General features: G+C 42.0%; 3 protein-coding genes and 1 long non-coding RNA gene across 7 annotated transcripts; 3 read left to right on the forward strand and 1 right to left on the reverse strand.

Annotated features, from left to right (window-relative positions):
- The first annotated feature begins 11,618 nt into the window (after positions 1-11,618).
- LOC140306642 (T-cell surface antigen CD2-like) lies at positions 11,619-13,233 on the forward strand. The gene has a single exon (XM_072385244.1). The coding sequence runs from the start codon at positions 11,669-11,671 to the stop codon at positions 12,665-12,667; it is 999 nt and encodes a 332-aa protein (XP_072241345.1). The 5' UTR covers positions 11,619-11,668; the 3' UTR covers positions 12,668-13,233.
- A 13,022-nt stretch (positions 13,234-26,255) lies between these two features.
- LOC140307360 (A disintegrin and metalloproteinase with thrombospondin motifs 20) lies at positions 26,256-103,584 on the reverse strand. Its single transcript, XM_072386209.1, has 39 exons — positions 103,456-103,584; positions 102,939-103,300; positions 98,751-98,910; positions 89,661-89,914; positions 86,436-86,519; positions 85,011-85,135; positions 84,862-84,902; positions 84,454-84,559; positions 81,289-81,435; positions 78,265-78,406; positions 77,821-77,925; positions 69,154-69,299; positions 68,826-69,007; positions 68,091-68,227; positions 67,759-67,876; positions 65,443-65,538; positions 63,068-63,234; positions 62,758-62,887; positions 62,259-62,385; positions 61,961-62,171; positions 61,598-61,762; positions 61,062-61,232; positions 60,117-60,236; positions 58,346-58,453; positions 56,627-56,791; positions 54,613-54,882; positions 52,922-53,083; positions 52,377-52,553; positions 39,392-39,559; positions 35,937-36,110; positions 34,987-35,157; positions 34,535-34,735; positions 32,023-32,152; positions 31,163-31,257; positions 30,968-31,062; positions 30,692-30,825; positions 29,042-29,133; positions 28,829-28,933; positions 26,256-28,553 (listed from the first exon to the last, which is right to left on the reverse strand). The coding sequence occupies exons 1-39, from the start codon at positions 103,544-103,546 to the stop codon at positions 28,464-28,466; spliced, it is 5,724 nt and encodes a 1,907-aa protein (XP_072242310.1). The 5' UTR covers positions 103,547-103,584; the 3' UTR covers positions 26,256-28,463.
- Positions 40,839-47,501, forward strand: LOC140307361 (uncharacterized). 3 transcript variants are annotated; one of them, XR_011915817.1, is made up of 4 exons: positions 40,839-41,269; positions 42,131-42,184; positions 43,434-43,708; positions 43,747-47,501. It is a non-coding gene; the product is annotated as an uncharacterized lncRNA (long non-coding RNA). The 3 variants fall into 3 exon arrangements; XR_011915816.1 differs by having other exon boundaries at positions 43,434-47,501; XR_011915818.1 differs by having other exon boundaries at positions 43,534-47,501.
- Positions 103,585-117,429: 13,845 nt separating the features above from the next.
- On the forward strand, positions 117,430-121,012 carry LOC140306643 (sialic acid-binding Ig-like lectin 12). Of its 2 annotated transcripts, XM_072385246.1 has the most exons (7): positions 117,430-117,510; positions 117,604-117,918; positions 118,129-118,413; positions 119,593-119,880; positions 120,016-120,118; positions 120,238-120,349; positions 120,581-121,012. In XM_072385246.1, the coding sequence occupies exons 1-6, from the start codon at positions 117,432-117,434 to the stop codon at positions 120,341-120,343; spliced, it is 1,176 nt and encodes a 391-aa protein (XP_072241347.1). In that variant the 5' UTR covers positions 117,430-117,431; the 3' UTR covers positions 120,344-120,349; positions 120,581-121,012. The 2 variants fall into 2 exon arrangements, with proteins under 2 accessions (XP_072241347.1, XP_072241346.1); XM_072385245.1 differs by having other exon boundaries at positions 120,238-121,012.
- The last annotated feature ends 884 nt before the right edge of the window (positions 121,013-121,896 follow it).

Below are 121,896 nucleotides of genomic sequence, written 5' to 3' on the forward strand. Positions count from 1 at the left end.
CTCTCATTAATGGAAAATGTCCAGAGCAGCAGGACACTATGCAAAAGGCACATACCTGTACCTTACCTGTAACAATGAGACCATTTTCGCACAGCGTTATCACTGCACCCGCTCTCGTAAAAATTTATCTGGAGGCCTCCAAACCCTCATGGAAGGTCAAACATGTCAGGATTTTATTAATTTTATTGATGTCTGATTATAGTATCAGTTTACTTCAGAAATGAAAGGGATATCAGAAGGTATTTTTATTTGTAGGTTTTCTTTACAAAAATCAGCCATTTTGGTATAACTCTGGGACATGTGAGGTCAACATCTGTCTTGAGTGTTTTACTGCTCTTACAGTAACTTAATGAGTTGCCGTTAACCAATGTAACCATTTTCTTCACTACACTTGCCTTGTTTTTTGGTCTATGCCTTCACATGCAATAGTTCTAACAAAGTTAAAGACATATATTAATGATTGGAGGCGTGAAGGAGCACTTCGTCTAGAATGAAGGCTCTGTATCAGTGAATAAACATTTTACTGTGTGTTTTTCGTCATAAATCCGGTCCATTTAGCTCCAACAGTCAAGGGCTTAGCACTGGAGTAAGCACAACTCAGTTATCAGAGCTGAATTCTCGGGTGTTTTGATTCTTCATGTACCACAAGGATCACAGGCTATCCTGCGTGTGTAATATGATTCCTGAACACAGCTGAAAGGGTGTCGATGAAGCTCATGTGGTGAATGAAACATTTGAGGTAATTGCAAGTGTATGTATTTAGAGAGAGGGGCTGGGATTCAAAACCCCTGAGGTAAAGGGAAAATGTATTTGTTCCACAGTATTCCTTCTATTGGTAGTCCTTCAGGCCACAGCTTGGTGTGATCTGTTTTCTTAATCCTTCACCCAATGGGTTCTTAAAGGAAACACTTGAGATTTCCCCTCCTGTATAAGTTACAGAGGGTTGCTTTACAGGATGTCATTATGGGCCGTAGTAAAGCATATGAGAAAATATAATCACATCATGATTATATAACTGTATAATTTTGTGAATTTGAAACTTTGAAATGATTGCGTCAATGTTCAGTTGAATTTATGACTCTTCTGTCTCCAATATCAAGAAAACTTTCCAGATGTGAAACTCCCCTACCTTTGCTTTTGAGCTGTACATTTTTGCTTTACTTAGTTGCAACTTCATTAGGTGACTATATTATTTGAGCTAAAGCTAGCTAAGAGCCTATGTCACACCAGGTTCCACACTTTATTTTTTGACTACCTGCTCCCATCGGCAGTAACGTCAGCACTGTGTTTTTCTCTGTAGGCTCTGGGACCAACTATCCCTTTTAAAAACCTCTCTGCAAACATCTGTCTACTTCCATCTTGTGAATCTACACACTACCAAAACAAAGCAGCTGTCTGTTTTCAAAAAATGCTTGGCAAAGGTGACGCTCCAGTGTGATTGTAAGCCATAGAAGTTAAAGAGGAAGGGGATTACAAGGATCTGACCGAATGGTCCTCTTCCTGTTTTGAGTCAAATCCCCCATTTCTCTCCCCTCTGTGCCCACAGAGAGCCATGCTGCGAGGGCCAGGGCACCATACCAGGGTGCTGTAAGCTGCTTGGCCCACATGAAAGTGTCAAGGCAAAAAAAAAAAGGCTGACCTATTATTCTTGGTATCCCCCTTAAAAATCATTTGAAGTTAAGCTATGTGTTCTGTGAATCTCTGGTTTGTAAAGATAAGACAGAAAAGTCCTTTAAAGGCCTCGTCTCTTTGTGGTGTTGACGATAAAGACTAAATATGACTGTTCTGAGAATACACAGCATCTGCGACACAGTTGAATTTTAGGAATAAAGCGTCATTAAAAAAAAGAGAGAGAAAAGTTTTCTTCTCGAGGTAATAGAAACTCAGAATCCATTTTTAACTATGTTTTTCTAAATTCCAGGCTTACATCGTTTAAGTAGTTTATGACATTTAAAATTGTCCAAGGCATTTTAAGTGATGGTGATTGTGTTCAGAGATGTTGATTGAATTACAACATATTATGATTATTATCATTCTCCTTTAATACATTCTAAAGAAAGAGATCTTTGTTTGAAGCTGTATGCTTTATGAAACTAAATTAGATTAGATCATTTAAGCTTTTTTACACTTTCTAATTAGATTATACAGGGTTTATGGAATTTATCATTTTGAATCTGTGGCTTGGCAGCTTGTCAAAACAAAACCAAGAAAGAATAGATATCAGTCAGCCCTGAGAGAGTATGATTGTGTTAAATCTGATTCAACCTCCTCTCTAGAGAGACTCCATGCTTGTCATCCTCACATTGATGAAGCTGATTTAAGATGAAGCTCCACAAGCACTTCAAAGAACTGGGAGGAGAATAATCACTTTCTGAATCACTGCCTTCCTTTTGGCTTATCCCCTTTGCTGAGCAATATCTTGTATGTAAATGGCTTTTTCCGGATTTGATCTGTTCAGAGCACACCCAAGCATTTCTTGAGCAGCCTTATCACCAAACCGAGAGCATAGTCTTTCTACTGCTCTATCAGATTCAACTGACAGACATAACCGACAGCTTTATTGCTTGGATGTGAGCGAGTTTTTGATCTCTTGATCTTTTCTCACATTTGAAGCCACATCAAAAGACTTCGAGCCATTCAAAGGAGGTGGAGAAAATAGCATCCTGTCTTCGTGTAAACTAATCCAAGCCAGGTGGAAAAAGGAGAGAGGAATGAAGACTGATGGTGCCCTGACATACAGATGTGGCCAGTGACACTGCTATATCTACTGCGGTACTATAGTCATTTTAATATTTATTTTGTGCTCAGAGTGAGCTTTGGACAAATTGTGCATATTGAGGGTTGAGTATTTTCACTATCTTATAAAGAGCCCCAGTGCTGTGAATGCTGGCTGAGATCTTTCTGTGCTTGCATGCGATTTTTCTGGGTTCTCTAGTTTTCTCCTCCAGTCTAAAGACATATGTTATGTTAACTAGTGTTTCTAAAAGAACTGCAGGCATGAAGGTTGAGCATGCATAGACTGGCGAGCTGTCCTGGGAGTACCTACTTCTCACCCAACATTGACTCGGACAGGCCTTTGCCAGATGTAGTGGATATAGCTAATGGATGGATGAACACAGATACATTTGTGGTATGTGCTGCCAACTGTTTGTTAGGATGAATATGCCAAAAACTATTAGCTGAGTTTCACATAGCTTGGTACAAAGTATGCTGCGCATATGAGAATGGTGTTTGCCTTGCCAATAATACCCCCTCTTAGCGGCCTTATTGTAAAAACTGTGAGAGAGATCTTGTTCCATGGGTACTTGCCTTTATTCTAATTATTCTAACTAGCTACCTTGTGTCTTCTCTCTTGTATCTTTGGCACGTTCCAGTCCTCAAGGATACGAGGAGAAAAGTGGCTTCTGGAGTAGCTCAGAGAGAAGAAACACAAGTGTCCTGTATTCTATGTGGTCCTTTATCAAGTAGCATTACTTTGACTTTTCCAAATACTCCACATTTTGGAAAAAACACAAGTGAGGGAAATGACAAGGCAGGTAATCATAATAACAAATGTGCAATCTGGTGTTGAAGGAGACGATGATGGAGGATATAATGCCATTTTCTCACAAGTTGACACAATTTCCTGAAGTCTTAATGGAATATTTATGAGGCGTTTTCTTTGGTCGAAATACCACAGAAAGACAGTTCAACACATCATTTTTCTACCATTAGTTCACATAGACTCATTTTAGAGTATAGAGTAACCAATTCACACCACTCCATCTGCCTCTTTTGAGACTGGTTGCACTCGTAACCTCTGAAATATATCATTACCAGATGATCAAGCGTACAGTGAATGGTCTGAAAGCTAATACACCAAACTGATTGAAAAAAATGTCCCTTTTGGCCCGTTACAGTATTTTGAAACTATTGGTAAGAACTGTTCACAAGTCTCTTTCAGCAATAAGATGGAGCCACTAATGATGCATTCCATGAAAATTGAGAATTCGAAATTTCCAACTATGGGATGCATGGTGGTGTAGTGGTTAGTACTGTTGTTTCACAGCAAGATGGTTCCAAGTTTGGAATTCTTATGTTCTCCTCGTGCATGCCTGGTTTCTCCTGGTAACTAAAGTGTTCTTCCACAGTCCAAAAACAGGCTGTAGGAATGAGTTTCTGTCTCTGTGTTGGAACTGAGGTCAATTAAATACCGTTCCAGGGTGAACCCTACATCTCAATCGGTGGTAGACGGGATACCCACACCCCAATTTAACAGTTTTGCTTATCATTACCAGCTAATTCAGTGAAAACATAATACTTGGTTTAAAAACATGTAGTCACAGAGTTAGAGGGTATGCCCAGAATCTCTTTGACATTTAACTGCCTTTCTAAGATCAAAGAGATGTGGTAAACTACTGTTTTATGAAACTATCAACAAAGTATGTTATATATATAATGTACATTCTAATGTTTCCAGAACTCAAACATGATTTCTATAAGGTAAAGGCCTAATGTATAAAAAACATCTGGAATCTTGAAAGGGTTTCTAAACTTCTGAGCACTCCGGCTGACATAGCAGTAGTGTCTATACTATGTAGACAGGCTGCAACAATAAATAAAGCTGAAGTCGTGTTCTTGTGGGATTTCACCATTTTTAGAGTAACAGTTTTTCATTTTACCTGATCAAAATGCTGCTTCCCACCTCTGGCCGCCCAGTGATGCACAGTAAACATGGGTGTTAAATAGTGTGAGGCGTAACACGAATAAATAAAGAAATCTATTGTATCAGCAAAGAGGTCAGGAAAAGCTCCATTGAACAAATGTTGAAGGAGCTTGAAAAAAATGTACACTGATTAACCATAACATTAATCACCAACAGGCAAAGTCGGTAACACTGCTCAGCTTGTTGCAATGCTCTGCAGGGAGAACCTCCATTCTAACATATACATGGATGTTACTTTAACGACTGCCACCTACTCAAACATTTTTGCAGACCAGTCAACTCCCCAATATAGCAACAGTATTCCCTACTGTACTTGCCTCCCCAAACAGGGCAGCAGTGGGTCCTGTAAAACCGCTAATGAGTAGTTAAAAAAATACGCAACAATAACTCTGACTTGTCCGACCAGCCTCCAAACTCCTCAGATACCAATCTGTTAAGATCTGATGGCATCCGTGGGAGACCCCACCCCATCACCCACAGCACCCAATGGATCTATAGCTAACGTCCGGGTACCAGGCACGTCAGGACATCCTCAGATCTTTTTTGTCCACATCGTCACTGGTCAGAGATCTTTTAGCAGTGTGAGGAGGACCTACTTAATATTATGGGTTGGTCACAATGCTGTGGCACACTGCAAGAAAAGTACAGGCAACTCAAAAGGAGCTAAAGAAATTAAACGTCTGAATCGCTGCAAAGTGGGATGGTTTTTATTACGACTTTCCGGATGGGCAGTTTGTTAGAACACATCTGTGGAGGATTAAATGTTCATTAGTCTTAAAAGGAAAATGCAGACAGGATGACCTTCAAGCAAGTACAAATGACATAATCTGCGGTGAAATCTCAGAAAACAAGTGTTTGCTCATTCCACCCAGCTGTCCAACAAATTGTATTTTTACAAAGTTTTGGGGGTTTGCTTTGATGGATCTAAAAAGCTTATTTGGATTAAAGCTAATTGTTAAGGAATGGTTTTGGTATATACTACACTGGTAGGATTTCTGATTGGACCTAATTATAAACAACTACATTAACTTAATGGTGTGTTATTCATGTCCGGCGCTTCGGGTCAGCCACAAAATGTCTCACTTAAATATCCTCCTCAGTTTTCATTGGCAAGTGGGGGAATACAACAGAGAACAGATGCCGTGGGGAACCAAAACAATCCCTCTCAATTGTTTAAACTTGAACTCCGGCAGGCCAATAGGAGATTTTGGGGTCAGCGCCTCCCACCACACATCAAAGATCCTCAGCATCAGCAGATAGCCAGTCAGCCGAGTGAGCAAAAACAGCTGGGCCTGAGCAAAACAAAGATGATATAAGCGGCTTCCTCTTCAGCGGCGGCTCCAGAACAGTCACCGGTGATAAGCTCCAGCCTATATTGTGTTTGAAGCGCAGCAACCCCCCCCCCCCCTCTCTCCGCCCACCACCAGCACCAACAAATCGAGACAATTTAGAGCTCCATGTAATGCAAGAGGAAATATAAACTGTGATCTCTTGAACCCTGTCAGAAGAAAAAGGCCTGGCTTTTGTCTCCATAACCATTTTGGGATAGTAGTGGGAGTGACTTTAAGTGCAAGGACTATGATCCATGAAAGCATTGAAACGTCCCTGAATGTCAGCAAAAGTATAATGGAGCGACAGAGGATATAACTGGTCGTGAAAATGACAGACATGAGAAAAGATGCCTCGCTTTAATTAAGCGGAGAGCACACGTTATATGCATTTCTTCCTCTTGATATTTCCTTTGTACACATTCCAACTCACCTACAGCTAACACAGATGTGAGTTTGAAGAATGGCCTATTTAAATTGAAAGTTTTCCTTTTCAATCAATTTGACAGCAATTTGACAGCTTGATAATAATGCTAATTAAATGAATAATGCTAAGATAAACAGGATAGGTTACATAGTCTGCAGAGATTGCGTGCTTCGCATATAAGCAAAGAAAAAAGAAAGTTTCTGGATGGCACCCCAAAAGGAGGGAAAAAATGTTTAAACGATGCACAAATTTCCTGTTAGATTTAGCAGACAGAGCTCCAAGTACACACGCTGCAGGGAGAACAAAGATCCAACGAAACAGGCTGACCAGAACAAAACGTCTTTCTTTAATTGGGAAACATTTAAATAAGGCAAAAAAAAAATGTTTGTGCATTAATGCGAAGAGTCTCATATAATCTAAGCAAATCTTACAAGGTTAATCAGATAGAGTCGTGTGAGGGTTTAAGCTGTATTATGTAAATGATGGAACTAATATGATCAGGGTGTGCACACACTGCAGGCTGATGAGATTAGTTTAGATGCTGAATGGTGAATAAGCTTAAAGCTCTTATTTTGGAAACTTGTCACATGGATCTAGACCTATAACCTCGACAAACATCCTCTCCACTAATTAGTCACGCACACAAATCAGGAAGGACTGAAAGTACACATTCGGAAAGATCTCTGAAGTTGTAAGATATGACTGTGGGGCAGCTGGAGCACCATAAAAATACCATAAAATAACAGAAAATAATTGAGCCGTAATTAAAATAGCTTTAACATTAATTGATTGTTGTTTAACACGCAATAACAATTAAATTATCTATAGATATGGCCGAATCGCTCCTGCACACATACACTCAACTAGACTTTTACAACTTGTTGTACATGTTTCAAAGTTAATTTGTTTTGCCTCTTTCAGTAGAAATCGTAATGCATAAGTGTGTGTTAATAAATTATAGGAAAAGTTGCTTTCATTCACATATTTTGTGTCTTTTGTTAGATGACTAAACTCGTCAGCATTGTGACATCAACTTGAGGTTACTTAAGGCATTTCCTGACTGTAGCTCTGCTCTAATAAAATCTTGAATTTGTAATCGCAGCTTCAACTGAGAAAATCATTGTTCAAGTAGTTTAAAGCGAACATCTGTGCAGTGAAATTGGCTATACTTTGATGAGCGCTAAAAACTCCCACAGAGGAATTTAAAAGTGGCATAAACTCTTGCACATGTTTTCATATGACCCAGAGTATTGGGGTGTCAGACATACTCCATTTAATATTTCTATTCACCTCCCAAATATTGCGACAAGGACACTGTTCCGAATGAATAGCCAAGTCAAACTCGACTCAACTCTGAATGTCACCATACATAGAAAGTGTTTTACTGTGTTGGCTGCCCTGCCTCTTTAAGTAAGAGCTGGAAACTGAGACTTGTACCATTTTTTTATACCAAAGTGGCATGTTACTTGTCATTTTACTTGCGAAGTAATATGCAGCTAATTATCAAGTGAAATTAGCTTAGTTGTCAACCAGACAGTATGCATACACACGCCATAACCTTGAAATTCTTTAGACTCTTTCTAGAGAGGCTGTATGTCAGAATGCAACACAACTGACCCCAAACATCCATTCATTTTGTGGAGTCAGGATGTATAAAATTAAATGGTATGACATGTATGATGAATGGCGTTCTCCATTTTGTACCCTTTGGGCCTCTGTTAATTCAGATGTCCACAATGCCAACATTTTAATTGTTAAAGCACACATTTACAGATACTTGGTTGTGCCTAATGCCAAAGACTTATTAATGCATGTATCATAAGCAGGTGGGGCAACCAGCTCATTATAAAGACTGGCGTGACCAGACCTTCAGAAAGCGCTCGTTCGTCAAGTTCAAAGTACACTGTGACATCATTGTCCACAGATTACATTGACTTTGTGGAGCAGGAGGGGCCATCAAGACCCCATCAAACCCCGAGGGCCTTCCAGAGCCACAGCCACGTCTGATGAGAGTGTGAGTCGAGGGTCTCACAGCCGGGCTTTACGCCTCCATCTGGATCCCTGAATTAAACATCAGCTAGGCAGACGGGCTCCCTGCCTCAGAGCTTGAGGGACCAGGAACAGAGGCCAATTAACCCATGCCTGGTCTAGTCAGACCTTACTATGTAGCCAATTAAGGGTGTATGTCAACAGATGATAGAAGGGCTGGGTTTGATTTGACATCAGGCACACTGGATAGTGTTTGCATAAAATCACAGAGACTGAAGGGGAATATTTTGTCCTTGGCAATGATTACCATCATTATAACCTAAGTAAATACATGAAATATGCCCAGGGTAGTCATTATTTCAAAGAATTGTGTCAACTTCAGCTTTTGTTTCCCGAAATCCTTCAAAGCTCCCGTCAGTATTTCCCTCCAGTAACTTAAGAAAAAAAAAACCCACCAAAAACTCAACTTTAAAAGGTTTTGTCTTGGACTTGTCACATCATGACAATATGTCACCAGACATCATTTCTCATTGTTGCGGCTCACTTCCTCTGACACCGGTATGTAGAAATACCACTCAAAACGAGACAAAGCCATGCAACACAGGAAATGAGAGGCACAGAAAGTGACACTTATTTTCCTCTACCGCTTTAACAAATACAAATGGTCACAGATGTGGTCAAATCACAAGCTTACAGCTTAACAAAGCCTAACTAAGCAAATCACGTCACTAGAGAAGTCTCCTTCTTCTTATTCCTCTCAAGAAAAAATAATCAGTCCTTGCTTTTCTTGTTAATGATTTCAATCAGGTTTTATGGAGGAGCTCTGATTGTAAACAGCAGTTTTGTTTAACCATGACAGGGGGGGGGGTGCAGTGTAACAGAATGCAGACAAAGTTTGATTTAGCCTTCATGGAGTGGTTCCATGCACGCCCCAAATAATGTCCAGGATTTATCTTAGCACAGGGCAGTCTGGATGTATTAGGACAGTAATATGTTCTTCATTGTGTTGGCTCCACTCCAGCCCGTTGAATTTGAAGTGAAACATATGTTATGAGGTCAAAACGCAGACTCCCAGCTTCAAGGCTTTTACAGTGTTCACACTGAAGAATGCTCAGAGTAGAAAAAGTTAAACTATTCAGTTTCACACATTTACGTTTACACTCTTTGTTTAATCACCGATCTTTTGCTGCTGGTGCCGACAACACTGCAAACGCAGCATCATGTGCTGGTGCATTAAAAAGCTGCGTCATGAAATTCTTCCAGCTAAAGCGCTTCACTGCATTTTGTTGCCGGGTACAGTTTTACAGACACGGATAGAAAAGGTGGAGAGTTTAAATTGGGCACCGTCCTTCATGTCAGCCATGATAGAAAACACAAGGGTGCCATATGCGTCCTTGGCTCCTTTTGTATTCAATTCATTTTTCCTTTTTAAACTTTGCCTTCAACACTGTTGCTTTCAATTAGACACACATATATATATACACTATATATACACACAATGCATGCATGCGCATCAACCTACATATTTCTAATTGTAAGCTGAGCTGGCAGGGAAAATTTCTGAAGATAAAATGTTTACAACAGTGGTAACTAGGAATTCATTGCATTCAGCACTCAGCACGCCCTCTGCGACGAGCTAACACTTCAATCAATCCATTCCCTCTGGGTAGGAAAAAGTGTAATGACGGTGAAGCTGAAAGAAGCAGGTGTTCGTCATTCTATGGGTTTCTTTGAAGGTGCTGAGAGTTACAGAAACACTGTGAATCACTGCTAATTGTGCGAAATTATAGTTGTGAGCTGCAAAATGAACTCATCTCAGGGCAGTTCAAGGCAAGACAGCTACACCTTTTGAAGGGTCGTAGATGGTGCAAATTATGGAGCAACAGTGGTATTCCTGGATGCTCGCTGAACAATGACTCTGGTTTGCTGGAAATGCTGCAGGCGACTTAAAGAAAACTCGCTTGATTGTAATGAATGGAAAGCCTTTCAAATGCAAACTGTTCACTTCATAAAAATGAGAAAAATGCTGGCTCATTTGAACATTTACCAAATGAGCTAAATATGTGCAACTTGGAGACTTTTTTAGATTAAAACAGCTGAGCCAAACGAGATCAGAATGCGACCGGTTTGACTGGAGAGCCCCTGTTTGTTAGGAGGTCAACTGGTGTCTTTAAAAAGGGGCCCCAGGATGAATTAAAACGATTTACTCAGTTTTTCTTAATCGACGGCACTGGCACCGTCTCTAATTGCAAAATACACATACACGAGCTGGTCTGACTGAAGCCACCAAGACAAAAACATTTGCTGCAGATATTTGCATGAGGCTGTGGCCTCTCATTATTCACTTCCTTTATTGGAACCGACACCCGTAACTAAACCAATTTAGAGTGGCCAAATAAAAAAATTATTTGTATTCTTTGACAGGTGAAAACCAATAACCAGGATAAACGTATGCAAAAGCCAGCGGGGAGATATATGATTGGTGATAAATCTTGGATCTCCTTTCATGTAATTCCAATAAGTTAATATACAGTGTATATTAAGTTTGTGAAATATTATACTGAGTATTGCTGGCTGTTTTTCCCTTTACATAACACACATCAAACCATCCAACACACACTCACACACTCTGCAGAGGCTTTTACCTCTGCAGTTTGCAAGGTGTCAGAAAACACATTTTGTCGTCTTTATTAACTTGTTGACACAACATCTGTCTCGTGTGAAAGAGAGAACCGTTCTCAGTTGCACCTCCCGAGGTTTATTTAATTTTGGAAGGGAGGCAACGTCTGATGTCTGACAATTTTCAATGTCTGATATTGGACCCTATGAATATAACTGGTCAGATTTGACTAAAGGTTAAACGGATTTCGTGTGGTTTAAGTGGTTCAACCATGTTTCACCATCCAGTCATGCTCGGAAATACTGGTTGTATACAATGTCACACGATCGGAAAATGTTAGTTGCCACATGACTTTGGGACTGCCTTTGGGGCTGTCTTCTGAGAACTGAGAATACACTCTTGAGTAATAGTTTCCCCGTTACTGGAGATGCACTTCCCTTTGAGGAGTGGGCATGTGTTATCTATGGAGCGTTTATATGTTAGGCTGTCAGTATAACAACTCAGCTCGGAGTGACTCGGTCTCTTGGAGTTTGGAAATCCTCCTTACAGAAGTTGTTCAGGATTCCTTGGAGTACTAATAGGACATACTTCTGCATATCATGGCGTGTTTTGTTGCCACACTTGGTGTTGGCCTTCTGTTGGGACTCTTCAACCTCTCAGCAGCGAACAAGGACACTTGTGACCTCTACGCTGCTGTCGGACAGAGTCTGACTCTGCCTTTTGTCTACAAAGAACTGGGAAATTCCCATATACTGAGATGGACTCATAACAGCACGATCATTTTCTACATGCAGCAAGGCAAAGTGTCCGTTGGAAAACCAGATGATCTCTCTTCAGCCGGATCTCTTTTGCTGAAGAATCTACAAGTCACAAGTGCTGGGATCTATCAAGTAAATGTGCTGCATCGAAATAATACTTTGGCTATAGCGTGGACTGGTCGTCTCTGCGTGATGGATAAAGTATCAAAACCTCAACTCACTTATGTTTGCGATCTCAAGTCTAACGCTGTTAATCTTAATTGCGGGGTAGCCAAACCTCAGGGTTTGGTGTTCTCTTGGGTGCTTGATAAAAAGTCATTGCCAAGTGAAACAAAGCAAACACTGAGCATATCTCTGAAACAGCTGAAAGAGGAGAGGAGCTTCTCTTGTAGTGTGGCAAACAAAGTCAGCAAGGAAAGCAGTAACTCTGTTTATCCAACATGTAAAGCTCCCCCTGACCTTTGTTTTACGCGCAAAACAGTAATAGGAGCTCTAGCAGGAGGAGCAGGTTTGATTTTTCTTTTGCTCCTCATTGTCATGGTTTTATGCTGCCGCCTCAGACGCAACAAAACCCAAATGAAACTCTGGGGCAAAAGTGAGCAAAGGCTGTTTTCTTTAAACAAGCAAGCGCCAGACTCCATCAGCCCAGAGTACGAAACTATGCACCTTGCAAAGGACTCTCCGCCTCCGAGCCCCAAGCCTTCACCAAGAGTCTGTTACCAGAATGCCTCCGAGGCTGAAGTTCACATCGAAAGCAAACCTCCACATCTATCTGCAGCTGCTGAGGGACAACAACCTTCGCCCGTGCCGAAGCCGAGGATAAAGACACAAAACATGTGAATGTTCTGACCTTTTCTTTTTTTTTAGCATCCCTCACTTTCAGGAATAAAGGAAACAAACGTGGCAATAATAAATGTCCATGGTGTACATATTTTATGCCATTTTTTGGAGAGGGTAAATTTAGTGAGCAGTGTTGCTCAGGCTCACTCAGCAGGCCATACCAGAAGGGGAAGAAAGAAGCGATAACAGGGAGAAGGACTGTTTTAGTACAAGGGCTAAAGGGCCTTTTGAGCTGTACAGTTTAAAAATGGTGTTTGTCTGATGGTTAGATGTTTTAGATTGCCTTTCTAAACTTTTAATTTTCTATGTAACTGTTACATACTTTAATACAAGTGTTTATTTGATGTTGTGTGATCAACCTAAACTGTACAAAGGTTATTAAGAGATTTTTTAATTTTTTAATGCCGTTAGGGTTCTGCTGGGACTGCATAACCTGTTGTTTTTTCTTCCTCATGTTTTGTATTCATCAAACAGATTTTGATCATGTTTTTTTTAATTTTTTTGCTGGCTAAATAAAATGTAACTTGTCCAACTAAAGAGACATAAGACCTTTCCTTCTCTTAAGCACCTGTACATGTTCTGCTGTTCAGGACCAGGCGTCTTGTTGTAAAACATTGTCCTGTAAAATTGTTGGATTTTCTGCTATTATTCAATAGGCTAATGGTCAGAGACATCGGCGAGGTCAGTATTCCCATTCATAGCCGTTGCCACACATGAACAAGTCAGTGACAAAACTGACAACCAAACAGTTGGCAGTTGGGCAGGATGGCTCTGTAATGTTTGTACCACGAGCCATCTGCTATCACTGTACTTGGGAGCAACTCGAGGAGTTGCAAGCGCTCATTTAAGTGAATCTTTAGCATTTGCTTTAGATTTTGCAGTCATTGAAATCAGATTAGCCCAGTTTGATGTAAAATTGTGTGTGGGCCTGGGATGCACAAAAACTTTCATCTTTTTGAGAAGGAGGTGACATCTTTTCCCTCTGTACCACGTGAATGTAAATATCATATATTGTCATCAATAAAGGTTTCATTTTATTCATACAATCTCTATCTGCAGAGCTGATGTAGTTTTTTTTTTTGTACCTGTCAATGCCAATCAATCCTTTGAGAGAATACACACCCTTATGTTTACTTTCTCCAAAGCAGAAATGTACATCATAAACTACAGCGTTTGCATTTCTCAGACAAGGTCTAATTTCAGCTTCGGGTTGACAAGCATTTGATGCTATAACATGTGGTATTATGGTTTTAGGGAAGTGATGGCAAAGAGGCGATTCATAAAATGTGTTTGGCTATCGCAGTTAACACTGATTGACAGGACGTGAGAGCAGTACATCATCTGAAAAAAACATCTAAAAATATGACAAAGAGGAGTGAGATAAACCTGCTCTGCCACAGACACAAGTAACTGTAACCTGGCCTACTTTTGTAAGCATTTTATTCAATGATTCGTTGACAATCGACATGATAATTCTTTACGACAGCTTTCTGTAATACAGCACTGAATGGTTACAGACACAGATATGTCTGAAATGGATAAAGTTGTCAAAAAATAGTCTTGTATCTCTTATTTGCATGAGAAGTACATTAAGCGGCTTATCTGTCTCAGACTCAGCCTTTTGTTCCAGCTGCTAACATGTCAGCATTCTTGCACTTATCAAAATTTGCTTGCTTGCAAGAAGATATTGAAGGGGGGAAAAAAATCAATGGAGAAATGGATTAGCTAAGGGAAATATCTATTATCTCTGATGGGTACATGGTAATCCACACATGAAAGTGTTTGCTGTCTCGCCTAATGCTCTGTGACAGCCACATAATGGAATCCCCCTGAGCGTCATCGCCCAAAACGTACAAGCCAATGTCATCTATTGTCAAGTCCTGCTCCGCTCCTGCTCGCTTTACATGGCTAAATTTTTCAGTCCAGCCAGCAGGGATTTGGGAGTAAAGCTGCTATCTGCTCCTAGAACAATGCCCCTTTTTTTGCCTGTTCTCCTCCATCTCAGTCTCAGTGTTTCTTAAGAGGCCGTGAGCCTCGACTGGCAGTTTGCCGCCTCACTTCCCCTCCCAAAACCATGTGCAGTATGGAGAGACAGGGAGATAAAGCAACACACTCAGAGGCACGCTCTCACGCACTGCACACACCGACATGGGACTAAATTTCATTTTACAACTTAATGAAACACATCTCATGTGCCGATGCCAGATCTACCCTGGAAATGGAAGGGAAATACTTCTGAAATGTGTTTAATCAGTGGCTTTTGGAGCCTAGAGGATATACCCGTTTGATGTTGAAGCGTGTGTGTCCAGGAAAAGGGTCAATTACCCATGGAAAGTATTTATACTGATGTCAGATCATTCTTATTAAAGTTCTCTTGTTGTCAGGGGCTGCCAAGTCTGGGGAAAGTACAAATCAGAACATCAGAGGTCAGCCAGCGCAGTGGCCTTTTTCATCAGATTTGTCCAAATGCAGAGATGATTATGACCTATTAGCATTCTTGGGCAGACTTGGCATTCTTTGACCTCAGCTCTGAAACTTAAGGCATACAATGCATTGAATTAGCCAAAGCCAAGATCCCCCACGATCAGTCTTCAATTTATAGAAAAAGCAACGCCGTCAATTATCCCTGAAGGTCAGTGACATAATGACTTTAAGTGACATGTTATTTACCACATGTATCTTTAAAAGTCATTCTGGGAGGAAAATAGATGGAATACTTTTGTTGTGCTCTTGCTGGGTGCATCTTAGCAATGTTTTTAAATGATGTTATTCCCGTTCCAAATGTCTCACCAAGCAGCAAGTTCACACCACCACACACAAGTCCTGTTGTTTTTTTCTCTTCCACCATCTGTACACGTCACACTTTTTTTGTCCACTTAGCACATGCAATACGTGGACTTGCTTCGTGCAGACTGTGGGTGTCAGCAACACAGTTTCACAAACTGGCTGAGAAATCTGGCGACTCTCATCTTTAATGGAGGCAGAATACTGACCAAACCAAACATATCACAGACACTTGATGCTTGGGGCCAACAATCTAATATCTAACATGAAACTCTCTACACGATGGTGTCTTTGACTGGGGAATCCAAGCGTATTAACTGATTTACGGCAACAGTTAAACATTTGCACACAGCCTGCCTATTCATTTTTTATCGGTCAGTTTGTCCAAACATTGCCGAGAGCACTTTAGCTCATGCTTGTTCGACTAAACATTGACTTTTTGCCCCAGATGCAACAATTTCAAGTGGCCCTAATGGTACAGCACAGAACTGATTCCACTTTGGTGCACACTTTGCGACTGAGAGACCGCGTGATGGCAGATGAGAAACTGTCACTGTAGATAAAAAGCAGGAAAAAGATTCAATTGTCCAGTGGAAATATGTACAGGTATGTATAGATATGTCAAGTTAATTATACATTTATGTTATGTTTGGTTTAACATGATATGGAGTTTCACCGGATATGAGGTCCTTTAAGGATTTTCTCCTTGTTTCTATATGGACTGAAAAAGATTGAAGACATCGTTATAGTTGGCTGGTGGTTCATGCAAACTTACTAAATTCTTTAATGAAAAAATTGTGCAAGAAATTCATAAATTGAGGGCAGATGTGGAACCAACGGGATTTTCCAAGCTCTACATCAACAGAGGGCACAAGAGGATTTAAAGCAGGAACCTGCAAACGGACAGTGTTTGGCATGAGTCTCTGGACAACCTAAAAGTGATTACATGTAGTGCAGAAGGTCCCTCCTGACCACCACAATAAGCTTTTGCAACAACTCTGTGCCAAGCGGGAAAGTCATTTACACAGCTGCAATTTCATCTTCCTTAAGGACAGAAAAAGTTATTTAAAGTTGGTGAGATTAAGTATCAACTAAACTAAAAGAGCTGACTTGATATTTTGGGTTAAATTAACTTTATGGCAGAAAGGTTGTACGAGAGACACCGTTCTGGGCAGCTTTGATCGTTGCATGTGAGTCTTTCTCAGAAGGCAAGTGTGAATATACGTTTGTTTTCTGACAGATTTTCCAAGCAGATCATCATCCATATCACTTTCTTGAAACGAATCAAATCCTCATCACTATTAAAGTCTACTGAGAAATGGAGACACACCGACAGAGGCAGATTCTGTGACAACTGGAAAGCTTTTGCTGATCTGCAACATAATCATCATAATAGTTTTCTTCACAGAAAAGTGAAATGTGTCCAGGGAATAAGATAAGATATTAAGATAATAAGAGGTTCTGCAGAAAATAGAGATAATTCATGATCAGACCAAACTGCAGCCTCAAACAAGTATTCCTATAACTTTATTACAATGTCTCAGCAGCTGTTCCGACCTGAAGTCCTAAAACTGAATAATTTACTTTTTTGAAAATTGTTGCTGGCATCAAATGCAAAATGAGCATATATCTAAAATAAATAAATCCATTGAATTAATTTATTATGCTGTCTTTGAGCCATTTTCAATTACAAATATAGTTTTGAATAAGTTGCACGCCATTTTATTCCATATTTAATTCACATCTGACAAAGCATGGACCCTTTTTTTTTAATTAGGACTGTGAAAAATAAAAATTGTTCCCTAGATGAGTTTCCTTTTCACATTATATGTAATTCAGTATATAAGTAATTAAACCCTGCAGTATGAACATAATCTGTCTGATATCCTTTAGACAGCTGCCATCCTTTTCCCCCTGCGTAGTGTAAGTTCCACCTGACCTGATATTTTCTTTGCACTCGGCTGGTTATGGCTAGACAAACAAAATATGTGGTTAAATTGAGATTTTAATCAAAATATGACCAGTGTAATGGGTATACGGTACATGTCATCATATCACCTGAATCCTTCCTCTTTCAAACCCTAAAAATAACTTTACCATTCCACGGTTTTTGCATCATTTTATGCGACACAACATATGTAAATGAATATATATAGATATTCATTCATTTTTTCTTTTGAATCTCTAAAAGTCTTAAAGTCTAAGTCCTGATTGTGTTACTTTCGTAATGTTTTGTAATACCATTAGTGTAATAGGTATCATCTTAATCTCTGTGCAAAACTGTGTGTGACTAATCTAATTACATTTATTAAAGTTTCATGTGCATGCACTGACTGGAAAATGTCTTTTGCTATTGAGATATTTTATCCCTTTATATGAGGTTGAAATTAGATTACTCAACCAGTGGTACAGATATCAGTTAGTCAGTTAGAAAAATCCCATCTTTTTAGAGCGAAAGCTTGTGCTTCAACTCATTAAATCTTTCATACCAGTCCATTACCAACCTTTAATGCTTTACTTTGTGTGACTGCATTTTGATCATGTGAGAGATGTTGCCTGCAGTTAAAGGATCGCAGACACGATCCATAATCTCTTGGGTTTGTTGTCCCTTGCCGAGTGTATCTCAGCGTTTGTCTTCATTGTGGGCACTGGTTCAAATTCCAGATGAAGCCCCCATACAGGGGATGAGTCTAAACAAACATAATCAGCTGTAGACAAAGGAAAGGTGAAATCCAGTCCACAACTTCTACAAAGCAGCCCTATCATTTCCACTGCAGCTTGAACTCTGTAATAAAAATGCTTCTATCACACAAATTACCCATCCATGCTGTTGCACCTGATATAAATCAGATGGAAGAAAAATTCCACCTTCTGCTCTAATAAGCATCTTGCTCAGAATTCATGCAAAGATCAAACATCTCTGTAACATTCTTGGGTATATGTGCCAAGATAAAATAACTGGCTGTAAAGAAAAAAAATCCAATTCCCTGCTGCTTATGATGCACATTTTGCACAATAACTGACTTTTTTTTTTTGACATGCAGGGGATAAGCATTTAAGATGATTCTCCTTGATAGTTATAATGCCTTTTCAATAACACAGAGAGGAGATAATTTGTATAGTTTGAAGCCTTTGTCTTGGTCTTTGGTTCTTTCTCTTTTCATAGAAAAGGATCCCTTAAGCCACCTTGTGCGTGTGAACTCATGCAGGGATAATAGCATGTCAGTGAAGGGCCACGCAACAATGGTTCAAGATGAGAGAGGTGTAAAGGTGCGACAGCAGGACTGACAACACAAAGTTTTGCTTTGACTATGCTGTGCCTATCAAGCAAAGCATCAGCGCAACACTCCAACTACCTCTCTGTGTGGCCTTAGTTCTTTTTAACGTGTTTGCCTTGGCCTCATGCTGTAAAATTGCCTTGAAAAGTATTTTATCACCAAAATAGATAAGCGCTTTGAAATAATCGTGTTTTGAGATGTGTGCGCATGTTATTTATTGCTGCTATGGAAACCATCTGGTCAAACATTAAACACACAAATTAAAGTTAGGCTGTAAGGCTAACTACAGTAAGGCTGTAAGGCTAACTACAGTGTGCCTGGACCTGTGACTCATTGTCATGTATTTCTGCAAAAAGGATATACAGAAGCCATTCTTAGTCCTTTTTCAGACAAGCCATCATAAAATTCTGTTTTTGGTTAATCAGTAGTATTCACAGAAGCCTGAAGAAATAGAAAGATCTGGCAAAATAACAGCTATAAATGGGTATGCAAAGCTTAATACTGAAGCATGACTGACTAATTAGGAATACAACTAATCATGTGTCTAACAAGTCTTCTGGGCCAATTGATCTGAGTCAAGTCGTATCCTTATGGCAACTGACAGACAGTCTGGTCAAAGTGGCCTCTGATGCTCCTCGTCTTTGCCAAGAAATGTGTAATAAGCAGCTGGGCCGGGTATGTCGTTGGGCCGCAGTACCAGATGGAGTGCTAAAACTGAATTAATCCTGCTGCCACTGTGACATGTGAATAGCTTGTGGATCATTTTCCTCATGACACGTTATGTGCCATTCAGCGTTGTCTGGGACGCTGGCATACAAAATACAAATAATAGACCAGAAGCGTCATAATAGATGATGGCTAGCATTTATTCATTTTCTAAGATGGCAAAAATGTTGATCAGTGGTCAAAATGGAAGTTAAAGTCTCCCTTCACTAATAATCAAGTTATTAACTAACATGCAGGAACCAATTCTGACAACCTGCTGGGTGAGACTATAAAACTGTTTTTTGCATGTGCTGTGAGGAACTGATAATGGGGGAAGCTCGCGTGAGCCAGACGGTAGCCGGAGGCGCTAGCAGGTGCTATAGCTGCTTGCCCTGGCTTAGTGACTTATTACGATGGACTGAGCGCTAGCTGTTAACTGTTCCCTCATTATATAAATCAATCCCTCAGTATAAAATGAGGAAGAAAGTGTTATTTTCAAGCAAAATTTTCATTAAAAGGGTTTAGGAATGCATGTTTTTTATTCTTATTGTTTCAGAGGAACCACAAGTTTACTTGTTTAAAGAACTCACCAGTTCTGAAAAGAGGGAAACAAACTCATTTTCTGGAGAGAAAGTTTCCATATCTCTGTTTAAGCTGAGCACCTCTTTAGTCATTTATGGTAACCATCAAGCATAAAAAATGCTGCCTTCATAATTGCTGTACAGGAGGCGTTCCATGGTTCCATCTATGTTCCACATGTCATTCTGTTTAATCTATGTCTGTTTACACATCTCCAGTTTAAGCCCTCATCGAGACATAAATCTAATCACTTGTGAAGCACATCCATAGTTGAAATGACTGTTTTAGAGGCTTTTCTTGTCTTAAGAGGACACATTTGTTATCGTCTAAACATGAAAATCTTGGATTACTTTAAGTGTTACTTTTCACCACTTTTTAGGTGATGCAATTGTCGGTGATTTGCAGAAAGTCAACTGTGAACTAAGAACTGTTTTGAAAAACACACCAATGGATTAACCATATGCTTACTGATCTTTGTTGCTGTGTCACTGAGGGGCTGAAATCTATCAGAGCACATATGGGACAAGATGCTGTCCTCAGATGGAGTTTTTGCATCCATGTATCACCAAGTGAGCTTAATCCGGACACTTTAGGAGCCCTCAATCAACTCTCTTGTATTAATTAGTCTCTCTGTTCCCTCCTCTTGCACAGAAGTGTGCACACTGAGAGGACTGCTGTCGACATCCTTCAAAATAATGAGTGTATTTAAATAAAGATTCTCCATAAGAAAAATATGGCAATCATCAGCATGGCAAGTGGAGGCTGGAGAGTTGGAAAGCCTGTCATTGGCCATTGTATTGCTCTACTGAAGTGGCTTTGTCTGTGTTTGAGTGGCCCCATCACGAGACAGGCTATTGTGAGTGTCCCTCTTGTCACGCTGATAGGAGTTGTACAAATGTGTGTCTGGTTATGTGTGTCTGTGTGTGAGCGAAAGAGACAGACTGTGGGCATATCTGAGTGTGTTTCAAGCGCATTCACACATACGCAGAAACTCTCAGAGAACATATACGGTCTGTAATCCAGACGACGAGACCTGTTCATCACAATAGAAGGTAGATGGAGGGCTAGCCTTTTATGGGGACTATAGGGCAACTTTCTTGTGGCCCGGACATAATCACACCCTCATGCAAAGACAGAATGATTAATAATCATAGGAGAAGTCCCACTGATAGAGTGTGAAACCAAATATTTAAGAGTCTAGGAATTTCCCACCTCTCTCTTGTCCAGAGATTGTATCTTGTTTGATAGAGGAGGGCTAGTCTGCACGTCTCTTGAGTACAAGAAACCAGAACCTATTATTTTGTCAGAGAAAAGGAGATTCTGAGTGCAGAGGAGCTTTAGAGGAGTGATTGATGTGAGTTAACCCCGTCAATGCAGGGTTATGGATCAGTGCAAAACAGCACATAAATGACTTCCAAATGGTTTAAGCTCCCACTGTTAGATCAGACTGATACACTGTTTCTTTCTGATCTTTTGGCATGAATGTGAGGATCGACCTATTAAACCTATTGTTTAATCAATCATTTTAGTTTTTTTTCCATTTCTATTGCAACAGGGTCATCATGATCTAATAGTAAGAGAAGTCACTTATTTATTTTGATCAGTGTGACCCCAAAGGTGCTTTTGTTTTCTCTCGTTGAGAAATGTAAAGTTTTAAAGGTGATTAAACTACATCAAGTATTGTTTCTGAGCTTTAAAGCACACAAAACATTACTGTTAATGCAGAACTGATGCAGAAACTTGGTCAAGTTTTGGCTTTGAAGAGTGGTCTTGTGAGACTGATCCGGATGTTTCTGTGGGGGAGATCTTTTTGTCTGTTTTTTTTTTTGTCTTTTTGCTCCCTTAAACTAGTCTGATGCTCTGGTTCGAACAGAAACAAGCTGCAGCTGGAAAACAATTGGGTTTGGAAAAATGAACATCATCTGTCTGCGCTACCTTGACAAGAAATCCCCTCATGACCACAAACATCTTTTTCATTAGCTTTTGGAAAGTTTTCCGCCGAACACGTACAGAACGTCCCATCTTTTTCACACAGCATTAAACATCCAAACATGCTGCAACCACAAGAATTTGGAATTTGCTTATATGGCCTGATGTCTGCTGTATGTCATCACATGATATTTACTGTATATACAGAACCCCCTTTTTAAGCATGAAATGCAAAAACAAAAGAGACTTTATATTGGTTTAATACTCTGTCCTGGTGAGCCACAACAGTGTGTAAAAATATCCCAAAAGCTCACTTGGTTGAAGCGTTAAGCTGTTAGTATTAATCACCCCCCCCCCCTTCTTTCTTGTTATGGAGAGACCTGCCTACTTGTTTCTCACACAATAGACCAGCCACAGCTCAACTATAGCTGTGTCTGGCCTTTGCCTCAGTCAGTCTAACTATGCTGACATGGGGTAACATTTTCCAGGCTGCTTAACAGCCTAAAGTTTTACAATGGGAAAGTATTTTCTACAACGAAAACACTGCCACTGGTCATAACAGGCGCATTTCCTAAATGACTGTCAGCAGACATTTATGACCACTTCACTGTGAGTAAAGCTTTGTTTTTCCAACAGATATAGAGCTTGAGCCACAATAAGGGCTTTAAATTATGGCGAATGAAAATAAAATTTAAAAAAAGAATAAAAAAAAACCTGGTCATACTGCTTTAATAAAGATCTCCTTCAGTAAGCGTGCTCTGTTCACTGTGAGCCTCAAAGTGTGGTTCACAGCAGAGTCTCACATTCATGGATCAAACAGTGTTAGTCCATTTTTCACCACACCACATGTGCACATGGGCTATTGGCACATACTTGCAGACCCCAGGGGTCTAACACTAACCACCCACCCCTCCTTCATACCATCTCCAGTTGGACCATGCCCGTATCTGACGGCATACCACTCGGCTCTGTGCAGTGAATAGGTGGTCAGCTTTGGATCGAGGCTGCAGTCCCGCACACATCGCATGCAGCTGTTATAAAATGGACACACTAGATATGTAACACAATACCTAAAAATGACCTCATTCAGTCTCAGCCAGTTAAAGTCAAAGCTGACATGATTTCCTTCAAAGGTTCTAGCTGCCAGGCAGACAGTGCAGTCTATAATGCCCCGTAAGGCAAAATGCCAACAGTTTCTATACCCAAAGTACTGATATCCAGTTGGCAGCAGAGAGGGATGCTAAATCATGTGTGGTTTCAATAGATTTTGATGCAGACATTGTACATCAAAAGATGAAACTGATACTCTTCAAGGCCAGCTGTTCCACAATAGGATGTGTGTGTGATGGTGCATGTGAGGTCTGGTGGGGAGTTATGTGTGTATGTGTGAGGTATACAAGGATTTAAGCTTGTTTAAACAACCTCCTCCTACTAAAACAGCTTTCACTGGGAAAGTCTCTTCAAGGGCAGCAGAGTTTGGAAACTGGATTTCTGTGCTCACTACTGTTTTCAGAGAAGTATGCACAGATGCACACACACGAGGACACGCAAGTTTGCAGTTGATGCAGACACAAAACTGCATGTATGACGTGTTTGTAGAGTAAATCAGGGATTCCTGATTCTGAAAAAACGTTATTGATCTCTGCCTTTGCTCCTTTGCTTACAATTAACTTTTGCAAGAGTTGGCAGAGACTAAATGAAGATGCTTTAGGCTTTAGCGCCATCTACAGGTTCAGTGTTTAAACGGAACTTTAACATATTTACACTGTCCAGATCCACTTAAAGAAGGGCAAATGCTAAAGCGTAAGATTGAGAAATTGAAAATTGAAATACTGTTTTGAAAAAAAAAACAATATTTTTTTCATTGATATATCCTCTTTTTGTACAAAAGACGTTTGCAGTGCCCATGCAGCACACGCATAGGTGTAAATACTAAATCTGCAACAGAAGTTAAACAAGTAAAATAAATAAACTAATGGAATAAAAAGGCTACTTGGGATCCCCTTGGTCTGAAAATATGTAATTCCACAAGATGTTCAGTTTTGCAGGGAAAACGTTCTTCACAACTTTCAGCACAGAATATTGTTTCCCAGCTTCCTCATGCTTACATCCTCCCACCTTCAAGTTCGAATGATGCTTTATTCATTGTACCATGGTAGTTAATCAGAAGTATGAAAGGAAACAGCTAATAATGCTGTACCATCCATCGTTCTTTACATTTTTGCCACCAGTTTGAAGATGGAAAAACAGATTTTCCCATTTCCCGTTGAATGCACCACCCTCCATCATTAGAAACAAACAAACTTGCATGCAAACTTGTCGTAATTACCAGCAAACACACACACGCATACACACGGGAATGGAGCGACAGTGAATGTGATGGAGGAATTGCTACGTCAGTTTTGAATTGATTATGAAACTACCTGCTAGCTTACATGCTAGTTCATATTAATGTTCTTAGTTGTAGTTCTGGTTTTACCACCCTGGCAAAGCTTTACGGCTAAAAACTTAAACTCCAAAGTCCAGCGTGGATGTAGGCTTGAAATGTAAAACTCCCTGACAACTTTATATCAAAATTCAATCAAATGCCACACCTCACCAAAGTTCAATAATCCTAGCAATAACAAACAAATGTATTCAGCTTGTATGTTAAGCACTGATGTCACTCCATGATTTAGGCACTAGAGGGCAGTGTTTGCTTGTAATGTGGGACACAAACTATTCAGTAGGTCACTGGGTGAAAGCTGTTGAGCCTTTAAAACATGTTTTACTGATTCAGTGAAGGTTGATTGTGTTGTGAAAGGTTTCACTTACTGTTTAATGCATATTCTTCGGTGGCGGATAATGTGAGATGTAGAACGGTTGTTCTAATGCGTCCCTACACATCATGGTTGTTTCTGGATGCGTGCCCTTTAGACCAGGTTGCAGCTGCAGACTGCACTGGAATGTCTGTGCCGTTACCTCAAAGCACACTGTGCTTCATGGTAAACATCAATCATTAGTGTCTTTTATGAGGACGCTCGGCGCAGGTTTGTGTTTTTCGACGAGGTCATTAAAGTCGCCTGGTTTCTGCTCACAACAAGCGGGCCGGGAGAGCTGTTTTCTAACTTGTTCACAGCTTGCAGAGACTAGAGGGATCTCGCCACAGCTTTTCTTTCTTTTCTTTTCTTTTTTTAATGGAAAAGTGCTTTTGAGGGGCGTTGATGTCGTGCTTCGGGACTCTTTCAAATCCTTAGATTACATTTTAGGAACCAATGCAGCTTTTTTTTTTTTTTTTTTTGGCAAGAAATGAAAGCATCTCTTGAGGGACCACGGTATCTGTTTTCATTTAATGTCCGAGCTATCTCTCTGCTATGAGCCCTGGAGAAGTGGCTTGCACAGCTATAAACAATTTTCCTTTCGCTCAAGTACCTGTCCTTTGAATACCAAGTCAGTTTGGTAACATTATAATTCCACTCTCCTTCTCTTTGTCAGGTTTCCAAAGCTTCCAGGGAGCTTACCTCATTCTTTGATTTGACGTTATAGTTTGATGAGTCACTGGGTACTCGACAGCCTCAGCTGTTTTCAGAACTAATTCAACTGCATTAGTGAGAAATGGTTTTAAAGGGTATTTGCCATGTTTATGTGACTTTTAAGTGGAACTGAACTCTTGAAAGTCATGTTGTGGAAATCCAGTCTGCACCACTAAGTGAGTCCACATGGAGCTACAATTTGGCGAGCACCAGCACCCAGCCAGCACTGACCTGCTGACCTTGTTTGTGAAGCTGGCTCAGTGGTGTAGGGAACCTCTGCTACGGGAATGAGAAAGACTTTAGATCTTTTTTTTTTTTTACCCATTGTAAAAATCTGCTGTCTTTAAAAACAATGGGGCTATTGTGCCTTCGCTTGAGTCTCAGACCTTCAGCACAGAGAATGCATGTTTAGTTTGACACCAGATATTCTGCTGAGCTTGGTCTGACACCCACTTTTGATTTGGTGACATAATTACTTTGAAAGCCGACTGCAGTCCACAACTCGGGTTCCACATCTGGGAGGTGAAGCTCCTCCGACTCATGGGCGCACATGCTGTCAGTGTTACAGCTATGCAGAACACATCTTGTGCCCAGCTGTGCGAGTCTTGAAATGGGCAATATTCATTTCTATTTATTCCAACCGTGTCATTTTATTTTTGGTGAAAAAACTGCGTTTCCCCTACATCCTGGAGCGTTTTTAAGAAGCAGGCCCAATCGCAGAAAGTGTCAGCATTCATGGAAAAGCTAAACTGTCGTAAAAATAACAAAAAAATCCGCTTATGATTTTGCTGAAAAGCACGTTTTATTCTTATTTTACTTTACAGCATTAGTATAATAACAAGACATACAGTGACTGTACGATTAGTAACCATAGCACCAGAACTGTTCATTTCTTACAGGCTGCATACAAACACACTGCACATACATATATATTGTACATACTGTATGTAATGACTGTATGCATACAAGATTCTTTAAAACCTCTTTGGATAAAGCATGGCAAACAAGCACACTCTTTCTCTACTCTGTACCAATGTCCATTCAATATTTAGCAGGCCGTTTACAATTCAAGTATGAATATTAAAAATACATATGTCATAAGTTACAAGTCTTTACGGTTATTTTTAAAAAGAAAAGAAAAAGAAGACAGGATTACATTTCTACACAATTAATGGCACATAGTGCATCAAGTATTCTTTAAATTTCTGATACAGACCTCATAGCACAAACTGGCCATCATTAAAAAAAAAAAAAAGAATGATAGCCAAAGAAATTTCTAGCTGCTCATTGACTTTTATCAGTTTCAGCTGTTTGTTTTTTTTTTTAAATCAAAAGAAGCTGCATTGACTGAGAAGGGGGCGGAAAACACAAGAAAACAATCTGCATCTATTTCCTAACTTTGGTTAAAGCTTAACCAGCATGTTATGATGCTCGATGGTTGTGGTAGTGGTCACGGTGAGAGTGGATGAGTTACGCACTGCTCAAGGAAGAGATTTCCTTACGTCTGACATATCTGCCCGTCGTGCCGTTACGATTTCAGCTACTTTACTAAAAGGGCTGTGGCCTTCCTTGCATGCAGATCTCACATCTGCTTAAGAAGCATTTAAGCTCAGCTGTGTTAGACAGACGCGACGCTCCTCCACTGTCACCCTTACTCCCGAAGACAGTGTTTTTCCTTCTTTAGATTAGAGGTAATTCAAAGTAGCTCAAAAGCACCATTCAAAAGACCCTCGCTTAAGGTTAGTGGTTATGCAACACAAATAGTAGACGACTACCTTTTTTTTTTTCTTTTCAAGCAAGCAGACACCGGACAAAACGTGGAAAACGATAGCTCTCCTGCTGGTAGTAGTCATTGCATCATTATAAACACAACATATCTAGGAGTAAAGAATAAATATGGTAGAACATAAATATATTACAACACATATCTCAACAGAGTATGGATGTTTGTGAGAGGTAGGGGTTGCAGGTACCTACAGCAGGCCCGGTGGCCCTGATACTGCGCAACGGTGTAACAGATGAGAACTTAACTGGGTGTGGTGATTAAAGATAAAATCAAAAAAGAGAGAAATCATAATACTTTTGACGCCGCACTCCCACACTGGGAAACGTGCAGCTGCTTCCTCACAGCACAAGTGTTTATCCAGACAGTCGGGGTGTCAGTGTCACTGTCAATGTGGGGTTCAGTAGTTTGTTATTCTGTAGAGTTTTAACACCTGACAGGCAGGCGGGCTGATGGAATGGACAAGCAAAACAAAAAATTGTCTCTAGCAGTTTAAAAAGCTCCACATGTCCTCCTAAAGTGTGACCTCTGACCCGAGGCGAGTCTGGAAGGATGTCAGTACTTAATTGCGTACCATTTGGACATCTTAAAAGCCAAACAAATAGTCTGGCATCTTGAGAAATACACTTCCTCTCCAGCGAGAGAGTTAGATCGTGAACTCATTTCTACCGAAAGCAACCAGTAGGCCGTTGTTAAAAAATCTTTTGCAAGTGTAACGCAACAAAAGAACAATCCCCCGTAGACTGTTTCAGCGTAGGAGGTAATCGTTTCATGTCTGCACTGTTTTTACTCGTATCACTGCAGCTGAATGAGTGGCAAACTAAAATAGTGAAATTGCTGCAACCAGACAGATGTCACAGTTTAAGTTGTTTTTAAGATGAGAATATTTCATGCTGTCCTCGATCCCTTGGTATTATTGAAAAGAAAAAAAAAGAAAAAAAAGAAGCATTTTGAGTTCCAAACTACAAAGTCACTGCGAAAAATGTTGACAAGCAGTACAGCTGGCTCCTTTTCAGGGTTAGCAGCGTGACGGTGGCCCTGTAGTGCTGCACAGTGTGTGGTGTTCTGTCTGCTTTAGCTGCCTTTGGGGAACTGGTGATGTCACTGTGGGGTGTCAGATGCTCCACCACCGCACTCACGGCAAGATCTAACAAATCACTCTTATTGCGTGTTACTAGGCTACTGTCCTCAAGATAGATTTGGGGGGTTTGGTCTCGGCTTGGCTCTCAGTGGACTTGAAGGAGTAGGCCGTTGTGAGCCTGGGGAATGCACTTCCCACAGAAACCGCCACAGCGACCGTAGATTCTTGTCCCGTCCTACAGATAGACACAAATGAGACAGGAAAAAGTGGGCAAAGGGCAGCTTCTTGTGCAGAGAATGAAACGCTTCATAAATGTCAGCGGGGATTCCTCCTCGGTGAATCAGACAAGAAGCACAACATAGCAATTCAGATGGCATATTGGAATCTCATTCCAACAGTACGAGATTCAACATGAGGCATAATTACACCACAGTAAAAAAGGCAATAGCAAAACCCATTTAGAGCCGCATAGCGTGAGCTCAGCCACAGCGATCATTATATGAATCTTACCTCAGATCTGTGGACTTTAACGGAAACATAGTTGCCCTGGGATGCCCATTTTGTGGTCTGAGCCACTTTGAGACCAGTGCCAATCAGATTGATGCTGAATTGGCCCTGAGAACACATGTCAGGTTATTAAGAAAAAAAAAATCTAGAACTTTGCCATAATTGCAGAGATATACAACACACACACATGGCATTAAAAGGCAGTGCTTGACCAACCTGTGGACACTTGGCTGCACTATAACAATCTCCTGCCGTAGCAAAGGGCACAGGCCGGCCAAGAAGAGTCTGGGAAAACTGGAGGTCTGTGACTGGTAAACAGCAAAGATACAAATCTGGAGTCACACTGTGCAATGACAGAAGTAAACAGAATGGAAGCATCTGCTCAAAGTACCCACTTAGATAGCTGATGTCACTTTTTCCAGATGTATTTGCTCCTTTTAGGGGGGGGTGATTCCACTAAACTGTTCTCACAGTAAAGCTGGAGGGTTAAATCTTAAACCAGCAGCATTATTCAAATAGAATGATTTGACTCTATTGGGGTTAGCTTTTAAGATGCCGAGCTATTACTGGTTTCTTTTTTTTGGTTAATTTTTAGGGTGCATGTCAAAGGTCTCCTGAGTTACAAAGTCCACACCAAAGGGAAGAAAACGCTGCTCTTGAACTACATCAGCATATAACACATAATCAGGATGTCCACCTATCGCTACCTGCAGGTTCCCAGGACTGACTCTACAATGTTTTCTTTGTTTGGTATCTTTTAACCATTTAGCTGTCCAGTCATAACAGATTTTGCTTTGAAGAGACGGCAGCTTAAACAGGAGTTTAAGTGGTTTTTTTTAATGTTGACACATGTAAACCTACTCCAGTAAACCCTAGAAATGAAATGATGACGAGTGCTTTGAGAATCACAGAGCAAGATTTACAGAATAATACTTACACCCCCTTTGAAGCAAAGTTTTGTACTGGCAGGTAAACAAATTCAAAGGGTAGTTATCACAACTTATCCTGCACAGAGTGCATCCCAGCAGAGAGTAACACAGATATGCAAATCAAGCACGAGTCCCACATTTTTATCTCCATCTGAAACTATTTCCCCTCAATCCTCTAGTCTCATTTGTTATTTGTTAGTTATTATTTGTGACCGGTGCTTTTTCCTGCCATCCATTCATACTGCCTGTATGAGGACAAAGTTGCAGAGATGAGCGAGACGCACTGGATTAGCGCCTCTTCATAACTTTCCCTTCATCTTGAACTCATTATCCCCTCTCAGATCTGTTCAAGCCACCTGAAAGCCAAATGAGTGCCATGCAGCGGGAGGCTGGGAACGGGTGCTATCAGGACCCAGACGAGAGGAAGGGATGGGACAGTGTGTGCACTGATCCGACTGCTCTAATCAAAGCCACAACGGGGCAGGTGGAGCTGACTTTAATAATAAGTGGACAAATATGGCCTTGCGTGTCAACACTGTGAGTGTGTGATTGCTTGCATGCAAGTATGAGTGAGCGTTTCATATTGATGCAATTGGATGCAAGGGTGTGAGTGTTCACATACTGCCTGACTGTGCCTCTGAGTACACATGTGCAGGCATGCATTCCTTTATCCTCCTGCTCACATGTTTCTATGGAGAGGCCTGGTTTCAAGTCCTCGCCTGGTGATGTGAGCACAGAGAGTCGAAAGGTCGTTATTTTGACTTCAGTGCTGAGAGTGTGTGAGAAAAGCTCTGTTTACTGCGATTAAACAGACCAAGGCTTTTTGGAAGAGAGGTTATTAGCACAAGGGGATGAGGCATGTTAGGCTTTAAAACAACACCGATGTGTGGTCTCATTACAGTAGACAGTGTAAGGCAATCATACAGTAATTACGCACTCATTATCCTCAGGGAGCTAAGGTCCAGGCGAACTTTGTGGAACAGTGTGTATCCTGCTGCAGAGTAGTCGTTCCTGCAGTTGCAGTCCTGTCTACGGCTGCCGTTATATGGGCATTCGAAGGGGTTCAGCAGCCTGTGTGTTCAGAACATTCAGTGTTAAGATTTACTGAAGAGAACCACAGTGATCTGAAGACTGTATTTCATATCACTGCTGTTACAAACTGCAGGATAATCTTATACAAAGCTACAAAGAATCCCAGCTGCATCCGACGCACCTTTGCCCGTACACCTCGGAGTAGTTGTCTGTCTGACCGCTGCGCAGGGTCACATACTCCTTGGGGAAATCAGTCTGCATATCAGCACAGTAAATCTAAGACCCAACACAATGAAACAACAGATGAGATCCCATGGGAAGGCTGCTGGTTAACTCATGATGTGTTGCAGGAGGGATTCTGACAAAGATGACACACCTGTAGGATCCGAGACTTGACTTTAAGGTAATATTCCCCATCCATCCTCACCCCCTGCCTCATCTGGACGTCTCGGCAGGAAGTGAACAGCTGGCCTAGGAGAGGAATTGGGAACAGCAGTTTAGTGAGACACCGACACCTTTTTTAGAGTGCCAAAATCTGCTCACTCTGCTTATGGAAGTTTCCAGATAAATGTTTTGTCCACAGATTACCAGGAGATTGCAAAAGCTAAAAAAAGCACAAAAAAAGCACCTCAATTAGAAAGGAATTGTGTCCTGACTCTTTTCTTCTTCAGAAAGAGCTGTTGTTGCTTCCTCTGTATTCCCAGAGTTCTGTAGGGCTCATATCACGCTGATTAGCTGATTAAAACGAATACTTGACCACACTACTGGCTGTCACCCGAGCATATCATTTTAATTTCGCCAGTGCCTGACTTGGCAGAAGCCAAGTTGGGAATGATTAGTCCGGAGTGCCAGCGTAGAAATATTTGAAATGTGTGGGAGTGAACCTGCAAACTTTGGCCTGCGCAATTAAAGCTGCCTCGGACCCCCGAGACATTCTGACAGAATGTCCGTATCACAAAACTGCTGACTTTCTGTTCATGGTTCCACTAAATTATCACTCCAGGAGGATTTAAATGGCGCTCACCGTTCTGCCTAATGTGTTAAAGCAAAGCAAGAAGTTGATTTTTCTGTAAACACAATCAGATACGGCTTTGGCTGCCACACACATCACACTCAATTTAATGCCATCGTGCTCAGCATTCCGTGTTGGCAGAAAGTACAGGGATCAGACAAGTTGAACAACATGGTCGAAACTGAGTTATACCCTGGAAGAGGCAGGGGGTTAGAGACACTTACATTGTCTCTCTTGACACGCAGCCTGAGACTCGGGTCTGTCTGACGGACGGCAGTGTTTAGACGGCTGGTCTTTGGAGGTCACACACTCCACTCTGCGCTGCATCACCCCTGCCCCACAGGTCTGTGAGCACTGGTGACCAGCAACAAAACAATTAAAATAAGATAGAAATAATAATAAAAATAAGGTCCACACAGTTTACATATCAGGGCATCATAACAGTCAGTATTTCCGAGTGAAAGCACTGTGTATGTAAAAGCAATGTAAAAAGCACTGTGTCTGTAAAAGCAATGTAAAAAGCACTGTGTGTGTAAAAGCAATGTAAAAAGCACTGTTTATGTAAAAGCAATGTAAAAAGCACTGTGTATGTAAAAGTAATGTAAAAAGCACTGTGTATGTAAAAGCAATGTAAAAAGCACTGTGTATGTAAAAGCAATGTAAAAAGCACTGTGTATGTAAAAGTAATGTAAAAAGCACTGTGTATGTAAAAGCAATGTAAAAAGCACTGTGTGTAAAAGCAATGTAAAAAGCACTGTGTGTGTAAAAGCAATGTAAAAAGCACTGTGTGTGTAAAGCAATGTAAAAAGCACTGTGTATGTAAAAGTAATGTAAAAAGCACTGTGTCTGTAAAAGCAATGTAAAAAGCACTGTGTATGTAAAAGTAATGTAAAAAGCACTGTGTATGTAAAGCAATGTAAAAAGCACTGTGTATGTAAAAGTAATGTAAAAAGCACTGTGTATGTAAAGCAATGTAAAAAGCACTGTGTATGTAAAGCAATGTAAAAAGCACTGTGTGTGTAAAGCAATGTAAAAAGCACTGTGTATGTAAAGCAATGTAAAAAGCACTGTGTATGTAAAGCAATGTAAAAAGCACTGTGTATGTAAAGCAATGTAAAAAGCACTGTGTATGTAAAAGCAATGTAAAAAGCACTGTGTATGTAAAAGCAATGTAAAAAGCACTGTGTATGTAAAAGTAATGTAAAAAGCACTGTGTCTGTAAAAGCAATGTAAAAAGCACTGTGTGTGTAAAAGCAATGTAAAAAGCACTGTGTATGTAAAGCAATGTAAAAAGCACTGTGTCTGTAAAAACAATGTAAAAAGCACTGTGTGTGTAAAAGCAATGTAAAAAGCATTGTGTATGTAAAAGCAATGTAAAAAGCACTGTGTATGTAAAAGTAATGTAAAAAGCACTGTGTATGTAAAAGCAATGTAAAAAGCACTGTGTATGTAAAAGTAATGTAAAAAGCACTGTGTATGTAAAAGCAATGTAAAAAGCACTGTGTATGTAAAAGCTATGTAAAAAGCACTGTGTATGTAAAGCAATGTAAAAAGCACTGTGTGGAGAACCAAGTTCATCCCATGATTCATTAACAGGCTGAACCTCCCTTAGCAGAAAAGTCAAACTAAAAGTTTTTCTATGAAGTGATCAGTCCATCACTGCATTGTGGAGGAACTTTTTCTTTTTTCCCTCTTCTTTACAGCGTTGCTTCAGTTCATGGAGGTCTGTGGACATTTGCTCATATGCAGCTTGCTAAAGGTCCAAAAAAAACCAACAAGATTTAAAGAAGGCTGAGTTCTGAACTTTGAATGTGTCATTGCACACCTTAATTCTTTCTTGTTTTCCAGCCTTTCGCTTGCACTTATGTTGGTGTGCTTGGGTTCATAGTTCTGTTGCATGAACTAAGTTTGGCCAAGCTTTAGCTATCAGACAGATGGCCTCACATCTGACTCTAGAATACTTTGGCACACAGAGTTTGCAGTCAACTAAGTGACTGCAAGGTTCCCAGGTCCTGTGGCTGCGAAACAAGTTTAAATCATCACCCCCCCCACCACTGTGCTCGACAGTTGGTATGAGGTGTTTCTGCTGATGTGCTGTGCATTATGACCAAACATCTCCACTTTGGTCTCGTCTATCCAAAGGATATTGTTCCAGAAGTCTTGTGGTTTTGTTCAGATGTTTCTTTAAAAAAAAATAACCACCTAAGCTGTGCTGCCATGTTCTTTTTAGAGGAAGCTTTCTCCTGGAGATGGAGCTCTCAGGGTTTTTTTGCAGTTTCCCAGATTGATGGGCCATCATGGGCGGCAACAATGTTTTTTCTTTCAGAGCATTACAGATGTTTTTCCTCCCTGGTATTGAGTTAAGACACATCTAACTACTCCAGACCAGCAAACTGCCAAAACTTCTGCTTCAACAAAGGCACTAATAATTACTGAAGATCAGTTATTCCAAAACATTTAATCTGCAGCACCTGGCTGTTACTAGCTTTAATCAAAATTCAACTTTGTTTTCCAAACATTGTCTCTGCCTTTTGGCTCCATTTCTGTTCAACAGGATAGTGACTCAGAATACACGTTACGTGTTGTTCATTTGAGTTGGTTTCTAATAACTACTGGGGATCAAACATTTTGGCGTGACAATAAGGAATTATGTCCGAAAGCAAAAAGCGTTTAGCCAAAACACCAATTAGCTGGAGAAGATTTCTCACCACCGAACGACTGTGTTTTGTGCCTTACCTTGCCCCACGGCCCAACTTTCCAATAGCTGGTGTGTGGGCACTCCCTAAGGAGGCATGGCTGGGTGCCAGGAGGGTGGGGCTGGGGGCAGTTTTTGCTGGCAAATGAAGACTGGGCATACAAGTGTTGAGAGTGAGAGGAGGGCATCAAGGAGCAGGAGACGATTCGCTGCTGGTAGCCAACACCGCAGCTGGCAGAGCACTGAGAAACACACACAGACAGTGAAACACACTCTAAAATCCTCCATTTCTTTGGATATCAGTTTAAAATGTATAATCTCAGGGGGTAAATCTAAATCTCAATGAAGCCAAAGAGAAACAATACAAGTGAAAGGCAATGAACTGAATGGCAATGACATTCAGTGTCTGGTTGTCTGTGGAAAAAATTACACAAATGTATTTAGCTTCAAGGCCAACTGGATCAGTGAGTGTTCCTTCTAGTATCGTTCCAACCTGTGACCATTCCCCTGTTATCCACATGTAGTGGCAGGGCGCCTCTTTACAGGACTGGCGTGAGGAAGGCCTGGATGATGGCTCGCAGTAATCATCCTGGGCGGGAGTCGTCCCTGGACCCAAGCACCCCACCTTCCTGCTTCTCGTGCCTTCTCCACATGTTGTATTACACTGCAAATCAAAAAGGGTGGAGCGGTGTTTTACATCCAGCAGATAATCATCGACCGCTTACACTTCTTAGTCCTCCATTTAGTAACAAAGGAACACAGATTTGAATTCATTGTTAGAGTAATCTCGGGGAAATGAAAGAACACTGAGCTGTACGTGACAACTGCAAAATGAATCACAATCCTTAACATGCCCTCTGCTTGACTGAGTTATGAATGCTGAAAGTTTTTTCTTTCATAGGACCATTTAAAAAGCAATGGTGTGGCTAAGATTCCTAAAAGACTGAGCTTTGAATAAAGGGAGGCTGTAAGTTATCGAGGCAACACAGACAGGAATCTGCTGCACGCATTCCAGCAGGAAGACACCGTGCTACGTCCCTACATGGTGCCCTTTTATATCCCTGCTTTGGAGGATAAAGCACAGAACATTAAAGACGAATGAGCCAAGAAAAAAAAACCCAAAAAAACAAACAAAACAATAGACTTGCGTGACACAGAAAGGTAACATTCAGCGGGACAAAAGGAACGATGTCCATCAGTGTTTTGAGCTTTTACACTGTGGGATATACTGACTGATAGTTATCACTAAAGCCCTCATGAAAGAGAAAAGGGACTAGGGGCTCCTGCAGGTTGCCTACTTAATGGTGTATAGAAAAAGATAGCACGGGTCTCGACCAATTAAAACGCTGGTTCGGTGGGTAAACATATGTACATCTGCGTCACACTGTAACACTGAGCAAAGGAAATGACAAAGAAAGACAGTGAGGAAGAGACTGAACTTACTGCTTCCCATTCACCAGCAAACCAGGCGTAATGCGTGCATTCGGCTGTGTGGCACGGTCGGACAGCAGGGGGACGTGTGCGAGAATCGCATAGATCCTCTCTGACTCGTCCCGTCCCCTTCAGCCTGCAGTAAACATCTCGGCTCTGGACTCCAGTCCCACAGGTGACCAAACACTAGCAAAACAGAGAACCAAGGCAACAATACAGAATGAGCATGTTACATATTTTTACGGCATTCTGTCTTTAGAAATGTTGCAGAGATGACCGTGAAAAGGAATTGCACTCGTTTCTGAAATTCAATTCATTTGTCTGGCGCTCCACTTGAGCCAGGCAAGTATTATGTATTATGTTTCCTTTGCCTTGGAGGCTTCCTTTGCTGGTTTGGTGCTCACCGAGCAGTGGGGATTAAAATGAGGTGGCATTTTAAAGTCGCAAGGAAGGAATGAAAGATACGACGTTAGAAGTTAAGAAAGCTATTCTAGTGCAGTCCTGGTCAGAATTGCTCATGAATGCAGATAGACTTTTGATATCTCTGTCAATACATGGAACCTATTTGGCATAATCTCAATATTCAAGCAAAAATGACCAAAGTCATAGAGAAATTCTAGATTTGTGAAATAAATGAACAGCCTTGGTTCTTTGCTCGGCCTCTAAGTTGCCTCTTATATGTCCCTTCAGTATCTTTAGTACCTTCAGGAGCAAAGCAGCCCCAGAGCATGAAAGTACCGCTATCATGTTTTACTGTGTATGGCATTTTTCTCATGGGCTTCGTTTAGCTGAACATCAACAAACTGATGCCCTGCATTCCAGAAGAGCTCTGTTTTAGTTTCCTAAGAAGACTGCGACCTACCTCTGAAACATGTCATTTAACAGGGATTTCGAAATGTTTGGATCTTTTTCTTAAACTATTTGAATGACACAAAATCGGTTTATTTGAATTCATTGCTGCTGACTGTTGCTTCTGTGCTGACAAATCAGGAGTGTCATAAATTATGACCAGCGTGTGATGTCAACAAGTCGTCAGTATCCATCTTTGTTTGAACATTCGCCAATATCAGCTATTAACATCACATAACACGCGTTGACTAATGGTGGCTTTAACTGCACATCAATCTGCGTTTTAGCTCCCAAATGTGCTGGGGTTTTTTTCACTTCTTGTTCTGCTGTGTCACGATCTGCCCTGTTCAATGTCCTTGCTCAATGCACTTATCTGGGATCACACTAGCGTCTATCTCAGACATCTCTTTGATGTCCTTTGAGAGCCAGACCTGCATACTGACGAAGCACTCTTTAAGACTCGAGCTGATCAGGCTGATTTCTCTGTAAGCCCCACTCTTAAGATCACAGAGCACTGCCAGGCCTCGGCTGCTTCACGCCATCAGAAAATCTGCACGGCATACAGCTTCCCGGAACTTCCAGATCCGTTAGTGTCGATGTGTTCACACTGCAGTTGCGAGCTATCATTGCAGAATGCGTGGTTGGATGTAGAGGGTCAAGAACTTGAGTTTGGATAGAGAACAAAAGACGTCATAAGGAATCTGACTTTCAAATCAAAGAAATTCCTTGTGTTAAAACCATACGTAGCATGAAAATAGAACCTGCTGTTAAAATGACTCTGACCACTGTTGACTGCTTCGATTCTGACCGAGTCTGTATTTCTGCAAAGGCAGTCGCGGTGCTTGTGATTTCGCAACAGTATTGAGTCAACAGACCCAGACTTTAAAGGGCCAGTTAACCCAAATTAAAATCAGGTTTTCCTATTAACCTTTTGGGATGTCTTGCCTTGTAGACAGACAGTTGTGGGTTTGAACCCAGCTGGCTGGCTGGGGCCTTTCAGTGCAAAGCCGTGCAGTTAGGTTAATTGGTGAGTCTAAGTAGGGCATGAGTGAGACGTCTATCTCTCTGATGGATTGTTGACCCATAAAGGATGCATCCGCCTACTGGCCCATGCATCTCAGGAAAAAGTGGCTATAGCTAATCAATGGATGGATGTGAGTTAATGGAGCTTTGTGAAAAAATAAATAGCTTGCTTGCTTAAATTAAGAGGTTGAGTCAGATATCTGAAAAACAAGCAGTAAAAGAAACATTTGAAATTATAGTTATGAACTTGTTTTTTAAGTGCCTTTTGAAATCTTATTCTGAATGGGCGGGTAGAGCCCTACAAACAGCAACCGTGGGAAAATGGTTTTGTCTTTAGAGACAAGAATAATGATCAGAGTTCAGCCACCTCTTACCAGCAGCTCCTTTAAAGTGCTTCCCATTATACATCCAAGATGGATAAGAGGACAGTAGAATAACACAGAAACTGGGTGCTGAGGTTTCAAAGTTGTCACATGCATGCATATAAAGATATAAAACACATCTTTATGCCCTAGCTGAGGATTTCATGGTTGCTGGTGGTATGTGGGGGTAAGATGATTGTTTCCAGACACGAGTGAGAGAAAAAGGAAAAGAGGAGGAGGACACCCTCAAAGAGTGGAAAGACTTGGGGAGTGGCAGGAGCTCTGTGGAGGGGGGCAGATAGATGCATGGGTTGTCATAGACCTTTTGTCCCCTCACAGCTTTAGAGAGATCCCAACTAAAGCCTAATGCAGTGACAGCGTATTCAGACACATTTTCTATTTCTAGTTTTGTCATATTTTGGCATCCTCGATACTCCCAAGTGTCGACATCGAGATATAGAAAACTTCTGGCTCACGTTCCGTCAATAAAACGATTCACGAGAAATTACTTTCGTCACTTCCTGGTTAGGGTTAGGCAATAAAATAATTTGGTTTTTGGATAGAAATACAAACTTCTCCCTTGGGTTATGATCTTAAAAGAAAGAAACCCCCACATACACACCACCGTCACCTTAATTGACACCATTATAGATCATCTGCATGCAGCTGATTACAGGATCACTAGAGTTAGCATTCTGTGAGTGTAATTATAATCATTCCCGCATGAACAAACAAGGAAGATGACAGTCTTGTTGTATTGTGTCATTCTTAACAACCAGTGTGAGTCTATATGGCTACACCAGCTGCACCTCTGGATCTCCGTGTTTATTATATTTAATTAGGATAGCTTGTATGATATGTATGACTGTGATCAGTGTGTGGTCTGACAAGAAAAAAAGTTTTCAAAGAGAGCTGATTCCCATGAAATTGTCGATTATTTTACAGAGAGATTTGTGACATTCTGCCTTAATATTATAAACCTGAAATACAAATGTCAAGTACATTGTATAAACAGATTTGCAAACCATGCCTGCAGTGTTTAGCTTACACTTGAGGAAATGACATTACGCTTCAATGTGAATAAACTTAGTTGTGATTGGACAGGTGCTCTGTGTATGTCCTACATCTGCAACCCTCCCCCCTCCCAGGTTCCTGCTGTGTTTGTGCTTGAGTCTCTGCAGTTTGCGGCTCGGGCTGTTACCAGAGTCAAAGGAGACAGTGAGAAAAACATACCTCCCGCCACCTGTTGGCTTTCCAAGTGGGACATCCTCGAGCCCGACAGGCCTTCTGTGTCCGCGGCTGAGGCAGATGACTGCAGTGAATCTCCTCCACTTTGGTTTGGTTCTGGTGAACACAGGCTATCTCCCGCTGCTTGATGCCGCGACCACAGCTCACTGAACACTGGAAAGGGAAGCAGAGAGGAGGGGAGAGTGGTTGTTGTGGACAAAAGAAAAGACGTTTTTAGCTAAATCCAGTTCATGGCTCCGTGTCAATACTAACAGCACTTACAGGTAGAGAAACTACATTTCTATAAAATCTGCGAAGTAAGAGTATTTCACAATCTTGTTGCCTAAATCTTCTGCTGTTTCATTTTTCTTGTTCACATTCCTATACAGAAATGACTGTCAATTAGGTTCTTCATCACATTCAGGGGAAACGAAGTAAAAGATCCAGCGTTCATCCAGGATTTTGTTTGTTGTTTTGCAAAATATTGTCATTCAATGCAACAAAACTCCATTAATCAGAAATCCCATCGGCAGCTTCCCTATAGCATAACATGGCCAACTGACCACACTGCAAACACAATGAACTAAATGACCTAAATGGATTTCACCTAAAGCTTTAGTCAAACATCACACATGCGGATGGAATGCAGCCAACTATTTAAGCCGTAAACAAAGGAATTATTTTTAGAGATGCTGTGAATGACCGAGGCGTGTGCGAGGAAAAGGAAAGATGCCGAAAGAAACGGAGACACACGGTGGGACAATCATCTGGTACTAATAAGTAACCTAGACATAGTCCAGGAAGGCTCAGCAGCAAAGAAGAAAACATAATGAATAAAAACCAGACACGCTGATGACAGCTCCGAAAAAGGCCCGAGATGGTTGATGAAATTATTCTAGAGACTTCAGTCCCTGTGAGGCCAGACAGCAATTAGGGTGCCTATTTCTGCTTGATGAGTGAGCGCCCCTATACAAAGCCACTCCAAAAAGGGGGTGCTGGAATAAAATACACAAGATGAGGAGAGTTACAGTTTTTGTCTTTGCGTATTTTCCAGTCCAAATAATAAACATAATGTCGCATTGTCCTCTAATTATGATCTCAGAGTATTGCATAACCCCATGAGCGTCTCTGTATGCTCACGGTGATGACCTTATCACAGATGATGACCTATAGAATTTGGAAATGAGACACTAGCCTCTTCTTTTTTTTCAGTTTAGAGAAGCCAAAAGGGGAAATCTTCTAAACAAGATTTGAGTACCCTTTTAAACAAAGCCACCTTCTGCCTGTTCCTGTTAGCAGTGGTTAACACTGCACACACATGCATCATACACATTGTAATTACTAAGGCATTTTAAACACAGGGCTGGCTCAGCTGACGGAGCACATCAAAGCCGAGGCCAGGGCTGAAGTGACTAGCCAAGAGCATGGCAGATTCACACACTAGCCGCACATTCACTCAGAAATGATAACAGAACTCCCTCTACCTCAGACAAGAGAGGAGACAGGCAAACATGTTGGAGGTGGGAGGGCAAGAGGATGGGGGGGGGTGGGTAGCCCCTCCTCACTGCTGTAAAAGCAGGAGGCAAAAAAAAGGGAGAAAAAAAAGAGAGAAGGAAAGAAAATCACAGCCATACGGGCTACACTTCCCCCAGCTGAACTATATATACAGTTTAACGGTGGGAGAAAAGACGTTATATAGAGTTGTGCTCCCCCACGCTAACCTGCCAACCTCATCTGTCAGCCATTAGTTAATCAGGGCTGGTAATGTAGAGCAAAAAGAGCTGGCAGAGCGCGTTGGGACCGGAGGACGACTTCATCTCGCAAGACGAGGGCAAGGACTCAGGGACCTCAGCTCAGCCGATCTACGGTTGTGGGGCTTTACAGGTAAGTGTTCCACTCAACACTCAGCCTCTACAAGAGGGGCAAGTTACTGTACTTCTACTGTCTTTTACTTAAAAAATAGTGGTCTCAGAAGTTTAAGAAATTCACAATGGATGTTTGTATGCCTTGAGATAAAGTTGATGCCTGATTCTAAAGCAGAAAGCTGTGTTATAATAGAATTTGATTCCTGGTGCTCTGACTGGTATGAAATACTACTTAATCTAACTTCTATGTATGGCATACTGGCTATATATAGGTGATGTGGTGTATTCAAAAGGAGAGTTGGGAATACGAGGGAGTCACACGGGAAAAGAAGCTCTTGAGATAGCTTTGCCCTCCCACTTTGTCCCAGCAATTAATTTCACATGGTTAGGTGGGTTAAATCTAATATAATCCGGCGAGCTTCATCTTGTTATAAAGTGGATTACTATAAAATAGACTGACTCAGACGCTTAAGGTTGGGCAGTTGAAAATCAGCCAAGGAAAACAGCCTATGAGAAACTGTTTGATTTCTTTTTCATCCCCTGCAGAAACATCTACTGAGAAAGGTGTGGTTGATATAATTTAATACATACAAAGAGACAGCTCGTAATTATTCGATTTAGTGGCTCCAGCCCAGCGCTTTTGATGTGAAGGAGTTTTCGTAGTTCGGAAAGCAAATTACATAATTAAGAGCCAAAGCAAACCTGGCTAATTCATGCCTTCTCTGCACTATGAAAGCATAAAACGGCCTGAGGAGTTTTTGAAAAGAGACGCTTGATTGATTGGATTAACAAAATATGACAGATTTCCTCCCAATAAATTCCGAATAAATAATTACATAGATATGATATACTTTTATTGTGCATCAATGTCTCTGTTTAGGACCAAGCGGAAGATAGCTCAGGATGACCCCACCCACTGGGACACCTAATACAGGTGAGCCAAGAAGGCAAAATGGAACCTGTTAAGCGTCTAAGAAAAAACTTGACTGTTTAGAATCTACACTCAAATGAGTTAAAACTACGCAATGCCTCACAGAGAGAAAGTTTATTCCAAAATCATAACTAGACACGTGGCTCAGGTCAACTGTTTCAGCCCAGTCTCACCAGAGAACATGTCATAAAACCATTCATCCCACTGCTCAAAGGATATTCGCTTCACAATCTATAGTTTTAAATTGTGAGATGGTAACGTAATCTCTGGCCTTCATGCGCTGTAACGGGAATAGCACAAATGAACAAAAAATGTGTATGCCATCACAATTTAGATTTTTGTAATTGTCCCGTCGTGTGTTTTGAAACAAGGAAACCAAACCATAGACGAAAAAAATCCCAAACCCTAACCAATCGACGGTGAGAGCGCAGTGGAAAGTAAGGGATCACCAGTAGGAGGGAAGTAAAGAACAATTATTGTTGACCACATTCTGCAGGATGAATTTCAAACTAGCAGTCTTCTGCACTAAAGTCTCCAGCGTCACTAAGGCCTGTAGTTTCTGCCACCCCCTGTTTGATCCTTACAAGTATTTACAAGTTTTCCTTGTGAAGCTGCAGCATATGGAGTTGTGGACCATTCTCGCTATTTTGCATTGTTTCGCGAGATTAAGTTGACTGTTTGGATAACTAATTCCTAAACTTGCATTCTTCTGATAAGTATAGCCTCATTTCTCCATTTTTACATTGATTTTCTGACATAAACTGTGATATGAAACTAAATCTGCTCTTAGCATGGCAGACAAGTCTCTGTTTGATCTCTGTTTTAATCGCTGTTATTTTTATTTTTTTTTTGTCTCAAGTACTAAGTAAGTAAGACTACCTGTTGGAATATGAGGTCAAGGTCGAATTCCAATCACATTGCAACACGCTTACACTGCAAGAGGATGGTAATACTGAGCATATGGTAACTGTACATAGAGTCTTTAAGGGAGCTCCGTGCTGACTCAGAGCAAGAACAAACTTGCTGGTGCAGACTGGGGAGGGGAGTGTAGAATTATGTCCTGAGGTGTGTGTTATCAAAGCTGTGAGATATAGTATCTTTTAACAAATGTGCCTAAATGGCAACTCATGTTCATGAAAAAAAAAACAGAAAAAAGAAATTCTGTCAAGTAAAGGTTGTGATTATGATAGTAAGGAACTGAACATACTTAAAGATGGTGTCCTGTGTTGTGTTTGTGCTTTATCCCTGTCAGCATGCTCTCTGGTGTGAGGAATAAAGGTAGTGATGTGAAGAAGACGGATCAGGAAGACACAGAACATCCAGACTCTTCTGTTCATGGTCTTGTTTTGCAGGGAGGTTTCAAAGGACAGAAGTCAACATGACACATGCTATCAACATGGGAACAGCTGGTAAGAGCGGCGCCATGGGGCAGAGGAATGTCAGGAGTCGGACATCTTTTATCCGTCGGGCCAACAAAATACCCAGACTCACACTGCACAGCAAACACACTAAAATCCAGGCATTTCTGTATCCAATGCAATCTTATAAGATGTTCAGAAATAGAGATATCACATTTCAACAAATGTTTATGCAAATGCATCTAACCGCAATATATACACTGAAGTTGATTTCCCCATCTTATTAATCCTGGGATTCATGTGTTTGTTTGATGTGGAAATAATTTCCTGTTTCTATCTCTGCAGTATTTGACAGACTGTCAGCCGCAAGAGCTGTAGCAAAGTTCTTCCTGATGACCACTAAACAGCATGTTCCGCACGACATGCCAGTTTCGGCCAACTTTGAACCTTTAAACAAACAGCTGGCTGACAAGGCATTTACACAGTCTTCAACACAGTTTCCTTTTTATGTCAACATCGCTCGGAAATGGCAATCATAAGTAAAAATGAAATGACAAAACGTGTGTGTAAACTTTCCACTGTGCCTTTTTCCGTGACTATGTTACACTCAGAAATCAAGCAAATCACCACTACATAAAATATTTGGGGGAAATGAAAGAACCACCCCAGAAAAAACAGAGCAAGGCAAATTCTTGATTCTTGAAACTTTAAAACACAAACTGCAGACCAGTTGTGAAGTTGTAAAGTAGTGGCCTTTGACTCTGAGCATCCAAGTCTAATCCTCTCTTCCTGCTAAATGTTACACAGCTGCTTTTCTAATCTGTCATAGCAGCCAGCCAGAAGTGGATAACCTTGACCTTGCATTTCTAGGGAAAAAAAGATGAAAAACACAAGCAACTGATGTAAGAGACAGATAATCCCATTGTTTCTTTTTTTTTCAAAGTGATATCGAACTTTTTTGGTATATATGAGCAGATCGCAAAGTGGACAAACAATGTTTCTACATTTCCCACCGACACGTTATCTTCAACAGTATGTTTCTCTTTGTCCTTTTTTCTGCTTTCCTTTCTTTTTTGAGCTCTGCTAATCTTGAACCTATTATCAGACAAGTTCCATCAGAGGAAAACACCACCATAAAACAAGAGTAAGGAAGAGAGAAAGCCATGGCAAATAACAAAGACTGAGAGGAGGCACATAAAGTCCACATGCATAACGCAGGGGTCAATTATGTAACATCCAACCCACCCAACAGTTTTTTGTGGTCATTTTAAGGGTTTCAAGGTAGGATGTGTAGTACTTAAGATGAGTCAGAGATCATACGTGTAGAAGAAAGCAGTCAGAGCACTCTCGGTTTGGTGAACCGGCCAGGGCAGTAGATGGATGAGGAAAGCTAGCAGCTGCTCAAAATGAGAACAGAAGAGTTGCTCATTTTTGCCATTGAAAAAAAAAAAAAAATTAAATTCAGTCAACCTTTTGCTTTTTTAGCAACTGCTGTAGTTTGCATTTGCATGCTGCTTCACTTTGGGCTTAAATGGGTATTTACTTTGACACTATATGTCCACAATCGAAAAATGTGCTTGTTGTGTTGCTACATGGCCGCTAACATATAGTACAAAAAAGAACAGATAACTGATGCACAAGTTGCCCTGTGTAAAAATTCATATGGTTTTTGCTCAAACTGCTATAAGTTTATGATGACTGAGTTGTTTTGAATAGGTGAAAATTCAGTCCCCACTCTTAGTAGTTGCTAGCTGGACAACCCAGTCAACTTTCACAGCTTCTCCAAACGGAGAGCGATCTGACTGCTGTCTACTGGACACATTTCATTTGCCTCTGAAGTTGGATCTGAAAATTATGACACACCTTAGCTGTGACAGCTAATAGTTGGAAAACCAGTAAGATTTTCTCACTATTGTGCTAACTGACCAAGCAAGCAGTTATTAACAATACAAGTTGATAACACCGCATTCCATTCTATTTTGAACATACTAACATCTTAATGATGTATACACCAGAAAAAGCTTGGATTGTTCTATGTGTGCCTTTGATTTAACAAGACTCACGACAGGAGTGCTCACAAATATTTATTAGTACAGCTATCACAGCTTTTTTATGCAAGAGGCAGCCATATTGGGCTTTAAAGTTGGGACAGGAGTGATTCTTATAACTGTCTAAAAAACAAACTTAGGCAGTTGTTAAAGTTGATTTTCCTACTGAGAACTGACAGCAGATAAGTACGTCACACAACCTCACCTTAAAAATAACAGAATATCCCTTGAAACTATTGAATGATTTAGCTATATTTGAACACCTTTTGTTACTGTCTTTATGTTGAAACACGAAAGCTATAGTTTTGATACACCTGGTAAAATATTAAATTCCACCTGTGGGTGTCTTTCAGGGCCTGACAAAGTAACTTTGATAAATAGTTCATCAGACACCCTTTGACACACTGGAATTTTCTCGCATCTGTGAGCCAGTGGCCCTGCTGACTTTGACGATAAACAAGCAGAAACAGACCTGACAGGTAGCTAAGTCACAAGGAAAGTGCAACACATTCAGTCAAATGGTATGGTTTGAGTACAGTTAAACCTGTGATGGAAAAAACGCTGACATCAAGAGAAGATGAGACGTCACACATCAACAGCTGTCCCTGTTAGTGAACTCAAGCTTTAACACCCAGTCTATCAATGTCTTTCTCATTAAGAGTGGGAAAAGCTGCCTCATATTCATATCACTTCATCAACTTAATAGCGTTGACAGGCCCAGACAGGACCAGGCCCTGCCAAGACTGAAGTAGTAGCCTTGTAGCCTCATATGAGAGTACTATACATTTAATGGAGGCTAAGAAGTAACTCCTAGAGGCTTAAAATGACTTTTCAATAGTAAAGCAATGGGTTGGGGTAAAGCAGACACTTCTACCTGTGTCGAAACAAGGCCATGCCCTCTGTCATTCACTCGGCCTGGGATTGCCCAGACTAAATGTTTCCAGACTTTGGTGTCCCGTCTTCTCTCATTCTGTCACACTGCAGCTGCTCCCGATCACCATGAAAACAACATCTACCCTCACTACAGTACAGGCTGCTCTCTTCATTTCTGTCAGTGCCCCAGAAAAATGACTGCCCGAACAAAGTCATTATCAATAGCACTGGTTAACTGAGCCTCAAACAATAAATTAAAAGAATGTTTACGCAAGTGCTATGAAAGGAAATTCTACTTAATGGTGTGCAATATGTTTAACGGGGCTCTGTGTTTACCAGCTGATTGTCCTAAAAGGACTTCCATCCCTGATGTGAAAGCCATGCTGTGATCCAAATATTTGGAATCTTCAGATAACATGCACTAGCATCTGGTTTTCTATTTCCAAATTTTTTCATGCTTTGCCAAAATCTGTTGGCCACAGAATCATTTAGCTTTCTCCCAAAGGCCAAAATGAAACATTATCTACTAACGTAGAATTGAATTAAGGCCGCAGCAAGAACCTCACTTGTGAACACAGATGAAGCGAGGGACCTTCCATCCACTAATTCAATTGCTCAAATACGACAGACATATGGGCAGGATCACGAAACACAAGCACTATGATGTCACAAGCAAGTGAACTCGAGGTGAGAGGTTTAGAGAATATTCCTGCCTGGTGCCTTGAGGTCAAAGTCAAGTATGTCAGTGGTGTGCATGTGGATTGCATTTGAAGCGCCATGATTAGCTTGCAGACACTCCACTAACACCCCCCTCCATGGGAAAGCCACACTGGACAGGAAACGGTATGTTTTTGTTCGCAACAAATAGGCATACATTACTAAAATGTTGCCTTGTTTGACCATGTATAAAACACAGCCGCACTGTTGGTCCATGTCAGCGCTGCTTTTAAGGTAATTAGTTAATAATGTTCACATTCCTGATAGTTTACCTGAACTATGTGTCAATAATCCTTTATTTGTGCAATAAAACTGGTCATTTTTCTTCTCATTATTCTTTAAACTCAAAGATAACACTGCAGACAACTGTAAAGATATTGAAAAAAAGACACCAAAAGCCTTCATTTGTAGATTTGTATTGTATTGTATTTGACAGTTCTGTTAATAAATGCCCATTTCCAAGAATACTCTCTGTTACATTTATCAGAAAATCAATTTGCGACCATTTTCAGGATTGTAGTAGGTATGGCGGTCACTGTTAGGTTAATTTCCACTACCTTACCCAAAGCTTAGATATGACAAATTAATTAAACAGGTACAGTGTAGCAGCTATTGAGTTTTGCAAAATGATAAATTAACCATACAGAAAGAAGGAATTTAACTATAATATGAGATCTTCGGTGAGACTATAATTTATGTGATATATATATATTTACATATATATATATATATTTAAAATGCTATTAGGCTATTCATTTTTTAGATCCCACGGAGACATAATATCATTTCACAAGACCATTACATAAGTTTTGGTTTATGAACTGATTTAAAACGATTTGATTTAAGAGACAAGTTTATTAATTATCGTGTAAGCTGCCTTGCTACTTTTTACAGATTATTACAGTTATTTTAAGTGAGTTAGTCACTGCTGTTGATAAATTATAGGTTTCCTTTTCTTAGTATCCAGCAGTACAATCCTGTATGAGTTGTTTGAAGCCTGCAGTACGCAGTTGAGTTCTCCACTATTTGAACATGCTGTTTGATTTTACTTCATAGATCAGAACTCCATATTCCATAAATAGTGAGGTCTTTCAAGCCATGTCTTTGGATCTCTTCAGCAAAACAACAAGTGCCAGCATGAATTAATACCAATTATTGCTGTAGTAAATAAAGACTCTGTCGGTCTCCTGCCAAATGCATTACAGAGAACTCCATTAATGCAATGGCTAACAGATGTGCCACCCAGCGCCAGTGTTTGATTTGGACTGTGTCCGTTTTCTCTGGGGAAATTACAAAATTAAACATTAGAAAACGTAACAAGGAAAAAGTCCCGTGGTGTTTTCACACTACGAGACTCCAAGTGATGCGAGGCACTACATACACTGTAGAAGCTGATTTTAAGTGTGTCCCCAAAGAATGAATTATTCGAAGAATTAAGGAAAGAGACGAGTGAAGTCAATTGAGGGCCAAGTACCAAAACAACCATAATGACCTACAAGTCAGGTCTTTTCCATGAGGTGTTCGCAGCACGCCTCACCCTCTGCCATGCAGGTGGTTTAGTGTACAACAAAGTCAGCGTGTATGAAAAATAAATTGCCGTAATAAAACAAAATATGTCCCCATGTCAAAGAAAAAAAATGATATATTGAATGTTTTGTCATTTTGATGTGTACTCATCATTTCCCAGCTTGTACCGCCACACACAGTGAAACAATGCTTTACATGTGTTCATAGCCTTCTGAAGCACAAAGCAATGAGTAAAGTCGGTCGTGGCAGAGCCTTGTATTTTGTTTCAGTAAAGTACTGCACTGAGAAACAACACAAATGTCACAGTTAACTTTCTTTAATAGTTTTTACAATTGAAAAAAAAAAAAAAAGCTAATTTAACATATTTAGGTATTATTGCATGTGAATGAAATAAATAGCAAAATGAACAACAACGAACCAAAATATGAAAAAAACAAAAAAACAACGCAGAGTTGCCTCCTTGAGTTTGTGCAACTTTGCACCACGGGTGAGCAGAAAAGAGAGGGAAGGGGGGGAGGGGGGTTACACTGCCATGGCTGAGGAGTCTTGGTTGTAGTGGAAGTCTTCACAGACACAGGGAGAGAAGCAAAAAACACAAAGAGGGAGACTGCACACATCCTAACTGGGGAGAATACCAACATAAACACAGAGCTAGATGCAACACTTCACTTGAAATTCGTCTTGATCATTTACGGTAATCCAGATGTAGTTCACTGAGCTTACATGGGACATTCTAAAGTGGACTTTTAACTGTTTGCAAGAGAGCATAATTCATAGTTCAGCTGGATACGTCTGTACAGTTGCAGCAGTTTTAAAGCAGCCTCGCTGGCTTCTGTAGCCAAACAACTGCAGTCCTTTTGAGCGCGGTCAAAGAGTTTTAAGCTGCATGCTTTAAAGCAAACTCGCATGGTGCAGACGAGCCATGGAGGACACCTCGACGTCACTGCAGCAAAGTTAAGAGCGAAAGCTCGTTTCAGCTGGCGTTTAGTTGCTCTTTGAGTTTAACAGTGAAAGAAAGTTCAGATAAAAACTGCAGGACATCTGAACAACGCAGATTAGGGCCACCGTGGGGGTCACTTTGTTCTCATGAAAAAGTCTGAGACATAAGAATGAGGAGGGTAATTTATAAGAGAGAAAAATGTGTTACGTCAAAGAGCCTCATCCCTTCACATTGATCAACCTCGGTGTATCATTTTCTATATCAATCACCTAACGAACTTTGACCTGTAGGTTTGATTTAGCAACGTTGAAATGCTTGCGGTGTTAGCAGGGTATTACCACATTATCAAGCATCTGTACTTCGAAGGAACACAAACTGAGCCCAGTCTGAAGAAGACAACGCCAACTAACTGGCAAAGAATTTACCACCATGCTGTATCTTTTTTAATAAAAAACAGAATGCAGGGGTTTGCAAATCTCCTGAGCCTACGTTTCATTATTCGTAGGAGTACATATAAAATATGAAATGAGAAGTTTTACGATTTCTTCAAAAAACAATACATGCTCATCTGGAATACGATTTCAGCTTCGAGTCTCTGTTGGGACCAGGGCAACGAAAGGAACACGTTAAAAATAATTAGGTTGGCAACAAGTCAGTAACATGATTGGTTATAAAAAAGAGCCCCTTAGGGAGGCAGAGTCTCTCGGAGTAAACATGGGCGGAGCTACAGCAAACGGCAAAAAAACATCTATAAAATGTGCAGCAATTTCAGAGCAATGTTTCCTCAAGTAAAACGAAAAAAAAAAAGTCAACATTTCGTATGATTTCTATGATCAACTGTAAAAATTATATTAGTTTATGAGATCTGTAAATCCTTGCATTCCATTTTCTTGTTACATTTTACACACTGTCCAACTCTTTTGGAATCGGGGTTGTATATCTTTTTTCGCTCCCGTCAGTTTGTGGAAACGCATGCAACTTGTTTTCGCTATTTTGTGAAGTCAGCAAAAAACCCCAGCTATTTTCATTGAGTTCAGTTGCCCCCTGAGGTGCAGAATCCCTGTGCATCGCTGCCAGGGTCACGTGACTGTGCAGACTGACAGACGGTTCAAGTAAAGTGTTGCATAAACTGGAACAAAAATATTAAAGCTGCAACAATTAATAATCTATTGTAAACAAATAAATAAGATTCATCTGGAAAAAAAAAAAAAAAAAGAAAAATCCTTCAGAAACAGAAAACAAAAAACGAGGAAAGAGAAAGAGAACAATTAGCAATGATTTTATGAAAAGGAGGTATCTTTGTGTGTAGGTTTGTTTAACGGGCAATGATGGAAGATGGAAGAAAAGAACCTGTCAGTGGTTTTGATTTACTGCTCCGACACGTTCCTGTGCAACAAGCTGCTTAACATCGAACCGCGCTATACTTAACAGAATAAATAGATTCATTCTAAGCCTTGAAATGTGACAAAACGCTATCTTCCCACTACGGGTAATCCATCGGTCGTGTTAGGAGTTAGTAGCACCTTATCAGAGTGACAAAATATCACAGCGAGACCAGAAAGTGGTCTCTTAAAGCTGCTGTAGTCGTTCGTGTGAATGCATGTTCGCATCGAATCGCAGGTGCGCTCTCATACAGAAATGTGATGGCAGGGTTGAGTCAATCTACAGTAAAACACTAACCTACGACATCGAGGGACAAATAACATTAAAAATGGCTCGTGCCCAATGGCTTGACTGTATATAAAATAGCACAAATATGCCAACTATATGTGGAAAGGTGTCAGACAATATTTGTGCCCGCCACTCTTCTCCTATGGGATACTAGATCGTACAGATAGTTTCTTGAATATCAAAGAAAGAACCTCTTCTATAATTCTATAATTGACAGTTCTACATACATAACTTTAATTAGCTCTTGGATATCATCTTATAGTTATTTTTCAGCCCTTGGTTGCTTCATATTCGTTTTAAATGTGACGACGTAGATATTTTCCAGGCGCTGACAGCCTGACGGAGATGAAGCCGTTCGAGGTTCAACTTGAGCACAAACAAAGGCCAAACAAAAAAAGGTGGGGAAATGAAAGATGTTTTGAAAATATTTTTCCTCTGTACAAACCGTATTCACTCACGGGGAAATACGAGAGGCCTGACCAAGAGCACCGGTGAAATATTAAATATTCAGTAACAAAAACTATCTACTTGAAAAATAAAGTCATACTGTACAAAAGATACATGTACAAAATACATTGACAGGCTTTTCGTTGCTGTTCAATAAAAGTCGTCATTTTTAACTCTTATACACAAATATACACTTGTGTACTGCAGATACAGGGTGAGGACAGCAATAACAGAAAAGATCATTCACTTCACGCCTCACGTATGAAATAAATATTTTCCAGAGTTATGCCTCCATAAATATGAGGCGCTGTTGGACAACGCTGCCCTGGCTTATAGGTTTTTTTTAATTTGGAGCCTTGACTCAAAATAGGATCCATGTGTTTTTAATGATCCTCTGGGCAGAGCAGCATTGTTTTAGTCTGTTTTTTTTTTTCGTAATCAGCACCATGCCTTTACAGAGCCCGTATGGGTGGGCTGGAGCAGGCGAACCCAGCATTTACTTTAGAAATATCTACAGTTTCAGGCGTAAAATAAAAGTCGTGTTGTCACACACCGCGTCTACTCACAGTGATGCACCCTTTGCATTGGAGGAAAATTTGTTAGCACTATCGTACCGGCTTCCATGGTCGGCGATGCCAGGAGGCAGAGCCTGGGCAGGGCTGCAGGTTGCACTGCTCCATGTCAGGTGGCTTATCCAGGATGTCACAGTTGTAGTCATTGAGCCTCTGTCCGTTGGGTCGTTGACATACCACCAAGCGAGTCCTCCTTCCTCCCCCACAGGTCTGGGTACACTGACAAAGGAAAAAAAAAACAAAAAACCTTCTTTTATTGGCCTTCATTATTTCTACTTGATTCTACGCTGGCTTTAAAAGCTCTGCGAGCTTCATCTGCAGTATGACAGTAAGAGAAACCTGGTTCTCTGTGGAAAAAGAAAGCACACCCTCTCTGTGGTCCTCTGTGGTCTTTACCAGGTCCTAAAATGAGGTCAATACATTCAAAGATGAACAATAACACATCATGTTCTGCTCTGGGACTAGTGAAGTTGAGTGTTTCTTGTCCTGATACATACATTTTTTTTCATATGACTGTAAGTGAAAGAAATGACACTTAAAAAAAAAGTACACAAGAGGTGTGTGGGTAACCCTGCATGTGACCTCACCTCTCCCCAGACACCATAGTTCCACAGAGGGCAGGGGCCAGAGTCGCAGCTCTTGGACTCGGCTGGTTTAACCCTCTCATCACAGTAGCTGTTGCTGCGCCCTTCGGCGTCCTGGCAGACCACCACTCGCCTCTGAAAGCCTCCCGCACAGGTGCTGGAGCACTGGAGAACACGCACGGAATGTAGTTTTATTTAAAGAATCCTTTTCAGTTCTTCAATTTTATTTTAGTTGCTCAAATATGAATCTATCTAGGAAAGGAAAGTGTAGATTTCTTTGAGAATAGAAGCTCCAGAAAGCACAGGTAGACGAGTTTCGTATATTACTCGTGTTTTATGTCTCACTGCAGGTTAATTTCATCATAAAAACCTTTTTCATAGATCTTCTTCCTTCTTTTATGGCTTTCCTTTTTTGGACGACCCAAAGAATACATTTCGTTACGTTGAATCTATATGAGTCGAACCAGGACCAAATCTAAACGCTGTGTTCTCAATTGTCTTCAGAGGATGCAAGACTAAACAGGGAATATCAAACAAATTTCTGAACCACACAGCCTTGACCAAGGCAGTCGCTACGCTCTGCATCCAATTACAATGACACAACCCCTCTGTTAATGGGAGTGAGAACATTTAGTGCTGCGTGTCCTCCCACATAGTGCTCTGTGAGAGTGGTGGGAGGACGCAGAGTGAGCTGGAAAAGCAACATTTTAGAATGAGCTCTATTCGATGATGATTAACTCATATATATATATATATATATACATATATATATACATCGGTATGTCTTCAGTTTTCCTGAGCTAACGCAACTGGCTTTCCTACCTGGAACGTCTCTGGCAGCGTTGTTTTATGTCAGAGAAAATGTGCAAGATGCCAAAAAACCTGCCAGCTGATTCTCGGATGTTCAGTCCAGCTTTGGGTATCAACATGGCAGCAGTAAAGGCCCACCTGTGATTTTGTCACGGACAACTTTGCAGCACTACAACTGTCAGCAAACACCGGTACCTCACCAAGACGCTGACCTCGCTCTCTTGCGCTTTAGATCACATTAGAAATAGTCATCCCATGCACATAACTGCTCGTCTGTTGCTGGTCTCACTACCGAGCAATGCAACAGTACAGGGAAAGGCAATCCTTCCTGCGTAACTTTTCTCATCAAACTAGCTTAAAAGAGAACAAAACATCAACCTGTGCCCCCGCACAAGTCACTGAGAGCCTCCACGTTTACACTTGTTCTCATTTTAGCCAAAGAATTGAGGCTCTACCCTGCGATAACCTCGATTCTACACGCAGCAGCAGTGTGCTGAATGTTAGTACACACAGCGCACCGTGCTGTGCACTCCGCATACACTCATCTGTTACCATGTATGGCCTTCTGCCTTGGAAAATGAAAACATCTGCTGCCTCTACTGCTGAGTTAATGCGTTCACAAGAATGTGTTTACAGACACAGGCACACACACATATGCACGCACACACATTATACATGCATAGCCTGTATGATACATGCAGGATGCCACATACCATGCTGGCCATATGTTAAAATATGTCATTTTTGCGTGCCAGTAAATCATTTCTCTGTAAAATGACAGATAATTTTTTGGGAGTTCTCCCCACCCCCTAGACAGCATTTTCCCCCCTGGGAACAGCGTTTTCTTAAAACATGCTATATATATATATATATGTTGAACGTACTGCGCCCCAGGGTCCGGTCCTCCACTGGTTGTCTGCTGAAGGGACATTCCAGCTACTGTGCCCCGGATGACGTCTCGGATCCTGAGGATATCCATATGGCTGGTCGTAAATGGGCTGACGGTTGTAGACTGAGGGGCAGGGTGCAGCAGCACACTCCTGCTCTGTTACAGGCCTCTCATCTGGGTCACAGAAGGACTGGTCCACTGGCTGGTGGTAGTTGGAACAGACCACTTGTCTGCTGGTTCTTCCAACACCACATGTCACAGAACACTAAGAGGAGTGAAGAGGCATACTAAGTGTTACAAATGGAGGAGAAAAAGCAGGGCGCTACCATTTTCACAAGAAAACAATATGCAATTTATAAGACTGCGGTGCTTGAACTTTTGTTAGACCAAAGTAATCCGACTGTAACGCTTATATTTTTACATGTCCTACTTGTAGTAAAAAAAAAGATGCATTAATATTACACATTTTTAGATAATTCTTCTAGTGAAGCAGATGATGTACTATCGCTTATCTGTGAGCGGTACAGGTACATGAAACCTTTGCTTTTACTATGTGGTTTGACCCCCTCATTCAGCTGTAAATGCGATGAACCTTTTCCAGTAAATGTCAATAAGCCCTGCACATCAGCTTAGAGGAATTTTAACTCGTTCCTCTGTGAAGAAAAGCTTCAACTCCGGGATGTGTGTCAGTTTTTGCGCACGAGCCGTTCTGTCGTAGAATAACCTCTGTTTTTACCATTGTTTCTAATTGTTTTCTTATTGCCATCTTCTCTTTTCTTTGGAAATCATAAACCATGAACCAGTGATGGGAAGACAACCTCGCCCAGATGCAGCACAACAGGCCTGAGCTATGAATTTTCCACGTACGGGATAAGGCTTTTGTTACTCTAAAATAAAGTGATTGCCTTTCTCCAAACACAACACTAATCAAATAAACCAAAAGACATTCTTCCGACGGCTTCTTGGTTTGTCAAAGGGGAACTTTAGCAAACTGCATATGGTCAGTAATGTTCTTTTCGGATGATGGTGGCATTCCCCTCGGGGTCCTGCCATGCAGAAAGGCTTTTAGTTGATTAGAGGCTACAAAAACCTGTGTCCCTTTATAACCTTGGTGACAATTACGAACCTGGCTCCCAAAATGATCTTTGCTAATCGATCTCTTCTGCACATGGCAACAAAGTCCTTTAACTTCCTTTGTTTGTTCTCCTTAGGTGCTCCATTGTGTTTAATAAGTGCTCTTTATCTACTTTAGGACTTCAGGCATTTCAAAAGCCAAAACAGTTCCGTTTCTGAGGGGCTCACGTATTTTCAAACACCATCCCACGTCATAAATCACTCAATGTGCAAGACATCTCGAGTGAGAACAAAGTGGAATTAAAAGCATTGTGTTAGCTCAATGTTCTGCATTGCTTTCTGAACCATGAGGTAAAATAGAAACATCTTGCAGATTGGGTGCCTTGAGGCACGAAATCATTCAATACTTTACTCCGTGGAGCTCTTCTTGACATGTAGTCTGTGTTCTGTGTTTTTTTAGTTTGAATTCCTGATGATGCTTGGATTATAGAACTTGGACACCTTTCCTTGAGATTGTTTGCATTTCTTTCTGCAACAGTTTTTTTTTTTTTCCATGTTGAAAATGTGCCACGTTTCCATGATTTCGTGGTGTTTAAAATGCCTCAATATGCGAAGCCTCTTGAGTCTAAAAGTCTTGTACTGCAAAAGACGTTGAAATCAAATCAATGTGCCATCAATTTAATGGGCAGGAGATTTTTCCTCAAGGAAATTCACTTGGGCGTTTTTTATCCTATTACAAAAGGCATTGATTCCAGTCATATCGGCATCAGTGCGGAATGAGAAACAAAGATCAAGACGCACAGTGACAGATCAAAGCAGTCACAGAGTGTCAGAGGGATTTTCACATTGTTGGCAGGATGATGAGCTGCGTAATTGTTGCTAACTAAGTCAGAAAACATCTGTACTGATTGGAACCGCTTGGATGTTTTACTCACAACAGACCACTCTCTGGCGTGCCATTGGCCACAAGGGCTGAAGCAGCTGGAGAACTCTGGAGGGCGGGGCAGGTGGGCGCAGTTTGATTCTTCAGCCACTCCTCCCTGGGCATCTCGACAGCTGACATAACGCGCCCGCTTCCCCTTGCCACAGGTCACCGAACACTGATGCACATACAGAAGAGAACACGTCTTACATGGAGCTTAAAAAGGCTCCTATTTTCTGGTTTTAAAAGTGATGTTACTGCCGGCATTACACACATCGTCATATGCCGTGTGGCTGTTTAAAGAATGCACCGTGACAGCAATAACATGCAGTTACGCTCAAGCCGAAGCTCCCCATTGGCTACTTGTTCCTTATAAAGTGATACAAAAAGGAAAAACATTTTTACAATATGATGTTCTGATTCACCAATCCCCGTGTGGTAAGAAAATCTTGGATTTCCTTCAAAATACTGAGCAAAAATAACCTTTCAGCACCTTGGGATCCATGTGATCTGTGAGGAAAATAGCACCTCATCTTGGCTTTGTTTTGACTGTTGACTTCATCCATGGGTTTCGTCAACACGGGTCGTTTCTATTGTCTGTTTCTACCAAAGCGGTCTGCTCAGATGTTGGTAAGCCTGATTCAGTGACAGAGATTCCTACAGGAGACATTTACAAACTCGCAGGGCAGGACTGGAGAACGCACTTTCGAATAAACTACGACATGGTCACGCAGGACGCTTTAAAATGTTACACTTGTTTGGCCTTGGATCTTTCTTCTCTTCTTTTCATTCTGCGTTTTCTCTGCCAGCGGTGTCACAAATGAACTTGTTTAGAATACTGTCTACTGTGCAGTCGCCGGTGTCCTGAAATTACTCCATGGTTAGCTTTCCCTTGCCAAAACTCTGGATGTTTTCCTATCATCTCAAGAGGACAGCACAGTAAACATTTCTGAAGGATGAATTGCAAATGCAATCAAATGGCTCCAGCTCAAACAGACACGTTAATATGCCTCTCATATCAATGACACTTTCGGGAGGATGGCAGTTCCGCTCCTCGAGGAGGTATGCATGAATGTGCATGTATGTGTGCGCATGAATGTGCACGCATTCGCTGTGTGTGTGTCTGCAAGACCACACCGGCGCTGGCCTCTTTGACATGTGAACCGACTTTCAGATTGACAGACGAGGTTTAACTTTAGTAACCGTACACTCGTGTTTAGATGGAATCTGGTTTTCATTTGCCACGAGTAACAATGCAAACTATCAGAGAGACGGAGGGGCCTCTCGGCCCAGACGCCGGAGCCTGCGTGTGTCTGCATACGCATGTGTGTGTGTGTCGAGTGTGAAGATGCAGTGGGGACCTACAAAAGACAATGCCGAGGAGGATCCCAGCTGTGTCGAGCATGAACAATCCAAAGGAATGTTGGGCTATACAATGAAGCTGAATATGTCAATCTAAAATCTATACGCAGGTCAATGCTGAGGTGTGTTTTGCGTCTGTTAAATATACCAAAAAAACAAACACTTCCTCGCGTATAAACCACCCCATCAATATTCTTACTTTGATTTGAGAGCACAGAAGAGAACTCCCCCTCCAGCTCGACACACACCACAATGAATGGCGACGTCTGCTGATTTGTTTTCCGTTTAACACAAAACACATTTCTTTTGTCTAATCTACAGGTTGAGAATGAGGTCTAACGGACCCATTGAACCCAATTTGTAACCTCACCGCTGTCCAGGAGCCATATCTCCACTGAGTCAGCAGCTGTGCAGAGTTGTCAGGACGGGGCGTGCTTTGTGCCGGGGAGGCCCACGGACATGCTGGCATCTCACAGTCCTGCAAAACATGTCCACGTGAAGATGAGTTGTCTGTGTTCGTGAGTATTAGAAGGGCAGACTGAAATGGTGGAAGACAATGTGGCAGCATCCACTTTTCGATTAAATGATTCAAGGAAAGGAAGATTGTATAGAATTAGCTTTTTTCTTTTTGGCTTTTTTTAGACCAACACACTTCAAAGTCTGTTCTTATCTGCTCTAACCTTAATTTGAAAAAGCTGTTGTAGATCGCCTGTCTGGAGACACAAAGGTCGTCGAGGTCCTGAGACCGCTAGACACAAGAAGACTGTGTCTGAGTTCGAGGAGTGTACCAACAAGCCCGCTTTTTGACACAAACGAGTTGAAAACAAAGCCCAGAAATATATCAGATGTAACCATGTTTTCAACATGTCTGGGGGGGGGGCAGCTTCTGCAGCGTATTAAAGTCACACAGGTGAAATGGGAGAGCGCCGTCTGTCCCATCTCCTACTCGATGCTTACTTTAAACAGGTGTCAGTGCAAAGCAACGCCCCACGTGAGCATTTTGCAAAATTCCACTAAAGCAAAGTTTGTATTTTAAGGAAGTTTGAATAAACCTTTTGAATAAGTAAACATTAAACCTTTCTGCAACAAGTAGGACTCGATATCTACTGACCCCACTGTGCACTAGTGTCACCTGACAAGCAGCATCAGGCAAAGTTAGCAAGTAGGTGAATATTGTGAAGCATGTTTGTGGCTTAAATGTCAGATATAAATGAAGTTTTTAACCTTATTTACATGTTGATTAGATGTTTTCAGAGTCAGAGTCATCTGGTGAAGGGCGTAGATCCCCATTCATTGAAAGAAGAAAGTGTAGACTGATCATGGAAAAAAAACTTGATAAGGAGGAGCAGTTTTTACGGGATTGACTGCTGGAGTTTCTAAAGCAAAATTAAAACACATAATACAATGAGTTGAGATTCAAACTCTCACATTTATGAAAGAAAAGGTGCTACACCTGTTGAATTAAATTGGGAATAGAGGTCTGTTTACCACAATCTTTGAGCATTGGAGAACTGAGTGCTACAGTTTTGAAGGTAGAATGTTTCACGGCCAGATGGTACATCTCTTCCTTTAGCCTACACAATGTAGTGTCCACGATTTAACATCTATTTCCAAGTACTTTTTTTCCCCACTTATGCTCAGTCTATATTACACAAGTTAGGGCCCAGAAAATGCATTTGCATTTCAGGATTTTGGTCCGAACACTGATGGATTTTAACTTTGGTTAAAGTGATGCTCTGGAACGATCCGAGCAAGTATGGAAAAGAGTGTCAACGTAAGTTGTGTCTTCTCATTGGTTTCTGTTGAAAATAAGGTTTAAGTTATTTGAGAAATCATTTTCATGGACTTTTTAACTAGTGTTCCAATGTTCTTTGTAAATGCAACTGCACGCTGTTTAACTTTCTGAAGGTCTTTGCTTATTGCAACAAATGAGCTGAAAACATATGAGCATCTTAGTGAGAAAACTATTTTATTGAGCCCTAATCATGCCTCTTAGTGTCTTTATATGAAGAAACGAACATCTGCATGCAATATTGCATTTGATACCATTAGTCTTTAATCACTTGCTGTTTACGTCTGGGGTGTCTAAGCAGTTTAGTAGGTTTTTTTTGGCTTTATATGTTTCTTTTTTCTTCTTTTACCTGACTGTCTCTGGGCCTTGATGCCGCATTGCATTCTCTGTCATCTACAGTGTCGCCATAGTCCCCTGACACACACCTCACAGCTCTCATCTGGTAGCCATGACCACAGGTCACCGCACACTGAAAGACAAAATTGCACACATACACAAACACATGGAACGAGAGTCGACCGCAAGACATTTCAAACTCTATCTCTCTGTCAAAGGTGGTATCTTAGATGGGGCCTCAGTCAAGGTCCAGCTAAACAGAGCCTGGTTAAGACCCTTACATGTGCACACACATACACGCACAGTCATTTGCCTTCAACCACAGCCTCTACTTGACCCTTAACCCAGTTCTTAACACACACACGAGGCCATCAGACCACGATTAGGCACAAGACGAGAGCGGAGGAAGAGCTAGGATCCGTTTATTTGAGCAGCAAATTATAATTACACAAGCAATAATGAGCCGATATATTCCAGCTCTGTATATATCCCTATCTGAGGGAATTAGCCCAGCATTTATAAACTACACCATGAATGGCCAAAGACACCCATTCATACATGTCTATCTCTTTTTGTGCTTCACCCCAACAGTGCTAAATCTATCGGGAAACAGTTGGAAAATTTGAGACTTGAATGCAGAGGAGGAATGCCTGCCTGAGTGTGTTTGTGTGCGCAAGTGTGTGTGTCTGAGCGCACTGGGGTCAGGTTCAATCTGACAGGATATGAGGGCAAGGTGAGGAAATGGCAGCTGGAGTCACAAAGAGCAGTTTTCCCCGTCACCCGCCAGTATATCAGGTTACACACACACACACAAACTCTGTCATTCTATAACACTCTATATTTTCCCTTTTTGACCACACACTCGCACACAGTCAAAGTCCGAGACAGCCCCGAATGAAACCCATTTCCTTTGTCAGGCACATTATTACTCGTCTGTGCGTGTGTCTGCAGGACTCACCGCTCCCCAGACGCCAACTTGCCAGGATGCGCACTCAGGCAGCTCGCAGCTCCCAACAGCAGGGGGTTTAGTGGACGAGTCGCAAAAATGCTCACTCAGCTTTTCCTCCCTGGCTCCCACACCGCAGGACACTTGCCGGTGTCTCATCCCTTTCCCACAAGTCACCAGGCACTGGGATCGGTTTGGGATTATCGTGGAAGAGGAGAGAAAACGATTGTTTCTTTTGAATGTAATCCAAAATAGACTGGACACTCACATTTCCATTTTTAATTGGCCTCTCGTGTTTATTTCAGAGGGTGTGGACAGAATATGGGAAATATCTTTTACTAAAACCTTTCAATAGGTCATAAGACATGCATCAAATGTTTTGAGACTGTGTCGTAAACTTGAAAATTAGGAAAGAATTTGATGCAGGACTGCTGCAGCAACACTGCTCATTTCTGTGAGCATTTGGCTATTTTGAGGGCAGGTTTGATTTTTTTTTTTTTAGCGTTAAAGTTGGTCGACGAAGGCTGCATGTGTGTGTAAAGGCCCACCTCGCTCCACTCACTGACGGTCCAGTCGGGGCACGGTTGGTCGTTGCAGATCTCAGTAACCACCCTCTCATATTCGCCACATTCTCTGTCCACCAGACGCCTTCCCAGATTGTTCATACAGTAAGACTCTCTGCTACGACTCCCACGTCCACATGTCTTAGAGCACTGTTCACAAAAACACACAATGATGTCTTTGTAGATATTGGACACCCTGTGTAATAAGACCCCGTTGGTAGCATAATTTCAAAGTTGTCGCTGCAGAGTAAGTGCAGCAGTAGCTGAAAGCGAGCTGCAGTAATACAGGCCTATTTGAGCACAAAGAGGACTTGAAAAGTGTAAGACCCGTGTTCCTGCCGACCGTACCTGTGACCAGGCGCTGTACTGCCAGCTCTTGAGCAGACAGTCCCCGTGGCAGGTCTCTCTGGTCTGAGGTTTGGCGATGTCAGCGCAGGAGCTGGCCTCCGTCCTCTCGCTCTGTCTCTTCATCAGGCTGTACTTCATACACTGAACATCCAGGCTGCGGTAGCCGGGGCCGCATTTAGCCGAACACTCGCTCTTTCCAGCTACGTGCCACCTGTGACAGAGGAGATGTTTAAAGGTATTGGAAGAGGGAGCGCTGCTGAGGTTTGCTTTGTGGGTATATGAGTACGTCCTTGCGCACCTGACTTCGCAGTCGGTGTTGCAGGGCTCGGTAACGGCAACGGGACGAGGTAAATGTTCACAGCGTTGGTCTGACACTTCGAGGTGGTCGCTCTTGCGCATGCACACTGCTTTCCGTCTGCGCTCACCTACACACGATGAAAACGAAGGTTCGTGTCAGGTGACTTCTTCAAGACACTTGTCACAATGCCACATGCCACAGCCTTAGAAATCCATGTTGGCCCCAGACCCCACAAACATATCTCATTTCAGGGGCCTGCTTGGGTTAAAAACAATGAAAAACTGAAAAGAAAAGGCAACTGGCTGGAATCAGAATGTTTATGGGTGGTGAGGATGACTGTTTTTATGGGTACAGTAGGAATGATAATCCTGGTAATACTCCATGTATAATGAGCCAAAAGACCACTGCGGTTTCTTACATTTCATATTTTCACATATTTTGTGGTCATGAATTTTTTATACTTTGCCTCCTGAGCTTCCCCTTCTTGTGTGGAGCTTACCCTGACAGATGCGGTTGCACTCCAGCCAGGAGCCTGAGGGATCCCACAAAAACTGCTCCCTGTGTTCCTCGATGGGTATGTTAAAGGAGTAGCGCACATCTGGGTTGTACAGGTTTCCAACACACAAGACCTGTGGGAACAATGCAGTCCACACAAGCGTCGCCTTTTTACAGAGGGATTAAGCTCAGGATGCCACAGGGTAACAGGGAGGGGAAACTCTTTCAGAAAAGGATAACATGAAGACAAAAGCAGGCGAGACTGATTAAGTCAAGGCAAATAATTAAAGACAAAAAAAATATCTCCTTGATACCTGTAGAATAAGCTCCTCTTCGATGCGCTCAGTGCAATTGATGCGCTCAACCTTTGTGTCCGAGCCGCTGTAATCAATGACGGTTCCCTTGAAGGTGATTTCCCTTTTGAACATGGCCACCACGAAGTTCCCATTGAGTAGGGAGTTGGACTGGCCATCAGATAAGGCTAAGTTTAAAAACAGAGAGGCAAGAGCAACTCACTTTACTACAAATTTGAGAAAATGAATCAGCTCACATAGAGGAACACAATTTAGGTCCCCGAATTGGTTTGTCTGTAAGACAGAATACTAAACGCTTTTGAATGAAACCTTAAAAATGTATAGTTGATATCTTTAGGTGAGCCCAGATTTCTTTAACATAAACGTCTGACCCTCCTGTATCTCATGCATCTAGTAAAATGTGGCCTCAGAATAACATTCATTTCTGTCTGCGGCCACTCAGGGCTCCATACATAAAAGTGAAATAAACAGCCTTCGAGTGGCAAAGCCATTGTTTTGCACAGCCGTCGCTGCAGGGCAGGGTATGACGGAACACTGGTGGCACTTAATTGCAGTTATTTGCAGTTAAACTGCGTGACTCTCCTCGATGGCTGACACTGAAATGCAAACAACGGCTCAACGCTGACTGCAAATACATAAGCATAAAACCAAAATGGACACCAGAGACCTCCTTCACTATGACCAACGCTACGCCTCTGACAATGTATGCGATTATGTCTCTAGATAGAACTTTGATGCTTCACTCTGCATATAACTGGACGCCAGCTAGCCAAGTACAAATGGCAACGATCTCTCATTGTCATCACAAGCATCTTGCATGAAAGCTTAAAATACACAAAATGCCTTAAGAAAATGTGCACACGTAGAGAGCAACTGAAGCCATTCTCATGCCTGATGCAGAAGACAAAATGCCTTTTCTAACATGTATGCCTTCCTTGATGCGTGAACTATTGACTAAAAGAACTGACGTGACGTTGAAGGATCTCAGAAGATGAAGTTGCTCTAAGAAAAGGTCACTTTTTCTAACGAGAAACTAAGCGAGAGAATAATAGAATGCGTGTGCACACAGGAGAGTGGCCAAATGAGAGAGCGATGGGTTTATTGACTGAATCAGAAATAGGTTCTGAGCACAGTCAGAGTAGAGATTACAGGGACTTCTGAAACTTCTGCGGCATGGCAATTCTTTTTCTTTTTTTTTTTTTTTACGTGTAAAGAAAGCATGAGCGAAGTTGCTCTCAGTAGTAATTTGCAAATTTGCTCATATCAGGGACATCCCACCTTTTGTTGTAGTTTCAGTGTGCAGGCAATACGTCAGAGACATTGAAAATATAGACACACAGTATGTTCTGGTCATTTTCTTTTCTTTTCACTGACAGCATGTTTTAAAAGGCTGTGCAGGCAGAAGCTGCAGTGGCAACAGAACGGTTAGCGGTGGCAGTAACCGCCACGCAGGCAAGAGCTGCCAGATGAGAGCAGTTGTTGTTTCCAAAAAGGAGCCGCAACTTCAAGGGTATAAGGTATGGTCTCCATTTGTTTGACACAGGTGTGTTGGTGGACTCAGAAAAACCCTCTACATGCTGTATCTGATCGGGTGACAAAGCCAGCAGGGCGCTGCAAATATCAGCCATATTCAATGCAGACCCCACTCACTCAAAGTGAAGTTGCGGCACTCGGGAACAGCAGGCGCTGACCCCCTCGCTGCGGCACGCATTTGACTATCTGCCAGATGTGTTTTCTGACACAAATGTTTCACCTAAAACATTCCACACTTGACTTGAAAATAATTGCCTGCTCTTACAAGACAAGCAGAACTCCGTTCCTCTGCTGCTTTTTTCTTTCTCTTTCCTCTCAGTCAAAGTCAAGCCACACAGAGCTAAGCCCAGTGGGTCCACCTCACCTTCTACATCTACTTTTTTGTTTCCTGGCCTGCACATGCCTCTAATTAACACTTATTGCTGCCTCGTTTATCTTTCTTAGTGGCTGACACTCCATTTGCTTTCCTAGCCAACCTTCAACCAACCCAGATGGACCAACAAACCCCCCCCCCACCCCACCCCCTCGTTTCCTCCTTGTACTATAACCTCAGTACAAATGACAGTTTATCTATGTCTGAAAATGATTTAACATCAGCTTCTCCAAACACACTTTTATTAATGTCAACCTCTACACCAGGTCAGCAAGTAATATATGGTTTATGGTGCTGTGAAGGATAATCGCACTGACCTTTGTGCCTTAGAGCAGAGAGAATGTAATGCATATGTCTTATTAGGTTGAATTACATATACTTCAGATTAATTCTCCAGAGAAACAGTGAAATCTTATCCAGGGCTGCTTCCAGCCCCATCCCTGTGCTCGCATGCACAAAGCACACGTACCGAGGTAGTTGTCGTCTTCTGGTTTTCCAGAGTAGCTGACTTGTTTGATATCAATGTTGGTGGCGCCGGCTGGGATCCGCACCACTGTGTTGTAACCTAAAGAGGAAAAATAAGAACACAGGACAAGAGAGTGAGACACAGAAAGTGGCAGCAGTGAACGATCCAGCCTTGATTTTCATAATGGCTTCACTATGAATCCGAGAGGGATTTAAATGTCACTCTTAGAAAAAACGGGAAAAAAGCTTGAGTCATCTCAAATAACCTCCAGGAGGCCTTGTTTTCTGCCTCAGAGGCCTGACCGTGAAATGATATGTAATTATTCCCTGGACCTTCCTTTTGGCCTGTAATTACCACACCGGGCCATAATGAACTAACACAGGAAAATGAGTGAGCGCGGGGGGGTGGAGGTTGGGGTGGAGGTGGTGGGGGGGCTGAGAGCGAAGAGAGAAGTGGTGACAACTAAAATGGAGATATGACGACCTGACAGGGGGAAATATGAAGTAAAAAAACAAAACATAACGTCGGTGTGGAGAACTAAAGGAGGGAAGACAGAAAATGAAAGCTCTCTGTAACTTTCACGAAGGAATTACTACAAGTGAAAGGTTTCCTTCGTCGCGGCAGTTCGGATTCGAATCTCCTGCATGGAAGGAGGGAAAAAAAAGAGCTATTATTTGATCTAAGTCTTAGTCTGACACCTTGAGCCACTCGGGGGCAGCACTCGGTTTACATATCTCCTTCTCATCGGCCAGCTAGATATTTTCAAACACACGCACACACATAGACGACTGTAACATCTACACAAAAAAACGTTTCCAAGAGCGGCCACGCTGTAAAGGAATCCTGCACTTCCCTTTATGTCTTGCTGAGCCAAGTCAGACGGATTTCTGAGACCATTTGAAACGTTTCATTCATAAACACCGGTGTGAAACGAAAGCCTTCTGCATATTCCATAACCATGTTTACCGTTGTTGACTTGATGTCAAGTCAAATTTACCCCTGGGGGTAGGATGAGCTCATAAAAAAACCCAAGAGTGTTTCAACTTAAGAAATCACCAACACTGTCCTCTTCTGAGGCAACACGGTGGCCAGCAATCTGCAGCGGCCCCTGACATTCTAAAGCTTGGCAACTGACCTCACATACAATCCTCCGCCACCACAGAGTGACCCGGGAATGAACAGTAAGCACAACACACTGAGAGAGTAAAGGAAAAAAAAACACTGCTCTCTAGGAAAACTGTGGTTTGCTTATTACACAGAAACAAATCATTCAGCTGAGTTGCCAAATTGGGTGTTTGAAACCTTTAATCTTTTAATGTTTTCAAGTTCTAACTGAAAACCTCAGATTAAGTCAGAAGACGCTCCTAAACTATAAGGCAGATTTGAAAAGCGTGTGGGGTTCTATCGATCAGAGGCACTGAAATGCAGTCCTAAGTGTCCTTTTTCCCTTTCACCCGGGGGCCGAACGATATTTGGAAAACTACAGCAAAGAGACATTTTGCTTCAACTTGCGAACAAAGTTTTCCAAATCTGGTGAAAAAGATGATGGAGACAGCAAAATAAAGACAAAGACGCGTCAAACAAAAAGAACAAAAGGGTGCGCGACAGAAAGACAAGCCCAGACCCAGAAACAGAGGGATATCCTGCCTGGGCTGCGCTCCCATTTGTTTTCCCCGTCTTAAGGTTAAGCCAGACTTCCAGGGCTGACGTCAGCACCTGATTCGATTCAATACAGTCCTCAAACTATCTGCCCCCCCCCCAGCCAAAAGAATGCAGAAGGAAAGCAGATGGATGGAGATACGAAAGCTCAGAGACAAACTAACGCAGAGCAAAGTCACACCCAGAGCTTTTTATGCTAATGCTTCAGCTGCCTCGCTGCCCAGACTTAAAAAGAGTTGGACGCAATCAACAGTTGGCTCTGCACCGAAGCTCTGCACTAAGCAGGACAGTTCAAAGGGATGATGTCAGGTTTGTGTCTGTTATTCAAATAAATGTCAGAGTGACATGGTTGCGGTAACCCATTTCTGCAACTTAAGAACAGATTCGGTTTCTTACATTCGTCCAGTTGTGGCAAAAGGCACGTATCGCCGCTAAATCTCAACCTTTGACGTGTTTAAACATAACCAGACATGACATCAGTGTCGAATATGATCATGCGGCATGTTTGCATTGCGACCACATGGAACTCAAAGTCTGTCTTGGCTCCTCTTATGTTTACCGTGCATCCCATTTATCCGCAGAAGCTGCTGACATAATTGCATGTTTAATAGCAACACAGCGAACTATTAATGGACGTGTCATATGAGCAGCTGGACTTACCATACTGAGCGTCGTTGAAGGTCCCTGCCAGGGTTTTACATGACGAGTTGTCCCCGCCGCACACTCCGCACTTGTCATTCCTCGCCTTCGAGTTAAGAACGTGGTCGCAGCCCGCTTGCTGGAGAGCACACATTTTGAAGCACACATTTGTGGCACGTGACATAAACTTTGCAGGTGAGGGTGTTAGAATGCAAAATGTACTTCTGACACAGATTAACACTTCAAGTCGAAATAGCGTCAGAGAAAGTTAAGGTGGACCAATGCTGAGGCACGTTTGGCGATGTGTCTTTGCACAATTATGTAACAGAAGAAGGACAAACATGCAGACTTACCCTGCAGAGGCCTTGGACACAGATGTCATAAGTGTCTGGACCACATGGGGTGCCGTCGATGACGCGGTCCTTCAGCTGATAGTACGCCATAGTGCCAGCGACCCGGCAAAAGAGCTTACAGCGATCCTTCATTAGTACTGACAGAGAATGGAAAGAAAAATGGAAAAAGTTGAACTATGGCTGATTAAGCTAATTACCTTAAACAAAGAGAAACCCTGAGCCATAACACAAGGAAAGACCTGGAGAAGGTTTATCAGGCTGAAGCTTTGCATGTGTTTTTTAAACTTATTGACACTTTAGTCTTACTTGAGCTGACTCAAGCAAAAAAAAAAAAAAAAATCACTTTGTATCTGAGAGGGGACTGGCTTTAGGGATTGGCTTGTTTGCTCGTATAGCATCGATTAAATCAGTCACTGGCAGCAAATTTGCCAGATGGTAATGTCGTGGGACTGATTTCAGCCACGTAACAGCTTCAACACGAACTGCTCTCCATTCAAGCTCACTTTACCGGAGTCAGTTCAGTTGTAGCAGATTTCAGCCCTCCACAGGTTTTCAGTGTTTAAGGGTTTAAAAATAGCCACTTCTCTCCTTTCCAACCATTTTTCTGTGCTGTTGAATGTGCACTTCAGGCCTGACGAAAGACATTTTCATTATAGGTCTTGCTTTCTGACACTTGTTGATAAATGTTGCTCCAACGCGCCTTGGCAGTCATATGACATGCTTGAGTGTACTCACTGCCACTGTATTTGGGGACCCAGCGCACAGAGGGAGGTAGACCGTTGATGTTGAAGTGCTTGCCGTCATACTGAGAGCATTGCTCCTCGCGGAAATCTCTCTGCCCTCGCGGGCATGGCTCAGTGTTGCAAGAGCGGAACTTCATCCGGCGGCCCACACAGAACTTGCCGCCATTTCTGGGCCTAGGGAAAGAGCAGATCACGCATCGCAGAAGTTCTATACACACATTCCTGGACTTGCTAAATCTGAAATAGTCTCTTTCAGACTCATAAACCTATCTGCAATCAACAGGTGCCTTGCTTTCCATGAATGTCTGATTCTTTCTTACTCGGGCTTGTTGCAGTCTCTCGTGGTGCTCCTTGTTCCTCCTCCACAGGACCTGGAACAAACACTGTAGGGCCCCCACGGACCCCACTCTCCATGGACTGGTTGCAGGTCCAACTCCTTGTTCACGCACATCCCATGTCTGCAGTACTGCACGTGAAAACACAAACACGCAGATTATGCTAAAATTGATGGCTGCAACTCTAGAGTACAGAAGGTGCGCAGCAACTGGGTCAAGCACAGCTGGGAGTGGCGTTCCCGTGTGTCTTCTACACAATCTGTTTACGAACGGCTACAAGCGATACTTTACATCAAATCCTAATTTAGCTATTGTTTACCCGGGGGGAATGCATCCAAGTCCTCCAGCTGTCCAAAGAGAAACGGGAAACACACTCAGATGCAGACAGAAATAGAGAAAGAGGGAGACAGCAAAGGACAAGTTTCCATTAAAGAAGCTATATGCGGAATGTGCTACCACGGTTTGTCAGAGTTGGCCAAATTCTTTTTTCGGTTTTGGAGGTTGGGAGTTCTGATCTGTTAATGACACATGTCCCTATTTTTTTAGACTCCAAAACGTTCAAGTGATACTGTACGGACATTTGAAAAGCAGTAGAAGTAAATTAATGAAAACAACGGTAGTTTTGTAAGTCGCAGAACTTGTATCACTACATGCAAAAAGATGACTTTTACATTAACCACCTGATTCAACAGGGATCTTTCTTTTTTTCTCATTAAAGTTGCAAAAGACAAAAATGTAATCAAAATAAAGTCTGTTTGACATCTAACTCTAAAATTAGCCAGCAAAAGAAGAAGAGAAATACACTTCTTTACTCTGCCACAGACACCGAAGCATCCAGACTCATTTTCTTCTTAAGCCATCTTTGGCTTACATCTTAAACACACAATTACATAAGACAGAGCTTTCATGCACAAGACCCAATGTGACATACAAAAATGAGACGCCTGGTTTCAAACAGTGCGCACCGCTGAGCAACTTTTGCCAAAAAGTGCTAACACTGCTCCCACAAGCAAAGCATGGCAGGCACATTTCCCCATGCGTGTAACCAAATCCCCTTCTCAGTGACTAAGATATCGAAGGGTCCTGTTCACTGAAGGAATGCAGGACAAGACACCGTCTGTCTGGGTTCGTAGCCCGCCGTCCAGGCACAGGCACGGGGAGCAGCGGCACCATGATAATGAAACTCTAGAGTCGTGATAACAAGAGGAACAAAGTTCATTACTGGCTTGACATAAGGAACTCGCTTCTCCTGCTCCGCTTCTTAGGTACACAGCCATACAAATGTAACCAGAGATGGAGGATGCTCTTGGTGGACATCTCAGCGTGTTCATCTCGCTGCATTTCTGTCTAGTTCACTGTTTGGTTTCTTTCAGCCATGCTATCTTTCCACTATGAGATATTTAATCCCCCTGATAATGAAAGTCTTTCAGATGACTTAAGAGTTCACGTAAGAGCCGCTTCAGTGGATTAAACAGTGAACCAGGGAGCATATCAATCAATGTCATCTCCTGCACAACGGCAAATGTGGAATCTTTTACTCCAAATAAATGGATTCAGCACATGCAGTAATTATCTTAAGAGAAAACCTGCAGAAGTGCAAAGTCATGCACAAAACCACATGAACACAGAAAAGCTTTGGCTCCAGTCCTTCTCCTATCCTGAGCCTAATGGTGTTTAGTCAGTGCACAAGGACAGGCAGGTGTGAAGAGCTTCGGGGTATGGACTTCACAAGCCGCAGACATTTCAATAACCCAAGTTTTGTTTAAAAAAATGGATTGGCCCATTCTTCTAGTCAGACTGCACAGCAAATGCAAACTGCAGACACTGATAATTTTGTTGCAGCACTAACAACGCATTCATGGAAGAAATCATATGAAAAGCACGGACAAGAATGTGATAAAACATACACACGAGTGGAAATGGCTTCCACACCACGAAAAGGCAAACAGGTGCTGGTATTTGTTGGTTGAGCAACTTCCCCAAGAAAAATAGAGCTACACGTTTGGAGCCTGTGGAACTGTCACAGAAACGCATTCAAGAAGTCCAAAAGCTTTCCTTTGTCACAGCAAAGACTTTCCCTCCCCTTACAGCTCTCACTTCCCCTTCCCCCACATCAACTTAGAGACTGTCAACCCAAACCTGAGCATCCTTTCTGTATAGCCACCCATCCCCCTTACCCCCCAATGGGAAATTGCAAAAGCCATGCAGAGACCACCACATTGCAACCAGGCAGGGAGACCCAAGGAGCTGTCAAACACAAGGGGGACTGTCTGTCACGGCGGACCAAAGACTGTGTAAGCCTCTGAGGCATTCCACTCTCCCCGCTGGCAGCCTGTGTTTACAACCGTTTTGTGTGGCTTGAAAAGGTGATGTGGGAGAAAAAAAAAAAAGAAAAGAAGAAGGGGGCAGTGGAAGGGGAAAAAACATCTGTGTGAGGTGATGTATGCAAGTGTGAATGTGAGCATGCCCACGAGTGTGAGCGTGCACCATGTGTGAATGTGTGGGAGTGAGAGCTGAGGCTCTGGAGGCATCTGGGGGCCACGCTCACTTCCAATTAGCCTCTTTCCAGAGTGCACAAACACACTTAGAAAACACTGAGGTGAAAGACGCTCAAAGCACCCTCGCAGACACCGGCAAAGTCTTTCCTGGAAAGATTGTCAAATTTTGCCCTCATTTGAGAGAGTGGTGAGACATTTCAAGGTCTTGTGAGAGCAACCTGTCCAGCTGTGACAAGCATGTGTTTCAAATTAGGAATTTCACACACAAAGTCACACACTGACCCCTCAACTCATATCAACATGTGCATATGTGCATATGTCATAGCCATGCATCCTGCACACACTGTATTGCAGTAGATACATAAACAACGCACACAGAAAAACATCATCATTTTCACCACTGGGGTCTTAAATCACGCAAACACCACACGAAATAAAGTTTACCCAATCGACCCATAAAACCAGAGAGAGTGGTCATCAACCAGCTAAATGCAGCAGTGGGAGCTGCAAGGACAGCAGCATCTGCTCTGAGATCCTCCGCTGGCTGGTTTGGAGGAGAGCACCCTGTAATTGCCAGGAAACTGTTGCAGAGAGCGCCTCATTTCTGAACCCAAGCCATACATCACTGCAGGAATGAGAAGGCAGAGGACTGATTCAAAAAGCACCCCGCTCTCTCATTTTAACACGGATGTTTCCAAAAGGCATCACCTTTCATGTTGTGGTGTTTTTCTCATGGTTCTGGATTGGGAGTGTATGCTAAATTTGGCCTGTCACTGGTGGGGAGGGGGTATTTGACTCATGGCAGCAAGCCACAGTGCACAAGAACAGTACATTAGAACAAACTGTTACCTGAAAAAAACTAAGAACATCTGCAACCACCTGTCAAAAGAGGTCAGTAGGGACCATCGCTGCTGATTTTCACTCAGGTATTTTCACTCAGAACTTGAGCTGGAGGTGAGGGATGATATAAAGCCCCTGAGACCCATGAGAGCAGTAAGGGATTCTCTGAAGAATTCCCTTCGGATGGATGGGGGATTGAAAATAAGTCAAATGACAGTTGTTATTCTAGAGTGGATTTACACCTTTTCCCCTTGTTCCATATGTTTTCTTTCCATTGTGTTAAAGCAGTGTGGAGAGAGGAGGCGGGAGGAATGACAAACACAGTGGAAGAGAACAGGAGACACAACATGATGCAACTGTAACCCCCCGCCAACTCTTCTTTTATCTCCTTACCTTGTTTCCTATCCTCTAGCTACTTCTCTGTAATCTCTCCTGGCTGCACATCTTTCAAAGAAGCATAAGGGTTGTCATTAGACAGAATGAGTAGTTTGGCTCCATCAGCTGTTCCATTCACATGCACTTCAGAGGCTTTACTTTTACTGCTGTTTTTTCTCACACATCATCGTCACTGTACAACCACAGAGATACCATACAGAACCTCCAATGATTTCTTTACACTGATTGTCCTTGAAAAAGATGTTGAAAATGTTTTTTATTATATTGTGAAGCAAAATGGGAGACAACACAAGAATCCATAAAAACAACATAGACATGTTGTATCTATAATACGAGAGAAAATGAACCAATTCATCACTTAATTCATTACATCAATAAATATTTTTCGTAATGACTTCTTGGTCTCAATCAACAGCCACAAACCACCAGATCCTCTTACTGTAGGGGATCAAAAGTTCCTCCAACTCTTAAACTCCCTTTCTGCTAAAGTTTTGAACCATTTTCAAGTGGCATTTCTATCTTGAGAGGAGTGAACTCTTCCAGGAGGTCAATTTTTCTGTCCTTTGGCCATGAAGGGAACGGTTTGATGAGAAAAAAAACGACAGGTATGACATGCAGAGGCATTCACAGTCACAGATCTCAGTTTAACTGAACAGTAAAGGAAGATTAAGGACCAGTTATAGAGCTAAAGACTCCATGTTGGCAGTATGGCAGCATGAAGAGGAGTAAAAGAGATTTATGGAATTAATTCCTTTATGCATCAAAGCAGTTCCGGCAGCTTTGAGTGACCCATGCATCACTGATGTTTCTCTCTGTGTGATGGATGTGCGAAAAGACAACAATTTGCTCCCATATGACCTTATAAGGAACACGTGCATGTGCAGGATGTCGGATGCTGTGTTTTCAGCTTCTTGTCCTTTCATTTTGTGGCTCTTCCCAAGTCAATGTATCCCCTTACAGATAGAGAATGTAGCATCAGTCGAATCACACTACACTGTAATCATGCAAACGCATATCTCTGCTTCCACACAGCCAGCCATGAAAGCTGCGCTCAGAAGCTACCGGACACAGTAATTCCACCAGCAAGCTATGTGACTGCTGAAACAACAATCCTGTTGTTATCCCAAATCCACAGATATGTCTGTGATGATGGCAAATCAAAGTGGCAACATCCTCCAAATATCCCGAGATTAGCTGAGAGTGACACTGATACCACTCTCACAATCCCACGCTCCCATAGAGGCGCACACGCACACCACCACACACAAAAATACACACAAGCACACACACGCTATCGCAGCATCGTACGACAAGCCTGTCAGGCTGCCAGTGGAGTTCCAGCCAACACTCACCGCCTTCGCCAACAGACTCCATTCTGCTAAAGCCTCACTTTTCAAGACCTAACTATTTCACTCTAATTGGCTGAAACCAAAGCAGGGCGGGTCGTCATTCTCTTCCAAGGAATGTTCTGGAAATCAAAAGCAACTTCCCGTTTATTTGCTTTCACTAACCGCTCAATCAGAAGTATCTGGGAGCCTTGTAAAACTTTACACACATTCAAAGAATAACTGAGCAAGCAGTTGACCTGCAGGAAAAACAAAACATCTGAGCATATCATGTTGCCTCAAATTTCACACGAGATATATGTGTCAGGGGAGCTCACAAGACAAAGAAGTCAGAAAACAGAATGGGTAAAAAAAAAACAACAGTTTATTCAAGCTCAGTCGCTACTTTTTCTCTCTGTGACCCGCTGAGTGACGATGTGATGAGAAGCAGTGGAGGGATCTTCAAACGGCGCGGACATGGATACAAGGCCAAGTGCTCCCGTTGGGTTGACAAGCCGGCTGGCCCCTCATCTACTTACACGTACAAACACTCATGCACACACAGATCCAAACAGGCCAGCATACGGGGTTACGCCTTAAAGTAGGTGCTTCTGCGATGCATTCTTCTACCTGCAATTTGTACACAGACATGCACACACAGAAACACAATCTATTTGAAGAGCAGGAAGGAGTGCAAAGGAAAGGGCAAAAGGAGGAAAAGCACAGAAAGAGAGTATGGGGGGGGGGGTACTGTATTTATAGACAACAAGTGATGGGATGCTCTCATTAGAGCGCGACCCACTGAGCCAGATCACAGACGCACCGCCAAAAGGTCATGTGATCGCATCATTCACTCCAGCGCCCCGTGGACGCAAGAGACAAGGAGTGAGGGCGGGAGGAAGAGAAAAAGGCAAGAGTGGACATACAGAGAGAGTCAGAGAAGAAGGGAACAGGCAGAGAGGGAAACCACCCATGAACCCTGCTGTGCTCGCTGCTCTATTGTGATCAAGCAGTATACAAACAAACTTTTTCTTTCCCTCCTTCATTTAGCGGACGTGCCACTCTCCCACTATTTGGGCACCGACCTCATTTACCCAATGTGGTCACTACTTTGTTTCATAACCCAGCAGAACAAAAACGGTCCCCGGACAAACTAGTCACAAGAGGTGACGGCCATTCGGAAAACTTGTAACGTGTAGTCACAGTGAATGACATGGACCCTTTGATCTGATGTAAGCTACAGATCTTTGATGACGATGCTAACACAATAACACAATCCACGCTGCTACTGTAGTCCCCCACCCCCCACCATAGAGGCCACAGTTGTAATCCTCCAGACCTGACACCTAAGAGCCAGGAGCCTGACCCAAAACCCCATAAAGGCCTCGGACTTGAACCTCATGACTTCCTTTGTAGGAAAAAATAAAACGGGTCAGGAGATGAAGTGAGATGGTGTGACAGATTACAAACACATTATGTCTAGGAAAAGAGAGAAAGACACAGTGGACAAACACAAGGAGGCACCAAGAGATGTAAGGCATGAACAATGCAAAACTGATACAAAAGAAATAAGAAGAATCATCTGGGCGTGCAGATTATCTGACTTTGCAGGCCTAAAGATGAGCACAAACATACTCCCAGACACACAAAACACACCACACTGAAATACCACATAAAAGAGCACTTGTATGGGCAGGTGAGTGCTGGAGCAGGGTCCCCATCTCTTTCAACTCGTGCTACTTCAAACAGCACCCTGCATGAAGATGAAACTGGGGCCTCGGCACTGCAAACAAAGGTGGTGCCACCACTGACGAGCACACGAAGAAAAGATAGAAGTTCTCTGTTCCGTTCTCATATTTGCTCAGACGTAAAAACTGCCACCTGTTATAGATCTGGTGTCAAGGTTCCTACACATTTCCTGTTCCAAACTTAAATTTTTCAGAATATGAGTAGCTACACCTTCACTACATACCTAAACGGATTAAACGGCAAATGTTCCTTTCTGACTTGGTATTATCTTGTGTTGCCACGTGTGTCCAAGATAACAGCAGCTTATTCCAATCAATCATCACTAGACTTACTACTATTCTTACACCTATTTTTACGCATAGAAATGACAATAAACGCAGCAACGAAGTTTTCTTTACATGGAAGCTTAACTTAAAAAAACCAGACATTATATGGCACTCTAGATAAGTCGTCTTAAGAGGGGTTAAGAGGTTGTTCTTTAACAAAGTAAACCACAAGTTGCAATTACACTCCATTTTTGTCCCACATACAGGATGAGAATAAAATAGGAGTCCCAGTCCCAGGCACATTACTGTTTAGTTTGGTTGTTTTAGTTGGATTAAGATGTTAGCTATCCCCCGTTAATCTCTCCTCGCTAGACTGGGCTGATCCACGACCTAACATGGCAAAATGGTAGATGGAGCCACATGAAAGGATATGAGACATTAGATGGACCCACGCCGCAAGACTGCCAGGGCAAGAGGTTAAGGAGAGGAGTAAACCCTCCTTCTCGAACGCCCCCCCCACCCCCACCATGAATTGTTTTGAATGCTAAAACACCAGCTAACCATCTCCTCTTTCCGCTGCACCTCCTGCTCCCTCCTCTCCTCCTCCTTTCTCCTGCTCTGCAGAATCACTGATGTGAGGTCTTTTGTGAGACCGCTAGCATGCCTCAGCCTTGGCTCTGTTACGGCCTGACCACTGACCCACTCACCCGCCTTTTAAAGAGGTTTTAGGGTCACGGGTTCACAACAAGGTGACTCAACTGTGAACGACGGGCGGCATCCTCTTTCAAAGGGCCCATGTCCTCACCTTTCCCTCTCAGGACCCTCTCTTCCTCTTTCTTCTCCCCTTCTGTCTATATTTTCTCTCCTTTTTTTCCCGTGTTTCTCTTTTGTCCCTCCTCCCTCCCTCCGCTGCCATCCTTCCATCCATGTATCCTCAGTGACTGACCCGACGTCTCAGCCCTAATTAGCATAGTATCCCAGAGCGAGGAGAACATGAAGGCTAATGGGGGGTTGGGGCCCCATAACAACACCAAGGGTAAAGCTTCAAGTTTCTAACAAGGGCCATCACCTGACTACATTTACATGGCTCTCTACAGGCAGAATGCAGGCAGCAGAGTAATGCATGATAAATCAGTCCTTTTTCTATGCAGGGGGAAGTGAGCGCGAAGCGAAAGTCATCAGGATTCAAAGCAGCTACATGGGAGGGGTGGAGGATTCTGGCTTGTGCAATGAGGCCACATTTGACAACAATGAAGATTGAAGAGTGAAGAAATACATTCAGGTATGCAAAATGGTGTTCGTAAAAACAAACATTTAAATCAAACCCACATTTTGGGCTTAACGCATTCTGGCTTCAGGAAAGATGAAAACGGGGCCATGCTTTGCTGCGTTTGCAATGTTTCTAACGTGAGATAGAGATGTTGCGATGTTTCGAGTGCAGTAAAGATCTGACAAACTTGTTTGCGACTGTATGAAGACATCTCCGAGTAAGTTAAACTCATGCGCCGTTTTGGTAGGGGCTATACAAAATTATCTGTCAATTAAAAAAAGCACAGATCTACTCATGGACCGACTTACCATTCCATGACCACAGTCTGTCCCATCAGCCAGCGGCATGTGCTGGGTGCGACAGCCCTTGTTATCCCCCTCTGCACTCGTACACCACAACCTCTTGCACTGTTTCTGTGGATAAAAAAGTGAGCAGTAGTAGCCAGCAGCAGAACGTAATGGCCGCTTTCTCCCGTGATGCCTTACTTCTTGTTGGGGTTAAAACCTACATCATATCGTCCGGTCCACATGGGAATTTATGAATCAAAATGAAAAACAAACACACACTCGATTGACAACCATTTTGTATCCGTGGGCATGAGAAAATTTAAAGTAGGAAAAGTTTAATGTTTTATCCCCCAAAAAAAAAAAAAAGGTGCTTAACATGATGGAGGAAGGGAACGTTCTACCGCTACCTAAAGTCCTTGCTTTTTACACCGGGGTATTGCTTGCTTTGATTGGACGCCAACTTACCATGTAGGGGCAGATTTGAGAACCGGGACCAAACATCAGTTCACACTGTCTGTTGGCATTGTAGATCTGACCGGGGAGAAGGCTGGGAAGTTCGTATGTTCTGCCCACAGGTTCATCCAGGAGGCACTCCCCGTAGCCGGTGCTGAAAGAGAGGAACAGTATATGTACAGTGGATGAAAAAGACCTTACAACTGTGAGCGCTACATGCGTACACATTCACATAGAAAAGCTCAATTGGTATTTTGTGACCTAAAAATGTAACAACATGCGTCATCTCCTACATGAAAGCAAAGCAAACATTTCCGTGTCATTGTCTGTGATCATCCTCTGGTGTGTTTTCCCCCGTGGGTGGTCTGTATAGTTACCTAAAAAAACTTCCCTTTTCAAGTCTGTTGGTAAATACCGTCTCTATAGAACTCCAGCAAGGCTCCAAAGACTGAGTAAGAACAGCGTCTGGAACTTCATGCTGACCAAATCTCTATGTAAGGTGTATTTTTTCAGTGCTAAGGGCAAACAAGAGACTTTAGAAGCCCAAAGCACCTTGACTAAGTTACATAAATGAGTGTCAGCTCCGACATTACAATATAATAATAGAGTGGGCTGTAAATCAGCCACACCCTCAGCTGCGAAAGCAATAACCGAGACAACAAAAGCACAGCTGGACTAAACATATATGCACCAGCCCCCTGCATATAAAATCATCAGCCATTACGGTTGTGAAAAGGCACCAGTCAAGCATGTTGGCAGAACGAGTGGAGCAACAAAGGTTCTCTTCTTTTTCTTTTTTTTTTGTTAACTTTGGAAAAAAGGAAACTTTAAGGCGAGTCTCGCAAAGATGTGTAATTACTCAACATGTTTGCACCGCTCTGACAAATTTCATCCTGGACTGAGCCGCGAAAACACCTGCTCAAAAAAAAAAAAAGAAGCACCAGCTGACGTGACAGCCCAATAATTACACGGGATTATCCTGGGTTACCATCACTTTGTTTCTTTACCCTTTCATTTCCAGCCGTAAGAAACTGCAGCGCATGCTGGCTGGTGGCGGGGGCGGGACCGAACGAGAAGAGTACAGCAGCGGCGGAAGGTGCTGTGAATGGAAGCTAAGAAGCAGCCTGTCAGAGAATCATACAGACACTCCCGTATTACAGTGTCTTTCAGCAGTTGGTCATCTGTCTAGTCAGAGTCCTGGAACCTAATGGCAGGATTATTAAGACCAAGACAGAGAGAGAAGAGGTCATTGTGATCAACTTTTTTCAAATGAAACATCCACTTTTTCCAGATAGGAACATGCACAGTCTGAGTCTGAGACAGTGGGACGATTCCTTTCAGGCACCAGATGAGATCCCACACCTGGCAGCCATTAAAGGACATGAAAGTGTGTTTATTTACAAAATGACTTTTGAGTGCGCCATTGTGGGCTTGTCATGTGAGGCTAAACAATAATAGTTTCCATGTACAGGACACAGTGTAAGAAGTTGACTTGTCTGACAGATTTATGGTTTGTGCAGAGGACTGGATGACACAGAGCATCATGGTGCAGTCTTTGATCAAAAAATGCCAAGCAAACTGCAGCGATCTTGTCAAGACAGCGCTCCTGTCAGGATGTACCGATTACTGCAGAGAGGATATACAACCACTGACAGATTTTCAGTTGAATTTGGAGAAATCAAACCCGTTTAAAATGACTTCACTTAAAAGTTTTACATTTTGGTTGCTGGGTAGGGATTCTTTAAGAAGCTGAAAACGGCAGGGTGCCCAACAGTAGTTAGGCAGTGGTTAGAATTTCTATCTGAACCCCCCCCCCCCAAACACAGTGACAAAGATGGAATGAACAGCTTCATTATACGCCCGTTAGCGCATAATAGCACTACGCTGCGTCAGGACGCTTTTCATCAGCTTTCAGGTGCGGGAGTTTATTAGAGCAACGGTGAGATAAAAGGGTGATCCTTCACCTTTCGAAAAGAGATGCTCGAGTGGAGGCGCGGCCCTTTGCTTCTTAAAATAGCGCTTCTTATTGAATTTGCTCTTCAGAGAGAATGGGCAGTCAAAACACTGACGTACTTGACCAGGTCAGTCCACTGAGCAGGAGTGGGACCACAGAAATGCTTGTTTGAATCAATGCTCCTCATTGTTGGCTGGAAACAGACTTCAAAAGCACTTGGACTGCACCCTTGCGGGCCTTTCCCACCGCTGCAGCGCCCACACGGAACCAAGTGCAGCTTTAATCTCCCCACACCTGCATGGTATTTTTATACAGTATATCCAATGCGTCAAAAAGTTTGTCACAAGAACATCGGACATCTACGTCATCCCGGTTTATCCTAACACAGCTGAAACAGACCTATCAAGATACTCAAGAGATTGATAGAGATTCTCCTCATGTTTGGCTGATTGTTCCCACCACTCCATGTTGAGGTCATTGCTGAGTGGAAACTATGCAAAGTGCAACATTAAAACTCCATGTGAGGCATCGCCTAACACTGTACTCTCTCGATGCATCTGGTCAACAAGGCCGTTCTTTGTGAAGCCCTCCACAATTAAGAGTGGAAAGGAGGGAAAGATTAAAGGGTCACGTCCAGGGAGGATCTAATTATAACTGACATTTCCCATTTTAAAGGGAAGTCCTTCACCGGGATCACTGACCACGCTGCGGGTTAGGAATGACTGAATGAAGCGTTGCTGGTTTTTGGTGTGGACAGGAAGCTAGCGACTAGATTACTGTCTGTGTGGCAGCCGAAAGACTGCAAGATCCATCACTCAGGTCGGCTGAGGAAGACCTCCGGATTCAAACAGGAAGTATTCTTTCAACACCACGCAATAACAACTCCACCACAGTTTACATTGCACCGACCTGGCAACAGAGCTCCGAGGGAGGCAAAGAAGCCATTTATTTTGCTAAGTATGTCACATCAAAACCTATCGCAGAGTGGAGAGCCGCGTCTTTGTACTCCACGAGAAAGCCCATAGCCACACATTTGATTTTCAACATGAATCAGTTTAGAAATAAGAGTGGGATGTACATACTCTAGAAACTCTGTGATGTACTTGCGACTGCACTTAGACCACGACCATGGACTGGTGTCATAGTTGAGGGTAGGAGCCATGACGTGATACTGGTGCTTCATGCCCGCCTCCCGGCACTTGGGGTTGTCATCGTGCGGCATGTTGAACCTGGCGTAGAATGGGACGGAAAAAAGGAGGGTTAGAAATGGCGAGAGGAGGATAAAGGGAACACACAGAGTGATTATCAGCCGCTTAACGGCTGTGTTGAAGTAAGAGGGATAAATGTCATAAGATTTACTTTCAGCTGCTTTTAACAGGGTCTCACCCCACACAGACGCAGCCACTTTCATTAGCTGTGCTGCACCCTTTGCACCTTCCCCTTCACTTGTCTGTGTCTTCTGCACTCCTAAATACATACATCATCTCACTTGTGCCATCATTCAAACATTCCAAGAGTAAACTCTTGAAAAGGCTTCAATAAACCAGATCAGCCAGTAGTTGGTGCAACATTTTATGCAAAACTTCCCTTTCCATCTATCAGCATATGTTACCCTGGTGGTCTGTTAACGTACTGGTGAGAACCACCTCCAGTTCACCCCTTGGAGATCAAAACCCACCATCTCACATTCTCAAAGGGCTTACTGCAGAAAAAAGGTAGGGATGGTAACACAACGGACATCAGCACATACATATATGGTGCCACAGCGTTGATATTCAAGTATAGGTGCCTTTCTAACAGCTTCATAATTAGAGCTACAATTGATTTATTAGTTTGTAGTTTTTACAGAAGAACACTCCCTTGCATTTGCAAATGAACTAATTCACCAATGCTATCTATAATAGGCAGTCTAAAAAAGCAACTTTTCCAGAACATGTCCAGAACAGTGTGGTCCCAGACGAATGCTCTCTTTTGTCCTGCAGTTTTGTGCACGGCTCCTAAATACATGAAGTGGATGCACACACGAGTGAACAGATTTATACACACAGAGACCCATGCAGCTGTATGATGTCTAAGATGTTTACAACAGGATGTGGGCCAGCGCTGGACTCCGGGCTGAGGGTCAAATCCGCACCGCCACACAAACAAGACCTAGCACGGCTGGCACAAAGCCCACTCTGCAGGGGCCAGGGGCCTGAGGGCAAACACCCAAGAAATAATTAAGCCTCTGGCACAGTAATAATCTCTGCACACACAAAACCAGGCTGCTGGACAACACTCCCAACAGCGAATCTGACTCGAACAGGGTTTGCAGGTTATACAAGCAAACCTGGTGATGCAGAAAAACTTTGCAACTGGATATGTTGCTGGATCCAAGTAGATTTACTCATTATCAAGATGGGTGATCAACGGATTTGTAAGTGTTAGGATCATTTCTATGATTCAGATTTGAATTAAACAAATTAGCATACAAGCCTAAAATCCTGATACCAGAGCCTTTTAGTGTAATTAGGCAGTAAATCAGGAAATTTTATGGCTAGATCAATGGCGAATTCTTAACTGTCAGCATCCACAGTGTCATAATTTCAAAGGATGCTTTTTATCCAGTGAAAGGTAAAAGACTATCTCAATCCCATGCCGCCAGATGGATTTTCAGCCGAGACAGAGCTCCATGACATGAGAGGGAAAATGGTCTGTGAGTTACACATTTGAACTATTTCAAACGCTCAAGGAAAACCATCACAATCATTTCATCCAGTGAGGTTGCCTGTGAGGACGCAAGTAAAGTTACACAGTGCAGCCTTTCATAGGTCGGAAAACATTCTAAAGCCTGACAAACGAGATAAGTCCTAATCCGAATCACTTTTGAAATGCTATGAAATGACGCCCGTAAAATCCCCACGATAGCTATCAGTGACCACATGTCCTCACAGCCATCTGAGAAAGGCCTCTCATCCATTAGTCTTCGTCTTTTTTCTAAATCTCTAGAGCTCCTGAGTGGCTCCCACTACCTGACACTTGCTTCCCCAAAACACTAAACACTCTCAGGAGCTCATGCCCACGAACGCGGCAATCAACCACGGCAAGAGTCAGAGCCAATGAGGCCTCCAGCTGCTTGGACTTCTGCAATAAACAGATCCACATGAGATGTGAGGGGATGGGGGTGGGTGCAAGACCCGTTCATCTGCTGCTGCTGCTGCTCCGGTTCCATCTCTCCACTGGAAGAATGTGTGAGCGTGACAGAGGAGGTAGAAGAAATTCTTTCATTCTTAAGCAGTGGCTCACAGGCACACTCTGACACTGGTCCTTTTCACTATTCTCAGATAAGAGAGAAAGTTTCAAAGACATTCACGATTACACTCTGCAAAGATGTTTGGGAGGAAGAAGGGGGGGGTAATTTGTCCAATAGTGAGCTTGATGACGGGGTAAATAACCTATGGATCAAAGTCTGCAGTGGAAAATAATGCTTCTCAATCTGCACCTTATTTGAATCACAAGACTATGGTAATGAGGGATTTACAGTGATTTTGACTCTGATAAAAGTCAGGAATAAACAGTACTTCATAAGAGAGATAAAGTAATGTGTTTTGACTTTTTGAGACAGATGATACATATGCAGGTCTCCTTTTTTGTTAACTTGACACATAAGGCAGTATTTGGTTGTTGTGAGAACATCTCAGGCAGACAGGTAGGTGGGTTCCAGGTGCTACCCAGAATAAGACAACTTACACATGATGGCACTGTGACATCCTCAGGTTGTTTTATCTGTCTTTGGGGATGATCAGTGGTAAAGAGCTGGACATGTGAGTTGTGTAATACGAGAGCCCAAATACTAAGGACAATATTAGGCCTTGCACTCTCTGACAAGCCTTCTTTAAAGTTTTCTGGAAATCTTGTATTTACTGTACTGTAATTATCTATGTTTGTTTCACTCTATTCAAAAAAGATTTTCCGCTACATCCATACTAACTTTCACCTGAGCTTGTCGTTGTCAAGGTAAAGCTTAAACACACAGAGGACTAACTATAGTTAGGTATTATAGACTGGAATGTTATTAAAAGTTTTTTTTAAAAATTTTTTCTACCTTATTATGTTTTGCACCTGTGTCTGCTGCACCCCACGTCTCTTTATAAGAGGGCTTTTGTTGTCAAGGCCGGCTTTGGGAGGTGAGACAGGTTGTGTGTGTACAGTATGAGTTTGCATTCAGGGGTGAAAGGGGCTACTGCGGGCTCTGAGCAGCAACTTACACATGGCCCAGCTCATGAGCGATGGTGAAGGAGGCACTAATTCCATTTTCCTCACTGATGGAGCAGCTGCGGTACGGGTCACACATGGTCCCCAGCTCTGCAAGCCCTACACACACACACACACACACACACACACATATATATATGTATACATATACAGAGAGAGAGAGATACACCGCTATTTAAAAAAAAAAAGTTGCTTAAGTGTTAAAGGTGATTAAACAGCCACAGTCTCCACCACTCCTCCCCTTTCTACCACTCTGTTCCGTCACTATAATATTATTAGCGAGCAGCTTGCCATAAACTCATTACCGAACAGTTTATGAGCTGAGGCCAGCGGAGTGCAAACGTCATTGAAAGGGACTTACAGGTGGAGCTATATTTGCAAAGAAAAAGACGGAGGCTTACCTAAAGTGTCACATTTATCTTTTGCACGGCAAATATCTTCCCTGGAAAAAGAGGAAAGAAAAGAAAGAGCTTCAAATGCAGTCACCTCTGGGTTTATTTGAACATCTTGAGAGTGATTTTCGAAGAGAGGGTGGCAGATAAGTATGTACCTCGTGATGAGGAGTGCGGTGTCATGGTGAGAGGGATGGCTGTCGTCCTGGACATTTTGACTCTGCTGCCAGACACAAAAGTTGTGGAGAGTCGTGGCAGCATTGAAGCTCACTGTGGGCCCTTCCTGTTTCGTGTGAAAATGGAATTGTAACCAAGAAAGTTGCATATTGTTCTATTCATTAATATCTTTACAACTTCAGTATGTACATCCTCAGATCTTAAGTTAAAATTGTATTTAACATTTGCGAGCCTGTATAATTCTCCTGTTTTGTCCATTATGACAACCTTTTACTTAATGTAGTCTTTAGCAAAACTGACAGGCTGGGGTGAAAACTGGAAGCTTCCTGCAGCTTTCCAAACATCTTCAGTTTAACAAAAATCCCATCAAACACAGAAAATAGTCCCATACAGCATCCTGCTGGCTTGTATACAGCAAGTAGCCAACAAGCAGCTAAGCAGCCAATTAGCAGCTAAGCAGCCTGGCCTAGCAGCAGATGCTAGCTCTCATCTTGCAGCTGTATCACCGAACTTGCCTTTAACAAGCTGTAGGTGGTATCTTTGCTAATTAAAAGCTGAGATCCACAGCTGTAGCAATGATGGATGAATTTGTTTGTGACATGCCCTGTTGTCAGGCCCTAACAGCTTATTGAGTTGTTAATAACGTTCAAAATGTGGCTGTTATTGCAGGGGGCAAGAGACAAAGGTGTCTGCAGGTAATTTCTTTCTGTAGTTTTTAAATTGTACATTTTAAATAATGGCCAAGACTTATTGTCTCCTTGTGCCCGTTGCCTACCCCGTTTCAATGTTAAAAGTTGCCAGTATTAAACAACTATATCTATTGGTAATTCAGAACCTGAAAAGCATAGACATGTTGATCTTTATGTCCAGTTCTCTTTGCATATGAATTCATGAGAGTTACCCTTTCAGATCGAAAAATTCAAGGAGGACATTATTTAAAATAAATCATGCTGGGTGATTTACGAAGCTTTGCATTTTGCAATTCACTGCACCGTAAAAAAGCACATCTAAACTTTATTGCCTAGACAAAATCTACAACAACCTTTAACCTCCATCTAGTGTTAAGGTGTAATACTGAAACTTTTAGCAGCCCCTCATTTGTTTGTCTATACCTTTCTATGAGCAAAGTTGTGCGCACATGACCAAAATCATGGAAACAAGAAGAACCATTCACATCGACCAAACAAACCGCCGTGCACTTCTGCAGCAACATCTCATTTGCAGGTGCCTCACAACTGTTTCGCTTGTTCTCCAAGGAGATCTCTCATGAGACTTGAGAATCACAAGAAAGGCAGTGTCCTTTCAAACTGGCCCCATGCACAAAAAGCCAAGCCAGAGACACCTGGCGATGACGTCAGCCATATTGAAGATCTGCATACACAAAGCTTTCAGGACCCCATACTCACCTGTTCATTGTGCACAATGACTAGTTTGACAATCATGATGTTGATGAGGTTTCCTACGCTGGGGTCTCTGTACACCGCTGCTACCTGTAACAAAGACAAAACACACAGACAAGAAATGCAAACCTCCACTAACCTGAGCCAGAACGCAGATAAGGTCAGTCTAAAGGCTAGTCTACTTCTTACAGCTTTGTACTTATAGTCAGAAAATTGCTTATTTTCGGTTAACCTTTATTTGATGCAGGGTTTAGGGTTAAGTTTAATTAACAGGGTATCAAACCCAATTAAATTCCCCAAAAGAGATTACTTTTATTGACCCAGCAATAAGCATGAAACTTCAGCAAAGGTAGAACTCGCAGTCTCTCTATGAAGAAAGTAAGAATCCATTTCTTTCCCCCTCTGCTTTTCTCCTGCACCCATGTCATGGTTTGCCAGCAGTCTCCTGAGGCTGTGTCCGGCCTCATGACAGGAACTCATTAGTTCTCTATAAACATTTAGCTAGTCTTTGCCTAGGGGAGGTAAACGTGTCCTTGGCCTGCTCGTAGGGAGCATGTCTTTGGTCTAACCACGGCATACAGGACGTTGGTCCTTACGCTCTCATCCCAGTATGTTATTAGATGAAAGGAACTAAAGCCAAGAAAGTCTCAAACAGCCAAATACAAACGTGGAGCAAATTTGTAGCTGCATGGCATGTATCAGTAATATGTTTGGTAATGATAAGAAACTTACTTTGTTCCATTTCATATATACAACAATAAACAAGAGTGATATTCCATGAGAGATTTGCTAATTGAGAAAGCAAAATATAAAGGTTTGGTGAGAGCCTCATCAAAAATTTCACAGGTGGATGAGGCTCTTGAGGAGGTACCTGAACTCATTTTCACATTTTATTACATTTATGTGGAGTAGCAGAAAGAAATCTGGTTACGTTAGCTTTAGTCACCAGTTATTTTACAAAACATATGGCTATCTTTTAAAATACAGGGTATAGATATTAGTTTGATGAAAGAAGGAACTCTCTGCACTTCTCTTTGGCAGAGAGTAAGCATCATCTGCTACTTATAAAGCTTAACGGCCATTTGGTCATGACTGTAATCCACATAATGCCCCTCATGAGTAGCCTAGCAATTTGCACTCACTTTGTGTTAGACTTCTCTTGGATAGTTCGTGGTTTTGAAACTATTAAACTGACAGGCTTTAATGTGGAAAAAACTGATTGTTTTGGCGAGAGGTAGCGTAAATCAAATAAATCCTTAAATCAAAAAGTTGGTGGTTTAACATCCAGCGTTAATATCCTCCTCTACATGTCATAGTGTTCGCAGTGTCTCACAGGATTAAACGATTTGTAAATCTCATAAACAAGTACCTTATTCACAATAGAACATAGAAATCTTTTTGGAAAGGGGTGTTTTTCATTATGTCTTGAAAAATGTTGGCTCATCTTGAATTTGATGGCAGCAACATGTCTCAAAAAAATTTGGATGGGGGCAACAAAAGGCCGGCAGAGTAAGTGATTCTAAAAGAGAAACGGGTGGAGAATTAGATTGCCGCTAATTAGATTGGATGGCAACAGGTCAGCAACGTGGTTGAGTTTAAAAAGAGCACCTTAGAGAAGTAGAGTCTCTTTGAAGTAAAGGCAGGCAAAAGCTCAGCAGTCAGCAAAAAATAGTACCCCAACATGAAGTTGTTAAGACTTTGAGTATTCCTTCATCTACAGTTCATAATATCATAAATATAATCTGGAGATATCTCTGTGTGTAAGGGGCATGGCTGAAAATCAATATGGACTTGACTTTGTGGGGGAAGAATTCAGGTGCTGGACTACTGTTCTTTCCAGATGTTTGACGACTTTCCTTAAAAGAAAAGATGAAGCTACACAGTGGCAAAAAGGGCCTGTTCCAATTTTTTCAAGACCTGTTGCTGCTGTCAAATTCAATATCAATATAAGCTAATATTTTTTTCATGAAATTGTAAAATGGCTCACCATTGATTTTTGATAATGTTTTCTATATGCTATTGCGAATAAAATATTGGTTTGGGAAATAGATAAGGAATATAAAGACTTCAGCTACCGATGGACACATGCATGGCAGGAGTTATGCTTTGAACTCAAACCTAACAACAAAAACTGGCACATTTAAAACACTGACTGCAATCTCTTTCAAGGATAACACTCTATTGACAATCATTACTCTGTCAAAGGTTAATACCGTCATACTGGTGAGAGATGAAAAACACAGTTCAGTCCAAGTGATAATCCTATTCAGCCTTGACACACTTATGCTAAACATTCAATCACACTGTCAGTGCATTGATTAGCAGCCTGCTCTCCCTGTCTGATTTAGGAGTCATAAAGAGGGTCAAGACACTAAGTCAGAAAGGAACCAATTAACAAGGTTGACTGTGGCTGACGCCGCAGCATGCTGAGGTCACTTCAAGGTTTACAACCAAAATGTCAAACAGTAAAATCTGAGACAGGAAGCACTTAAACACCAGGCAAAAGTGTACATATTTACATTTTTACCTCCCTTTAATAGTGACTTGCTATGGAGAGAACTTTGTTCTATTCACAGCAGGATCTCATGTTCAGTCCCTGGTCACATAGAGAACTAATGTAACTTCAATTTTGTTTAAGGCGGTAAACATTTAACAGCATTTGGATAAGAAAGGTGTTACTCTGTAAATCCTTTTCTCACCAAGGTTCACTTTTATCAGGCTCAATGACACCGACAGTGCTGCCGGAGAATCAAGCCACAAGAGGCTTTTCAGCAAAGGTTAACTGAATTCATCAGTGAAAAAGAAGATGAGCAGCAACTCGCTACTGCCAGTGAATGGCATGAGGGATAAACACTGTTACTCTGTAAAAACAATCGCTGCCTTCAAATGAAACTTGTGGGCAACTAATGAGATGTTATGTTGAATTAAGAGTTTCCTGGATAATGCAATTACAAAATACATGTTGTTCGTCGATTTTAATTTCAATCCACTTTTGACTAGAGGCAGTAAAGGGAATATCATGGTCAGCTATGTGAGCTAAATGTAAGCTAACGCACCGAGGACTGCGGGTCTGGCCACCGAGCTTCAACACTGACAGCTATCTGAAAATCATCATTGGGAAAAACTAGTAGGGGAAAACTTCTGTAAAAAGTAAAAGTAAAACTACAAAAATGAAACTTTATCAATAACAAAAAAAAAAAAAATGAATTTAAGAAACATTATTTTACTTACTACTGACATGATTGTTAGGATGTAGTGCTCCAGGTTGCCCCCATGGTGACGCGCCATTTTGGCGTCCGCTGTCACCATTAGCTCAACGTAGCGAGGATAGGAGAGGAAGCGCTTGCGCCTTCGTGCGGATGCGGCGTGCGTGCCGGTGGAGTTGCTTTCTGAGTAAGGTTGTTCGTCTACTGTCGCTCGAAGAGAGTCCAGTTCCTCTCCCATACTGCCTCTGCTCTCAAAGGAGACTGGTCTCTCGGAGTTCTCTGCTTTAAAAGAAAAGGAGTCATAATAATACTTTTGACGTGCGCACATAGGAATCAACCAAGAACTGTGACAGCTTTATGCTACAAAGGCATCTGCTGAGAGAGCATATTACATCCACAGATCCAGTTACTTAACAGAAGCAGGGTGAACTGCTATGTCAGGATTCAGCCATAAATTGTTTAGTTTTAAGTCATTAAGTCATTAGGGTGCTTAGAAAAACATTTATACCAAGGAGTCAAGCCACTAGTGAGCTTTAAGACTAAGACTTTTAAGGTCAGGCAATCTGCACTCCTGCTGCCTCTGTGTTCGCTGTTCAAACAGAGAAAATCCGTTGATGACAATTTGCCGACTTTCAGATGGACTTCAGTAGGCCCTCCAAAAGGGGGATATAAATCTCCTCAAATGGCCCCACTTCTCCAGCTTTAGCCCCATACATAGTATACGAAAACGATGGCGACAATCATGCTGAAAGCAACAAATCGTGCATATCAAGTGCCAGACTGAAACAATTTCATTTACAGGCCTGAGATGAATGCCTTCAACAAGCAGTCTCAGAACCAGAATGACAGCCGTGTAACGGTGCATATTCAGCTGGTTCAGTTCTGTCAGCTGAACTGCACGTGTGAGCTGGCTACGGGCGATAGATTCCTTCACCATGACAGAGGGAAGTTGAAAGAGATAGACAGAGGAAAGCTGTAAGTGTGAGCAGGTTTTTTGCATTGGAGCAAAGGATAAAAAAAAAGTGAGATGTTTGAAGCAGATTTATCAACACAATAACATGGGGAAGAGAGATAAGCCTTCGACGGCGCTTTAGCCCTCCACCCCAAAAAATCAGAACCTTGCAGTTTGATCTCAACTGCTATATCGAGCACAGATGCTCATCAGTGCTGGACAGCTATTCATTGCATTGTTAGGGGTGTACAAGCTGACTGACGAAGCATACGGACCATTGCAGATTCGCTGTGAGTCTTTCCAACATCATGCTGTGCAAGCAATTGCTTACAGTAGTTTCAACATCTCTCAGTTAGAGGAAGACAAGAAATGCAGCCTGAGGTACTGGTAAATTATTCAAACGTCTTTGTAGGTACAGTGGGAAACTTCCTACTGCGTTGAAGATCAAACTGCACCGGCCTCAACCAATAAACTGACCTTAACTAAGAGCGCCTATGTTTCAGAGCCAAGCATTGTTTGGAGTCCGTCTTCCTAAACAGCCTCCTCAACTCTGGACCAAATGATAATTGTGAAGAGTTCCATTGTGTGCAGGAAACTCAATCTTTCCAGAGGTTCACACAAAGAGAGATTGTGTGTATCTGTTTGGCCCAAAGCCAAAAGAAGAAACACGGAAAGACAACTCATTGAGTGTTCTGCGAGCGTTCAGGCGATGCCCCCAGTGGGCACGCGAGGCACGGCGTAACTTCCTGGCGAACAGCTCTTGCCACCGTGAGGCCCAGCTCCATGCCAGCTCAAGCGTCCAAGTCCAGTCCGCGCACACAGCAAGGCCAGCTGAGCCAGAAGACAGCTTTGTATTTTCCTGGAAAAATCTCTCTGAGGCCAAACCGACGACACTAAACCCCTTAAACAGACTCATCAATGCACGCAGACTGACATCAAAGGGATTACCGAAGCACAGAGGAGTGTCTGCGTCTTCACATGTTGGTTTGAGATTCAGAGTAATAGAATGTGAAATGAATAAAAAAAAAAAAAAAACTAAAGAGAACGTGGTGAAATCACTGTACGCTCTCCCTCATAATAGCCTTTGCAACGGTGCAGATTAGCTACGCACAACTTTTCCCAAATCGTCTTAAACTAAAATCCCACTATCACAGGGTCGTGAGCTGCTACTTACACTATAAGAAGACAGGGGTGCCTGCCCCATGTGCTGGACCCAGTGGGCACTGGGCACCTATGCAGTATCAGATATACCTCCATGTTTATGGACTTCAGGGATTCACTGATCCGACAGCAGGTGTGTAAGCATTTGCAAATGTAATAATTGGTTGACGTAACAATGTGCGCAACCTCTCAATAACGTGTGGAAACGCACTCACTGCACCCACGTATACATCAACAGCGAACAGCTGTGCACACATCTGTGATTTCGATTGGGTTTGAGCCGCCACACGTGTTTACAATAAAGCATTTAATTACTTTAATTTGCAAACCTGAAAGTTTGGAAGGATTTTTGCTGATGTGTATACATGCTCTGTTTGAGCATGTTTATGCACACCGCCCTGTTCAAAGGAATACTGAGATTACAAACTAGATCAAAGAACTACTCTTAGACTCTCCTTCGCCTCTTTGTCATAAGTATCAATGCCAGGAGCCCAACAAAGGAGAACCCACATTTCATTGTTGAACTAATTAAAATTCTTCCACAATGGCCTGCTGTGAAGTTGAGCGCCCTATTCCACAGGTACCAATTGAATAAACAGTATACCTTACACTTAATACATAGTGCCTTGCCTCTATGTGACTCTTGTGTGCTGGAATTTAACTGGCGGTACAACTAAAGAGGGGAAAAATGTTCAAACTCCCGCAGACAGAAGCACAATTAAGTGCAATTCTGTGGCTAGACAGCGAGCAGCAGAGGTGGCTAATTGCCGCTGCTGAAGAAACCTTTCAAAAGGGAAACGGAGTGCCTTCTGACCCCACAGGGTGACACGGGGTTTGTGCACTTACAGTGCTCTCAGCTGTCATTTTCAATTCAGAGACACGCCAAAAGACAACATGGTGGTCAGCTGAAAGAATGTGTTTGTAGTCACAGACTTCCTGAGAAGAAGCATAACACTACTGACAGGCACTGAAAACTTATTTTTGTAAGAGATTCCCATCAATATTCAGTTAAATGGCAGATGGGTAATTCATCAAAGCTAAAACTAAGTGCCCACAGCCTTCCTAAATGTCACAAACCTTTCTCTGCACTGATTAATCGTCCTCATTAGCAGATGACAGCTGAAGGATACTGACTGTCACCAGACAAACTGTCTTCAATTTTGACAGGAATTTGGCTCCATCTGGAGCATTCATCTCTGCTTCGGGCCAAAGAGATAGCAAAAGATAACAACGTATACAATTAGATTACAATCACAGTATCAAAGAAGCAAAATGTCTATATTTTTTCATCGGCTCACCAAAATATGTCTAAAACCAAAACGTGGAGGAGCCAATGATGGTTTATAGAGTGGTATTAAAAACATCAACAGAACATCTCGGCTGCCTTTAGAGCACACACATAATTCAGTTTATTTTTTGGTCCATGAAACCCCTTTTCATGCATTTTTGTGCCAATAATATAACCACTTTTTAAGATGTGACAAACCTAAAAGCAGGGCCAAAAGATCCCTTCTTGATGGAGGTAAGAATAATAAATTACACATACAGACTTACAAATGTCCATACATCTTTCCTAAATTGATTGCAAGAATCTGGGGACGCATTACATCACCAAGTCTCTGGATTCTATCGAATGTCAGTCTGCAACATCTCATCTATAACTCGGTTTTGTTTCACAGCTTCACAGCCTTCTATTGGAGGAGTGTTGCAGAACTCCCAAAGCTTCGGCAGCTGAATTCCACTGCTTGTCTTTTCTCACACTGTCCTTGATACATATCGTCTAACGCCATCTGTCAGCATTTCAGACGCTCTTTCAGGTGTCAGAAAGGCGTCTTTCATGCTGAAGACTGCCAGCGTTCTCTTTGCCGTTTCTTTGTCTAACTTCCTGCGAGGCTTATCGACTCTGGCTCTGTTAAAAATAGGCCAGGGAAGCAAGTATAGCACTGAGTGCTGCTTTTGGGATGCTTCTGAAATGATCGGCCATGATCAGTTCCAACAGTTGTTTTTGCTGAAGAAAAACAGAAAGTTGATATAATTTTTTTTTCACCACTGTCAGTAGGACAAACCCTAACCTAAACCTACTGCAGATTCTGAACCATCGTTTTTGGCCTTGACATATACAAAGCAGGTCTGTGGTTTTGAGTGATGTGTCGCCTCTCAGATGATAAACGGCCAGAGCTGCAGGCGACAGCAACAAGGTTTCACTGGCTAGCTCTGTGAGCTGCCTTCCCAAAGTCCGCCTCAGTGGGAAGCTGTCACTCACATGTCACCCAGTCTCACCTCTGTCTGTCACCCATGCCGTCATGTAGTCAGTCACCATTAGACAAGTTGTTATAACCATTCCCTTCACCCAGCATTCGTGAAGAATGTCCAGACAGTAGACAGAGGCAGAAAATAGCCTCAGCTGGAATCTGTCACGGGAACTCATGAGACAACACAACACATCGGGTTCAATAGGGCCAGTGCTTCAGGACAGGCAGACACAAGGCGGCTATTAAAGTTACTGACTGCATGTACTGTAGTTCTCTAGTGCCCTGTTCAGAGATGGTGTTATCTTAACATCAGATGACAATGAGTGCAATTATTAGCAGCTTACACTATCTGTCATGCAATGTTATGAAAACTGAGGCAGTAATGGGACTGGGCATCACTCCTGCAAGGAAAATCTGTACATTACTCAGAACTAACATACGCGAAAGCTTTTTTTTTTTTTTTTTTTTGATGAATTTCACAGTTAAAACTCAAATGATCATCTTGGCCATCCAAATACATACGATTCATTTGAAGGCCAAAGAAAAATTCAGATGCTCCAACATCAACAACATAGTGGTTAAAAAAAATGTACCCATCAGAATCAGGTGTATAAGAAGAAGGGGAGGTAGAGGGGGCTTGGGAGAAGACAGGAGACACTGCCAAGCTGCCAAGACAGACACTTGAAGAGAGACGCATCCTCTGTAATGCTCACTTAGCAAATCCCAGCACTCAGTGGGACACTTCACCCCCAGACAGCCTGAAGAGATGACATATATGCTTTCGCAAACACACGTACATAAGCAAACTCCATCTGTAGATGCACACAAAAGCCCAAAAACAACCTTTTTGCGTGGCCAACAATAGGTGCTTCCTGGAATGGGGACGCTCAGTCAGTCCAGGGGGGAAGAGGGCTCATGGCAAACTTTAGCCTTTTGGAGCCATGGGACATCCAGAAGCTTCACACCATCCAAAGCCAGACCCTAAAGGTGTGTGTTGGGGGGGTTGTCTGAGTGATCATTGCTCACGCATCATGTCCTAGACTGATCAGTTTTCCTGATCCTAGTCAATAGTCACAGTTAACAGGAAGATTAAGGCCTTAATGCACGCATAGTTGCCAGTGAGAACCAGTAAACAAGTCTGGCAACTGTAGAAAGTGAACACCTCTGTACACCACTTTTTAGTTCAGAAAACGAGGAAGGAATTCTGATGTTCTACTCCCAAGCAACTATTAGCTTAGCTCCACTGTCCAAATTCCTCCCCGCTTCTCCAAAGTGAGGGCGGTCCGAGCGCTGTAGGACGCTGACATCTCTTAACACAACCCTTTTTCAAAAGAAAATGACTCCAAACAAAGAGGGAAGTGAGGTCACAACCAACAAGTGATTCCATTCACATACATGAGAGTGCAAAGGGAGATCGGGCAGCGATTCAAGTCGGCTAGTTCAAAGCGCAGTCGGGGGAGGACATTTTTCCAAGTAAATAAACCCATTGACATAACAACCTGAAGCTAGCACATGAACTACCATGTATACACAGTGGGCACCAGGGCCAGGGGCTCCTATATGCTGAGCTGAGGGTCAGGGGGCACCGATGCCATTTGTTCCAAGAATTGCTGCTATCAAAGCAACTCACTTCACCATCCCCTCCGCCCTCAGTTGGCCGTCAAGAAATCTGGAGAAGTGTCTGAGAGCCAACACTGGAACACTAGGTGTTTGGATTTCAGTTAGCTCTCAAGCTGTCAGTATATTCAAGTCACTGTTTCTAATTCACACAAAATACGACACCCCGCAGCTTCAGACGCGCAGCCGGAGACTGTGAGAAAGAGCTACAGCCCAGTTCCGCTTCCCTTCGCCTCTCGCTTGTCTTCACATGGATTTTAGCAAACACAGAGAGGACAGCGAGAGAAGAATCTGCCCCTATCTGCAGCCGCCCTCATCTTTGTGGTTATCTCTGTCGAAGGACGACGCAGGGATTTGCGTGCAGGCTCAGAGACAGATACCCTGTAGAATGTGTCATTAAAGGTTGAAGCTGTGTTGTGATTTGGGCCTGGTGAGCTTCTTGCTGAGATGCTTTTAAAATCCAGAACCAGGCACAACAAGACGCTGGGTGACTTTCAAACATTAATCATCCACTCAACAGCTATCTACTTCAGAGGTATTCTAAACAGCAGGGAAGCCACCCAGGTTGGCTGCCAGAGGAAGAAAACTGATGCAACTGCTAAGTACGTCACTCAGTGAAGCCCTAGTTCCCGAGGCTGCTCGGATTTCCAATCTGCTCCCAAATGTTTTATTTGAAGTTTGAGCCTAAAAAGTGCATATATTTTAAGCTCCCAACCATTCAACAGCACAGACGGAGACACCGTGGCGCTTTTATCAACAGTGCATGAACACACGCAGTGGAGAAAAGCTCCTGAAGACAGGTATAAGGCCATGTCCTGGCTGCTGAAATAACAAAAAAGGATTTCCCATCACGGTAACACTTTAAAAGCCCTTATCAGTCCACTTCTACCTCTGACACCTCACAGGCAGTGACGGCACATGCACGGCAAAGTCAAGTATTTGTGTGCATCGGAGATGACAGACGCTAAGTAAAAACAAAACTTTGTGTTAAATTCATCTGTGTGGACGCAGAGCCTTCCTTTTTCCTTTTCAACACCTTTTTTTTCTTCTTGCAGAGACTGTACAAACACTGGAAAACTCCTTCAGCTTTAACATACAGGAGTCCCCGCTGTTGTTCCGGAGGAGCCTGAAGTGTTCTAAGACACCTCTCAGGCATCATATCTGAAGGGAAATGCGTATCTAAGCAGATATATCTTTCAGCTGATACACCTTTTGTTTTGTGAAGTTGTGCTTGATAAATCTCCTTTCATCTTAGTCGTTTTTTTCTTTCAGGGCACATGTAAAAAAAGAGAAGCGTTAAGATGAGGGAGAAGGAGAAAAAGAAGAGTCATAAGATGACTGACCCTGACAAAGAGTGCTTTTGTAGCTCTTCAAAAAGATACGAGAATCTGCCCCTTACCAACATCACGGACTGCTAGGCCATTTATGTGATGAGATCAATTAGGAAATTGTTATTCTTAACTTGCTATGGCTGGTTCTGGTAGGATTTTACTAACATGAACTGAAATGCATTCAACTCAGTGGTGATTTGGGAAGCCATCACCCACCAGCGACAATAAAGATCAATGGGTTAGTGTATAAATCAGAGGGGTACAAATGGCTTGAGAAGAAAGTATCTTCTTTGATTACCAGCAGGGCTATCTACCTGACAATTATTGAGAAACTTCTCACAAATATTCTGCATCCTGCGCATGTTTGTCAGCTAACAGCTCGGCACTCCTGTGCGTCTTGACTCTTTCCAGTCACAGTCATACGCTGACTTAGTTTAATAAGAAACAATAGGGAGGAGAAAGAGCCCGTAGAGACGGACAAAGGAAAAGAGAGGAGCAATGAGGGCAAGACCAAAGCCCAGAGGAAAATGCCCCACATTCCAGGAGCAGGGGCAGCAACTTCAAGCATTTAGCAAGCAGACTGGCACGTGCCAAGTCAGTGTTTCTATCTAACCTGCTAGCAGCAGCATGCACTGCTCTCCTTCCCATAAAAAGACATGACTGGCTTGTTAGTCTTGGCTCAGTGTGGCCTTCAAAGAGCCCATTTATCGCCACATCTGGAGAGGGACCTATCTGATAAAGCTAAGGAGCCGCAGCCCGGGACACCTCATAATCCTAACCCAGGACCACTGGTTCTTTTAATCCTCCTGCTCGTTGTTTACCTGTCTCTCCTTTGATGAAGCCCCGCAGGCGTGTCGCACATTTTACATGACTCCCCGTCTGCTATTTCCTGCAGCACAGCGACTATGATTTCAACCCGAATTTAAATTTATAGTCAAGGAGATTAGGATTCAGAATGTAGCGGATCTTCCTGAGACCTTTTGAGTCATTCACACAGACGTCACTCAATGGGTTCTTGAGGGAGAGTAAATTGAAACAAGTCTAAGAGGGGGGCAAGAGAGACGCTCTCTCTCAGTCTCCATTTACCACACACAGACTGAAAGGATAAAAGGGCAAAGCATATTAAAGCAGCATTGGCCTGGCCCAAGGTCAGCCCAGGTTTTTTAACCCCCCGACACACACAATGACCACCATCAGATGACAATGGCTACGTTCAGACAACAAGCAAATCAAGCAGCCGGCACATAAAAGATTTATTGCACCGCACAACAAAAGGCCGCCCTCGAAGCTGCCTCTGAGGACAACTTTCGGGTCTTCCGTGGAGGCGAACTCCGCTCGGTCACACTGCTTTCTCTGGAGGGCCTCTGCGCCACCCAAAAAGGCGTCAACCATAAAAATTCAAATGAAAACGGGGGAACTTTCAAGCAGCCTACCAAGCGGAAAAACCTCTCCTGTTCTTTTCAGTCCAACCGCAACTAAAAAGCAATTATTCCTATCCTTGTCTGAGCTCCTGCCACAGACCTGGGACTGAATGCTCCAGCAGAGGAGGAGTGAAAACAGCAGGCAGTGTTGGGGCCAGTTTTGCTCAATTAAGCTGAGGTGCAGCTTTCATTAACACCCCTTAATCAAGGTTGAACTTATTTAGGAATCCTGAAAGCCAAGAATCGTGACTGAGTATAATTAAAAGTCTAGGGCAGTGTTTATCAATCAGAAAGTGAATGCAGGTGATACGGAGGTACATGTTTGTGGGTTAAAGTCAGACAGACAGTGGTTACAGGTGGCGCAGTTAGGTAGTCTGTTACCTGAGGCAGCACAGGGCTCATCAGGATTCGAGATGTTCCTTTTCCTCTCATGTCGATAGACAATGTGGGGTTTGTTGTGTTCTTCGTCATATTCCTCCCCCACAGCATTTAAAAGAGGCTCCAAGAAGTATTCACCGCGTTGTGTCGTAAAAGTTCCAATCTGGGGGAGAAAAAAAGGAAGACGTCATCGATGGCTTTGGAATGAAGCAAGCGCTCGCATGCGAGGACGCTGCACTGTACATGCGTCGGCTCAGTTTACAGATATGTTTCATTCACAGGTTGTGGTCTCACTGCTGTTATTCTGTTCTCGCCAGGGGCACCACTTTGCACCTAACTTCCACACTTTTGAGTTTTTTTCTTTTTCTTTGACAGGTACACATGGAAAGAACATGCTGATTCAGAAATGTGAACGTTGTGAAACAGGTCACGACTTTTACATGATTGTCAATGCATAAGCAAGCGATTGTGTTTCTGTCAACCATTCCGTACATTTATACAGTGGCTTCTGAGGCCTTCCACAACTTTGAAAATGCGTCTCCATTCACGGCCTGACGGTGGGAGGAGTGACATCATCACACCGACAGGGCTACTGACAGAGGAATGCTAATATTGATTTGACAGCTCAGTTGCTCACAAAGCTTCTTAGCTCACTCAGCCATGAGGCTCAGAGCTGTTTGCATGGTAATTTCATGCGCACACTTAAGCAGGATATTGGACACTGGAATGTTATCTTAAGGGCAGCATTACTCCATAACTGTCCCCACAAGTGATGGATATTTGACAACGCAAAACAGACAAATCGGATATGGAAAACAAGTCCAAACTGTTTGTGTACTTTTCCTCTCTGCCTTTTATAAGACAAGTGAAGGAATTGTTCGGTGGCACATATACACCACACCTCCTGAGAACCACTGCAGGCCTTGAGCTGTATTGTAATGACTAGCCTGTAAAAACACTGCCCGGCATAAAAGCACCATCAGCTCTGGAAACAGCCCTCAGAGACACACATTTTCCACGGCTGCCGATGCAGCCATGCAATCATTCACGTTCTTCAGCTCTGAGAAGCCAATGTGCAGAAGTCAAACTACTACTGTATTTCGAACCAATCACCACAATGACAGAATCACTGACTGATAATTTTGTACAAACCCATCAGTCTTTTCATTTGCTAAGGACAGTGCGATATGACGATCTCAGACTGTGAGTTCAGATACTGGCAAGGCTGATAAGGAACAGGAAGTGTTGACCCAATAGCATTTGTAGTCAAAATAAAAATGCATCCAGCCATTTCTACACTGCCCTGTTTTCCTATTGAGCACAAAGCTGAAGGATTAGAGTACGTACGTTTAACTGAAATGCATCAGTATTAACAAATCTGACCTCCACGGGAAAGCTTCATATCCATGAAAACATCTAAAATAATACAATGCATGCATTTCCTAGCATGCTCAGTGACCCTTTCTATGTGTGGAAAAATCTGAATATTTGCTTTCAGTGCAGAACATTTTGTAAATTCTCATCATTTCTGCACACGAATGTTCTTTGGAGGTAAATACGGGTGAGCTGCAGCCTTTCTACAACCACAGCTGCGGCAATCTCAGCATAATGAATGACTTATACATTGTTACAAGTAGTAGATGTTTACCTGCGCGTTGTAAATCACTATCTACAGTGGGTGAGCTTTAATCAGATGATAATGGTTGAGTCCCTCTCCCTCTGGTTCTCATGGGGTGTTCACAGGAGTCTGAATAGATAAATGATCTGTTTTTTAGGGTTTTTCAGGCCGAGGTGGCAGAGTTTCAGGGTTTCCCAGCTTTAGCTCAGCGGCAAGTCTGGCAGAAGTTTGGAAAGGCACAAAAGTTGCTGTTCATCAGCGGGTGCTGAACTGGACTTTAAACTGAGAGGCTTCTATTTGAAGCGAGGTAACGCCGACTGTCGGCACACATCTGTTTAACCAAATCCCACAAAGGCACAAAGAAAGCCTGCGGGCGCTGAGTCATCCAAAAGTGACGCACAGCTGCACACAACCTCTGACGTTAAATAGCACATAGAGGTGTCAGGAGTCCAATCTTAAAACAGAGGTGCGTCATTTGGAGATGACTTGATTTCTCAGCACAGGCTGTCCTACGACACAATTCTATTCTGTGGGTGAGCTGAGAGGGCCTGCCTCACCACAAGCTAACTTTTCCCACGGTGTGAGCAGTCCTTCAGATCCCCACAAACCTTCATTGGCAGTTGTCTCCTCTTCGGGGCATTCTCCTCTTTCCTGCCCATCACAGCTCACTTTGAAAAGGCCAAAACCTCCTAAACCCTGACCCCACCACCGCCACCCCTTCTCCAACTGCCCCCTGGGGATAGCTTTGAGTAACTCTGGACCAAAGGGGAACCTGCTTTTTCCTAGACTGACCCCTTTGTTTTAGGGCTGAATTATTCCTTAATGACCTCATCTCAGCACAATGTGGCCTGGCCGTTAAGCCCCAGTGATCAGAAACGGACACATTTATGACCCAATAGCCTCTGGTGCTGTATCCATTGTCTTGTCATTCTCAGTGAGTGATAAGATTGTTTAAAAAGGAAGCAAACACGTTTGGATGAGTGAGTCGTGCATCAAAGTAGGGGGGGGGGGGGGGGGGGTACTACAGGCTTATTACCCTGATAATTGCAAGACCTCTCAAGTCTTAAATTGCTGCGTAAACATGAAAAAAAGGCTTTATTTGCTTGTTTCTGTTCCATAAAGCTCCACGAAATGCAAGTCGTCTCCTACACACAGCGTTTCCATAATCTAATGTCTCAGTGGGAGTACAATCACCACTTCCACTGTGAATGTTGGAGCTCATAGAGACACAAAGCGCAGCCGGTACCCTCTGCATACAGTCCTGGCACTGTACACGGTGCACCAATCTAAAATAAGGATTATGACGCTAACATGGGCTGGGCTGGGATAGGCACAGGGATACTCCAAGGCTATGGTCACTCTGACTGTGTTGCTGTTGCCAGCAAACATCCCCCAACACAGAATCTGGCTGGCGCGACCGAGGTCAACCCCCTGCTCCTGGATCAGTAACCTCATATGACCCATGAAGTCACCCTCTTCAACAGTTATCAGATTCTCTCCCACAGCAGTCAGCAAATTAAATGACTAGGGCATTAGGATCCCCACTTGACACATAAATATATTTATGGGGATAGGGATTATCTCGCTTGCTCTGTCTCTCGTAATAAACTCATAATTACCCAATAATTCCTTTACAGTCCTGTTAGATCGGGTAGATGTGACAAGAGGCAACACACTCTGTTTGAGACTGTATAAGGACCAGCCTGATGGTCAATTTTCAACTTCAGTCAGTTAAAACTGGGGGGGGGGGGGGAGACAACCCTCCATTGGCATCGTCAAATGTCAGCTTAAAATATTTTTTAAAGGTCCTCCTTTGGAATTTCTGCAACTTTTTAAGAACAAATGTTTTTTTCAAGTTACAAATGTGGTTAACATGTCCATCAAGTCTTTTCATCAAGTGTCGCAGGACATTTCATGGGCAAAATCAGCCAAACCTGACCACTTGTGGGGCGGTACGGCTATTTTGCACATACTGCGAGGAACCATTAACATGTGAAGCAAACACAAGCCACTTGGAGAAGTGAGCAAGTGGAACAGTGGGGGGCTTGTGTGTGCAGGTAGAGATCTGGGCAGGACTTTATGAGCACATTCAAAGATCATATTCACTGACTGAGGGAAAAGCTGCAGGGTCATATCCCAAGTGATTTTGAGGCCGTGGAAGTTTTTTTTTTTTTTTTTTTTAGGGCAACTGACTGCTGGATTGAGACTTTAAAGAGTCCCCACGGCAACACAAATGCAGCTAATAAACAGAATATCACAGTCTTTTCATTTGCTCGCCCTCTCCTCACACAACAGAACAGCCACTGCGAACTGGAGCAGATCAGGGCTACACTTCAGCCAAGCAGCCTCTATCATTACACCTAGACGCGGTGTCCAACGGGAGCATCACCTCACAGGCTCAGAAGTTCATGTCTCCTCGGTGTCATTAGTTCAGCTGGCACTTGCTCCCGTTACACTCCGGCACACTTCACTTAAGTTGCGGGTTGGTGCATGGATGTGATCCGTTGAAGTGGGAGAAAGCATGTCAGCATCGCTTGATTAAAGAGAGAAGGTCGAGAGACGCCAATACTCACCAGGCCGGTGCACAGGCTGAACGCCGCAGCGTGCTCGCTCTTCGCGTTGACGTGTCCGCGGAAAAAGCAGTGCCGCATTTCTCCCCGGTCGTGGAAGTAAGAGTCCGTGTCGTTGCCCTGTTCGGCTCCCAGGTGTGTCACTGTGTATGAGGGGGATATGAAACTGGAATCCGCGGTGAGGTTGAGATGAAAGCGCTCCCCGAACGCATCAATCCTGTAATGAACCCGCACGCCCGACAGCTCATCATTCAAACTTCTCCGTCTTCGTCTGTAGTGTAATTTGTGGGGGAATGATTCTCCAAAGTCATTCACTCGGAGCGGAGTGATGATTTCATACGATGACAGCTGCTTGATGAAGCTTTCTGGAAAGAAAAAAAAAAAGTCAAAGAAAGATGGGATTCGGAATCAAAGTAGCGACATTAATGAATGCAGATGAAGGCTTTTCATCAGTCTCAAACATGCTCCAACTGACATACATACATGACATACTTTAGTGTAGGGAACGAAGCAAAAGTACCTTGTTTAGGATGCAATCGGTTCTGCTGAGTCTCCCGGACAAGTGCTGACAGATGACACGTTAGTCCAACCAGCCAGATTGCAAACTGCATGATTTCCTCCGCGAAAGAAACCCAGCGCTGTCCTCTCCAAGGAAGTACCCTCCGTCTCTGCCGAGCGGCTCCCCCTCTCCCTCTCCGTTCCCCCGGCTTCTCAGCAACAGGTCGTGGGATCTGCGGACGCTCTCTGCAGCGCAAGTCTTGCAAAGTGCATTGGCCTCATCGCATTGCTAAACATGCGTCCACTAGCCTCTATAAAGCCTCGCTCTTTATGACGCGCTCATCCCCACCTGACGGGAGAGAAAATAATGCTGCCTAATGTAAACTGCAATCTATACAGAAAGGGGGGGATCGGTGCCAAGTACGCTTTCGTTGCTTTCAGCCATCCCTAGAGCACCCGAAGCCCTCGACAGCTGCGAAGCAACGCCCCTGCAGTCTGCAGAGCCAATGGCGAGCGCGTCTGCACCACCACGCATGGGAGCTGGGTCGCTGCAGTGTATTAAAAAAAAAAAACACCGGGCATTGTGAAAAAACGAGACTAAACAAAAGATTAGTTTTGAAAACATCTTATTTTTCTCTGCAGTGAGAAGGGAAGAAGGAGAGCGAACACTCAAATACAACGATTTGACACCTGGAAGCAGTGCAAGGCCAACAGAATATTGCTCGAGTTGGGATGTAACTTATCTGAGATGGTGAATGGTGACCTCGCGTGTAGTTGACGGAGAAGGTAAACAGGCTGCATTGATGTATTGATCACATCACACGGTGTGCATTGGCTTAATACGCCTAATATCCGAATAAACCGGTTAAGGCAACAGGTGTCATCCATGATGGGCCTCAGGGGCCACAATACACCACTGGAAAAAACATTAAAAAAAATATACAAAACACAACACAGATTTTCCCAAAACACAAGAAATTTCTAAACTCAACTGTATTCCATGACAAGTACATCAAAACAAAGCAGAGGTTTAATGAAACAGAATGGAAATAAGATATAAGAACTAAGAATACGATTTCAGAAATGGCAACATTTTTTTAACGTGTCTGTGCTTCTTTATGTTTTGAAGGCCAGTGCTGCTATGGTAGTCGGTTTCATTGGAGCACCATGTACAGGTGCGTGCTTTGAAATGAGCACGTATGATTGACAGTATGAGGAATGTAATTGTGAAATATTTGGGATTTTTTCTTTCCTTTTCAATCGTATATGCATGGGATACACACACACACACACAAACAAGCTGACATAATATGTCTTATGTTATAATATCTTTTTTTTTTTTATCTTTGCCAGCAGCTGATTCTAACTCAACAGCAGCAGTATGACAGGGGGCTAAACCAGAGAATGCAACATGCAGCAGGCATTACTGAAACAAAACGTGGGATTTGAGTAAAATGGGGCATTTGTTCGGGCAACGCTTTATTTCTTTAATTTTATATGTAGTTTGTTATGCCCCTTATTAAAGCACCCATCAAGTGACTACAAACAGCAATAAAGAAATACCACTTACAAGTTTTTCCCTCCATTATCCTCCCGGCACATGACTTTCTTTTTTTTTCCCTTTCTTTTAGTAACAAGTAGGAAAATTTGAGGTCCAGCTTTATTTTACTGGCATTTACATCCCAGTAACCATCCATCTGGAAGTCAGTTTGGTTACTGTCTTAATGAAAGTATAATTAGGAGATACTATCCTGGCTCGTGGGCTTTAAGCAGTGGGATGTGATTTGCCTCTAACCAAAGAGAAGAACTGCAACGTCTGGTAACCACAAACAAAGCTGTGAAATTCAAATATTGGGCTGTTTTTTAGTTTTTTTCATAGCTGACTTGCAAATGTCAACCACTGACAAGAAACTCTGGGGTCAGTTGGTTTTGTCCACAGTTTGACACTATGAGCGTTTGATTATCTAAATTACGTTTTGGGTTGTAAACACTTTTCCAAAACTTTTACAGTCTTGGCATCTGTTTCCAGACATGTTGGAAACAGACATTTTAACCGACCTATGAGTAACTTAGAGTAATACAATCACAATGGCAAAACTGAGGTATAGATTTCTGTTTTAACCCACAAGACAGGTTGGTTTACAAAAATGGGTTTCTTATTGGAACTGAATATAATAACACGGCAGTTACGAATGTAAGTAACTCATTATCATTATGAACAGCAATGGTTGTGTCTCAATTGAAACAGAAACATACCCACCCAGGGTGGATGAATATAGATACACAAAGTATGCCTTTCATGTTATGAGTCAGGTGTTGTGTGAGGGCAATAAAGAGGATTTAAACTATTGCCTGCAAAAATTTACTTTGTGAAGGGAGGTTTTATTGGATGACTGACATCTTAAGCTGCACAGTCAGAGCTAACAACATGGGAATGCAGTGTGTAGCAGTCTAAAATCCATGTCTTCACTCGTATCCATAATAGCCTCAATACTCAATATCAATAAAGAATTGTGATGCCGTGACTTGAGTGTGCTTTGTTCTGTAGTGTGCAGGCATTCTGCTGTGGCAGTCACCCGTCTCTAGTTTAATTTGATACTGTTTATACAGTGTAATATTCCATGTAAAAAGAATGATCTGGATCTGGCCTTTGCTGACTGCATTGTACACTGTGTTAGTTTGGCTGCTGATGCATCCAAAGTAGCACTGAGGTATAACTTGTGGGAAGATTTTAAGCCCTCAAAGGAATAATCAATTAGGCACTGTGAGCCATTGCTCACTGTCATCGACTGGAGCAAGAAGACTTCCTTGGCTATGATGCGGTCAGGTTCTCCTTAATCATTTAGGCATGTAAAGTCTTCCACAAAGTTGATGGACGTTTGAAAGGAATCTTGTTTTTCATGTCCGCTGAAGACTAATGTCAAAGCATTGTGTGTAACTGGACTCACAGGAAACACTTTTGGATCGTCTAAGCTTGTGCTTTCACACAAAACGTTTAGTCTCCCAGTCATGGCGATTGCTATTTTTAAGTGTCTTTCTCACAAGTCAGTCTGAACTTTTATTTCATGAACTCGTTTCAGTCTAAAGTAAACTGTGGCAGCGTAAGCCTCATTTTTATTGGTCTTTTACTGATCGGGACCCGTCACTGCTGCCAATTTGCTAAATGTCATTGCTTCTGTATATGAAGGAATCTCTTAAATCTTGTCATGAATTTTTTTTTAAATTTCCCCCTCTGGGATGAATAAAGTATTTTTCTATTCTATTCTATTCTATTCTATTCTATTCTATTCTATTCTATTCTATTCTATTCTATGATTTCATCACATAAAGTAAAGCTGATGTGCAGGTGTTCTTCAGCACTTCCCGGCAATTCAGGATTTTCTAAGTCCACAAACATTTGCTACAGTTAATTCTTCTGAACACAAGAAAAGAAAGAAAGAAAGAAAGAAAGAAAGAAAGAAAGAAAGAAAGAAAGAAAGGGAAACAGAAATAATGGAACTGGTTCAATATCCTGATGAAAGAAAAATATTTTCCATATCTCATTCTCTTACTGATGAAAACATATTAAAAACATGTGCACCGTGGGCCTGATGTTTAATTCAGGCTGTCTGGGCTGCAACTGAATCTCAGGGCTCCTGAGATGAACTTATTGCTGTTTCAAGTGAATTCTCTCCACTGTTACTCTGATGCCTCCCCGATGTGTTATTCATTCTGTCTCCAGGCCTCCTGTGAGGCTTTTCATACCAGTAAACCACTGTCACAGTTCTGTCCCTATCTGGAGCTGTTTGAGAATGTGCAGAAAGAACCGCCTGTTCAAAATCACGAATGTCACAAAGTGACGAAAGAAATAATCCCAGCTTTAAAAGGTTTGTGCTGCTCAGTCTTGAAGCATGTCATACAGCTTGCTAACGATCGATTTGTTCGCTAAGTGATATATCTATAATATACTGATGTTATGCAACGCTTTTATTAAAAATTCTAAAAATGCAAGAATCCTAGACAGGTGCTAGTTTTGAACTTCTAATATAATCCGATAAATATCAATCCTACTTAAAATGCGAAATATATGTATTAATCATGACCTTTATACAGTTTGGAGATCAGTTCATCTGCTCAATTGAAAAATACATTTCGGACATCTTAACCACCGGTACCCAAATTTTACAAGCCACTGTGAGGCCGTTTCAATAATGCTGATCTTAAAGTGTGCTTTTTTCCCATTTCTTTTGTGTGTGTGTGTGTGTGTGTGTGTGTGTGTGTGTCAGTGCAAGAGGACGATGACATTATTAGACCAAGTTTTGGATGAAGATAACAATGAGTCCCAGATGTACTGCGTTCTCACACCGTAACAAACATGGCAGGAGGTAAATGGGACCTGGACTTCATGACACACATGTGTCAAAGCCTCTAGCTATTATTTTAACATCTTTTTACCCACCCATCCACTAAGTATAGCCTTTATCATCTATAGAACATCTTAAAGTTAGCTGTATGACTTCTCTGGATACCTCATTTGGCTACTTGCGCTTCTCATTATTTCTTCACAGATGTCACGGTTAATGGAAAAGACGTTCCCATTCTCTGCCAGATGTGCAGAGTCAGGTCCCAGGCACATGTGTCAGATTCCGTTGTGGGCATCTATACATCATGGAAACATCACATCTGTTGTGTGTCCCAACTGTGAAAGTTTAATTTAGTCTTGTTTATATTTGCGTACTAGTTCCATGCTTCTGTGAGCAAAAAGTCAGCTCTTGGTGGTCACTGACTGTTCACATTATTCGGCTATTACTTGTCATCTGCTGGTTAAGGGTTTGCTATCAACGATTGTACTGTTAGTAGTCTGAATCTAATTATATGTTCTTTTACCTGCATGGCCTTTAGCCAAAGCTAACCTTGCAGAGTTTGGTGAAAGATTCCTCATAGATAATTCAAGTTTAATCAAAGTAACACATTGTGGTGAACCACACATCAGAAGAAAATCATGCACTCAAGTTTGTTACATTTGATTTATTATGTCCAGTGATTCTGTGGTTTTAAACGCCTTATAATTAAATCTGTATTTGACTGTTTTCAGCTGTTTTTTTTTGTATAGTAAAGCAACTGATTTAGTTCATGTCCTCTCTAACCTCTCTACCTGTTTCGTGTTTCCTCTCTTGGTCAATCATTTACTCTACTCAGTGCTTAGTTCTGGGAGTGATTTAGCACATAACAACGATGCTGTACTATCACCAAAGAATCCCTGAAAAAACAAATGACCTAACTTCTGCCATTTTATTTCACGTCGCAGCCTAAACTTGAGCAAAACTGAGGCCAGAGAACTGAAAGAGCTCCAGAGCCTCTCAGCCTCTCATGGTTCACTGGTTTTGAGTTTCCTAGTCATAACAGGGATCTATACCTTCTGGCTTGCATCTGAGCGTTGCTGCCGTACCACTCATTTTAATGTTGCAAGTTGAAACCTCATTGGACACTATAACTGTCTAAGAGACAGGTTATTAAAGATGTGATTTTGTATAGTCGTCAATGATTGTGTATTTGAGTTCATGGAACCATTCAAAGTGTAATAAAAAAGATGGTTAAAATAAACCTTTTAGAATAGATTGAAATGAACAGTACTGTTGAGATAAAACTACCATCTAAGATCTACCATTGTAAAACAATTGTTGCCAACATGCGCCATGTACAGCTTTATTTTGTGTGGATTGTAATGAGTCACATGACCAGAGTTTAGGTAAAAACCTCGACCTGTGGAATTATGGGCTGGCACACGCGTCTCATGCAATGTTTTTCTGCATGTGGTCCAGAATTGTCCGTTATTGTTTTATGTTTTAATGCTAATGACATGTATTTCTTGGACAATTCAACAAATTTTGTGATTTCTTTAATTCATTCTATTTCTGTAATGCTACCATGTTTCGTATCATTTCAGTGATGAAACCTAGCTCCAGGCTAAAAGAGAATGGAAAGATGCATTATTTGCCCTTTAAAAGACATCAGTGTGAAGCGTGGTCATCTTTTCATTGGACCCGTGCAGCTACAGACACACATTTGCACGTGTTCATATTTTGATAGCAGAGCCTGTAACATGACCACAGAGAATGGTGTCACCAATAACACATCTCAGCATGTTGTCATCGCCTGCCATGCCAGTCATGTGCGGTTTTGCTTTGTGCGCTTGTATTGAGCTCTTCTTGTTCTAATACTCGTATGCTGCAATTGACGTTTGAACCATCTGAGCGTAAAACGGAGTAAAAAAAGTCAGCGGTGCGTAAAAAGCAGGTTACTGTGTCACTGGAGGAGTTACCATAACATACTGGTCACACCTCTTGTCCCGTCTCTGCTCCCACCCTCCCCCATCTCTGACCGCTCAGGTGGTTCTCATGGTGCGGTGATCAAAAAGCTCGGCCACCTGAAACCTGTGTTGGCTTGAACTGCAGATTAAGCCCCCCCTCCTCCTCCAAAAGACACTTCCGTCACCCCCCATTGCCAGAATGAAGCTTCATAAGCGGCTGAATTCCAAGTGCCCTTTAAACACAGTCAGCTTCTTTCCTCCTCCCATCGAGTGAGGCATTGTGTCCCTTAGCCCTGCTGACAGCTTTAAAACAATGTCAAAGCGGCACTCTTTCATCATTCCCCTGAGCACTGTCTTATTGATGAACCATCACATTAAGAAAAATATCCCTGTTTGCTGAATAAAATCAATTCAGTTCAATTCTGTTGTACTTATGTGGCTGCAAATCACAACAAATGCCATCTCAGGGCACTTCAGAGATCCAGCCAATCAAACAATAATGTTTTAAATCGTGTACAATGGTGACTGTGTAAAAGAGAGTTGTGTAAATAGTTGAAGATAATGAGATTCTGTATTTTTTACATCCTTTAGTCATGGCTGTTATAGAACACAGTATTTTGAGTTCTTACCAAGAACTGAATGTGAATAAAAGTGAACAGTTTCAGCATTGTTCAGCAAGCAAGTTTCACTGTGACAGACTTGGGAATACTATCAGTTCTAAATGTGGCTCACCGGGGGTGACAGAATCAAATTGCTAATACAGTTCTGCTAAATTATCACTATTCAATTTGACAAACCTTTTACCTATTTTATTATTTTACAAATCAGTGTTAAGACTGATTTGGAGTCTGTCGACTGTTTGGTGCTTAAAAAGTGCACGCAGAGAAACAGTGGCATTATTTCTGTGCCCAAAGGTCAAGATGTCATAGGTTCCTCATAAGGTACAGAAATCATCCTTAAGATTAATATCGTTAACCTTTGAATTACCAGTTTTACTTTTTAATTTACAAAATAATCGCTGACAAATAAGGGCATATAAATGTACCTTTACTAATCTTGTTGCATGCAAATAGATATGCTTAACACATATTAGCTCATTCAGAGCTTTGGTTAATCTGAATATCAAGATAAATGGAGGGATATACTTTGGTATAGAGTGAGTTTTTTTTTTTATCTAATCAGAGTAACAATCAAATGTTTCCACTTACCATAAATTTCATGGCTCTAATGTATTATTTGTGTTTCTTTGTGACGGTTTTCGTAGTAGTCAGGACCAATGCCACACAACATGAAGGGTCCTGGTTTGAATCAGAGCTGGGGCCTTGTTTTTTGTGGAGTTTGCATGTTTTTCCTGTGCCCGTGTGGTTTTTATCTGGGTAATCCAGCTTCCTTTCACAGTTCAAAAATGTGCATGTTTGATTAACTGGTGATTCTAGGTTGACCATAGCTGTAAGCATGAGCTTGTATGCTAATTTGTTTCTGTACCCTGTGAGGAACTGGTGGCGCGTTCAGCTCCCTCCTCTTGCCCTGATGACAGCAAGAATGTAATACGTATGGCCACTAACATATAAAAGGTTTAGGTATGAAGTGATTATAATGCCCCGTTTTCCTCAAGGGGACACTGCTTTGTGTCCCTCGGCAGACTCCTCCTCCTCCTCGTCAGATCTCCTCAAGAATTAGAGATGAATTAATAATCATTGAGTTGCTGTTGGTAACAACTGAGCATTGTTTATATTCCACAGTGATCTTAAACACCATAGAAGTGTTAAAGTGGCACACCGCTGTCCTCGATTTCATCAGTTTTCAGCCCTGAATGAGGAACTGAAAATATTTCCGCAACTGATACAAGATTGTTGAGGATATGCCTCACTCCTTCTTAATGCTTATTTGGGGAAGAGGTCTTGTGTCATAAAGGAGTGGTGTCATAAAAAAGTATATTTAATTTCTCACATGATTGTATCAGTTACACTAAAATAAGGAGACAAATCATACAGCCAAGCAAAGTGACATCATGTTTATTGCTGAAACTGACTTTAAAAAGACCAGACACCAAGAGGGTAGTCATAAGCTGCAATGAGACGTCGCACTCGTTAACGTTACACAGAGTCGACGATGATCCAAACAGATGATACGCTAGCTTTTCACACACACTATATCTGCCACGGTACCATTCACAGCACGCTGGCTGCTAACCAAGTCATGTGACTGTCTCAAAGTTATTAGGTTTCACTGACAAATGTATGGCCTTTGTGCAGTTGTCTGAAAGCAATCATGCATCCTTCTTCACAATAGAATTAGTAAGCGCTGATTACCTATGATGTATGTCCCCCCCTGGAGTCAATGTTTTTCCCTTTAAAGCGTTTTTGTCCTCTTCAGTGGAAATAGGAGAGATAAATATGCAAAGAAGTTCTCATGCAGAAAAAGTCGACGAAACTAGTAAATCAGCTGCTCTGTCTGCTCAGGCCTTAATATTTGGCCAGTTGACAAGAGGAAACATTTCGATATCTAAAGTTTCCACTACCTCCATGACAGACAATCCGCCACCTGATATGTGTCCATATCATGACTGACTGCTATACAACTCACTAGCAATCATCATGTCTCACCAGATGTACAAAAGGCCAAACGCGAATGACCATATCTGCTGAGCCCTGGAATTTTTCCTGGCACAGAGTAGACCTGTAACCCTGTTGTGATAAGTGGCAAAGGAGATGCCAGAGACAGCTGCCTGGTATTTGAGATATTAACAGCTGTGAAACTTAAGTGGGCTGTGACTCTTGAGATTTACTAACAGTCCAATACGGAGTACCGATATTGGCCCACATATTGGAAACAGTCAGCATCCTAGAGATGATCATTTCTATAGAACATGGGTAAAGACAGCCCTGATCTGAGTTCTATTTACTTTTTCTCTTGTGGTTTTCATTGTTAATGTTATCACTGACTGCACTCCAATACTGTATTTCTGTACTGTTGTGGAACTGCTGAGCCATGGTTCCAATTGACTAACCAGCCAATATTTTTATCAGTCTCTGAACTGAGGTTTGTGAACCCACAGATGTGGCTCTGCTCTGATATATCCATTTTCTGAATAATTAGTTAATAGTTATTACTTAATTCATTTTTAGGCTGAGACTACAGGTGCAGTTTCCTCTGTGTCATGAATAAAAACACTGAACTCCGTTGTCACTACAGCAGGTGGAGAGAGCATCTTTATCTGGTAGGTCACAGATTTGATGCCGTAAATTGTTAACCATGTAACTCACGCCTGACTGTGATCATGTTGCCAGTACCAGTGCTTTTGCTAGCTAGCTAACCAAATCTGACAGATTAATATCAAGCATTGATGGTAGATGTTAGTTCTGGTGTGCTGTGTTTGATTGCAGGTAACTCTCTTACCAAAATTATTTTACTATCCAACTAAGCACAGTGTAGTGCGCAGAGGTATCCAAAATGAGATATCTCTCCTCAGGTCAGACTAGCAGTGCAAAAATAGATCTTTACTCTTTCACACCTGTCACATAATTACAGTAGTCATTAGATGTGGTTGATGTAAACGTATCTCCAGAGCTGGTCCTCATTTTGATCTAAACAACGTGTAACATATCAAGACTATATCTCACATGGTGGTGTAAAGCGGAGCTAGATGAGTGGGAATAGTTGAGTAAATCACGATCATGCACACGTCACCCATATACAGAAAGTGCTTCTTAACTTCTGGTTTACCTTCCAACACTTCATATCCTACTGTTTGGGTCGAGGCAATAACATTGGTTAGTTAGGGGTTGAAAATGCAAAAGTAATTGGTTAGGGTTGAAGAAATGTATTGAATCTTTCGGACTGCAATACTCGTTTTGTACTAAGCCACTGCAATCTTAAGTGGACCGCCTTAATTGGATGCCCTTTTGGTGGTTGCCCTGGTGTCACATCATCACAACGACACTTTGTTATTTCTTTGTTAAGTTTTGGCAAAAACATAAATTGCTCAGATTACTCGGCTAGAGATAACCCATCACTAAAATACTGTGAATTTGAAGTTTTATGCCGCTGTTACTTTAATGGATTTCGACACGTCATTGCTCTTCAGAGTTTATTTTAATATATTTATAGTTTGTTATTGCCTGCATGAACAAATTACTCATGGGATTGTTTTTAGGCGGAGGATAGTCTTGACAAAAAAAAAAACAACATATGTAGGGATGGGAGGGTGTGTTGGAGTTAATTCATCTCCTGTCCAATCCAACATTTTTACTTTTGTTTTTTAAGACCCACCTTTGTTTCCACACAATGTTTGTTTACTTTTACTTTCACTTGCTTGGTTAGGTTTAGGCACCTAAATCACCTGATGGGGTTTAGGCTTATGTGGTTAGACAGGAATCATGTCACATCAGTATGTCAACATCAGCCTTTAAATAAACCATCAGGTTCAGTACAAGTTCTGTCAAGTTTTTAGAACACTGGATGTCAATTTTAACCCCATCTGCAGTAGACACATGCTGCAGAGACCAAATAAACCTCTGACTGAGATTTGTACTTTGGAAGTTGTGCTGGATGTCATAAATTAATAAATGAGTAAAAGGAAAAAGTGTCCATCAGAAAGAATACATCAATTTTTGGTCAGTGCACATATTATATAGTTTACTTTAACGTGCAGCTGCTTAATTGAATAATTTCTTCATGAGCAACAGAATATCCATCCAACACTTTCCAGCATTCAGAAACTTTACCAGGCCGTTGCTGGGAAAGACACAGTATGTTGGCAACCTTTGTAGGTGGGTTTTATAACTATGGGGAGAACAAGGCAAACGTTTCCCTGTGATTTCAAGATAAACTCGGTAATTGCCCCCAGCCTCTAAGTCTGTACTTAACACTAAAAACAAAACCACAATCAACCATCTCATCTTTATCTCAGAGAGACAAAAAGTGTGTTTTCTGAAATGTAAGGCGTTGCCTTTCCTCATTTCACTCTCTTTTTATCTGTTATGTACCTGCTCTTTCCTTCCTTATTTCTAATAGCCTCTTAGTTTAGGTCAGAGTTAAGACGCCAGATGAGATGCCAGATATGCCAGAGCTCAGGGGCAAACTTACTCCATTTGCTCTCTGCCTAATGACTCTGTACCTCGAGGTGACATCTGTTCTGTTTATATACACAAAACACACCCACACACACTTGCACAGATCCTTATATTTCCTGCCCCATTAGCACTCACACATGGTTTGAAATAAGCAAGGATCAGTTTTCACATAAGCACTTTGGAGATAAACTAAGTTTTCATATCTGACCACACTTTTTACATATAACCACGCTACAGATTAGTCTGTCCAAGTCAAGACGTGTCACATAAATTTCAGTCAAGTGATTTTTATAGGTTGAAAAAGAAACAGGGGGAATTACAAGACAAGGTAATAGGTCCCCAAGAGCCACAGGCAGGACAGCTGCTGCACTATTTGTGACCAGCAACCAAAATAACAGTGAGGTAGAAATAGATAACACCAAGCCATGGGAGTCTGCTTAGAGGATTCAGTTCTTTCATTATGGATGTCCAGAAGATGAGCATCTTTGCGTGCTCTCGGGTTAACGTGAGAGTAATAGTAAACACAGTGTTTAAATATAAATGAATGAATACCTTAGTCTGGTTACTCAGTACGACTTTGTGCGTGACTGTAAAGTACATGTAATACATGTCAGTCTGTTTACAACTTAGCCTAAGAAAATATTTGTTGACAACTGTGAAATATAGCTGTACATAATGATTAGGTTACCTTGAGAGTGAGTCCATTACTTATCAGAAGGGTTCAACTAATTGCTATAAGCTAGCTAGCTGCTGACATATTCTATTTTAGTCAGCAAATGTCATTGTAGTTAGCTCTCTACTTGGCTAAATAGTTATAAAAGTTGTTAGTTAAGATATTTTATCCAAATCACCAAATTAAATCTGTATGTATGTGTTTGTATATTGATATACATCTGAAATTATTGTTGTGCTTTTAATTTTCTTTATTCAGGTATGGCTGTTCGCAGATTTACTGTTGAGATGGTTGTCCAGATGCTGCAGGATGAACCAGATGAAGATGAGTCCGAAATTACCTAGAATATTTGCCACAGTCAAGCTGGAGTTGTAGGTGTGTCTGGGAATCCAGCTCACCTACATGAAGAAGGCTTCTCTGATGACATACTGTAGAGAACTTATCTGATGAGACTTCTGAAGAAGAAACTCAAAGTCCAATGAACTGAGTGAAATCTGATCTTACCGGAATGAGAATCCTCCCACTCATGGCATAACACCTACACCTGGATCAACAGCTGTTTCACTAAAAGATGCCCAGATATGTTAATGAGTGACACCATCGTTGAGCAGGTACTAAAATGCACCAATTTAGAGGGACGAAGGAAAAGCAAAAGAGTGGAGAAACACTGAGAAAGAAGAATTCATGGATTTTATTGGTTTGACTTGCTGGGGAGGAGAAGAGCTGGGATGTGGTCTTGCAGGAGATGTTTGTGGATCCACTGAAAAACACAATCTACAAGGCCACCATGGGGCTCAGAAGATTTAAGGATATTCGCTGCATCATATATGGTTTGACAACAAGAGGACCAGGGCTCTGCGACAGGGAAAAGGCAACATGCCCACCACACGTACCTAAATGTGGGACTGTTTCCTGAACAAATGCAAAAAATGGTTCATCCCCAGTGACTGTGTCACCATAGATGAGCAGCTTGTGCCATTCGGAGGAAGGTGCGATGCAAGGGTACCTCATGCAATAAGTGGAATTGTCTGTACAGGGACAATGTATAATGTATAAACTTTAAAAGCATATCATCGAGGCAACGAGCTGCCCAACTTTCAAAGACAGAAAAGTCAGCAGCTCGTGTTCCTGGTGCACTAGGCCTGTGTGCAAGGAGCACAAAGATCTAGTGGACATTTGTGAGGCATGCAAAAATTAAGATGGCAATTTGTACTCTAGTAATGTGTAATGAGTTGTATTTTTTTGTTTGGTCACATTTCACCAATTTAGACGAGTTACACTACAGATACAGTGCAGGTCAGTAGCCGTGTTATCTTTCCTCAGAGGTATGTGTGTCAAAATGACAAATAAACATGTTGCCCTTGTGCTAAAGTCAATTAAAAGTCAATTAATTTTAAATCACACTTGGATGAATGGGTCAAATGCGATCCATTCACCCCAGCCTTCCAACCACTTTGAAATGAAGTTGCTGCAAAAGTGACACAAAAATCTCACAAATGTAACTTTCAGGGCTGTTATTGAAAAGTTTTTCCCTATCTACCGTGTTATTGCTGCAGCACGCCCATTCATTTTGAGTGCAAGCAAGATCTCTGGTGAATCACAACAGTGCTGCATTAGTGGTATGATTATCCTCAGAGGTAAAGAAAAACTGTTTCAGTTGTTTCACAGCAGGATTAACATTATGCTCGTCATTTCGGTTGTGAACTTGCAATAGTCTCTTCCTTTTTTTTTTTTAAAGCAAACGTTGCGTCATTTCAAGTTGTTTCCTTTAAAAATAACTTCCTACCAGTTTCAGAAGACTGAAAAACACACAAAGCTTTGGACTGGGAGGTACGTGAGTACTTTACAGCACATTTGATCTAAATTTGAGCGTTTTTGTTGAAGATACGAGAGACAAAATATCAGCATGGGATTTTCTTGAGACTATAAATCTTACCTATTTTTGATTATTTTAACACAAAATGAAGATGACTTCAATCTATTCCGTGATCATCTTAATTTTTCTGAGGGCTAGCAGCTGCCAGCGTGCGTGTGTCAAAGGTTTGATACTACATTATATGAATAAGAATAAGAATAACCCTCATAAACAGAACGTAAGAAAGTGACCTCTTTTTTTTATTTTGTCTCTGGCAGAAAGCCTTGATGATAGAGAGTTTTCAATCAACGTAACGGAACACTTCAAAGTGGAATCTAGCACCTGCTTTCATATCCGTCATGAGCTGACTTTTCCACAAAACAAAGTCACACTCCCATACAAAAAGATTATGTTTGAAAGAGATCCATCAACAATCATAGCTACAAAAACAGTCAGCAAGGTGGATTCTGAAACAAGAGACAGTTTCTGGATAAATGGCCTGCCACGAGGAGAGTACGAGTATGGCTTCAAATTGGAATGGGGATGTAATCAGACCTACATTTTCCCAAAGAAAGTTCACATATCAGTTTCTGGTGAGTAACAAATATTTTGGTTGTTGCATGTGATTAGTTTATATTGCCTTGAGGCTCAAGACTTAATGCTCTAAACAAACTAAAAGAAATGATTTATTAGTGATGTTCAAAATCACAGTTCAAAGAAAAAGATTTGTTGCAATACACATAAACCAATGCACGACATAAAACACACCTTAATTCTAACATGTGATTTCTGTTTAATTTCAGCATTAACTAAAAAACCTTTCGTTTCGGTTCCTCTTCGGGGAATGACAGAGGGACAAGATGTCATGTTCAGATGTAGGGTTTATGAATCATGCTCTCGCACAGCACATATTTACTGGAAATGGACAAAAGCTGATGGACAATCCACAGTTCTTCAGGATAGCTATTTCCATCGTGACAGTAGGTTAATGCTCTATCTTACTGAAGATTATCACAACACCAACATCACGTGTGTGGCAGAGCACAAGTATGATGTTGTTGAAACAGCCGTTGCCTTGACTGTAAAATGTAAGTAGAATGTTTCTATTACTTAAACTTCAGTGGTTGGGGTTATAATGGCTGAGCAGTTTTATTATTACTATTATTATGTTCCTATGCTGTGTCACACATTTCTGTGTGCGATGAGCCAAACCAAGCTTGGCCAACCTTTCAAGAAATGTGAGCACATTTGGCCACATGGAGGCGCTAAATAGGACTTAAAAATGGGATTTTTCAAAAGCTTAACCCTAGACAGAGTAAGTCCGATTGACATGTCCGGCTTAATGTGCTGTACACCAAATTCTAAAGGACCTCTAACGTCAGCCATATTGGCTATAACTCACTGACCTTGTGACCAATCAACATAACTTTTAATTGGCGGTGTCTAGAAACAATTCTCCAAATCCAGAGCACATGTTCTAGGGACATGTACGAGGGAAAATCAGAAAAACCATTGTAATGATTGATGCATAAGGGTGTTTTCTAATTATGATGTGATCTCATGACAGATCATAAAAAACATAGTTTGATCCACTGGAAAAATACCCAGCGATCTCACCATAAAGGCAAAGAAATTGCAAATTAGGTACAATTTTCCTCCTTAGTTCTCTACATTTCTTTCTCAGGAGCAACTGGTAACTGTTAGGAGTGCATGGTTTGAGTTGGAATTCATTTTAAGATGTTCAGACATACATGTTTAGAGTTATTAACATGTTTATTGTCACATCCTACATGGATGAATATTATCTGGCATCAGTTCCCGTCATTTGACACAGTTATATTGTGACAATATTTAAGCCTGGATTGGGAAACCACTACAAACTGAATGTTTGGACAAAACTTTATACAATTCGTGAGACTGGGTTACTATTTAGCATATTGTAGGGTGCATTGGGTCACTAGATTTTCTACACCAATTTAACATGAAAGCATTTAGGTCCTGTAACTGAAGCCAGCCTAGAGCCTTTTTGATGAATTTAGCAATCCTTCAATATGTACGGTATAGCTGAGACTTTTTTTCAGTTTTCTCAAGGTTGACAAGTGCTCTTTGTGACTCACCCCTTTGATTTGGGCAGGTTTACATTTTTCTTCCCACAGATCTGATGAGGTTGCAAATAGTTCCAAATAGCTGCTTGGTATATTATATCATTATGATTATTGCATGTCATGGTTCAGAGTCACAGCTTTGAGTTCTTTCTTTCTTTTTAGTCTCACCTAAAATCCAGAACGATTCCCACTGCACGGTTGAAGGAGAACTGCTGGTCTGTGTGTGTTTCAGTCGGGGGAATCCTCTGCCGCCGATCACATGGCCTTTAAAAACGTTAACAGACTACTCGGTCAGCAGCTCCAGCAACCTCCAAACAGTGAGCAGCACCATCATCATGCCTGCCATCACCTACCACAGCACCACCGTTAAATGCATCAGCAGCAATGAAATTGGACAGGCTGAGAGTGATATTGTAATTCAGAATTCCACCGCGAATTTCCAGCTGAACTGTGAGTGTTTCATCTGGTCAAATTAATATTGTGTTGTATTGTACTGATCTCCAAAAAAATGAAGAAATGTCATTCTTAGTAGCTTCCAATGGTTGAAAAATTCTGTGATAACCTCATGTATTTCTTTTTTTTTAGATGTGAATATTAGTTTTGATGCAGTCCTTCCCTGGATAACAGCGGTGTGTTTCAGTCTGAACTTGGTCTTCATCACTATCTTGGCTTTCTATATTTACAAACGGTAAGACTGCTAAAGTGCCTTCAATGCAAACTCTTAACAAGAAAATAAATAGCTACATTAAATGATCAAAAACAGTTATTGTTCTACCTTGCCAATACCAAGTCATTCAATATTTGCAGAGGCAAAAGGAAGAAGAGGAAACTACAAGAAAACAGAACCTATGCATCCTTGAGAAGGGGAGATATTGAACAGGAGTACAGCGTTATTTCCCCACCACCCAGATGAAAAAATGTACGCTTTTGTTAGCTTTTTTACTTATGAACTGTTGCATGTGTTGTAACACATTATGTTTTAGAATACACACATAGGTAATGTAAAATGTTTTAATTTGAACACATATTTCAGTGATCTGCAGGCAAAAAAAACACTCCATGGGTTATTGGACGCTGTCCTTCGAATGCGACACATGCAGCCATGATATAGCACAGATATTCATTCACTTCTGGCTCTGTTCATTTTAAGGTTTACGGAGGAATTTGGGATTGAACAGAGGATCTTCATTGTCGTGGTTACAATGACAAGCACATGGTCAAGGTTACATAAATATTCTGGTTAAAAGAAATGTCGACTCTGAAACTAGGTATAACTGGGCCCCATAGACTGTTGAAACCCCCACTCACCCTGACTTCCCTCTTGCACCCTGACTTTTGCTCCTGTGGCACTAACTGTTGCAACCTAAAAGCTCTTGCAGTGTGAAACCAACCATAGTTCAGAATAACTTGCTCACAAAACCAACCTATGAGTTTTTTAAAACAGCTTATGAAGACAGGTTCAGTCACTTTACAATGTGCATTTTCAGAAGAAAACAGTGCATTACTTCCCTGTAATATTCATGTAACTCTTATCCTTATTGTAAATTTGAGTTATGTCTGATATGCTATTAAAATGATGAACTATTTCAAAGTTGTGCTGGTTATTCAGGTATCACTTAAGAAAAAGCACACATATTGTGGCTTGCGATGAAGCAAACTGTTTGCAGTGCATCTCACCTCAAAGCTCTTTGCTACATTGAAGATCAGTCTTACGGGGGTGAGCTAACGAAAGGCTTTGGCTATTTACTGTCCAGTGACGACATGAGGGTAGGATCTATAATGGACTTCAGAGATTAGTTGGCAATCAAACACACTCATGTGTGGTCCAGTTTCATGTCCCACTGACACTAATGTAAGAAACTGAAATGACTTCTTTGTTTTAAAAAGAGAATTGTTTGGTTGATAAATTAACTTATCATTATCTATTTAGTCAAATATCATATCAGGAATAATGGAGGCTCCCTCTGTACACGAAGCCTGGCAGGTGATTTGTAAGCTTTGCCAGCCTGCCTAAAACAGGGCTCATCCTTTTACACACCCACTGAGCTCACTGCTATTGTGCTCTCGCACAAAGAATCACTCGGCTTTTCGCCTCATTTCATTCCCTTACAGATGGATTAGGGTCTTGTGGCACAAAAGCGTGAGGCACAAACACACACACAAACACTTGCAAACAAAAATCTGATTTAGAGTCATTTGCTGTTTCCTTAACCTGAATCCAGAGCAGTAGTCTGATAAGAAAAAAAAAATTGTAATGTGTGAAAGTAACCACATGCTGCAGGGATCTCATTTAGTTTTTTAAAAATCCCATTAATTTCAAGCAATAACTTGTAAAAGTTTAGATACATACTAGATAATGTCTCCAAAATTAGTTGTGAATATCTAGTCCTTGCAAAACACTGTTTGATGTCTGTTTGAGTCAGCTCTGTCAAAGAAGCTTTTCAGAGTGCCGGAGTGTCCCATGAT

Source organism: Leuresthes tenuis, unplaced genomic scaffold (genome assembly GCF_036924035.1).
Source record: "Leuresthes tenuis unplaced genomic scaffold, fLeuTen1.0.hap1 SCAF_5, whole genome shotgun sequence".
NCBI classification, from domain to species: domain Eukaryota; kingdom Metazoa; phylum Chordata; class Actinopteri; order Atheriniformes; family Atherinopsidae; genus Leuresthes; species Leuresthes tenuis.

What these genes read in the sequence shown, in the direction of transcription:
- LOC140307360 (XM_072386209.1), bottom strand. Translation starts at nt 103,546, where the DNA reads ATGCAGTTTGCAATCTGGCTGGTTGGACTAACGTGTCATCTGTCAGCA. An exon ending in GTGCAACCGCATCTGTCAGG is followed by an intron (nt 62,386 to 62,757) that starts GTAAGCTCCACA and finishes CATCGTGTGTAG; the next exon opens with GTGAGCGCAGACGGAAAGCA. An exon ending in TGCGTGTCAAGAGAGACAAT is followed by an intron (nt 31,258 to 32,022) that starts GTAAGTGTCTCT and finishes TTCCTCTCCTAG; the next exon opens with GCCAGCTGTTCACTTCCTGC.
- LOC140306643 (XM_072385245.1), top strand. Translation starts at nt 117,432, where the DNA reads ATGAAGATGACTTCAATCTATTCCGTGATCATCTTAATTTTTCTGAGG. An exon ending in CGTTGCCTTGACTGTAAAAT is followed by an intron (nt 118,414 to 119,592) that starts GTAAGTAGAATG and finishes CTTTCTTTTTAG; the next exon opens with TCTCACCTAAAATCCAGAAC. An exon ending in GCTTTCTATATTTACAAACG is followed by an intron (nt 120,119 to 120,237) that starts GTAAGACTGCTA and finishes CAATATTTGCAG; the next exon opens with AGGCAAAAGGAAGAAGAGGA.
- LOC140306642 (XM_072385244.1), top strand. Translation starts at nt 11,669, where the DNA reads ATGGCGTGTTTTGTTGCCACACTTGGTGTTGGCCTTCTGTTGGGACTC.